Source organism: Labrus bergylta, chromosome 8 (assembly GCF_963930695.1).
Source record: "Labrus bergylta chromosome 8, fLabBer1.1, whole genome shotgun sequence".
NCBI lineage: Eukaryota > Metazoa > Chordata > Actinopteri > Labriformes > Labridae > Labrus > Labrus bergylta.
Window position 1 is genome coordinate 10,850,849 of NC_089202.1, and position 119,391 is coordinate 10,970,239.

A 119,391-nucleotide genomic window follows, 5' to 3' on the forward strand; every position below is an offset into this window, starting at 1 on the left:
ACAAATGAATTAGATAAATCAAGAGAAAACACTGTAAGCTCCGGTCTGTGAGAGTCCTCTTAAAAATAGTACCATGACAAAGGAGAAAGATGACACAGATTGATGTTTTATTCAACAGTACAGAGAACCATTACTCAGAGCAAAGTCACATATATATTAACAGAATGCAGACACACACACACACACATGCAGAGACTTCCTTCACAATCTCATTCTGCAAGTATTCACATAAAGACATGATTAAAAAATGTCCATGTTGTGCTGTGTGTAGGTAATCTAGGTCTATAAGCAACAGGTGATGCGACATCAGGCACGAGAGTTTCTCTCCTCTTCTTCGTTCTCTAGCAGGTAGGCTGGCCTGTACCGCGTCACCCCCCTCCCATCCACAATCTTCAGGGCCGTGTTTCGACAGGTGTTGTCCATGCTGCCAAGTGAGGTGTACCTGCAGCAGAATTCAAAATCAAGACTTTTGAGTGTTTTTCAGACTGAACAAAGTGAGAGTAAAGTGGAAAAGGTTGAATTCTTACCCTTTGTCATAGAGAATACAGTAGGGCACATATAACGTCCTCAGGAAGGACCAGATGTCGTGATACGTCCAGTCCTGTGGGTGTTGACATCAAATTTTATTGCTTTGTGATGATGATGATCCTCCTTTATGTATCAGGAGTGCAGCTCAGAGGAATTTATAAACAATGAAGTCAACTACTGATGATTCATATGATCTATTGTGGCTTTATCAGTATGACTGTTAACATATTTGAAAGCAACATGAATTTGAGTTCCCATAAAATGAAAAATACAATTTCCTGGATTTGATCCACATATTTCAATATTCTTTTATCTGTCAAATATATTTCAATAAAGGATTATCTGAGTATCTTTAACATATAAATCGCTGTATTTTCTCTATGTGCAAAACATTTCAAATGTATGATGACTCATCCTAGTCTCAGTGGCGTTGCCGTTTACACATTTTTTGACCAATTAAATAGCTTTATTAAAGCTAACGAGCCAATCAAATTCATCCCAACGTTATCGAACCATCTGTCCATCCATCCATTACCTCAACTTGTTAAATCTCCATTATTCTCAAGATAAATACTCATTATGATACCATATCGGTATGTGTACCTCATCACACAGAATCAGGAGGGAAGACCCCGAAAAGGAACACTAAACCCCTGTGATTACTGGAAAGGGATTACATGTATACATGTACAGAAGAAGCACATTATGGAGTACAGTGATTGTAAATTCATTGGATTAATCTACAAGACTCACAGCCTCCAAAAATCAGACAAAGCTACAGTGACATAGTAACTATATGTAGATAGGTAGCTGTCATTGGGCGAGAGGCGGGGTACACCCTGGACTGTTCACCAGTCAATCACAGGGTTGATACATAGAGACAGACAACAAGCCAAACTCACAGTGAAACCAACGTGCAGTTTAGAGTCACCAATTGACCTAACACGTATGTCTATGGACTGTTGGAGGAAGCCGGAGTACCCTGAGAGAACCCAGAACATGCAAACTCCACACAGAGAGGCCATGTCTGAATACATATGGCTACAGTGCAGCATCCCAACGTCTCGCCTTATACCTTGTGATTGGTTCCGTCCTGTTTCAGTTGGAAATATGTCTCGACACATCAGTCAGATACTCTCAAAGTTCTGTTTCATGGGCACTTTAACGTCCACCACATGAAGCTTTTCATGTTAAAAATGTGTTTCAGAAAGGTGCTGACTCACATTACTGACTCAATTATTTTATGTATGATGGACAGGCATAACATTGTCTACTTGTGTTCCCTATTTGTTTGTGTGATGGCGCTTGCATAATATTCACAACATAATTCAAAGCTTCACAAATGCAGCATTCCTGCAGGGTTGTTGAAGCGGATTAAACTGTGCAGGTGTTGTAATATTTTGTTCACACCCTGTAGATCTGCCCTCTGAAGCTTCAGTTGAGATGACAAATAACATTATGTGTAACAAGGGGAAATTGCCTGGCTGGAGCAGTGAAAACAGATTTGTATTAGCAGTCAAGTAGCAGTTTCACCCGCAGCTATATAAAGAGTGCAACATTAAAATGCAGGGAAACACAAGGACTGCTTGGTTCTCGTTTTTAAAATTAATATCTGCAGGTGCTCTTAAGGTTAAAAAAAAGAAGAAGAAAGGTGAGCCTCATGCTATTTATGTTGTGGTTTCATGTATTTTACACCTATGAGAATAACATGATGATCCTCATCACTCATGCATGGTATGATTTTGTTTTTGTGTACCACCACAAGAAAAATGTTACTCTCTTCTTGTACGGTAAGTGTTTGTGTCTTACGAGTAAAGGGTTGACTCTCATGTAGCTCGGCCAGCCGGGGTCAGTGGGACACATGGGTGTGAGTGTGTGAGAGTAGGGGTCACTCCTCCTGGTCCCCATCAGGACGGCTTTCAGCTCCGGCCTCCTCTCCTGCACCTCGCTCAGCGCCTGCCGAATATTCCCCTCCACGGAAAACAGCTCCAAGTCATATCTGCAGGACACGTCAAGATAAATCATGAGCTGATGTGCTCACATAAAGAAGATTGGGACACTCCTTTGGGAAGAATAAACAACTACTTATGCTGTTGACACCAGAAATACTGCAAAAACAATAATCTGTAAAGTGTTAACAGTACCCATCTCACCTTTTTATCGTGTCCTGAAGAAATCTCTCCATTTCTGGGAAAGGGGAAACAATACGTATATACAGTGCTTTTACTTTGTCTTTTCCATCTGGATACCGGCTGTGAGTGTCAAGAGAGAGAAAAGGGAAGAGTAAGAAATAGAAAGAAAAAAAAGGTTTCTGTTTATCCTTTTAACTATCTGTATCTTTTCAATTCACGTCATGAAGAAAAAGGCCAAACATGTTGGCTCTGAGATTTGTCCCAAGTTGATGCTAGACTCATTTCCTTTCTTCCACTTATTCCTCACTGTGAAGCCTCACTACGCCGAAGTGGTATCATTATGTTTTTAATTTGAATCTCCTGTTCATCTCCATCTCTCTCAGGTCATTTGTTTTGCCCTAGTTAAATCATTCCACCCTCTACAGTCAGTGATCTCTCTCCTCTCATCTTCTCCCCGCTTGTTACCGTTTCATTGCAGCGTAGTACAGATGGAGCAGCGCTGTGCAGTCTTTGCCTCCGTTGAAGCCTACGCACACTTCCTCTGTCGAATACTGATCCAGTGCAGCCTCTATGGTTTTCAGAGCAGTCGTAACTTTCTCGCCCAGTGGTGTGCCTGAGGGAAATGAAATCCGCAGTGAGAAGACATTTAAAAATGAATGGAGTCAAATTTGGCTGGTTATCAGTCTCATGCCGATTTTAATCTCTTTTTATAACCAACTCTGATTTTACAGCTTTAATTACTTCAATAATTTTTCTCCCTTTATTGGCCCCAATGCTTGTGTAAAGTCAAAGAGTACAATATTCACTTTGTTTTAACTTGACATAGTTTTACTATTGTTCTCTGCGACTCTCTGTCTCCCCTCACCGCTGTTGGACAGTGTGTACACCTCAGCCGTGGCGATGGACACCGTGTCAGTGACTAAGGGCACCACACTTCCTTTAGGAAGCTCGTCTAGCAGCTGAGTCCGGGCTTTGTCCACCTCCTCCTGGCGATCAGAGTCCAGGACCAGCCTGACTCTGTGATAGTTGCTCAGCCAGTCTGGGTACGAACCAAGAGCCACCTTCCGACCCCAACCGGCCTGAAGTTTGGTCAGCACGGGGGCGATCTCTGCCTCATCTGCATCCACAAACACCTGATACAAAGATGTTTTTCTTAGCTCTCATACTGTAAAACACATTTTTCCGGTGGATCTGTGGTCATGGTGTTACCTCACGAGAGTGAAATGTGGTCCCTGAACTTGCGAATAGATGCTCCAGTCCACTGAAGGCCCTCTCCATTAAAGATGGGATCCCAGGGAAGATGTACACATTACGAACACTAACCTGAAGAAGAAGGTGGATACATAATTCTCTCAAAGAACATAGGATCATGTATTCAGTGTATTCCACTAAAACCACACGTTTGATGAATATTTGTGTATTTTTTATGGATGATTTTATGAGTATTTTCTAGTGCGGATACAACTGATACTCCAATGAGATATTATAACTAGTGTTAAAGGTAGCGGCGTCTCAAAGCTCATCTTAGAGTCCACCTTTTAGCTACAATTTTTGAATCCTATCAAAGTCTAACCATTATTTAACTTTGTCTGCAAATTCTGTAATATTGACATGTTTGATACTCTGACAATTCATTTTATAGAAAGTTGCTGTGCATATATTTTTATTGTACTTTAAAGATGTTTTTTTGATTTAACAGAGAAGTGAATCGGTTTCTGTCTCCTCTGATTACTTCATTATGTCGAGGAGTGGACGGTCAGTTGTGAGTCATATGTTCTGGGTGTGTTATGGTGCAATTAATGTTTTGTGTATGACCTGGCTAAAACAAAAAAATGCACACAGGTATGTAGCTATGTCATTGCATGACTACTTTAACTTCAATAAGAACATCTTTCTGTTGTGCATATCTACCTACAACTATTCAGGACAATATCAATATAATTCAAGGACCACCATCAGGAGAAAACAGCTATATTAACGGACTGAATAGCAGGAAAGTGTAATACAAACAGCAGCAGGTGTGTATTTCTAACACTGCCGTGGTCTTTAAATGGTTAATACAACAATTTAGCCCACAGAGAGACGCTGCTGAAAATCGTGCAGGGTCTGGTTTGTAGATGATGCTGCAATCCGTCTCCTAAAATAACCCCAGAACAGGATGGAACAGACATTATGTCAGTGAACGTCTTCTTGAAAGTTGTGCAAGCTTAAAGATTTTTGCTTGACTGAAAACAAAAGGCCCCACGCAGCACAGCCGATATCCGGGGCATCAATTTTAACACAGGCAGTCAAAAGACTGAGAAGGGTACTCGTCCTCAATTGCTTGGATATAATTTGATCTAGTTCTTTGTTTTATGTCAACATGATATTTAACAATTGACATTCAATTAAATAAGCTGATCCCCCTCTGTCTTGTGTACACTCACCAGCGGGTAGCGTAGCGGTTGTCCAGTCCGAGGGTCAGTTCCATAATTGAGTTTGGCTGAGCGCGGCACCATGGCCAGCTTCATAGCAGCACTATTTTTATCAGCCACCCCAAAGAATTCCTCCACAAGCCGAGCGAGCTCCGGGTGGAGATGTAACTCCTCTTGAAACGCCATGGCGATGCTCTCAAAGGTGACATCATCATGGGTGGGGCCTATGCCCCCTGAGGTGATGAGGTGTGTATATTGTGAAGAAAGGAGGGTCACTTCTTTGGCAATGAGCTCCTGGACGTCTGGAATGACTGTTATTCGCTGCACGGACACTCCAATTTTCCTGAGTGCTTTTGTTAGAAAGGTGCTGTTGGTGTCCACAGTGTGACCCTGGTAGACCAATGACAAGAGACCCTCAAGTAAGTTTCAATGTGATAATTAATTCACTTCAATATTGCATTCAAGGACTTAATAATGGCTCAAAGGTATGCTTGATGAAAGTCAATGTGTAGGACACAACATTAGACAATCAAAGGCTTCATGTTTTAATCATGATCATGTCAAGTCAAGGAATAGCTGTGAACGTTTCATTTAAAACCAAACACTGCTGCCACATCAAATAACCATCAGAGGCTTTTACTGAGGACTTGAAGTGTGGATCCTTGACTGCTTGACAGTCCAGAGAGCTGAGGCATACCAATGAATTAGGGGTCCATGATATAATGTATTATTTATTAATAAAACAAATCTTTAGAGTGTGCAGATCTAATATAAATAAGTGTTTATTTTAGCGCTGCATGATACGAATTTGCATGCATGCAATGTGTGCATTTTCAATAGTGACATCACAAGAAATGCAATGTTCAGCATATGACCTGCAACATGCCATAAACCACTTTTTCTTTATTGTTTGGTGTAAAACCAAAACTTGTCAGTGTCTTCTCTTCTGTGATTGATCTACGAGAAAAGCCTGTCTGATATCCCATTTGTCAGCCCTTCACTACAGCACTGAGTGAACTGACTGCTGTGTGCGCAGACTCCGCATGTCACATGACAAGCACAGGACACAGATAATGCTGACATGATGCCGGAGGAAGCATTAAGATATGTGAGTCAGACTTTCAGAGCATGTTTTCCTGAATTCAGCAGCTATGGCCACATATGCCAGATGTTAACAGAGCGGACATGTCGCCACTGCTTAGCCTCAGTGTCTACACCTACAGTGCACGGAACGTTGTGTGTTGTGTCAGTCACAGGAAGAACAGGATACCGAGCTTTATCTCTAAACATTACTGTCACGGGTCAGGACATGCTGATTGACTTACATCAGGATACAGTCAGGTACACTATTGTAGCTTAAAAATCATACAAACTCATCAAATCTATCAACACTAAATCACCTTGAGTATCTCATCTCCAATAATGAGAATGGCAGCAGTGGGAGCATCCCCGTTGCTTGAAAAGGACGGACTGGAGCTCTGGCGGTCTAACGACATTGTTGCTTTGCAGAGATGAGCCGCCAGTCTCCTGACACGCACGGTCGCTCTACTCAGTTTGGGAAAAGCAAGGCTAGAAGACAAAAAAAAAAAATCCTTACAACACTGCTAATGAAGTATTTTCACTTTCTGCATGCGTGATTTGTGATAACTGTGTGAGCTGCAAACATATGTTGAGGTAATTATCTAATAACAGACAGGTAAATCCATACTATTCTTTTTTTTTTGTTCTCTATATACTTTCTTGATCCATTAAAGTTCATTGTGACTCTTACATCAACATGAAGAACCCACATGGAGTTTCCCAAAATATTTCATAACAGCTCAGGCCCTCTTCTCCTTGATGACACCTGGCCACCTACTTGGGAGTATCTTGGAAGAGAAACATGAAGGAGCAGATTATAGAACAAATATTTAAAAAATAATAATAAAAAAAAAAGACAAGGAAAATAAAAACCAAACTGTGAGCATTTTGAAAATAATGGAGCAAAAACAGAGCATCAAGTAATAATAATGACTCATTCCTGTGTCCATGTTCTAAACAATTGTGTCTATCCCTGAATATATACATTTACATGCCAATAAAGCTTATAATGACTCTGCAAATTGACAGGGGGATAAAGTTGAAAAGGGTCAAAGAAACAATTATATTAACTCAGATAATGTACTCGACTTGAGACATTTGTAATGTAATAAACATGGCTCCAATTTTAATTGATAAGTCATGTTGACATGGCGAAAATAAGGCTGTCTTTAAGCTGTCTACAGAAGTCATTAAAAAAAAGGGACAAACAATGCTTAAACAATGCTGAAAGGAGTGAAGACGGACTGACAGGTGCAGGAGAAGTTGCTATTCTTGACCGCACTTTGTTCATTACTAAACACTGGAAGTTACCTGACCTGACGAAACAGTGACATTGGCGTCATGTATATTCCTTCTTTAACAAAGAAAGTACTTCACATTGCTTCATAACCATCAAAGTGTCACGTACCTATCGTAGATAATGTTTAAGACATGTCCCCTTGCTAGGTGAATGTTACTTAACAGATTGTGGGGAAAGGGGAGGAGGGGGTGGGCCACTAGCATCAAGCAAGCATTAGCATTCAAATACAATAAGTGACTTGTTTAGTAGCATGTAGATTTATCAAATTACATATACAGTGAAGTAAAACAACATTTACTATATAATTAATTCGGTGATAACTCGTGTAAGTAGTGTAAACTTACTCCTAAGTCGCATATGTCCTCGTTACATATCCTTAGCCGTCTAGTGTCTACAGCATGCCATTCAAAACGCAAGTAGGCGGCCGACCAATCACAAGCGAGAAAGGTTTTCAGGGGAGGTCGTGTGGCCAATCACGTTGAGAAAGGCGGCGCAGCCTTTATATGTACACGGAAGTGGTCGTTCTTGTTGTGCGTTACGGAGCATTATGCGTCTCCAAGTACATCCACCGTGGAGTTAAACACGACAGCTATAAGCTAAACGACTGCTCCGTCTGTTTGCTGAGTGTTTGAATCCTCTCCATCCAGACAGCAGGATGACAACAACAACTGCTGAGACACGACTTCTTCTCTTGTTGCCTCATCCAGACCAGTACGTCACTCGTCTGCCCCTGCTGGCCAGACGAGTCATTACAGTGATTTCACCATAAATATCATGTCTATGGGTGGCGGTTTTTTTTTTTGCACGTCTGTGAGATCGTACCCGGGACTCTGCAACTTGATTATTGTGAAACGAGGCAGATGACGACATGCTTATTTATTTTCACAAGCAAATGCACAATAAGTAATCTCATATTTCAGTGTGTATGTAAACTGTAACATTATGACAGTGAGCATGGAGTATGCACTGTTACAGGACCCTTGAACTGGTCAATCTGCAGCAATCAGGGGGCTATTATTAATATGTGAAGACCCTGGTTGAATTTGAGGTGTACCACATGAATTATATATTGTAATAGCTTCTTATACTGTATTATTTAAGTTGTTGCTAGTTCTGCTTTATTTCCTTGTTAATTGTTTAGCACCAATACACCAAGTCAAATTCCTTGTATGTGTAAATGTACTTGGCAATAAACCCCCGATTCTGGTTCTGATTCTGATTGTTTGGCTTCATCACAAGTCTAATGCCTCAAGGACATGTTTATCTGTTGTTAGTATTTCACTTGTTAAGAGTAGGGCTACATGACATCTGCAGAATGGCTATCTTTTTCAACCATCAAACTTTCCTCAGTCATTTTAAGATATATATGCGGCTCAAAGGAGATGTGTGTCTTGATATACTGTGATATCTATCCAAACAGTGCAAATTGCAAGGGGATAATTGAAGTAGGCCATCTAAAGCAGAAAGTGTAGGCCTACATTGAATGACTGAGAGCTAGCCTACTTACTATGTGGACTAGGTTTCTAGTTTTCTTGTGCTAAAATAATTTGAATATACAACTTTTCCCACCAAAGTAATAAAAAAAAGTGCATGTAAATTTACAATAACAGAAAAGCATCACAAACTACAGCCCAGCCTTTTAACACATAATGAATTAACACCTCTTTGTAAAAAAAAAAATTATGGACAAAGGAATATTTTGAAGATTTAATGACATGGTGGCGGAAAAACAAACCTTTTTTTTTCTAAGAACTAATGGACTGATACCATAGACTGTAAGACTGATACATTTCCTATTTATTTACGGTAGCCTTATTTAGTAATGATTTTGGCGTGGAATCTGGGATTTTCTACTTTTGCGCAACGTGCAGTGAGTGAACATAGTGAATGGACCAGGTGCAAACCAGTCAAACACGCGCGCGCACACACAAGATGACTCACACACACACACGCAAACACACACACACCCACACGCACGCACACAGGATCCGCGGACAGATGACGTTGCCATTTGTTCGCGGAAGTGGCTTCTGTCGTGACCGTAGAGGGGGGAGGCAGGGGGAGGAGGAAGGGAAGGAAAGGGAGAGGAAAGAAGAAGTTTAGACTCATCTCTTATGAAGTTAATCAAAACTGTTAGACGCCTGGCGGACATTTTCGTCGACATTTCGCCCTGTTTGATGAAATTAAGCTGAAGTTTAGTGCAGCAACAGCTTGGTGGGCAGGAGGGGCTTCTCGAGGGGGAAAGGAGGAGGAAGAGAGCTGGTAAGTTGCTCGTTAAAGTTGACCACACTTTTTGGGGCATGGCTCGGGCTCTGCGCGTCAATGTAGCCTACCACAGTTATTGTACATGTGAAAAGTTTGAGTTTGTTAGTTTTGTCTTTGTGTTGCCTTCAGGGACGCGTTGCTCTACTTCTTTGTGCTTCAGTTACAGTAAAGTGTAGTGCAGCCTGTCGGGGTAGGCTTCTGTAAAATCATTGCTCATGATCACAATAGGCTGTGCAACACATAAACTAGATGTTTAACTTGAGTTCCTCAGGTTTATTGTTAGAGCGTAACTCTTCGGAAGGCCTCTTTGTCTGAACCATGTTTTAGACCTGAAGTCACTGATAAGACACTGTGATCAGTCCAATGATAGGAGGCAATGATAATAACGCAGAGGCCCCAAGTTTATGCCACTCACAGCAAATAAATAGAGAAAAAGTCACAAAATACCATTTGGTTATCAATAAGACAAAGCAGTAGCCCACTCTTCAATTGAAGTCGGGCTATTAGGTGGTTGATTAATAAATGAACTAGCAGGAAATGAACATGCTTTTTTTTTTCCCAGAAATGTGCCACTTGAAATAATTTTCTTGGAAAAATGCTAACTCTTTGTTGATGTCATCCCTCCTGCAGTGTGGTTTCTTTCCATTTCCTAGTCTTGTACGATGGTCAAATCATATTTTGCATCATGGACTGTTTCTTAGCCATATGCAAATATGTCATATATCATTCAATATGATGGGCATATTTATTTGTTCGCATGTTTAAGACAAAAGGGAAAATGAGTGACATATAAAAGAAAAAAAGAAAAGAAAAAAAAAATTTCACCCTCAAAGTTAGTCTTCAGTCTATAGAGGAAGTGTCTACTATCCGATTCAAGCACAATTTCTTCCTGAGATGAACTTCCAAGATTGTAGATTGCACTGATATGCACCCGAGTCAACAACCCTTTTCCACCAAAGTGAACCTGTGGAGAAAGCAAATGCATGGCAACCTATCATCAAAACACAGCGCAGAGGTGTTGAAAAAGGGTCACTGTGACAGAGTTGGAAGTTCACTGCCAGACAGTCCATTATGGAAACTGGCTGAAGGGTCTATGTGGGATGATTGAGGCGACTGAGAGCAGGGGCTCAAACTCTTATCAGGGTCAGCCACACCACTCAGAACAGCAGCATCTGACATGATATTATTACATGGTGGAAGTTATCTCCGCTGATGAAACGGAGGAGGAGGAGAAGGTCCAATCATCAACTGATCTCAAAAAGTGGTAGATTCAGACTCATGTCAGGGTGCTGAACAAACAGGACACATGTGCACCAACACACACACAAACTAATGAAAAAGACAACACAAACACGGAGGACAGCCCGACAACCTGTCAGTTAAAGCGGAGCATCTCAGCCACTCTATTACTGCATTGACACAATCCAAAATCCACTTGATTAAAATTGGATCTGTCATACTCTGCTTGAGCTGCATCAGTCATTGGTGAAGGCTCTAGTCCTGATTGATGGCACCGCGTGACAATTGTGATTGTTACAGCCTCACATTGACAGGTGTGTGCACGTAGCCACTAGCCAGACACTTTCTCACCGACATTCACATAAACATTTCAGACGTGAGATTTTTTTTTTCCAAGCTGTGAATTTTAGCACTGATATTAGCCTTGATTTTTTCTTTGTGAAACTTATACTTGCATATCGATTAAACTCACTTGTAAGATTCTAAGCTGCTTTATCACAGCTATTTAAAAAGACACAATATGTGTGTGGGTGTCTGTCCATAATGAGGATGTGAATGTCTGTGTTTGTTTGATGTGCGCACTTAAACTGTCTGCCCGCTTCTGTGGTGTTAGGTTTGTGTGTTTTTGAGTCCTGTGTGTGTGTGAGTGTGAATGTGTGTGTGTGTGTGTGTGTGTACGTATTCTGGAAACAAGCTGTGGGAGTTTGTTTTCGAGGTCATAGCATGTGGTTGTCTGTCTCTACTTCTACACAATGGGACCGAGCCTCAGCTGTGTTTCCTCCTGCACCACTGCCGAGAGCAACACGTTCAAACATTCACTGCACTTTCTACCGCAGATTAAACAAATTCCTTCCTGGTGTGGTCATCAAAATAAGAAGTGATTGTGGTTGAGTGTAGTTTACAGAAAATAACTGAAGTCACAATTTTATGACTGTAGTTAGGGATTTTGTATTCAGAAAATAGTTAATCAGTTTGAATCTGTTGCGTCATGAACTTTGAGCTGTGAATGTCTTTTGCGGGAAGCTGAGATTGCATATTTAGAAGTCACCTTCTTTTTGCAGATCAGGACTCCTGCACCCATGCCTGGTATTGGCATATGCATCGGGTGTGAGACTGAAGTTGTCACTCTGCAAATCAAGGTCACTTTAGGCTTATATCAGGCCTGAATCCAGCTGAAGTTTCATTTCCTGGTCCAATCATACAGTGATTGCAGAGATAATGAATCACCAAAAAACTACAATCAAACTCATGACACATTACTTCTTTGAAAAAAAGCTGACATCACAGTTTTTGGATGAGAAAATACTTTGTTATAGTGTTTTGTCCAAATTTATTTAAAAGTTATATAAAATAAAGTGATTGAAACTAACTTGGAAAGTGGTAAACCAAAAAAAAAAGTCAGGTATAGTGCAATATGTACTTTAAAACTATAACACCATCTCAATTCATTTAGCAGCATTTACAATAAAATAATATTCAATCTACTTGCAGACTTGTTAGAAATATTCCTTTCTTTCTGCCAACAATACAACACATATGTTGTAAACTAAGTGGCTTACATACCTTTTTTTTAAAAGGAGGAACAAGTCTTGTGAATAGTTAACCTGAAAGTAAAAAGTGTATTTTTGTCAATAGTGTCTAGAGCCCTCTATTTTGCTCAAAAACAAATAGACCTCCTTAAGCTCCTCTGGGGAACTTTCATTTTGTGTAGATTTTACTGCACAAGCAGACAAGTGGCACCTCTTATCGTTTGCTAATATTTTCCTCTACATGTGTCAGTAGTGATTTTTTAAACAGAAAGTTAATTATTTATTTTAAAAGTCACATATTTTTCTCCTTTTCAACAAGTTAAACAAGTCTCAGAGCTCCCTAAAAGCTCACCTTGCTGTGGGAGTGTTGCTCAGCTAGAGGAGGAGTTACTGCCCTTTGTGATGTCACAAAGGGAAAATCTCCAAACGAGCTGTTTGAGCACACATTTTCTGAAAAGTGGAGCAGGCGAATGACAGAGAGGATTAACTTTTGTTATAATTTGGACTTTGTAGACAGACTAGAGACACATATTAGTGTTTAGAAAAACATAGTAGGAGACCTTTAACACTCAGACGTAGCCTTTGCTGTTTCTGCAGTGTGCCCACAATCATTTCGGTCGTTAAATATTACAATATAGAAATAATCTATCATAATGCTAATCATTGTATTGTTTTCTTTTGATGCTCATAAAGGCATCAATATTCATTTCAGTCTGTTTTATAACCAGCTCTTCCCAGGAGCTTTAAATACAACTGATTAAATGTTTTACAGCACAAAAAGATAAACTTGAAATCGGATAGTTAGGAGTTATGACTTAAATGAAGATATATCTGATTCAAAAGTAAATAAAACAGTTTAAAAAAGAATCCCATGCATTTCATACTTTCATTATACTTGACGTAGACACTTTGAAATGGATGCTAAGAAAAGTTAAAAAGTTTTATTGGTAACTGAAGTGAAGAAACAACACTGTATATATGACACATTATTAAAGCAAGTTGTAAGAGGAGTGAGGCAGCAGGAAGGGAATGATGGAAGGAGATAGAGATGTGGTTAGAGGGGGCGGTGTAGGGGAGGGGGGTTGGCGCAACCTAAAATAGCCATCTCACATGCTTGCTGTGTGCGTGGGGAGCTACGAAACCAGCAGAAAGGCCTCCTGCAGAATGCCTGCCTAATCTAATGTTCACTCTAGGACCTAATTTTTGGAAATTTGATTGCCATTTCCCCGTCCAAATATATGTGTTTGCACGTCTTTTCCAATCACAGAGGCTTCCCCTTGCAAGTTAACGCCCCCTCCCACTGTTCTCATCCCGCACGCTTATCGTCTTCATCATCGTCTGTCTCATCATTACAATGTGAACTGATGTTAAGTTGCGTCTGGCAGAAAAGGTCAGTGACTAGGCCTGTTTACTAACTATGCTGAGACCTATAGTGTATATAAGAGTGTGAGTGAGTGAGTGAGACTGGTCACATCAGATAACACACACACACACACACACACACACACACACACACACACACTTGCAGGGAGAAACACGCAGACAGTGGTAAGAGCCCAAATCAGACAGGGCCATGCAGCATTATATCCTTGTCTCGTCTCAGTCTCTGACTGGTTCAGCTAATATATACTGACTAGCTGCAGCTTCCACAAACAGTCTTTTCATCTTCATGCATAGAAACAGGACACACACTTGGGCAAGCTGAGACACAAACATCCTACACATGTGGTCCTTTCCGTTAATTCCTCTCATTCCACAGAGTGTGTTTCAACATGCACGCTGGATTATTCTCCTCCGCCCATCACTCTTCCGCTGTCTTTCTTTCACTTTCTCCCTCTCCTTCTCGCTCTGTCTCCATCTCATTTCAGTGTTATGTCCCTGTGTGCTTAATCATCTGGCTTTTTTTACATCAAGAAGGTCCCATGACCCTCTCCACAGCTGATCTGGGGAGCGAAGCATGCTGGGAGTCAAGTAGCTGCAAGGGCCATAATGGAGCATGCTGTGATTGGCTCTTGAGTATGTGTTTGTGTGTGTACAGCGCGCTGATGTGCACTTTGGTGTTTTTAGGGATACAGACTCACAGGCAGCCTGTGTTGGCGAATGGACTATATGGTAAGACATTCAAATGATATAAGCAGCTAAATAAAACCACACAGTGACACAGTGGTGAGGGGGATGCACAGTCATGTCAAATAGAAAGGTCAAAACTTCATAGCTAATATGAAATACGTTTAATAGGTTTTCTGGATTCTAATATTGTGAAGATGGTCATGTTTGGGTAGGGGTGTAATCAATAAGTTCTTCTTGAGATTTTCCAAACTTTTCTTTTATCAGTTTCTTCGATTTAATCTTAATGGAAATATATTTATTATTCATTGAAATTAGAAGGGGGGATTTGCCTGACCCAAATATATACAGTTTTTTTTTTCAGGAGTAGCAGCAAAAAAAAGTTATAATTAAACAAATTTCTAACAAAGCCCATCTTATAACTGACTGAATGAAGCCTTAGAGCGCTTTATATGATAATTCCCTCGTTTGTTTTCTTCACCAAGAAAAAACAAATACAGGACCCCTTGGTGAAAGTTTAACTGTTTACTTGGACAAAAAAAAAACTGATAAGTAATGGTCCAGTTTCATCCAAAGTTATACACGAGAGAGTGAGAGAGGTCAACTGAATTCAAAACTCTTACTCTCTCAAGATGAAAGCAACTTAGAGGTGGTGCAGTTATTTGGAAGCAACATCACTGTCACAGGTGACATTTTATACACTAAATGATCCATGAGAATGATATATGTAAGCATCAAGCTTTACATTAAGCAACAATTAACTTATTAAATTACTGTCAATATAAACTGTAACTATAATACTGTTAATCTAAGTATGCCTTCCAAATCCTTTAGAATCAATTATCCATATTGTTTACATATGAACTGAAGTGATTGCACGCTTATTGGATCAACATCATGCAGTGTATTTAGGCTCCTACAGTGATACATATAACATCTACAAAGCATTTTAGAGCATCCACCATTTCTATGAAACATTTGGCTTCTTGTATGCTTGAGAAGATTCCCCTGCAGCAGTTAATTTCAGTTTTGCTTGCTTGCCAATACACTTCTCTAAAACTGAAAACTAAGGCCAACAAGGGAAAAAAAATGCATGAATCGTTTTGCTTCCCTGTGTTTACATGTCCATTTATTAGGATGTGTGTTGATTTACTATCAACTGCACTAGTTGTTAGTTCAGTACCTGAATTACTTTTTAAACCGCCCTCATATTTCCACATGGAGGTTATATTTTTCATTTTGTTTGTAAGATTCAAACACTGAAAATAATCATTTTCATAAAGGTCGACTTATTTGCAGGATTGCAGCATCACATATTACATTAGTTTTAGTTTAATAGCCTACTAATACATTCCAATTATTTTTATTTTTATTTGGGATAAAACATAAATAAAACAACGACAATAAATAAAACAAAAATATTCATTTGAACAAATGTACAAAGTCCTTGAAGAAAACCGTATTATATTTCTGTCTCCCCTAAGCCACTTTTGTCATGTGTTTTACTAGTTACACTCATGGTGCAGGCTTCTGGTGGAGGGGGTTGTCTTCTTCATCAATCACTCTGAAACCAATCACATTCAATCATTCTATAAATGAAATGTATGGTGGTGGATTTTACCTTGAATGACCGTCTGGCTCTCTGCAGTTGTCTGATTTGGTTCCCTCTTGTCCCTAAATGCACTGCTACCTTACATGAACACAGTGCAGTGGTCATATGCAGTACTGCAGGGACTGAATGTTGGGGTGTCATTTGAGGACTCCTTGCTGTCCGCTCGGCTGGGTTCATGTGTCACTCTATGGGTGCTTTCTTCCCTTTTCCGTGACACTGCCTTCTCATCAGATATCTGCTGACTGTTTGCCGCTACAGATTGACTGTTGTTATTTTTTGACATTGTGCTAACCTGTCCTTTCCCTTAGAGAGCTCTGCTCATGTCGAAATAGGGGGAATATTTATTTTTTCAATGCCATTCCGTGTCTCTTTTTTTGAATGTGTCCACTTTTATCAAGGTTACACAGAGTGACCTCATGCCACACACTGTGCAGCACTCCTCTCTGTCTGTCTCCATCCTCCCTCTCTCTTTCTCTCTTTTACCCTGTTTCTCAGGTTACCCAACATGAATAAGGGAGGAGCAATAGTCAACATAAACAACCCCCCTCCTCACACATGCACACACAAAGACATACCCCCCCCCCCTTCTCCCTTGCTTTCTTTCTCGTTTCAATATCTCCATTTTCCCCCTTGAGTGTGTGCGTTAATGTGCAGGAGCACAGCATCTTACTGTGCATGCACATGTGCGCTTGCTAAATGACTGAGGCTGCAGAGAAGAGGTGGGGGAAAGCGGAGGAAACAGGAAGGAGGGGAGGATAAGCGGTGGGGAGGGCAGAGGCAGCAGCCTTGAGTGTGTGTTTGAAAGAGAGAGAGAGAGAGAGAGAGTGAGAGAGTGAGAGACGGTAAGAGAGAAAATGGGAGGCAGCATCACCACCCAGACTGGGAGGAGGAGGGGGGAGGACAGACAGCGTGATCGTCCCTCCAACAGACAGAGGTGGAAGGAAAGTGGGAATAAGAGACAGACGTGAGGGAGAGAAGAGGAGCACAATGAAGGAGTGCAATTGTGGACACTGGCAGCACTGCCATTTCACCATCTGCTGAGAGAGAGAGAGAGAGGCAGAGGAGAGAGAAGAGAAAAGAAGAGGAGGCAGCCAAACTGAGGAGAGAATAGATGGAGAGGAACTGCCGGCAGTGACTTTGTGAATTAATCGAGCGGATCAGAGGAGAAGCACGTTTTTTCAGGGAGTGGACGGAGAGCCAGAAAGAGGAAGGAGAGGACGGATGACCGGACAGTCTTTGACTGTTTAAAAATTAATGTGCTGCTCATGTGAATATGGAGCTCAGCTTTAGCTAAATCACCATGGATTATCAACTGTATGCTTTTTAAACCAAAAAAGGAACTATTCATGATTCAACATTCACTTTAAAAAAAAAAAAAGGACTCTTAGGGAAATTGATTAGGTTCACTTTCTACTGAACAGTTTGAATTACTTTTTTCTGTTTTTGTAAATATAGACTCTTTGTGACTTTGGATTTTCTATTGTTAAAGAGCAAAAGATATTCTCAGCAGGATGTTATACAATTATTATCTTTGTTAGCTGCTGCACAGAATATTCAGGTTGTTTTTATGCAAGTTTTCTAAACATCAGTGTTGTCTTTTATGACTAAATGTTTAGTGTTGTTTATACTTTTACTTTGAAAGTGATTTGTTCTTCTAAAAAATACCAGACTTACAGTTTTAAGTGACCTAGGAGTGAGTGCATGCAGCCGACATGGGATGTCAACATTGATTGGGTTTTTATGGCTGGCAAGACGGCGCTCAAACTTTGATCATTTCCTGTAACCTATTGATCGATGTAGAAGTCTGTTGTCTTTTCTCCTGTTGGATCACAAGAAGCTCCAACGTGGAGTCCTTAGTCCTTTGATGCAGCAAATAATTGCTGCTGATTGATTTGACAGAGCAGTTATCGCTTTGTCTGAAAAATTCCTGCGGTTGTCGGGACTTCTCTGTGTATATCCTGTGCAGGCATCTCTTTTAATGTCTGTTGCCATAGAAACGGGCGGCAGCAGACAAAGCGAGATGTAAAGTTATTTTCTCTTGTCTTATCTATTTAAACTGGTGCTGTTACATTAGATAATTGTATAGATTTAGTTGATAAGAGGCAGTGGATTTTATTGTTACATTTTTGTGTGCAGTTTTTTGGAGTTTCTCTCACAGACAGGGTTTTTTTTCTTTACCAGACAGTCTCTGTCTAAGCGCAGCTCGGCAGTCCCCGAGAATCAGGGTTGTTTCAGGTCACCTGTCTCCCCCTCCCCATTCTGTGTGTGAGTCTTGTAGTGTTGGCTCAGCCCTGTTTGTCCTGAACTCACCTTTTATCAACGACCATCTTCATCAGACAGGCTGATGTGCCATTACCAGGAATGACTGGATAAATGAGATTATCGTTCTAATTTCACTTGTACATATCACTCTGTGCAGCTGCTTGGCATCCAGGCCCCTAATTACTGATCATTAAGTGTTCTTTGTTTGAGACAGTCTCTTCTTTTAGCTGTCTCTGTGTAGGTGACTCAGGATTTCTCCTTCTGTAGAGGGTTCATCTCCTCTGCAGTCACCTAACCTGCACTGGGTTCTGTGCACTTTCACAGACTCATGCAGCATTCCATCATCTCATAGAGCCTTTTAGCCCCCCTGTGTATGAGAACACAACCTGGATTTTTTATCTTTACTATTAACAAGTCCATGTAGTTTGGATTTCTTTGCCTTTTAAAGAGGTCATTTACTCTGAAATCTAAGAACTTAGTAGGGGATTAACAGACTGTTCTGTTTGTTCTGCATGCTCTTCGATGGTCAGAATACTGGGTGTCTTTAGTGACTTTTTCAGCCATAGTTCTTTACAGCTTTTTTGGAGATCAGCCCAGCCACTCTGGCCGTGGGCGAGTGTGACTGGTTCCTCCATGGTGCTTTTTGGCCAAGACCAGATGGACAACTAGCTAAAATTGCTAGACAATCCCTCTGTGGTGCTAGACAGGTGTAGGCGACTGTTCCTTTGCCATGCATGCAGCGCCCACTACAAGCTGGTCCTGCTGTACTTCAGACACTGTTAGGTTTTGAATGTTAGTGTGTAGAAAATCAACCCTTTCATTTAGCATCACTGAAACTTTGGTGCCAAATTTACAACCTTGTGTAAGTGGTCTAGGCAAGGCGTGTGCAAACTTCGCTCTCCTATGAGTGACTAAAGGTCAGCAGGTTGTAAATATGACGAGTGCCTCACAACACTGAGTTTGAAGCTAGTTTAGTGCAGCACTGCAGGTGTAGTTTTGCCTCTTACTGAGGTCACACTGCTGCAGACGGTTTTGTTCATAGGACTCTGCCAGAGACTGTTAATGTCAGCCGACTGTTGTTTGCCTTCTAGGTTGGACTATGCAGAAAATGAGTTGTATGTAGTCTCTGTATGGTAGCTTGTTGTAAAACGGAGAGCAAACCTGCTGCTTGATAAGCCCTGCCTTAGATAAGGAAGGAAATGGTTCCAACACTTGGCTTGTTCATATCATATGGGACTGTGTCAACACTGTTCTCTCAGGTAACTGACTGTAATCTGGGTTTGTTATTAAGCCAAGCAGTAGTAAAGAAACAGGGTTAGCGAAAGAGACATAGAGTTACCAGCATAACAGCAGAGTGCGCTTTTATTTGAGCATATCCAGCTGGGTGAGCGAGTTCACGTTCAACTCTGATGAGCCTTCAGCACCGTTCAGGGAACCCTGGGTTTGGAGTTCAAACAGGACCAATCAGGTCTCATTACCATCACAACAAACCTACTGGTAGTCGTCATCAGCCAATGACCTACATTCTCCAGAGTTACATCACCACCGTGCTACTGCAGCGTACATAGCTGTATCAGACACAGACAACATCTCAGATTCAACCTACCACTTTCCAATGGTGCTCCAGTAAAAAGAAAATCTGAGGTGGTTTAAATTGTAGTGAACACACTTCAACCAGGGCCACCTCACTTGTTTTAGCCATATCAGGAACTTCAGTCAGGAACGGGCCCAACTCTGCTGGCCCAGTCTTAAGTACTTACTTTTATTTTTTTTTTCGATTTCTATTGGTGTCTAAATAGGTGACCATGCCTGGCCTCTAGCCATCCCTTACCTTTAAAGTTGGAGAGGTACACAGACGGGGCTTACCATTTATATATTGGGGACTGTTAAACAGGACAGCCTGGAGAACGGGCGAGCACTCGAGGGAGGGGGCGAGGGGGAGAGAGAGATCATCTGGAAGAGGAGAGAGGAAGTGGTGGCGCGGGAGAGGGCGGAGGCATTGGAGAGACAGAGGTTGGCCGACTACATAGTGTGGAGGAAGAGAGAGGGCTTCCAGGAGAAGCAAGGAGACAGGGAGAAGGGAGGACGAACTGTAGAGAAAGGGAACCAGCCTGTGCCAGAAGTAATCTGGAAGAGGAGAGAAGAAGAGGAAGGAGGCGAGGCGAGAGCGAGGGCCATTCAGAGAGGACATGAAACCGTTTGGAGGAAGAGAGAGAGAGAATGACAGAGAAATTCGATGGGAGATTTGAGAATACAATGCTCTTAAAAAGTTGGCGTTAAAGAAAGCGTTCTGCGTTGGATTTTAGCCATACATCAGTAAGCTTCCTCTCTCTTCTTTAGCAGTTGTGGGCTTCAGTGAGTTTTGTAGGTACTCACTGTAGTATTGACCAACTGGAGCTGTGTATTGTATGTGTGTTGGTGGCGCGTTAGTGTGCACCCCCTCATTGGCTGCTAATAGGATTTTTATGGGCTTGTGTCAAGAAGGATAGAGCTGCACGCATGTGCACACACCAACACACACACAAAAAAAACACTAAGAAGCCTTGTGGGTAGGGAAGGTTTATACCGCCTCACGCATTTAAACATCACACACGAGTGCAGTAAGACGTACATGCAAGGGGGTGTTGAGAGACAATCACTTGTGTTGATTCTCCATGGTGTTGGCGACAGCTGGATAACTAGCCCCCACTGAGAGGACGTTAAGATTGGACAAGATACTCTGAGATATTGTTGTACATTATGGAAAAAAGACCAAGATGAAGCCTTTTTTGGAGAGCTGATACCATCATCAGTCCCTTGGAACACAATAAACATTGAAGCAGATTTAAAAAAAAAAAGAACTGATGACAACATGATCTGCATTGGTGCACTAAAAACACACTTTTTTCATCTGCATTCAACCATTAACTGGGACACCCCATTTTTCCCCTGCACCGTCTCTCATCCTGCTTTTACTGTGGGCAAAGTTCATGAAGCACTTTGGATTCGGCCGCCTGGTAATGAGTGGACGACAGACAACAAGACAGATGGATGCAGCTCTTCTGCTGAGAGAGACAGACAGATGGCTTTGTGTCCTTTTAGAGAAAAACTCTACTGAGACAAAGAACTTTGATTGAATCACTAGAGCCTGTGTGGACTTGTGCAGATAAAAAAAAAAAAAACTTGACACTGCAGATTCATTATGGAGCTTGTCCCAAAAACCAAGTACACCCACTTTCGGAGTGAATCACTGAGCTCGACTGATGAAACAAACTCTAATCCTTCATCATTCCCTCCTTCCAGTCCTGCCACCCCCCTCACTCCGTCCCCTGGTTTGCCTTCCTCTCTCTCCTCCTCCTCTCTCACTCCTATCTTGCCCCCCTCTTCTCCCCGCCCCGCTGAGAACAGCCCCACCACCCTCTGCTCCTTCTTCCCCAGGATGGGATCCCTTCGTCTGGGCGTCTCTGCCACTCTTCTCCCAGGGCTCAAGGCCTCAAGCAGACCACCGCATCATCGGGCGCCCGTTGAGTCTTCTGGGGACGACAGGAGCTCTAGCTCCTCCCCAACGCTCCATCACCCACTTTCCAATCTAACCGTTCCTTCTCCTCCTCCTCGACCTCCCCTGCAGGACATGAACCGGCTGGGAGGGGCGTCCAGGAGGGCACGGGTGGAAGGAGGGCAGCTGGGAGGAGACGAGTGGACACGCCATGGCTCCTTTGTCAACAAGCCCACCCGCGGCTGGCTGCACTCCGACAGCGTTGTCAGCACCACTGGTGTTTCCTACACTGTACGGGTAAGTGAAGGGCACATTCTCATTAACTCCCAATCAAAATATACAATTTCACATATATTTCACTTTCCTGTCAGTTTCTTTGCATTGACAAGCTTTTTTTTTATTTTAGAAACTGACAGATATTAGGAAGGGGCACTTTTGCTTTCTTCCTCTGTTATGTCCTATCTGACCAATGGGACCATTATGTAGGAAATGTCTGATGCTTATGTGTTGACTTCCTGTTTCCTGGCCAGTACATGGGTTGCGTGGAGGTGCTTCAGTCAATGCGAGCGCTGGACTTCAACACCAGAACTCAGGTCACCAGGTGAGACGACACACTAGCCATCTGCAGCTGACTTGCCCATACTGTGATTCCATGTGTCGTATTTGCACGCAAGAATGAAAACACAACTGTGGTTAGACTTAAACCAGCATAAACCACTCATACTTTCTGTTCTGCTTCCACTCTGATATTTTTGCTTGCTAGTTTCTGACTAAGCTTATATGTGCATGTATGTGTGTCTTTGTGTATACACGCCTCCAGCTCTCCCAGACCTTAAATTAGAATGTTCTGGAATCCTGGTGGTTTCCTTCTGGTTTCCGTAGAGATGTTTGTCTCCTTGGCAAAGAAAAGTACAGTTGCCAGGGACGATAAATTACCTCCCCCCCCCTCCATGCCAGATCTCATTTAATATATGTAATTGTGACTTTGGGACGGTGTGAGGGTTAACGACATGCTATTGCAACTCTTGTATGTTGTTAATGTTTCAGGGAGGCCATCTCGGTGGTGTGTGAGGCAGTGCCTGGAGCCAAAGGAGCCCAGCGCAGGAGAAAGGTACAGACTACACTGCTTGCACACACCCTTAAAGGACATTATTTATTTATACGGCCTAAGTGGGCAGCAATGGGAAGGGTTTTCTGCAATGAGCTGGATTTAGCCTGATTGTCCACTATGTGGTCAGTCGGCTATTCTGTCACACACTCTCCCTTACACACGCACACGCACACGCACACACACAGACTTTGATTTAGGCTAAACGTACACTTCTGTGGTTAGCGGACTACTTACAGGTAATTAACCAATCACTCTCTGGTCTCTGTTTTCCCTATAGCCTGTCACAGGGGAAGCTGGAGTAGTAGCTTGTGTTGACCCAGTGAAAGGCCAAAGAGGCACTACAGATTATCAGACAGTCTGCTGTTTAAAGACTATATGTGTCTGTCCACAGTACTGCTGTAAAACTAAAAACATCCACCCAAACAGTCCATAAAACAGGTGGCAAAATCCAGCAGCCTGTTGCTACAGCAGATTTTCTTGACCAAGGAATGTCTGGCATTGCAGCACAGTCAGCAACACAGTTATAGTACTTAAACAAGAATAGATTCAAGTCGTCTAGTCCTTCTGATTTGACTGGACTGGGGTTAATGTAGCTGAGCGTGTTCGTCCCATCCTGATGCTGTTTTCTCACAGCATGCGCCAAATATTCTAGAGCAGATATGGATGAAAGCCATGAGAGCAGCAGGAGGTTTTGGATAAACGAGGCTGGCACAATGGTGCTGGCGCAGTCTGCATGATGCTCTTGGCCCAACCTACAGCATGCACACTGTCCTGTCTACTCCCCATTGGTCACAGTTGGCCTTGGAGACAGGATCACTTTCACAATTGCAGCTGTTCTTCCACTCCCACACACACAGGCATTTCCACACATACGCCCACTGGCTCAATCACAGCCAGGGAGCTCTCCGAGGACCGTCAGGCTTTGTTAAAAAAAAAAAAAAAAAAAGATTCTTACATTGTTTTGTGTATGCACCTTGTTTGTTTATTACTCACTGACCACATCCCTCTCCTTTTACAGCCTTCCTCTCGCTGCATGACATCCATCCTGGGGAAAAGCAACCTGCAGTTTGCTGGCATGACAATCAGCCTAACCATCTCCACCAGCAGCCTCAACCTGCTGGCCTCAGACTGCAAACAGGTAAGACTGAAACCAGCTCACTCTTGAAGCTGCTGGTGTCCGTATTTTTGCTCAAAACGTTACTTTCTGTCTGGTATATTCACCCTGACAGCAGAATGTTTGACGTAGACTCCAAGATGCATCTGAGTGTAAGAGCTCAGGTGTAGCCAAAGGTATGTTTTATATCCAGAGTGCACTTAGACTGTGCATGTCACTGACGCAGAGGTAACCTGAGGATCTCCCTGCTTAAGGGATAACATGTTGATTAAAAGTTGTAAAATTCAACTATCTGGTATTTAAATTTTTTTTAGCATTCCCATTTATATAGTAAAAAAAATTGTCTGCCAAAATGTAGTTTTAATTTTTAACGGCATTGTTATTGTTGATAATTGCACAACTACTGCCCCCAATTATCTGCCCACATGATTAAAGATGCATCATACAATTTATTCCCACTGCTTTCACTTACCAATTAAAACTCCAGTGAGGAGTTTTTAGCTGCTCATGAATCAAACCTAATGATGACTTACAAAATGCAAACGCAACCATCAGCAACAAGATGAATTACTTCAATGTAGTTATTTTTCATGTTGGTCACTCCTGCTGCAGGATTCAAAAGGTATCAGAAGAGGTGATTAACAGCCTTTTTTCTGAACTCGCAGCATCTATTTAAATTCCCCATGCCAAATGTTCGCTGTGGGTTACAAGTTAGAAAATCCTAGAATTCTAACTTTTGATTTAATGTCTGAAAGAAAACACAAAGTTGACATTTACAGGACAAGATCAACAAAGAGAAGAGGTGTCCCATTCATGAAGAAGTTGAATAAACCTAAAGTTCCTCACAGAAGCTTTCATTATTATGATAATGTATACCATTTTTTATATGGAATTTCTGCTACAAGGAGGTATCTCAACAAGTCAAATGTTTATTTTGTGTGTTGTGACCTTTTGGGGAATTCAGGGGATTCCCAGATCCATTCAAAGCTTCCCCACTTTGTGTGCCTCTCTTGTTCTGAGTGCTGCATAAATGCATCCTCCCACCATCCTCTGTATTTCTGCATCGCAAGAAGACAGGAAGTGATCTTACTCCAAGACCTCTAATGAGTTAATAGCTGCTGAACAGTATTAATTTCTTAAGGGAGATGGTACACCAACAGCAACAAAACAAAACATGCCCTTCTACTATATCCATTCACAAATAAGGCATAAGATATAGACCAAAGATTGTGAGTACAGCATTAGCAAGTGTTGAAGTTGTTATTGATCCCGACATGGGCGGTTGTTGCAGACTGTGTTCTGTCCATTGTCCCTACTTAGTTTTTATCTCTGCTACAGCTGATGGCGCTCAATGGATGAAAAAAAGCACTTTTCTCTCAGTAATGATTCTACTTTTGTGTCTCCATCCACATGCTTTCATCTCACTTCCCACATACTTCATGTCAACCACGTGCTCTTCTTCTGTCTCTCCCTCTCTCTTCCTCTCTTTCTTTTACTCCACAGATTATCGCCAACCATCACATGCAGTCCATCTCCTTCGCTTCTGGAGGAGACCCAGTGAGTCACCCAACACTCTCTCTCTCTCTCTCTCTCTCTCTCTCACAGCTCAAATCTCACTCTGGACATGTTCCATCTTTCTTTAGCCTGCACATCCTTCCTTCCTGTCTTCTGTCATCGTTTATTCCTATCAGTACCACTCACTCCGTGGCTGGTTTGCGGTCCTTCTCTCACAAGCTTGATCTCACTACTTCCTGTCATTTCTCTTTGAGTTGAATGTATGTTAATAACACCTGTCATGACTGAAGCTTCTGCCTTATCTCTTTCTTCTTCCCCTTTCAAAACCTTTCTATCCTTAACCTGCCCTTCACTTTCTCCTGCCTCCAATTTTTCCTACCCCTTCTCCCATAATGCTCATCCCCTTTCTCCCCCTAGGATACAGCCGAGTATGTAGCATATGTGGCCAAAGACCCAGTCAACCAGAGAGGTGAGCAGAAACAGCTGCATGACATCTTGACTCAGTCAGCATCCGCCAGTATAGACATTTAACAGATTTAATCCTATCGAATGATTAAACAGGTTTTCAGATGGAACCTTCAGCAGATATATACTTTCAAGCCATTCAATTGAAATATAAACTAATCCTATAATAAATGAAATGCCTCTTTTGAATTCGACACACCGCCCACTAGAGTTTCAGTGTGCAGAGTGAAGGAAGAAACGGTACAATCTCTAAATTGGCTTAGCTAGTAACAGGACTGTTTTTAATTTAGAGCAGAATCTGATTTATTCATATTTAAAATATGTCAATATGTGGCTTGATTTTCCATGTAATGATGTCGAGTGAAGAAAATATATATAGTATTGTTTGCTTACAAGACCCTAGATCATCTAAAATGTATGTAATTACAGTACATCTTAAAAATTTAAGTGTGCGAACTTGTACTCTGTTTTCTTGGTAATCGGATTTTAAACTAGAGAGGTTGCAGGGAAGGACATGCACTCTGTCTTTGTCTTTTCCTTGTCTTTTGGTCCTTGGGGGAAGTCTCTTGTGCATGAATGAAATGTCGCTTAAATGAAAAACTTTGCCTGCAAGTTGATTTATTTCTTCAGCTTCAAGATATTTATGTTGCTGCAGCCTCCTGATGAAACATTTGTGCCTTCTTTCTCTGCAGCATGTCACATACTGGAGTGTTCAGAGGGATTAGCTCAAGAAGTCATCAGCACCATCGGCCAGGCTTTTGAACTACGCTTTAAACAGTACCTAAAGAACCCTCCCAAACTGGTCACACCACATGACAGGTACATGTGATAAATGTGCCATACGTGAGCCTCAAATATGAGCGTCTCCTTGTGTTCATCATTCAAGTGTCTCTTATTTTTCTCTCCTCTCAGAATGGCTCCGTTCGACGGCTCTGCATGGGAGGAAGAAGATGATGAGGCCGCTCCACCTCCTGACGTCCCTTACTACAATAATTTCCCTGGAAAACAGCCTCCCCCTGGTGGCCTGATCGACATGAGGTCCCGCCCAGGTGCAACGCTGGTGAGAACAGTGAACACAAACACAGGAGGATGAGATACTCACACATGCTAGAACACATCCTAACACGGCTTTTACTGAATTTGACAGATGATACACTTGAAAGGAATCTAAAAACTACACAGTATACAAACCAGAACTGTCTCAATCGAAGATGAGAAAATTTAAATGTAACAGTAACTCTTGCTTGGATGACTTGGTTTGTAGAGGACAAACTATAATTTACATTTGTTTGTCTTTCAAATGGGATTGCTGTCACTATGTATACAACAGTATGTCCCTGTGTGGCAGGACTCATTATGTGTTTATGTTTTTGTTTGCAGCCTTATGGACAGCCAGGTCAGAATGACATTCACAAGCAGCCTCTGCCTCCTCTACCAGGTAAGCTATTCCTCTGCCGGTCTGTCAGTATCTCTTTCATTCTCTATAAACCACACTTTTTTTTTTTTAGCTTTTTTTTGTCCTCAATGTTTCATTTTATCTTGTCTTTGCTGATTAATTGCTATTATGTTAATGGCGGACGAGGAAATCGAAATATGTGCCAAGGTCACTGATGTCTTTTTTGTAATAGTGGGTGCCAAAGAAGGAGGACGGGAACTGTTTGATGACCCTTCATACGTCAATGTGGATAAACCCCGCCCCCCAGTTGCAGCTAATGGAAATGCTCACAGAGATGCTTTTGACATGAGTAAGTGCCTGTTGGGAATGTTACACAAGGGCTTGCTAAAAAAAAAGGAATGAAAAGATATTACTGCACCGAAGTGGATATCTGACCTGCTTGTTGGGAAATAAAAACAGAAAAAAATAAGATAACGTGATTTCTTCTAAGTCACTGTAATCAAAATTACCGGTAGCTCAAATGTGCTTTTGTTTTAATATGTGGCGAGAATGGGGTTTAATTAGTTACTAAGGAGACGAGCAGAGTGGTGTGTATTGTACATTCCATATGACGGACTAATTGAAGAGTGGAGCTTCCCACAGAAGGCAGCCTCAGAGGAAGATAAGAGAATTAGAGTGCTTTTGTCCATTACAGGGGCATTTTATGTAACATGATTGGTTGTCTGCTTAAAGCCTTTCACATTAAAGACACAGTCCACTATCCGAGAATAACACACAGCTGCCAGAATACTTGGACAAGGGCCTACTGTTTATTCGACTTAGAAATTCAGACAATAGTAAAAAAAATATATATATATATATATATATATATATATATATATATATATATATATATATATATTTATTTCTTTTTTATTAGAAAAACACATTTTATTCAAATGATTTTTTATTTTTATTTCTCCAGAGCCATTTGATGATGCTCTGGGGGTCTCTGGGCATGGTGGCCAAAGTTCAGTGACAGCAGCGCCCCCTCTGGTGCAGCAGCTGCAGTGTGAGACCTGGTTTCATGGCAGCTTAAGTCGCAGGGAAGCAGAGAGACTGCTGACCCGCGATGGAGACTTCCTGGTGAGGGAGTCTGGGACCACGCCGGGACAGTATGTCCTCACAGGACAGCAGGGGGGTCAGGCCAAACACCTGCTGCTAGTCGACCCAGAGGGAGTGGTAAGTTGGGAGGGTCTAGGGGATTAAAGACATGGTGGTATTAGTGTGATTCTATTTCAACTTTAATCTGTTTTTTGAATTTTGCCTTCTAGGTCCGCACTAAAGACCATCGTTTTGAAAGTGTGAGTCACCTGATCAGTTACCACATGGACAACAGACTCCCCATCGTTTCGGCCGGTAGCGAAGTGTGTTTGCAGCAGCCAGTAGAGCGCAGAGCCTGACATTACACACACCAATGAACTACTACACCAAATATACACACACTCCTGCAGCCATTAAACACAAAAGACAAACATTCTTTCATTAGCTAAAAAAAAAAAAAAAAACACAACAACACTACACTTTACATGGACAAGGATACAAATTCACAAACCATCTCAAAGGAAGCCAAAAAAGAAAAAGAAAAAAAAGATTATCTGCAAAATCTCTCTCATGCTGCTGTTGCTACATATTCTGTTCTTTCTGAAACTGAACTGAAACTAAAACTGTGACCTGCAGTCCTCCACTCCAACAACTATCAGGCGCATCCCTCCACAACGGAGAAGCACTGCTGCATTTTCTCAACAGCCTACTGTGAACCAGGGAGGAGCTTTGCTCAATTCAGAACAGGGCAGAAAAAAATGCAATTTTTTTTTTAGTGTAAAAAGAAATATATTGTGGGATGAAGACAAAAAAAATAACATTTTAATAACACATTGAAACCTGTACAAAAAATATGGGAATGAAAGTGAAAAAAACTGAGCATTTGTTCTTACATTCAGGAGGATGACTTTTTTCTTCTCAGACTGTTGCTGGAGCATATCAGGCAAAAACAAAACAAAACAAAAAAAACAGAAACGCAGCAGATATTCATTGGAGAGACTGATCCAGGTTCAAACATAAACACTCCCTTCAAGTGTCACTGGAGCACTTCAGCATCAAACCTGACTGTGTCATAATCCTGCCTGGTGAATATGCATTTAAAAGAAGTTTGCTTCCAATCAAATCAGGAGGTTCCATTTTAACCCCCAACCACTCCCCCTCTTTAAGGACCTATGAACGAACTCCTGGAGTGACACTTGGTGATGAGGAAAGAAAGCCTGTATGCAAAACTGGGGACTGCTATGCCAATGATCCTTTTTTATGTTCTGTTTTTGTTTTCTCTTATCTTTGGACTTGTTTCTCATTGGTCACTCTGATTTCAGGAGAATCTCAGCAGCTGTATCTCTTTGTTAACCCAGATATACCTTTACAACACACGGTCTGCTGCACCACCTGTCATGCCAAAGAACATGAACTTGGTCGCTAACATAGAAAGCCATGACGACTATCAAGTGATCTGTTTTGTGTGCTGACACCGTCGGGAGCTTATGTGAAAGGGCACTGTTTTAGAGGGGTTAACGTCAGCAAAAAGGACATTTTTGGAGTAAATTGAGTGTTGATGTGGCCTAAAAACCCAACATCTAGTACACATTCATCGACTTCTTAGTATGTGTTTGCATCGACAATCTATGGGTTCTATCTTTACAGAGTTGTCTGACTAAAAGTAAAGGATGGTAAGTAAACAGAGTGCCCTTTAAATGGTGGTCAACTAGAAAAAAACTGTCTAAGCAATGGATTTCCTCCTGCAAAAAATGATGCAAAGTGTGTCGCAGTAACTGTTTATATAATGTTTGTGTTTGGTAATGTTGCTCTATTTTTTAATCACTTTAGGAAATAATGTCCTTTTAAAATGATCAGAGTGGATTGAGGCTATTAGAGCATGAGGACAAACTGTACATGTTTTCAGAGCATTGCTTGTGCTGAAATGTTAAGGTAAACGTTGCTCCTCAGTGTGTTGTTTTCACAAACTTTTAGGATCTGTGGGGAGGAAGGCCACACTGTCCTCCTCCTCCTCCTCCCCCCCCCCCCCCTCAGTTCATGGTGTTGTTTTTTTAATGTCTTTATTAATCGTGCCTTGTTTCTTCAATGCAGTCACGTCACTTCAATGCAGTCACCTTGTGTACTTAATTCAAATGTAGTTTACTACAGGAGAATCCTACTCAAGCCTCTCAGTTAAACAGAGACTCTGCAAAAACGACACTCCCAACAAACACACATTAACAGATCCAGTGATGGCAATCTCTTCTGATGCACATCCTTGCATTCAGCTTTTAAGTCACAGATACTTGATGTCACCATTGAGGGGGGGAAATTCTTGACCATCTGTAAATACCATCGACCCATGACTGGTCAGATTAGTGTTGGATTATTGTTTTTGTAATTGTGTATTTAATGATAAGTAACACAGAGCCAGACAGCACAGCACTGAGGTAGCTCTTAAAGAAAACCAAACGTGTCAAAAAGATCAAGGCCAAACTCTTTAAACTCATGAAGGTATTATTGAAACCTGTCATCTAGTGCTGAGACCCCAAAGTGGTAATCTCATATGTAATGTAACATGCACACACACATGCTTGAGTGACAGCTGGGTCACTGAGACACACACACACACCCATGCCTGTTCAGGTGTTTGTAGGTCAAAGATAGGAAAACTAGAGCTTTAAGTTCTGCTACTACTGCACATGCCTGTATGTGTGTGTATGTGTGTGTGTCCTTGTGTGTGTGTCCTGAAACAGACCCACCTGCTCCTCGCCATCTTTAGTGAACTGGTCCTGTGTAATCATATCTTATCACAGATGCCTTTGTTGCATGAAAATCCTTTTTCTTGTTTGTTGTCGGTGGTGGTGATATTGTGTTGATGATGCTGTTGTACTTTTTAATTTGTGTTTTTGAAAGCCAAAGGTTACTTTTGAATAGCGTGCACAGATATTGATTTTTACTTTGTATATGTTTTTGTTTTAATACTTTTTTTTTTGTAGGGAAACATGTTGGTTTACATCTGTATCTGAAAATATACATTGCATATATAAATAAATATATCATTCATCTGTCTTTGTCAGTTTGGCTTTTGTTAAACTAAGTGTGAATTTACACAGGGTATTTATTCCCTTGCTGATTTACTTTGATAGTACCTTTTTATTTTTCTTCCAAAATACAGAGAAAAAAAACCTGATGAAAAATTCATCATTCAAAACAAAGCACACACAGCTAGAAGGTATGATGGTCTGTCACATACTGTCCTGAACAAAGAGTGGGATGCAGTTGGGTGAGTGGGTGGGGTGTAATGGAGCTACTGGAACTCTCTTGTTTTTGAAAAGATGAGCCTGTAACAGTAGGGGGCTGAATCAGGGATTATTAGAACCTATAGGGGGATTGTACTATACAACAGAGGGGAACAGTGCAACACAAAGGCAAACAAGGCCCTTAATCAATCAGCAGATGTTTGAAAGCAGGGAACAGTCCAGAAAAAGCAGGACGTTCATGTATTCAGTGTAGGAGGTTATAAGTACAGGGGCTAACTGAGCCAGAACTCAGCTGTTGCACGGGCCCAGTCAGACATCATCTACTTCTCAGCGACTGCCCTCGTGTTTTTTGCCTCTGCCTGGTCGCTCAATTTTCCTCTCCAGAGCCATGCATCCCCAGCGCCCTCTTCCCCAGGCCATGCCTTCTTCCTCTCTGGGACAGCACCTGAGGGACATGGCCATGGGTCTGGGACAAGGCAAAAACTTCCTGGGGGGAAACGTTGCTTATGGTTTCATCCAGTCTGTTAAGGAGTGCCTCTATTTCCTGCTGTGCTGCTGGTGCATCAAAGAGATCCTGGACTGAGAGACTGAGACAAATATAGATCAAGTGGTCAAGCATTGATTTTCTTTCTATTTTTTCCTCGGTTGACTCCTTGAGTTTGGTTTCAACAACCTTTTATTTCATCAGAAATTGAGTGTTTGATAAGCACTGCTGGCAACGCATTGGAAGGTATGTGTCCTTTATCATCTTAAAACAAATTACCATTTGAGTGTAATTTAGATTAAATGTATGTAATAAGTCAGATCCTCAATATTAAAATGTAAGCTTGACAATGAGAGGCTTTTGTTGTTGTTGTTGTTTTTCTGCTGTGTGATGAGTTTTTTTTTTCCCTGTCTTGTTTTTCAGTGTTTAAAGGATTCTCCCCTTGGGTTCCAATCAAAAAGTAAACACACAGACACATTTCCAAATGCAACAAATGATGACTGGGTTAGAGTTTCCTGTATTCTTCCTCGGATTTTAAGGAATCTCACCCCTGATGAACACTGTACAACAAACACTGGTGTGCATAAATAAAGGAAATAATGTATAGAAAAAAAATTACCTTTATGTCTGCAATTTTGTTCATTTTGTTGTCATTAATATTATAGTAAGTGTACTATGTACAGCTAAAAGAATGATTTAGTTTGTGGTTTGAATTGGATGATATTTAGTATTTATTCTATTTGACATAGTTTATAATGTAGGCCTATGTGTTGTAAGTCATACTATACAGCCTAATAATATATTTGTGTGGGAGGGGGATATTGTGACCAACATATCAACCTCCTGGAATAAACCCAACCCCGAGGACTACCTGTATAAAATGCTGAGGACTGGAGGCGTGTAAATAAAAAAACCTAACCTATGTGAGATGTATGTTTTACATACGCACCATCACCTGCGTGTGTCAATCATCTTGGACGCCTTCCCACCACAGACTGTAAGCTTCCCACTGAGTCACAGTTTCGCCCCCCTTTTGCCATTGGTCGAGCTGGGAAGCAAGGGGCTGGATTGCAAGCAAACGCTGTCTTCTGAATGGACAAGAGGCACGTCAATCATGCAACTTCAGGAGGCACGCTTCATGTTCCAAAGTTGGATGTCAAGATTCAGAAGTGTTTCTTCTGGTTCTGTATCCTTGACTGACTGTGGAGTGTCAAGTGAAGCAGCGGAACACGGTAAGATTGACCTAAATATCCCACATGAAAAGCTTATTCTTTCAAAGCTATCACGTCATTCTTTTTTTGTTGGCTACTTTTTTTTTTGTTTGTTGCGTTGACAGCGTCGTTTTCACTCACTTTTCCTGGTTGCTCGGTTGACTGTATTCACGGTTGAAAGTTTTGAATTAATGTCTTATGCTCACTGTTAACCTGCCAGCTGAACAGTTCTGTGATTTAGCCTTACTATCATTGGTCAATATGATGTCTAAATGTTATATTTCTTAATTTAATTTGGGTAAGCCTACTATAGGCTACTCGGTACTAAGTTTTTTTTCATTAACCCAGTTGCCTTGACATTTCCCCTACCAGCTAAAAGATGCTGTTTCACTACACATAGTGATTTGATATGCAGACTGTTGTGGTGGTTGTCCTGTTTAAGAACTCTTGAGAACAAGCTCCTCATGGTGTTTTCGCTGGCAGCCTACATTGCTTTTCTAATGGCCTGCCTCTTCCTGCACTTTATTCTCTTTACCTTTTTTGGTAATTTCTTCCTGATGTCAGATAATGCGATTAAACCCGGGTCTGTTATCATATCTTTTGTTTTATAAAAAGAAAAAAAAAAAAGTGGCCTCAATTGCTGTGTACAATTTTAGGTGACACATTAGGCTTGCTCAACTGGAAACAGATCACTGTTTATATGAAAATGAGATCAGGTAGTATGTCAGGTATGAAATTAGAAAGTTTAAGATCTGATGTAAAAGCTTTACAAGTTCACTTACAGAGACCAGAGAATACAATAGGGCCTACCAGAGATTTAATACTTTTTATTCTCTGTCAAAAGCCATCTCCTTTGAGCATTTACAATAATCCCTTTTAAACACTGTCCTCTGAAAACATTGCTTCCTGCGTTTTGTTCCAATTTGTATCTGTATGCTCCTTCTTCCTGTCTCTAGTCAATCTCATGGCAGCTATATTTAGCTGCTATCTATTTAAGCCATTCCACTATATGCTGCACAATGCTCGCAGGGCCTTAGGCTAGATTCAGTAGACCTCTCTTGGGAAGCGCTCGATTAGAAGACCTAAATTGCGGCGCTGGGAGAGAATTGAATTTGGGGATTGAAGTGTGTCATTACCCAGACGGTGTGGTGTTAACTTAAGTGGTTAGTTCTTTCTGCATCCACTGAAGTGAGCCAGACTAAACATAAAATACACGCATCTCTGTTTTGTGATCCTGTTCTATTTAAATGGAAAGATGTTATACTTGTGTATGTGAACAGATGGAGAAATTGAAATCTGTGATGCTTGTTGAGTGATCCTGACTGTAAGTGAAGATTAAAGGAAATAGTTTATCTAACTTTAAACTTTGGATTTCTTAGTCATTTGCATATAGTAATGGGTCTATTTTAAGCTATAATAAGTGGTATTTTATGGGCGTATATTAACAGAGAAGTAACTTTTAAAATAGACGGCCCATTCTGCTGTCTGTATCTTTAGAATGGTGCTGGCCATAGTTACCCGTGTCTCTGCCAAAACATTTTCCGGGATAGTCAAAAGCCAGGGTGACCAAAAGCCCCACAACACACACAAACTACTAATGAAGAACTGAATTGTCCCTGGAACCAGGACTTCCTGCACACACACACACACACACACACACACAGCAAAGTGTTAGCAACAGGTTACAGTAGGTTCTTTTATTGGCATAATGGGTGAGGCTGAATAGCAACAGCATGTATTCAAATACTGTGCATGTGCAAACAGAGGATGCAAATTTATCTTAGCTGCGTCATTCTTTCAAAGTAAATGTGGCCTAGTGGCAGACTCACATGACATCTTAGTGTTGTGAGCTGTCACTTCAGTATAACTGTTTTTTTTTAAATATCAAATCAGATCCTGTTTTCCAACTCCGCCATCTTTAAAATTAAGAATGAACCTTATTGGAAAAATACACAGCCAGCTTAAAGGCAGAGGACACAAAGACACAAAGGAGTAAATGTCAAGGACATTAATCTGTTTGATTTGTTCTTGTCGACTACTGCTGATCATGTATTCTGCTCTGTATGTCCCTCTTGTGTTGCAGGAGACAGGCAAAGCCTCTAGGGGGCCATGTCTGGGGGCAGCAGTACTAACAACAGCTGGACCATCCTCACTCCTGAGGTAGCACAACTCTTCAAAGAGCCTGTAGAGCAACTGTGCATGACCTCACTGAAAATGACTTTTTTTTAAAAAGCAAATTGTCTGTCCTAATTGATTTTCTTTTGGGCCATCTTAATGCGAGAAGTAGGTTTATGACGTAAGACTTAATAATAATAGTTCAATCAGAAAGACAAAAGGAGACAGAGTGTCTGACTGGCTTAACAGCACTAGGGCTAGTTATACATGCCTTGCTTAATCGGCCCCCAGGCAGTATCTGTTAATGAAGACATTGTTACTGAGCCACTATTTTTCTTGATTGTTGTAATGTCTGTTGTTTGTCATAGGAGACTGTAGCTGAAACCCTGAAGCCTTTGGAAGAGGGGACAGAGCACCATGAAGAAAGTCTTCCTTCTGCAGCAGGTGTTTGTCACAATGCATTTGACTATATAAATATGTATTTATGGCACAGGAAAACATACCTTTCTGTCACACAAGCTTGTTGTGGTTTGTGTGTGTCTGTGATTTCTACTTGCGTTCTCAGGTAACAAATCAAATAGAAAGGTGAAAAATAAGATTCCATATTTCATTTGGTTTTATACACACTGTGATGGTATGCAATATTTGTAAAACTGCCACCCTGAAAGTCTCTATTCTTTCCTTCTGTTTTTCTTTTTTTTTCATGATGGGGATCTAGGGGGCAATCAGCCCGCAAATGGTGAAGAGTCTGTGGAGGAACCACCTGTGGAGGGCCAACCGGTAAGACACCAATACCTAATTTCCTATCATGTAATACAACCTCAAATTCAAAAAGTTTGCACGTTGTGTGAAATGTAATTCAAAACAGAATGTGATAACTTTCAAAACATTGAAACCCCATAACTGTTAGAAAATAGCACTAAGAAAACATAACAAATGTTGTTTTAAAAAAAAAAAAATGAGATATCTAATTTGAATTTGATGCCGACAACATGTTTTTAAAAAGTCAGGGCAGTGGCAACAAAAGACTGGAAAAGATGGGAAAACACCTGATGGAACATTTTAGAGGTAACTTGCAACAGATTAGTAAAATGATTGGGTATTGAAAGAGCATTCCAGAGAGGCATAGACTGTCTGAAGTAAGGACAAGGAGGTTTGATTTTTGATTTGATTTTGAAATACTTTTTTAATCCCTGAGGAAAATTCAGGTTTACACTCTGCTATTGAGAGACATGCTTCTCACACACACATGCACAAACAGCAACCGTGGACATGCATTAGTGGAGAGATGTCAGAGTGGGGCTGCTACACACTGCTACACAGGGAGCACACGATTGCACAGCGGTTGGGGGTCCGATATCTTGCTCAAGGGGCACCCTGGCACCTCTCCAGCTACCAGAGCAATTTCCGTTCACCACTCTGTGAAACACTGTGCTGGAAAATAGTTTCATTTCCGAAAAAACATAGTCCATGGATCTGGTTAATAGACAGTTTCCTCTCTGCATTGAAGTATTTCAGCTAACATTTGTGACTGCAGTGACAAACTGTGTTCACAGACCGAGGCAAAGTCAAAATCTGTCGCGAGCTCTGATGCTCTTTGATTTGATTTTTACTGTTTTCTGATTGTTTCTTACCTTAGATAAGTCATACAGTCTGAGTTTAAATTGACTTTTAATCGACTTGGAAATCAGTCGCCAGGAACATCCCTATTATGGGGGTGCATTAGTCTACATAGCATTGGTATTAAAGCTGAGCAGTATATATAGCTTTTGCAGTGACAAATGCTGCCATACGATAACGTCCTATTCTCTGAAGGCCTTCCTTTAGTTCAGTAAAGTAATGCCAAACCACATTCTGGATGTACTACAACAGCATGGCTTTGTAGTAAAAGAGCCTGGCTGATGAGCTGGTTTTTCCTTGCGGTCCTGACTTGTCCCCCAATGAAAATCTTTAGAGCATTATGAAGCGTGAAATAAGACAAAGGAGACCCTGAACTGTTCAACAGTTGTAATCCTACATGAAGCATGAATGGTAAAACATTCCTCTTTAAAAAACAGAAGTTGCTCTCTTCAGTTTTTGCTCCTTGTGAAAAGAAAAAGTGATGCAACAGAGAGGTAAACATGACCCTGCTCCATCCTTTTTGAAATGTATTGCTGGCATCATATTCAATTGGGGCATATTCCAAAAACAATGATTTTTCTCAGTTTCAGTTGACATGTTGTCTTTGTGCTATTTTCAGTTAAATCTGGGCTTTCAATGTTTTGCAAATCATCACATTCAGTTTTTATTTACATCTACACAATGTCCCAACTTATGGGTTGCACATGCAAAATGTGGTGTCCTCGTCCCATTATTCTACTTTTGTCTGGGCAAGTACCTATTTTTGGATTGCTGAAAACCAGAACTTTTTGGTTCCGGTAAGTGATTTACCAGCACCAAGAATACCCTGAAGCTCCTGGACACACTGTGCTCCTCTGGGTATAAAACTGGATCAACAGTTTCAGCTTGCTTTTCCTGTAGATTTTACATTGTAGAATACTGTTTATTATGTCAGTGATATACCTGAGGGTTGTTTCCTACATCAGGATTCAGGATAAAATTACTGTTTTCATGTCAATTCTGCTCCTCTGTCCACATGCAATCAGTTTTTTGAGACAAATAATACACAGTCGTACCGATAAGTACCAGTAACCATGCCCATCTCTAGTCTCCATAAACCTCTGAACTATTGTGGACAATTTGTTGGCCACAAGGAGTTCCTGAAGTTCTTGTGGTTATTTGGAAACAGACCCAAGTCAAGAAATAGTCAAGCATATAACTTTAACTTTTATCCATATTCGTCTATCATATATGTGAAGTGTAAAATATACACTAACTTGTTAAATAGTAAGATGTAGATGTGCTGGTTGGCTTACCTTTTCACTTTTGGCTCCCTACCCACTTTTTGCCATGTTTCCCACACAGTCTTTGTACTGAACTAGGCTGACTGACTGCTTGACGTGTCTTATCTGCGACATGTAGGAAGGAGTGGTATTTAAGTTTTAATATAAATACGTACCAAATTGTCAAAACCTTTGCGTTTAAGTTCGTCTTTAACTAAAACTAAAAATTCTTAAAGGAGGGTTTTTTTAATCTTTGACAGTATGATACGTGAAGCAGTTTTTTACCTGATTCTCTGACCAGGTACCAGAAGAACAAACAGCCCAGCTAAGTGGAGACGCAAGCACTGAGAAACATGCCCAAGTGCCAGCTGCTGTTACTGAATCCCCTGTTCCCACCTCTTTGGAAGTATCGAGCAGCTCTGTCCCTGACAGTGATACACTCAGCCAGTCAGAGGACCTACTTGAGGGCCCGGCACAGACCAGTCCTGACCCTGATTCATTTTCTGACTCCTACACCCACATAACCCCCTCTCCTGAGGAACCCCCAGTCTACCTGCTGAGCACAGAGACTCTGGGAGGAGTGGAGTCTACACAGGAGGAAGAGAGGCTCACACAAGAAGCAACAGTGTATTTGCTAAATGGGGAGGGGCTACAACTGGAGGGGGAGGAGTCGAGGACACCTGATATAGGGAAACAGGCAGGTATGAACTACAAGACAAAGTCTGTTTATATTATTACTCTAATAACCGCAGCACCAGTTTTAACCTTCTCTTTTATTTCTCTAAGCAGTATGTACTATTTGTGTTTGAAGTGTACTTGGTGGACCAGCTGGTTTTGGAATTGTTCAGTATCTGGGCCAGGAGGTTGTCTGGAGAGGCTGTGGTTGGTATGAGGAAGGGAGCATGATGTGACAGAGGATCATTTAGTTGCATGACACCCTGCAGAAGTAAATTGGCTTCAGAGGGACTGGGACCTCTAAAGTTTTTTGCAGTGTCGTGTTTTTGGTCTGCAGCCCTTTTTTTTTTTTTTTTTTTTTTTTTTTTTCTCACTACAGCGTTAAAAAATGAGCCTCCTTTTGCTCTCTTGTGCATTTTTTTTTCATAGACTTTTAGTTTACCAACCAGAATTCAGTGTCATTGGGTTCATCTCAGAGCTCATTTATAGTACCATTTAACAATGAAGTGTCAAAGTAGTTTGGAAGCTTGTTTGGATGTGCCAGAAGTTACAAAATGGAGTGTTTGAAGCACTTACCAGACAATTTGTTTCAGATTGAAGCATTAATAATGCAGTCTAAAGGGGAAATAAGGAATGGCAATGGAGCAAATTAAGCAGCTTGCCATGAAGAGCAGAGGAGATTAAGACCCGTGCAGCACCTATGAGGGTTTTGTCTCCCGCTGCAGCATCCTACTGGTTATATTGTGCTTTCTAACATCAGCTGTTTAAGTGCAAAAGCAAAGTTATGTCCAAAAGTTTGCAAGTGCTTTGTTTTCCTATAATCAATCTGTCAGAAATAGATCATGAGATTCATAAACATTAATTGAGACGCTGTTATGAACATTTATGCCTTTGGGATACCAATTAAAAAAAAAATGAATGAACCTATCACAGAGTTATAATCAAATATATTTAAACAACCACTTTCTATACTGTTCCCTCCCACTCCCCTGTGGATTCAGAGGTGGCTGAGGAGAGCACAGAGAAGACCGGGGCGGAGGGAGAGCCAGAGGTGAGGAGAAGGAGGTCTCTCTTAGCTGCCATTGAGCGGATTGGACAACGAGAGGAGGAAGACGAAGGTGTGGAAGAGTTTCAGCTGCCTCCGCGTGACGATGACAGCGGGTTCTCTGTGAACAAGTGCATCCTGGGTGCTGTCATTCTGTTGGGCCTTGGCACCATCTTTATCTCTGGTAGGCATCTCCATGTGAAATGTTAAGTTTAATGTTATTTAAGATGTAAACATAAGGACGTCAAATGGGTTTAGATAGGGGAAAGTAATGGGTAACTAGCACTGGACTATAATTTGGAAGCTCTGAGACTGAGATGTATTGTACCTGCAGGTGTCTTGATGGACCTGGATGAGGGTATGTGCTCGTTTGTGCGTGCATGCTTTTTTGTACCCTACATGCTGCATGTGTTGGATGTGCATTCAGAGTGAAAGAAAAAACATATTTTAACGCAAATTTCAAAGCAGAGTATATTTATAAACACGATTTATAAAGAGATTATACACTTTTGCAACACAACTCCTTCACCATTGTTAAATGAAAACCTTGTACTACATTAAGAAGACGAAGAAGATAAACATTATTGAAACATGCTATAAACACAAAGGCTTTGCTTTTCATGTATTACTGGAATATTCTGGCAATAATGGTTAATGCTGAAGCGGAAAATAAGAAAAACAAATATAGATACATGGTTTTCAGGCTAAACAGGCAATAAATACATTGTCCATTACCTTTCATTTTGAATTAAATGTTATTATACAGTGTCTGCCCCTACTCAGCGCTCAAGTATATCATTTATTTCAAAAGCATTGATTGTTGTGAGGGTATGTGCTAGTTTAATCATTTAAAGGCAATGAGAAAAACTCCCACACACTGTCTCGCTTTACGCTGACATATTTATTAGATAGTACAACATTGCGGTCTAACCGAACATCACCAGGTATGATCATTTATACCTGATGAGTTTGTTCTTGTCTTTAACTTTTACCCTCCTCCGTGTCATACATTCATGTGTGCAGATTTTTTTGTTCCACCTTCCCAGTTGAACCTTTTGAAATGTGCATGTACATATTTTTCTTGTGTGTTTTTTTTGTTGGGGTTCTATTTCCATGAAAATAAAGTTTTGAATCCTACATTTTCAGACAGTGATTATGCTACGAGGGAGCTGAAAGACGCAGAGTTACCAGGAAAACAGGTCAGTGTGACATCAATTTATAACATCTAATCCCTTCTTAAGTATGTCTGTGGTCACTCTTGTCTAACATGTTTTTTCTTCATTATGCCATTTTATGTATCCATTTTACAGCACAATGAATACTACATGAATATTCAGTGTTATCTGCTCAGCAGGAGACTACCCACACTGGCAGCATTACTGCTATTGTCTGTTAAATGTGCTACTCTGGACTTTTGTTCTTCCCAGTCTCATCATGTACCGTTCTCTTGCTTCTCTTCTACTGTCTGTCTGACAATGAGAATTCTGTGAGTCATTTCAAATGTTGTTTTACTTGGTGTGCGTTTTTTGTTGTTGTCAGGAGTGGCTTAATCCAGAGGTTCCATCGTCCCCTGTAGATGCTGACAGTACAGAGCTTCTAAATAAGCTAGCCAAAGAGAACGAGCAGATTTCTGTGCTACAAGCCCAGCTTCAGGTGTGACTCCATTCTGTCTTTCAACCAGTCTGTGTGCGTTTATGTTTTATACATCGCAACATATATTCATGTGAGTCTGTGCAAAATCATGTCACTGGGTGTATAATATTCTCACTGGGCCTTTTTCTGTCGTTTTCTTCTTTACAGGCACAGAAAGAAGAGCTAAAAGTAGTCAAGGGAGCGGTGGCAGAGGGAGTGAAGGAGCATCTACGGTGGGAGGAGGTGGAGAAGGAAAACAGTAGGTTGAAGAAAGAAATTGCGTCTCTTCCTGTCCTTCAGAAAGACAATGAGAGGATGAAGAGAGAGCTGGAGTCTGTCGTGGCCCTACACAAAGAACTAGAAATGCTGAGATCCACTGTGACTGAATTAAAACTCTCCCCAGGTACTATAGGAGGACAGAGGGGGGAGGTAGGGAGGGGGCATGAAGGATAAAAAAAAGACTTTATTTTATGACTTAATTTTTATAGTAAGAGAAAGTGTAGTGTATTGCTTCAGTTTTCTTTTTTCTCTTTTTCTCTCTTAAATGCTAACTTCTCAAGTTTGTTGTAGTGACTTCTTGTGTCTTTTTTTTAGCAGCAAAAGGAGCATCTTTGTCGCCCCCTGGTGGACAGCCAGAGGTTAGCACACAGCAAACAGATGGATCTATAGAGAGTCAACATAAGAAGCCATTGGATGACCAGAAGGAGAAAAAGAAAGACATGAAAAAGAATGAAAATTACAAGACAGAAAGAGAAAAATCTGTAGTGAAGGAAGAAGCAAAAAAGGAGCGCAAAGATGGGGGAGACTGGAAAAAAGACAAACATGAACATGCAAAGTTGGAAAAGAAGAAAGATAAGCAGAAGTGGAACATTGATGAGGCAAAACAATGGAAGGAGAAAGATAAGTTGAGCAGAGGTGATGAAGGAAAGTCATGGAAGGACAGGGAAGGTAAGAAAGAGTGGAAAGACAAGAATGGGGGAAAAGAAAAAAAGGAGGAGAAAGACTTGAAAAAAAAACAGCATGAGAAAGTGAATGAGGGAAAACAATGGAGGGGTAAGGAGGAGAAGGATTGGAAGGTAGGAAGAGACCATGGAGAGATTCACAAGGTCAAGGAGGAATGGAAGAAAGGAAAGGATGGCTTCAAAGAAAGTGGCAAAGACAAATGGGAGAAAAAAGATCGGAAAGAGAAAGTAGAGAAGAAAGAGTGGAAGAAAGAGGGCGACTGGAAGAGTAAAAAAAGCAAAGATAGTAAAGAATGGAAAGGAAAAGGTGAAAAGAAACAGTGGGAAGAGAACAAAAATCCTGGTAAAGAAAGAAAGGTGAAGGATGAGAAGAAACAATGGAAGGAGAAGGATTGGAAAAATGGAAAGGATGATAAGGAGTGGAAGAGAAAAGATGAGAGTAAACAGTGGGAAAACAAGGAAGAAAAGTGGAAGAGAGAGGGACAGAAAGAAAAGAAAGATTGGAAGAAGGACAAGTCAAGCTCCCAGATGCACAAAGATGAGCTCAAGTTGAAAAATGGCCATGAAGAAGAGCATCTATGGGGAGACAGGAAGCCTCCTCACTCACACCGCAAGACCTCCCTGGAGCATCCTGACTACTGGATCCAGCAAAAAGACCGCCTCCAGCACAACGCCAAACCATCACAGCATTGTGACTCACTGGAGTCCTGTGCCGGCTCAGAGGGGCTGCACCCTGTCCCCTTCCCTGAGTTTGAAGCCGTACTCCAAACGTACCTAACCAAGGCTGAGGAGGTGGGAGTGGATGAATACAAAAGAACAGAGCTCAAAAAGCTAGCAGCGGAATTCTTCAAAGAGGGTGTCTTTGTTCACGACCAGATGAGCTTCCAAGAATTCATCGAGGATGTGGCCGACATTTTGGAAGACATGGTGGAAGGCGATGAAGAAGGGGAAGAAGGGGACGAAGAGGACGAAGAGGACAGCGCCATAGAGGACGAAATGGAGGCGTTTGAAAAAGAAGTGATGAAAAAGTTTGCAGTGCCAGGAGCAGGAAAGAAAGAAGAGCTAGCCAAAGGGGAGTGGAGGAGGGAGGGTGGACAAGGACGTGGCTGATGAAGCAGCAGAACCGATGGATCTGTGAAAAGTAGCTGAGAGAAGTCATAACGGGTGAGGGTTCTTTTCAAAGGGAACATTTTATAATGGACCACGAATACTTACATATACACATTTATTATCCTGTCATACTTTTTACAGGATCTTACTTTACCCCTCCTCTCGTGTTCAACTTATAAAGTGGTTTCAATGTTGTGGGTTCTTTATTTGACCTATGCACATGCACACACATAAGCACTGAATAATAGAGAAAATGCTTGCTTCACATCAGATTTTTGGGTGGACTTCAGTAAATATAAAAAGCTACAGATGGTAGTGATGCATAATGTGTACACGTTTATCCGTTGTGTGCTTTTCTTCTAAAGTTAAATCCATGGAAAGCTCCAAAAATATCCATATCTAGCTTTTTGAAATGTGTGAGCACATCCTTTGATGGACTGTAAGTGCTACCTTCTCTCTGTGCGTACAGAAGATTTCACCTGTTAGATTGACTTGAATGTAACTCTGTTTGGACTCTCATTTAAAAAAAGATACTGTACAGTCTTATTCATGCACCACGCCTCTTCCTCTGCAAACAGCACTGAGCACTGTTGAAGTCTTTCTATTCACCGAGCAACCTGTACCTCCAGGACTCCATCTTTATGTATATGAATTACTTTAGCGTGAGTCATAATGTCAGATTATATCGAAGTCTTTAACAGTTTTTTGATAAAGGGTGGAGTGAACTGCTGCAAAAAACGTAGTGAATGCATTATGCAAAAATATAGAAGTCTGTGTAGATTTTCTTTTGAATGTTTGTACATATTGCATTAAATGTGTTAAAGAACTATGCTGAAATGCATAAATATCTGATTAACTTATTTTATAGAGATGGTATGTCCATTTAAAAAAAAAAAAAAAAAAGCTTGTCACAGATGATGACATGTTGAGCATGTATGTTTCTTTCAGGTACAGGACTCATGTTGTGCACTAAAATGTCCTTAATTCTAGGTGATCACGAATGTAGCATTTGTTTTTGTTTATGTTTGTTATGGCACTGTTAAAATGCTTAGGAAATGTTTCTGGTTCAAATCCTGTGGCTACATAGAGATGATCTTTCAGAGGTTGGTGATGCAGAACAACATACTCTAGGCTTTTGTTTGCAGCACAGATAGAACACTGTATGATTCTGATGTTCACTATTGCCCCGATTACTGTCATAAGAGCACAATAATAAATTGGGTGCATCCCAGTGATAGATTAACTTTGATTTGTCGTCTTTTCATTGACTTGTGAAATGTTTACGAAGTCTTCAAAGAGAATCCCACATGGCAAAATCTAACTCTTGATGTTAAAAAGTAATTCCAGGTCTTCATTCTTCATCTGAGTTTCATCCTGTTGGGTTTGCAAGACTGGGTGGATCTGCAACGCAAGAATCAAGGTGACGTTTCTCATTATTAATTATTAGTGCTCAGTCGTTGGTTGAACTAGTTTCCCACCAGTTTTAAGTGCACGTCAGTAGAATCAGTAAAGTCAAATTGTCACTTTTTTAGTGAGTTGTGAGTCACTGTCTGTGGTTGAATCTGACTATTTCAATGGACCGTGGTTTTCCCTTTGCAAAACTGATGATCAGCTAATCTCCTATTTCCTCAGGGATACACTGAGTCCCTGCCTCATATGCCCTGTATCTGGGCGTGTGGCGGTATTTAGCTGATGGTATCAGAGATACAGATGTTGGGTGAGATTAACAAATGATCTTGTATCATTCTGCCATTGAGTGTGTTTTATCAATCAGTGTCACTTTTTTTTTACACAAAACAGAGGTAACACTTAGTAAGATATGGGTTTTTATTTTCTTTGTACATAGATAATATATATATAAGTGTAGATATGTTATAGGTACAGGACTGAGATTTCAGATACAGTGATTCTCTGCATGCAAGCAATATTCATTCTTAGCTGCTACCCATAGAGTGAGGGCCCATCCTTCTGCTACACTGAAGCACATAAAACACACTCCCACGAACAAAATATTCACATACAAAGAAAACTGCTGCCTCTGGGGAAACTAACATTTCGTGCAGGTTTTCATTCCCTCAGGCAGACTTCTCTGCAATAATGAGTCACCTGATAAAGTCTGTTAAAGTGGTAAATAAGTCTTGTATCAACATAGTATAGTGTTAGAGTATAATTTACAGGGCAGTGGATTTTCCAACACGTATTATCTCTCTTTGCTGGTGGAGCCAAAGCTGGATGCTTCATGTTATCAGGTTGTCATGTATGTGTGTGTGTGTGTGTGTGTATGTATAAACATAAGAAAACAATATCGCAGGCTTACCTTTAGGACATGTCTATATTTTCTTCATATTTGGCCTAAAGTTCAAGGATGAATTGATTAGAATTTGGTATTAAAATATCACTAAGAAGTCCAAAATCATCTTAAATGTGACATTGGGATCACTGGGGGAAATAATTGGCACAATATACCCGTCCCATTCTTGTCAAAGGGATGTCTTGGGATCACCAGAAAGCAAAATCATCAAATGTTACACAAACATTTTACATAGACCCGAGGACTAACCTCTCCAGGTCGTGGAGTTCTACGGTCCTCACAACAATCCCGTTGAACTCGATACCTCAGCAAAACGACTATCTAATACCTGGTTTAATTTTAATTGTGTATCCCTTCAAGAGAACAACGCAATCCAGGATGAACTGGTGGACAGTTGCTTTACGCTCAATCCCCGCTTAGCTCCTTATTCTAACTGGGATGCTGCTGAGGACTCTACTGATTATCACATGCTGGGAAGAGAAATGCAGAGGGAGGTAATACGTCCCACTTGTAAATGATTGAGCTGTGACCTACTTCTGCAGATGTTTTGTTTTTAGGGTAACCTATTCTTTCAAATATTTTCAAAATATGCACTACCCCTGTCACAGCGGCTGTTACAGATTCATTCAATAAGAAAGACTGATGGGTGTATAACCTGCAACATGCCTTGTTGGCAGAGACAAACGAGCATAGGGCTGAAACTCATAGAGTATAAAAGTTTCATGCACTATATTTTAGAGCAAAAAATGAATTTTCTCTCGAGGTTAAATGCTGGATGGGTGTGTAGAGGCAATCCAGTAGTTAAATAAGTATGGAAATACAGTATGGTCAATGCATCATGGTGCACTAATACACCAGCAGCAACTAGCATCAATAACATTGGTTATTCGTCAACTAGCACATCACCCCATGGAAAAGCTTGATTTCTTTTACCATTCTGTGTGATTTCTCAGTCCTCTGTGAAGGTAATTTAGTTGGTGTTTGTAGCAGCACTCTACTTCCTCAATGATGGTCAAGGGAATGGAAGGAGAAGAAGCGTAGACTGCTGTTTCAGGTGTTCGGGGATACAGACAGTTAATGTGTCTATGTATGTGTGTCATGCAGCCGAGATGAGAAAACAAGGTGTGGGGATATTTGGATGATAAAGCCATTGTGTTTGTCAGCACTAACTGCCTCCCTAATATGCCAATTATACACATCCTGTCCGAGCTTTTGCTTGAATTATATGACTTTTCTGAGCTGAAACCCAAGGGCCTCATTCTCAAAAGTTTTCGCAGCACAGACTTTATAATTATACCTGATTTAGTGCTCTCTTTTTGCTCTCTGCAGCATTTTGCCTTTTCAGTCTTGCACTCACACATAGCAAAGGAGAAGTGTTAGACCATTTCCCATGCATTGGCATAAACTTGGAAAAACATTCAATTATTTGTGCCCACACATTGTCAAATGTTTAACCTATTGAAATTCTGAATGTCAGTCTGAGGTAGTCTAAATAGATGATTCATGCAGTAATCTGTAACTCCTGCCACAAACTGTGTGTAAACACTGAAAATGCATCTGTGATATGCAATCACATCATGGAAAAATGTCAGAGTTCCGGGGAATATAGTTTAGATTTTTACACACTTCAGTTAACAGTTGACTTACATCTAGAAATATATAGAGAAATTAGTCAATCATTTCTCCTCTTCAGCAGGAGAGATAGGCTAGAAGAAGACCAGGGGGGACTTGTGACTTCACTACGTACCAGCAGCACACATCCAAACAAGTGAGTCTTGTTAGGTCAGTTTGAAAGAGTTGGAGTGTCTCATCTGTCCTTTATCTACAATGTAATATGTGTCAACAAGTATTTGGTATTTTGGAAAATTCATGGTAATGATCTAATCACTTTTTTTCATTTCTCCTGAAGTATTTCTCAAAGATCCTCTCTGTGCATCTCTTGACCTGTGATGGAGTCTGCTATCGGTGTTCTGGTGTCCCAGTTCAAGGCGTTTGCTGGCAGTGATGGTTCCTCGGACACACTGAGCAGAGACGAGTTTCACAGACTGGTCAAATCTCAGCTCCCAAACTTTGTCACGGTAAGAGTTTTTATATTTGACAAGCGATAAAACTCCAGAGATCCGATGTGTGGTTTCATTCATTTATGTAGTTATCTTATTGGTGTGATGAATAAACTCTGATAGAGAGTCTTCATTTAAATAAAGATACAATTAATTTGAATATTTAGCTAATTCCTTGATCTTTGTATGTTTAAATTCAAAATGTACCTTTAACTTTCTGGTTTAGTGCTGCCGAGATGAAACTTCCGGCATGTAGTGCACTTGTGCTCAATGAATCTTGTACTCCTTCCTGTGCAGCCAACGCCTCATAAATCTTATACATGTGTGCTGCAGAGCTCCGTTGTTGTCATAAAACTTTTTTTTAAACACATGCCCTCTTACTGTTGCATAGGCTGGTCCTTCCTCATGGTCACTTTAGTTGATTAAAAGTAAATCAGAAGTTCCACCATAAATACTGACCAGTTCACTAAATGTGTATTATCCCTCAGCTTAAAATAGTCCCTTACAAAAGCACTACTTAAAAAACAAACACTTAGCGGCTAAACTGAACATTTTCTAAGAATCACTCAGCCTTTGTATGGCTCAAAGCAATGTGCACATCTTCAACTAAGTACTGAATTGATAAGTCTTCTGTCTGAGATCCACAAATAGGCTTTGGAATTCAGAGTCTTAAAAAAGGAGAGCGCCTTGTCTTTTTTTTTTTGTCTTGTCATGGAAAAGGTTATTAAAAAATAAACCATAAGAAAACGGAATATCACAGACCTTATCCGTAGATTTAAGAGAAGTCATCTGTAATCAAAACAATACAGGAGGATCAGTAAGATTTTTCTAGGAAGTTTGCTCACAATCTCTTTGTTTACCAGGCAAAATTCATTCTCTTGGGGGTGGATTGGAATTGCTATGGCTATCATCTGGATGCCACATTGACCCATTTAACTCTGTGACCATATAATTTACTGTTAGTCATACTTGTGTTCAGGGCTACTTCTCTTCATTCTGGATGGTAGTTTACAATGCATGTGGTCTCAGTGCACTTCTGAGTAAAATAACAGTAAGAATATTTAGAAACACTTTTCACTATTTACTTATCTGCCTGTGAGCTCAGCCAGGAGTCAGAGGTTACATCTCATGTTGGCACAGGAAATAACTGTTTTTTTTGTGTTCCAGTAAAACAATGGATTTGTCATCGAATGGGAGTTAACACCCTTGAGAGAGCTCTTAAGTTCCCCTTAATTCCTTTTCGATGTGTTGTCTGCATTCTGCAGTTTAACCAGTGCAGTCTAACCGGAGCAGAATGGCAAAAGAAGTAGTTTCAGAGGACCGACTCCGAAAAAGCTCTTGGCTTCCTTTTCCAAGTGTGGAAAATTCCTATCTGTTTCTGCTTTCAAGAACAGTTGATATACTCAGCTAGACCACTAGATGGTGACAGATGCATTGACCCTGGTGCCAAACCACGTCTGCTGATGTTGCATGAATTATTGAACTGGTGTACGTGCCAGTGGTGTCAGCTTGCCTCTGTCTCATACACACACCAGCATGAAATCCCAGTTTTTACACATCAGCTGTCACTTTTGTTTTCTTAGCATTTGATGCATCTTCCTGTTTTCCTGCAGAATGCTGGCGACTCCACGGCCATTGACCAGCTAATGAGCTCATTGGACAAGGACAATGATGGAGAGCTCAGCTTCCTGGAGTTCTGGAAGCTGATTGGACATCTTGCGAGCAGACATGGGGGGTTCAGCCTATAATAGTGTTCTTAGATACTCTGTTACAGCCCTGTGTGTGTCACTTACTTGTCTCTGTGCCATACGGTTTGAAAAAAATATATATTTGGAAAACAGCCAAACGGAAACACCTTGAAGTGTGTTTCAACTGCAGGAAGCTGTGTTTTTATCAGCAGTCTGCATTTCTTCTCACCCAGCAACTGCCAAACTGGCACACACTCTGAATACTATTGAACCCTTTCAGAAATATTAGAACCAGTCCTAGCTGTTTCCAAACACACACACACACACATACTCACAGCTGCTTGTGCTTACAGGTCTACAAGGGTGTAGCAGAGTGGGAGTGTACTTCATGAAAACTGAGAATCTATGTGTTACCTCTACGTTTTCTTGGCTTGTCTAATTCTTGGAACACACGTTTCATTCTGTTTATCATCATCATCCAGGACACAGATGTGTGTTTAAAGGTCAAAATAAACTCTTAATAAAAAAGTAAAAGCATGTGTGTTTCTTACTACTCAACTTGTCTATGTATTGGTTTATTTATTCCAGAGTTTTCCTTCTGTCTGAAATCGTTCCATTCTTTACAAAGTGAATAAAGTTTCAGGGTGTGGCTTGGCTGCATCTGTCTGTTGGGAAAGCTTTGAACACGCGCCTGTTCCTACATGTTGAGGGAAAGACTGATGCAATAAAAGTCTGGAAATGAACAGAACATTAAAGAACAAAGACTAAGTAATAAAAATGCAACAACAAAAAAAATACATAAAAGGAGCATATCATCAATGCTCTATTTTCTTGAAAACGCTTGTTTGTGAAATGTTGCTGAAAAAGTGCCTTGTTGCTCAAGCTGCGCCTCTTTCCACATTCCTCCCCTCTCCCAGGCACACGCCCTATAACGATGAAAAAAAAAAAAAAAGGTTGGCCGGGGAGAGAAGTTAAATCACGGAAAAGATATGTGTTGCTGGTTAATCTTGCTCAAGATCGAAGAGGAGGATCTCTAAGAAAGAAAAGAAGCAGACTTTGCTGAATCTGTTTGTTGCCCGTCCTGACGGTTAGTCTACTTTTTCTTACTTTCCTTTTTATGCTGAAGATATCCTTCTGACTTACTGGTTTATTTTGCCAACTATTTTATTGACAAATACCAGAACTTTAGCTTATTTTCTCCCCTGTGTCATACATGTTGCATAGTGAGAGTCTCTATTCTCATTCCCTGGCTTGGTGGCCGCAGGTATCAGGTTCTTCTTCTCGGTAATGTTACCCCAATCCCTTTACACTTCCAGGGAAACCGGAGTCCCGATTCACGTTTACTTATTAATTTGCTGTGTGTCAGTCCTGCCTCTGGTCGCTTTACAAATCGTCAGGATTAGTTGAGGCTAAATGTAAATGTGGTACTTGACATGTCCGTTACGCACGGCGCTGACTAGAGGCAGAGTTTTCGGGCCGTGCATCGGACTGTGATCGTTGTGTAGCAGCGGTCACATTTTGGCTGCTATCAGAATAAATAATTAACGGAGACTCATAAGACTCCGGTAGTGGGATTCGACTAGCTTTACCCTTTTACTGTTAATGACGCGGATGGAGATTTGCTGACCTGTGATGACAGGTATCATGGAGGACGTGAGTCATTCACTACTCGCAAAAAAAAACCCAACTCGAGCAAGGGCGTAACTGGTCCACATTGTCACCTGGGGTAATCGATGCACATGATCCATAGGGTAAAACCAGATCAGAAACATGATCACTCCAGACTTGGACAGTGGGTAGTCCAGTAAAATATAAACTATAAGCACTGAGAGATACACAATCATTTTGGTGCTAAAGGGTGTCCACCTGACTCACCTGTAAACTGGTTTGTACTTGTCAGGCCTTCAAGTTGCAACACTAACTATTCTCACCTGATGTCTGCACAACACTGTTTGATTAAATTGGGAGTAGCCACAGTTTGAATAAACATGTTTTTGTTTCTTTACATTATCTGCAGAACATTCAGGTCACACAGCAAACATAAAGATGATGATTATATAAAGCACGTGTCTTCACTGTAGAATCAGGGCAGGGGTTGATTCAGACCTTTTTGACAGGGCCGGCCCAAATGGGGCACTGACTTATGCAGGGGTGACCTGATGTTTGTGCACTCACACAAACCAGCAGCATCTATTTACTTTTTATGTCTCCACTCATTATATGTACTTTGATGGTATAAGATGTTATATCCCTGTGTACAATTTTTAATAAAACTTCTTAGCTTAATTCTTCTTAAGGGAAGAAGAGCGTGCCACATTGAAATGCTTGCAGCCTGCACCACAGCATTAATCATTTATCTAACATAAGTCCTACCTCTGACAAGAGGAACAGCCGATTGAAGTTTTGGATTTTTGTGTATTTATCTTTAATTTCCATCAACACAAGTAGGGCTCAATGAGCTCAATTGGGCATTGGCTCAGAAATGGCTTTTTGAGCCATTTAGGTGTTGGGGCCAATAAGAGCACAATCATCAGCTATAAATGGACAAACCATGAAAAGCAAAAAGGAGTATTAAGTGGGTCAGTGGGTTAGATTCTGCTTCACATTCTGCATTGCTGACCAATGTGGGAAATCCATGGAAATTGAGGAAAAAATGATCTAGACTCAAGTAAGGTTTCCCTTTTTGCCCCCACATTGGGTGCACTAGCAATTAAAGAAGGGTTTTTTTTAACATTGTTGAGGTTGAAGACCTTCGTTGCAAAGGGAAATCTGGCCACAAGTGCATCATGAGAAGTCTCAGGAAACGGGTTAAAGAAACGACATAACAAACAGTTTTAATCCCAAAAATTAAACAACAGTGACAAGAAAGGGCTCATTAAGTAGTGGGTTAGAGGTACCAGATCTAACCCATCCAGATTGCCTGAGTCATTCTAACTGAGCAACGTTAGACCATGCAGTGGGCCTCTCACCAGCATGCATTAACCTTGAGTCATTATAACCACCATCTCCATGCAGTGAATCAGAATATGCTTCATGTGTATTCAACACATACACCATGAGGCAAACCTGACTTCATGTTCCTTTCTACCAATCTGACGTCTTCTAACCCAAGCCTGATGGTTTCATTCACACGCTCACAGATGGAGGCCTGTCATACATTTTAATACACAACCGAAACTGATATAAACAACACTCAAGCATTTGGCTTTCTCCTTCACTGCTGTCCATGCTTGTCGAGGGTATTTGGAAGGTGTTGGGACAATTATAGTAACCTATGAAATAATAATGGACAGCATGCTGATGACAGAGGCTCACTTGTATGGGTGTTCACCACTGTGTGTGTGCATGTGTGTGGGTGCTGGCATGGAAGGTAGACATGAAACAGAATACGGGGTTTGGTTGCCTGCTCTCTGTCACCCAGTAATTAGGTTAATGCAACACAAGTCCTAATTGGTGTTGTTGTTTTCAGGGTGGGTGTGTGTGTGTGTGTGTGTGTGTGTGTGTGTGTGTGTGTGTGTGTGTGTGTGTGTGTGTGTGTCTTTCTAGCTATCTACTTGTGTATGTATAGTGTGAGCATTTCGGTGTGACATCTGTGTCAGATGGTAGATTTACAGGCTTCTACTGTTTCTTCAACAATGTGTCCACAGGCAGTAATCACCATTAGCCTTCTTGTGGCTTTAGCTTTGCCTCCTGGTAGTTTCCAATACACTCCGTCAATCGTGTAGCCAACACCACAACAAGTATCTTCTCTACTCAAGTATCCACACCATTTGTTCATGTATGTTGTTTACCCTGACACGTAGCCTCTGAAATCTTGTTTGTTGAGACAACAGAAGGCTAAATGGGAGCAAAGACTAAAGAGATCTTACTCCCCTGTCGAGTTATGGTCTGATACATGAGGTTGAACAGTCACTAACATCACGCCCTAATGCTGTTTATAGCCAGAAGAATTGTTGTGACAAAAAAAAACAGTGTTTACTTCACTGTCATTTTCATAACTGTGAACTTTGTGAACAAAAACACAAAATCAACAACTCTTTTTCAAATGTATTACATAGCCTAAATACACAGGGCAAACTCATGAGGAGTGTTTTCGTAGTTATTGAACAAGAAATCAACAGTTTTTGTTCTGTAAGCGCCCAGTTCTTTATAAGTGATCTGATCGGATTGAAGCTATCTTATTGAAATTAATATTGTAAATGAGTTGATCAGAACAAAGAAAGGACGTACAATCAGAAGAGACTAGGTAATTTGATGTTGGTTTCAATCTTAATGAAATCTTAAATTTGAGTTATTGAAAACTTTTGAGTAGGATTGGGTAAAAGTTGATCTAAAATATCATGATTCTCCTGATCATAGTGGAGGGCAAAGGAACAAACTGTAATTATATCTTCAAGTAGGTCAAACAAAACATTTTTTTCACGATTCTTTTTCATATCTTGCCCTTGCTGAATTTCTAAATTTCTACCGTAACATAGTGGATAAGACAGACTGTATGTTTGTGGAAGGAAATATTGGCACTTTCTTTCAATAAATGACTGTTGATGTCAAAGTTTAAACAATCCTCATTTAGAAGCAGCTGTGAGGATCTTTCATTTAGTGTGGATTTTAGCGCCCCCTGTTGAAAAAGTTTGTCGTAAGTAGTCCCCGTTTAGAGCACTGGTAATCTGGATTGGGTAAATTTTTAAAGTCTAGATGATCCTATCCAGTTTTTCTTTGAAAAAAAACAACACATTTAAACTGGATCATCTGACAGGGACAAAAAAACAAACAAATACTCCTTTTGAATAACCGGGTTCAGGAGATGATGTGACACATGTAGTGATGAATGGAAATCCTGCTATAGCTGTGTGATACAAATTCATTCTTTAAGTCATCCAAACATCACAATTAGACATTAAAATGTCTTTGTTTGTTATGGTGTTCTCTGAGGCCGTTTCTTAATTAGTTTTAATGGTTTGCAGCTGTTAGAAACTGTTTCATTTGTGCATTGCATTGTGGGATACATAAACAGCCCACTTCAATTCACTTTTTCATAGTATCCATGCTGAGTAATGTGGTAATAATTCAGTCTGTCCCAAAGTCAGACCCTGCTAAAGGCACAGCCTGTTTATGATTATAAAGGCATTTGGACACAGATTGTGAGTTAGGAATGTTGCTGTCTTACAAACTTCCCTTTTCTTTTTTTAACATCTTCTTGGAGCGCTCATGCAGCCCACGTTTTATATAAGGTGATATTTTATCAGGGGCTCTCTTGTTGCAACAAAAGGCCATTGTCTCTGCAGGCATCTTGACTTGTTTGTTGTTCCTTGGCTCAGCACAGGTGTTATATTAACAATGGCTTCCTTCTATTCAAGTGTCCCAGTAAGTCATGACGGTGTGACAGTGACTGACTCACCGGAGCAGTGAAATGGATTGCAGCCATCATTCATTTTATTATTTACACCTTTGCTTTTTCTACTGTGACATTTGGTGTCGGTGGAAAGATTATGAGTGTTCAGCCTAAAACTAAGTGGATAAGCAGTTAGTGTACTGACTTGATATCACTCTGCCAGTGAGTTCAATAAAATCATAATCTATCTAGAAATGGTGTGTTTTATGCAATGGTCACACAGCTGTCACAGCTGTGTTTTTTAATCAACTGGGGATTTAACTTCACATGACTTCAAGAATCTGTCCTCAAAAAAATGCATGCGAAGTTTCAGGCTAGTCTACTCCTTCATTGCTGTAAGACAGTTATTTTACAGCACACTTGAGCCCAATTTGCAGTGTTTTCATTAAGTGTGAGGGGAGGCGTGCAGCAGCAGACGGACAGCAGGGTGTAATCTGAACCTGTGGCCTCCTGCTGGCTTCTGGAGATCAAATGTCCACCGTCAGAGATCACAGCTCCCATTGTGTTTACCTTAGAGACTTCCCTGCTCTAAAACCTTCCATCTCTCCCTCTCTCTCTCTCTCTCTCTCTCTCTCTCTTGCTTTCTTTCACTCACTCTATTTATCTCTCAGAGCGCCCACCTTTCACTCATGTTTATGTTCAGGGGACAAATCATAACATGTGCTTCAAATACACTTTTTAAACATGATGTTAACAAAGACTATGGGTTATCTGCATATTTAAAGCTACTGTGAGGAGTTTTCAGAAGGGTTAGGGATGAAAATAAAATCCTGATGCCTCTCTATGACATACAAAAGAAAATTATTCTAGCAGTATAAAGATAGACTATGTCATTTTTTTGTGCCTGAAACTCCTGCTGCAGGGTAGGTGTCAGACAAAGTGACTGACTGCAAGCCGCAGACATTTTTTACATTTTGCCAGCAAAAATGTAAATTAAAATAAAAAAAAAATGTTACATTCACGAGATAATATCAGCAAAAAGTTGAAAGGTACTGCTTTGCTAAGAACGACCCTAACCAAATTTCTTCAGTGGAGTTTAGGGCCTCAAGTAATCGTTGCTTAGCACAACTGTGACAACATGTGGCTTAGTTTGGTCTCACACAATACTAAAAAGATGTTTCTATACAGTCCTAATACAGTAACAAAATCTCCACATAACTTGATTCAAATCCATACATTAGAATTACAGTGTTAATCTGGATTAGTTAGCGACATGAGTTTTAGCATTTTAAGGGTAATGATGATCTCTCGTCTTCAATCATGTGTTAGAATGTGAAATAAACCTGAATCCACACAAGAACCAGTCAAATGTAAATGTCATGTTAAACAGATGGTTACTGTACTCAACAGGTAGATTTCTGCTGTTTTAAAAGATCTCCTCATATCACTTCCAAACTCACTTCTCTTTTTTGTCCCTTTGTTTCTTGTCCCTCTCCTTGAAGATATGGAGTCAGCCATCAAGACAATCATCACCACATTTCTTGGTTCTTCCAAGGGGGGCGAGAACCTGAGCGGGTCTTCCTTCCAGAAACTGGTGAAGAATCAGCTTGGCGGCCTCATGGAGGTATAGGGAACCTATTTTTTTGCTATTCCTCATCATTGTTTGCTTTCCAAATATTTTCCAAACAACAAACAATTTGGTGTTTTTCTTTCATTACAATCTAAATGATTGGTATTTACAATAGATCCCATCTTGTTCTACTTCTTCTCTTGTGTTCAGGACACAAACTCGTCCTCAGCCGTTAAGGAGATGCAGCAAGGGCTAGATGAGAACAACGATGGAAAGGTCAGCTTCCAGGAATACCTCACTTTGATCGGCTACCTGGCCAACAACATGAGTCAGAGGAAGACTGAAGGCAATCAAGACACTTCCTAGATGTTTGTGAACATGCAGTATTCAATGGCTCAGCAGATTAACAGCCTCTTTTATGCGCTTTTAAAGTACCTTTCCAAGTGTTCCTTAAGTCATATATTCATTTTCAACAACAGTCCATAATCATTTGTCAGATGTATAATGCTCTGATTTTCACCTTGTGTATCCAGCTTTTTGGTCACATCATGTTGATCTCCACTTTTAAGTACTCGTTGAAGGAATCGGAGCTGAGTGTTTTTCATCTCATTTTGCAGAAGATGCATTCTGCATTTTGAAATAAAGGCTTTATATTAAAAGAAAATAAACGGTTGTGTTTTCTGTTATGAGTTCATGTTTTTCTTTTCAGCTTGAACTAAATACTGTATGAGTACAGTGGTTTCCCTGACATGGTTTGACATGCTCCCACAGTCATCACTCAAATAATACCTGCTCATTCTATAGCTAGCAGAAAAACTGGTCTAAATATAGCTGTGACATCCCTGACTATTCAAACTCAGCTGCCTTTATATGCATCAACAATTGCAACCAGATCCTGACACACAGTATACACTTCCTATTGTGCACCGTCCTCCACTCTGCAACACTATACACACAAACGCGCACACACACACACACACACACACACTGTGCTGCCCTGCTCACTGACGCAACAGCAACAACACAGAAACATGGAGATGCACTTACAGAATGGCAGCTCATACATGTATTTCATGATGATTGGTGGTGTTTCGCATGTTGTTTGCTTTATTTAGCATGATCCTATTACGCTTGAATTAATTTTACAGTTTTCATTATACTGCTTTTAGTCTGGGGAATGCATGAATTAAATTATTTAACCCTTGAAAATCCTCTTTTGTGAAAAAAACATCATCAATGTGCCTTTCCATCAAAAAAAGGAAAAGGAGGAGTTTTTAGCTCGTAATGAAACAGGCTGAGATTAATCTAGAATCCTCTGTATGACCTACAAAAGCTAATGAGACCATCGGCATAAAGACTGACAGCTTCTATCAAATATTTTTGAATGCCTAAAATCGCTGCTGCAGGGTAGATGTCACACATACTGCTGCTCTCAATGAGTGACACATATGACTGTTGAAAATAAGCAAGATGAAAGTTTTGGTTCAAAGAAAAGATGCCTTGCACGTACATATGACAAACACAGTAAAAAGATGAATGGTCCCTCTATGTCCACAGGGTTCGCTTCAATAGACACAAATCGAATATTCCTTGCAGGAGCTTTAAGGAATTTATCTTCGACAGCTAAAGCAAGTTGAGCTTGAAGCAATGTTTGCAATCTGGGTAAACCTGTGATGATACTATCCTTTAGCCTTGTGAGAATATAAAAAATAGAAGCCATTTATTTTGTAAATATGATCATAGAATTAAAACAATGTTAAATGATTGCAAAAAATCAGTGTGTAACTGCATTCTCGTGTGATTCTCTGCAATAAAAATGAACATATTGGAGATCAAGGGTTTACAAAACCAAGCTCTGTTTTCTCTTATTTTGTATCAAGTTTAAAGTAAACTAATACGACTCCCTTCGTTATCCCTCTATCTGTCAAAAGGGACCAAGCAATGAGAAAAAAAGCAATTTCCTATTTTTTATTTTTTCTCCTACAGGTGATTCTTTTCATATATTTTGTGCACGCAAGTAGTGTTTCTGAATGTTGGGTGAAAATGTACGTGTTTCATTGCATCAGCGTGTCTGCCTTCATATGTTTTTTGCAAAGTCTTTGTGTGTGGGATTCTGTATGGCTGCCAGGTGTGAGAGCTCCGTTCATTGTTTCTATTCTAATCCTTCAGGTAGTATAACACTCACAACCATCCTCCCGAAAAAAAACACACACAACACACAACCCGACACTTGTTGCTGCTTAAAACCAATACACATTTGAAGCATATCAAGTTATTCCTTTTTGTCTTGGCAAAATTATTTTAGCCCTCCCCCTCTAAGCCATTTGATCAGGCAAAATTGTTGCACAAAATGGTAAAAGAATAATCCAGTGTAGCAAAAGCAAGTGCATCATAGTTACTGACATTGTGTGCTCAGTCTAAGGTGTTAAACTCATCAAACCATGAATTTTGCACAGGTGCATGTCTGTCAAATACACTGTTCACATTCAGAATCTACTGAGTTACTTAACTTCCATGCAGACCGACATCTGAGAAGTACATTTCACGTTACAAGGGATATTTGTGGTGCTTGTGGTCAAATTAGTGGTACTTCAATTTATTTAATGTCTCGCTGTAGTTACAGTTCCATTACCATTTGGGTTATTTGTCAATATGACAACGAGTGGGGTGAGGGGGCAGGTGCATCGTCTGTGTGGCTATTCTTCAGACAGCAGGTGTCTTATGCACAAACAGAGAACGAGGAGAGGAGGGGGGTTGGGGGTTGGGAAGAAGGAGAGGGGATGAGCAACAGGTGGAATGAGGGACGGAGGAGGAAGGGTTAGGTGGGATGGGTGGAGTGAGGGGTGTATTTAAGACGTTGTCCTCTTCATCGTCCACATCGGTCACTCTTGCCTTTCCTCTCTGCACCTGACTAGAAGGCCAGCACTCATCCTCCACTCAGGTAAGAAATGACGAACAGGACAGGCTTCAGCACTGAAAGCTCTTGCTCTGCAGACTTTTTTTTTTTTGTTACTTTTTGAAGCATGCCCTTAAGGATTAAGCTACTGCACAGTGTTGAATGTAAATAATCTGCTTGTTAGAAGTCTTTCTGTTGTACAAATCGACAGCATACACAGCAAGAACTTTCTGTTTATGCACTGACAAGTTAAGAAGCTGTCATTTCTGTTAAACATTGTTTGCCAAAAACAAAAAAATCTTTGTGATATTTTTAAACCTACTGATTCATGAGAACATCGTGGTCATGAGATGTAAGATGTGTTTGACAGCTAGAAAAGTCCTCACAGTTCAGAGGTGATGTAGGTTCACAAAAAAGGCAGGGACCTACACTGGTCTCTGTCTGTTCGCCATCCGGTTCGAGCTGAAGTAAAAGCAGGATCAGGTTGCCTCTGTGTGCGCTGGTCACATCTCTTTCTCCTCCATCTCCTCCTCTGCTGCCTCGGCTGTTTTACCAGCTTAGAGTTTCACTCTTATCAGCTGGCTCACATGTCCTGCTGACTGGCCCGACTCCCAGAGGTCCTCTCGCTTGGGCAGAGCGACAAACAGATAGATGATCAGTTTATCTGTGACACAATCTTATCAGGACCGCTGGCAGGGAGGAAACGCTCCTGATGAGGATACAGTTTGAGCAGGGTTGCAGGGTTTCCAATCTGCCAAATACCTAGATCTTGATCGATATGCTGAGACACAGCATTGTAAATACGTTTGTAGCTGTCAGTTTTCTTTGTGCGCTTGCCAATGCATCACTCTATCTTTCTGTCAGCAACTCTGGCAATGAGAAGCGTATGCATTTGTTTCCAAGAAAGCAACCAAAAGAGGTTTCAACCTGGATTGATTTGATACAGGTTGATGCTCAAGACAGCAGATTTTTGCAGGCCCAGTACTGACATTCTACTCCTCCTCCTCCTCCTCCCACCACCCTTTCTTCCTCGTCTTCTTTCCTTCTCCAGAATGTCTATGCCCAACTCAGAGAACGCCTCCACCCTGGAGAATGCCATGCAGCTCATGATCCAGACCTTCCACAAGTACTCTGGAAACGAGGGCGATAAATACACACTAAGCAGGGCTGAGCTCAAAGAGATGCTTACCGCAGAGCTTGGCAACTACCTTGGGGTAAGAGAGTAAAACTTAGCAACAAATGCATGATTCAGACGTGTAAAGTATCAGAGGTCATTTCTGTTTTATTTGCCTCACACGTGCAGAACGCCCAGGATAGAGAGGCCGTTGATAAGGTCATGGGAGACCTGGATTCCAACAACGACGGCGAGGTAGATTTCACAGAGTTCATCATACTGGTTGGAGCTCTGACTGTGGCCTGTAACGACTTCTTCCTGGAGTACAATGACAAGCCAGAGAAGAAGTGAACACAGCCTTTCCAACAAAGGCATCCACTCTGCGAACACACGCTCCAGGGAGGAAGCAGCTGAAACAGGAGAGATGCTACACAGATTAAGAGGAGCCCCTGTCATGGAATACATGTGCACAAACACACACATGTCCTATAGTCAGCAGGAAATGTTGGCTGTTTGTCTATTTGTTTGCAATGTTCAATCCAATACAAGCAGTATTCATTGCTATGTGAAAAAAATCTTCAAGTCAGTCTCAGCACCTGTCATTGTTGTATATGTTAACATATCTCTTTCTTTTTCTTGTCATGTGTTTTGTAACTCATCAAAGCAAAAGGAATGTCTCCCTGGAAAGAATAAATGTGAACTTGTGAACAATACAAAGTGGGTTGTACTTTTATTCTAGCAGAGGAGTAATAACACAAAATGGGCACCAGGTGGCAGCAATGACCTCAAACTGGACGTTTTCTTTTTGCATTTCCATTTGACTTCCTTTGAATTGGCTGGTTTTTCTTTTTTTTTCCACTGATAAAATAACCATTATAGTGTTTGTAGCTGATTATCATAAGAGTAATTCTTACTTTTGATGTGGTTCAAGCTTACATCCACATCTCAAAAATAAATTGTATTTCACGACGGTTCAAACTGCACCCAGTGTTCCTGTTTATATAACAGTATAATGATAACTTGAACTGACCTTGGATGGGCCAAACACACGATTGTTTGAAGAAGAAACAAATTGTGCCATTATGTAGGTATGAGTTTGCGTGCGTGTATGCATATATAAAAAGGAAGTCACCAGCCTCAATAATAGAAAGCCAGGAAACATTTCTTTCTTTCCTTCTATCCTGTGGTGTAAGATTAATGGGAAGTTTGTGTGATAACAGACCATACAGAGAAAGAATAACATGCCACACAGACACACATGTTGGTTAACCTGAACCTACAACCTTTATTGGACTGGTTAAGGTGTGTGTGCACAGGAGCAGATTTGAGAGTCAGGAAGGAGAAGGTGAGGGATGGGCGAGAGAGGGGGGTGGATTATGAGAGAGGACGTAAGAGGAAAGGAAGGAGAGTGGAAAGGTCAAAAGGAGAGGGAAAAAATAGTTGACAGCAGCACTATTTTTGTGGAGTCGTGCAGCCTTCAGTTTTTCACAGGTCTCTGAGAGGCTTTTTGCACTTGTTTCAGGATCTGTTGGGGATTCCCCCTCTGGAAAATCCCTTCCTCCAGAGACAGACAGAGAGAGAGACCAAGTCCAACACTTAGCTGAGCTGCAGCCACTACTGTAAAAAGCTGGGGGAACGTAGTGACAGTGACTGAAGATTGGAGAGCATTTTCAGAGTTTTATGGTGGCTTTTATATGCAATAACAATTTGAACAGTCTTTTTGTCTCTACCTTATCCTGCTGCATTCCTTCCTTACTGATGTATTTTCTTGCTGTTATCAGATTATCATATTTTCAGTCCATTGCTCCACAGCTGCTACATCAACATAAAATCAAAAACATTGAAACCATATCCTGGCCATTTTTTGCCTTGTGTTTCCGGCCTATGATTCTGCATCTGTGCCTCGTCGCCTGATTCGCCTGCTTCAGCATCGGCGCTCTTGTCATTTCTCTCTCTTGTTCATTGAAAATTTAATTCACCTCTCTCCTCCCCGTGTGCCTGAAAAGTACCTTCTGCCTCTAGCTTGGTTGTCCCTGGGAAATGTAGAAATGAGAGAAAATCATCCAGTCGGCGATGAAAAAAGGAGAACTGCCATAATGAATATGTGTGCAGAGAATGTGGGGAGTTGTTATTCTACTTGGACTATATGTCAGATATGTGTTTGTCCATGGAAGACCAGATAAAGGGCAGAGGACTGCAGACAGAAAGGAGGAAGGAGATGCACATACAGTATGCTGTTCTGAACTGACAGATTTGATAATGCATCAGGGCATGGGGCACGCATAACACACACACACACCCACACACAAACACACACTCTTGTATACATACGCTCTGAACATTACATACTGAAATATGAAAATTACACTTAATACACATAATAGCTTAAATTTCATAATAAAATTCCCATCTTTCCATCAAAATAATTTGATTTACATGTTCCAATACTGATCTTTGAACCATCTGATCTCTAAATACTCCTATATCCGTGTTTGTCGGGGATATAGGAGGTCCTATCCGCCATCTTGGCTCAGATTCCTCAGTTTCTCTGGAGCTAAGCTCATCTGTCTGCAGCACTGAGTACTCCAGCACTGGTTCTGCTGCTCTCTACTTAATGTTCACATCTCTCTGAGCAAAAAACTGTCCATGCATAATCTATGACTTCTTCCCCATGGCTTTCATCTAATATCGTTACCTCACTCTTCAATCCAACTCTCCTGCATGTGTTTTCCAACGCCGTCAGTTGCATGTACACAATGTGATAGTGTGCGCATCACAGGCTGTGTACACAGTTTGTATCACATTCTTTTTTTTTAACTATACAATCATACAACACACCATAGCCTCTCTATCAGTGACAGACCCTTGCATGAGCTAACATAGAGAAATCTTAATAATATATTCCTAATGCTATACTGTGGTAAGCGGCTATGCTATGATAAAATATACTGAATCAGTTCACTGACAGTGAATTCCTGGAAAAATAAAATCAATATATCACAACCTTGATCTGAACCTCCCTGCTCTTTCTGATTGGCTCATCGTGACATCAGTCAATATCATGAACACGTAAAGTCGCAGTTGTCAAGTCTCTATCAAGCAGTCAGCGTCGAGCGAGAAAAAGGGGCCGACGTGAGGTTTAACAAGAAGTTAATCAGAGCACCCTTGCTCCCTGATAAACTGAGGAGGAAAGCAGGGACGGAGGGACCTTTCCACCAGAGAAGGGAGGTCAGTCCATGAAACATCTGGAGGTTAGAGTCTATGATAATGTTTTCCTTTGTCTTCATACAAGAAAAACGGTTGTTAGTTGCAAAAATCAGTCCTATAAAGGTAATGGGCTTGATTACTGTTCAGATCCAGTTCTGGTTCCAGTCCAAATAGACACAATAAAATCCGGACCAACCCCCACAACCATCGCCGGCTCATGTCCTGTTGTGCTGATTGGTCGGGGGAGCTGTCCGTCAGCGTGCTCAGGGCCCGGGAGTGGTCAGCCTGGCGAACTGGTGATGGTCTTGACTGTGTAATTCTGGAAGAGTGGCTGCATGAACATGCCCAGTGTGCCAAACACGCACACAAACACAAAGATCCACAGGAAGAGGCGGTCGATCACCATGGCAACGTACTTCCAGTCCTCGCTCACCTGTAGACGGGGAGGGACAAAGGGAACAGAAAGATTAAGGTGAGCAGAATCAAACACTCTCTGATTCTCTCTCTCTCTCTCTCTATCTTTGCCTCTCCCTATGCGGGGGGTTAATAGAGGTGAAGGGTTAATGTGAGTGGAGACTTGTCCGTCGCACAGCTCTGATGAGGTCACACTTGAGTCACAGAGGAGCAGAAGGAAGTGAGGGACGAGCATGAGTGATGGAGGGCCGAGAGACGGAGGATGTGCTGACACTGTAACCCTGCCGTGATAACTTGGGGAAGCAGAGAGGAGGAGGATCTGACGAGGCATGCACTTAGACAGAAGAGGGAGGATTATAAAGCAGTCGTCATGACAACGGGATGGTTACTATGTCTATGATAGACAGAATTATAGCGGATTGTTAATTCCCGTGTCAGTTTCTTTGAGTCCAGGAGAGAAGGCCGATCTCCTAAGATGCCTTGAGGGAAAGCGATAAAAGATGCCACCCTCACTCTGTCTCCGCGCCTCTGTTCCAGTTGTGCTCGTTCTCTATGCTCGCGTCATTCGGCTGCTATAATTATATGTCTGCGTTGAATATTCAGAGGACTATGATTGCATCACCAGATCCGTCTCCTTTGCTTATGCTCTGCTGTAGTCCCCCCATGTGTTTGAAACAGCAGATGTAAACTGCTCTGCTGTTAGGCTCGGTCCTCACTTTAACATGATATGACACCGAGCGGACAGACCCGCGCTGCTCATGATGCGCTTCATGGTAGAAAACATATGCACACAACATACGATGGTTTATATTAAGGTTGTATACACACAGCAACAAGATAATATTTCATTATGATATGGAGAAAAGCCTGAGCAGAACATGAGCATGGGGGTATTTTAAGGTGACATCTGTTTATCACAGATGTATTTGTGTTGTTGGCAGGAAATTGCAGACGAGTAATCTGCAGCAGCACAGAGGATTTATCAGCAGCATCACCTGCCTGGAAATGTAACCTTGTCTTTATAGTTTTATGTAAAATAAGGTCAAAAAATATAATTAATTGTATGTGCTTTTATTCATACCTAGACATCTTAAATCACGTAAAGTGAAAAAAATCAGTATGCATCTGTGTGGAGTAAAGCTGATATTGTGAATGTTCTAGTCAGTAGAAGCCTATTCACACATCTAGCAGCCATGGAACAGTTAAAATTGGTCTCTCTGGCTACCTGAAAGTGTAGGTCCAAAATGTTTACCTAGGACTAAATGTGTTCCAGTTTCTTTCAAACCAAAAGTATCAAATTCTTTTGTTTGGCGCTCAGCACGTAGTGTGCTGTGTTAGGTTTTTGCTATGCTTCAGAAATGCAATAGTGAAACAAAACATTGAAGTTGCAGCCAATAAGATCAGATCAGTGCGCTATAGTAACAGGGCTAGAGTCAGGGGATGATGTTGTTATATTCATAGTAATTAAAGCTGTTTTTTAAAATAATCTTTTAATTATTGTAAAGTCATTTGTTAAACCGTATCTAAAGAACTGCATCTTTAGCCAAAGTTTCTGTAAAATGAAAAATGTGTATCAAATTTAAAAGTCCAGTGTTGGTCAGGCTCCGACTAAAACGTAATGCCGTTTATAGATTAAAATAGATAATGAATACTCACACTCTGATCATCATCCTCGCCCTTCATGTGGTTTGCGATGAAGCGCACTCCCTCCACAGCCTCCTCAAACCCTGGGCAGGCTTGAGCCAGCAGGGCCTGAGTCAGAGGGGGACCTCCTGGTCCTGGCTTCCCCCGTGTCTTGATTCCGGACCCCCCTTCCCGGCCCTCCCTCACTCTGTTCAGCCCATCCATGGACCCTCCTCCTGCTCCTCCAAGATCCCCCCCAAACTTTTTCACTGACGCCCGGTTCACGTAGCAGGTGCACGGGTCACTGTCCTCCTTTCCGAACACCCCTGTGGATGCTCCCCCACCATTCCCGCCTGCACCACCCAGCCCAAGCCCAACCATCAAGGCCCCAGCCTCCCCGCTGCGCCCTCCCTCCTTCTGTTCCTGTGCCCTCCTTCTTTGGCGTAGCCGCTGGCGCTCGCAGCTGTTTCTAGGTTGCCGCATGAAGAGCAAAGCAGGAAGCTTGTTGAGGAACACCAGCTTAACCCAGGGGGGCATTGTGTGTGTGGTGGGGGAGCGGTGGTGCACGTTGAGCACACACACACTGGTAACAATGGAGAAAGTGACAAGGACCATGGTGAACATCAGGTACTTCCCAACCAGAGGAACGTCCAGTGAAGTGGGAGGGACAATCTTTGAGATCAGCAGCAGGAACACAGTGAGCGCAAGCAGCACGGAGATGCAGAGAGTCATCTTCTCGCCGCAGTCGGACGGCAGGTAGAAGACCAGGATTGCCAGTGAGGTGATGAGCACGCACGGGATGATGAGGTTGATGGTGTAGAAGAGAGGCTTCCTACGAATGATGAAGTCATACGTGATGTCCACGTAGGCAGGGTCGGCCGGGTTCTCATTTCGTCTGCCTGGCAGGGCGATGATATCCCACTCCCCACTGGGCGTAAAGTCGTCCATGCTGGCCACATCAGCTCGCAGCACAAGGTCGATCTCGGTGCGGTCGTAGGTCCAGGAGCGGAATCGCAGGGTGCAGTTCTGCTGGTCAAAGGGGAAGTGTTTGACCTCGATCTTACAGGCTGACTTATAGATGGCTGGGGGCAGCCAGAAGATGCTGCCATCGTAGGAGACCACAGCGTTTGAGTAGAAAGACACCTCGTACACGCCATCAGCACTGAAGAAGAGATGGAGAGAGTTGAAAAGGATGAAAGGATGAGGAGGAAGACAAAAAAGAGGAAGGGTCAAATACAGACATTTGTGTGGAGATTTAATTAAAAAATAACAATATTGTAAACAGGAAGTCTAATGAGGGTCATTTCCCCCCAAGTCTAATGATTAGCAAAGCGTGACGCATCTTATTATGCAATATGGGTTTATTACACACACACACACACACACACACACACACACACACACACACACACACACACACACACACACACACACACACACACACACACACACACACACACACACTGACACATGCTACTAAAAGGAACAAGATAAACGTGCAGACAAAATAGGAAAATCGGCCCTCGTGTCACACCAGGTCGAGTCAAACGGCTCGAATTAGACACATTCGGGTTAGAAGTCAGCTGACAACATTAAAGCTGTAGATTGAATTTCCATCCTACTCAAGATCTTGGGAAGAAAAGCTAATTAATGATGGCTAACACTGTGAGAGGTGACTTAGAATTCCTACATTTTGACTGATTGACCCTGTAAGAAACAGCTGCTTCACTGCTAATCTAGCCTCAGAATCAAACTGAGACTTCTAAATGAGGGATAATCCTCCTGTTAAGGTGAGAGACGGGGGTTTGACGCAGTGAAGAACACTTGGAGGGTGTAGCCTGTCGACCTGGGGTTTGTGGGATTAACATGATCATTTTATCCAGAGCTCTGTGGATCAGGGATCTTTTAATCTTTAGTAAAGTAAAGGCACAGGCAGGGTAAGAGGAGAAGGCCAGACAGCCTGATCACTGCACTCTGATGAGCTGATTTACATACTGTAGGCTGACACTCCAGTTTCCATTACATTGAGACCAGTGGTCTGCAGCATCCCTACGTCACACATGCTGATTGTAATTAAATACTTATAAATTAAATGTATTTTAATGGCGTTGAATGTTTAATGGCTGATCTAACCATATTGACAAGACCTATGCTTAACTCTAGAGTGGCAGTAGAGCAAAGAAGGAAGCAAATAAATGAAGAAAAAGTGTTTTGTAAATTCTACTTTGTGTCCTTTCATGTCTCCTGCACTACACATTGTGACAGTTGTTTAGTTTCTGTTTGTACTGGATGGGTAGTTGAAGGTGAGCGAGTGCACACAATAAACATTGAACAAAGGATGTGAATGGGGATCAATAAGGGCTGCAGAGCTGAATGTTCGTCTCCCTTATGGATTCATCCCCGCCATACATTTTATGCATGGCCAGCTGCATATTTTCCATTATGCAAATTATACAAGATGTCATTGATACGTTTGTAGAGGCAACATTTTTTCTTAGTACTAACTTTGAATTCAAATGCAAAAATTGCTGATTATCAAGCATTTTAAGAAATTTAAGAAGAAAAAAAGAGTTGTGTTTCAACATGTGTGTTCAAGTGCATTAAGACATCTACTGTACATGTAGTTGTGCTGATCTCTCTGCATGTGTTGAGTGCAGATGACTCCATCTTTGAAGTGTCCCATGAGACACGGGGGTACCGTATAGTAACACGGCATGAGTGATTGCAGCAGACATATTCAGTCATGTGTGGCTGCCTGCATGTATAATCTCTGGCTTTTAATTGATGTTCTTATTTATAGTGACTAACATGGTTGCAGCTGAATGAAACCACCTGGGAGTGAGCTCTAAAACATTATTTGTTTAATATGAGCATTGTATATGCTTTATTTGTGCATGTTTATGAGCATATATGCACGCATGTATGGGCCACTGTGTGCCTTCTGAGGTGAGGACAGGGGGGTGAGCGAGTGACTCACTTGTTGTAGAGCACCACGTCAGGCAGCCAGATGTGTTTCGAGGGCAGCCTGACCTTCATCATCCCATCAAACTCCTCAGGGACCCAAGTCAGACGGTAGTCCTGCCACTCCTGAGGGCCAATACAAACAAAATGCTTAGTCACTCATCCACCAATCAAACAGCAGCAGGAAGACTTGAGAGAAAGTCTATCCATCTGTCGGCCGGTCTGTGGTCAATATGACACATCAGGAGCTGTGTAAGCCTAGGGAACAATTTGTGCTGTCAGTCCTTCTAGCGAGAGAGAGAGAGAGAGCAAGAGTAGCAATCATGTCAACCCTGACCCTGGAATATAAAACCAATCATCCAAATTAAAACTGCATCATCGACAGAGAGGTTGTCCCTGTGTGTGTGTGTGTGTGTGTGTGTGTGTGTGTGTGTGTGTGTTTTGTTTTGGTAATGTCCTCTGTGTAACCTTTTGTTAGAGACAGCATTATCTTGTTCTCTGTGTAATGGGTCGGTCATTGACAGCCGATCTGTCGACTTCTTCTAAATTACAGCCATGTTAAAGCTGCACCGCACATGTTAGATAGTCTGTAGTCTGCAGTAACTTTGATGCAGTGTGGTCATAACAGCGAGTCTCAGCTCAAGACAGCTGTCCTTGGCGTCCCTACTTATCCATACCTAGTGAACCATAGAGCACTGATGGCCATTCTATTCTCCGTTACATGTCATAAATCCGTATAAGACGTGTGTACGTGTGTGTGTGTGTGTGTGTGTGTGTGTGTGTGTGTGTGTGTGTGAAGGTAAGACAGAACTTTAAAACCATCTCATTTAAAATGAGAAAGCTCTCATCTTTGTGTCGCAAATATCTAAATATCTCTGAACATATGCCTGTGTGAGTTGTTCTAACACCTGCTCTCAAAAGCAAGCACATATGTTCACCTATCATGTGTAAATGTGCGCACCTTCATGCTCCACCATCTAATCGAGCTCAGCTGTAAGTATATGATAAGCCAGCCTTATATAAAGAAGGGTCGCAGCCCAGTCAGAGGTGCATTATTCAGGTTATAAAAGGTCTCACGCAAAATCATAAGCAGCCTAATTCACAAACAGGAAAAAACAGGTGTTCAGCGGATCGTCATTAATCTGTTTCTTTGGTGTGAAAAAAAAAAACAGCTTCAATCTCACACATACCAACCCAATTCTAATATTTCTCCTTCAGATTTTCTTTTTCAGGGACATGTATTATTTGATGTCTCTCTATGTCTCTGACACTAGACACTACCAGTCATGTCGTTTCTCTGAGCCGCTGCTCCACATGAGAGGAGGCAGGATTAAACTTGCTGTCAGCCACAACTAGTGAAACATGTGGAACATAGGGATGCATCTATTCCCCTCCACGAAACACTCCACTGTTCATATGCTACAGTATGGTCTGCTGGTTTAAAACACAATGGACCGTGATTATATATTGTAAATCAGATAGCAGATATAGGTAACATATGATATATGTCACTTCTATCCAAGTTCCTTGTGGTGAACTTTCACCGAGATGGCATGAAAGCTGTGAAATCATTGATAAAACCATCCAAAAATTAAGACAAAAAATTGGATTGGCCTTTATTCAAATGATGTTTATTTTTTCCCTTTGTGTCAAATGAGAAAGAGAGTCGGAATTCTCACCTGTGTTAGCCAGACGTTGGTCGTCATCACCTGTTCTCTTTCATGCTGAGGAAGAAGTAGACATGTACATTAAAAACGTTATTATCGTGAAGTGATTCATTATAGCCCTTACAACAGGTTGGAGGATGTGTGTGACATTTGTTTGTTTTTTTTAAGTGGCATGGAGTTGACACAGCAAAGCTGAGATTTAAAAGAATAATATTTTTTAAACAGCATCCTACATTTGTGAAATCTGGGCCTGATAATGTGTTTGGTGATGACCTTCCTGTTTGGTAAATGCTCGTGTTTGATTAGCTGTTCACATGAAGAAATAACATGAAATGAAAATGGAAAAAGTAAATCTTGAAGTTTGACTGTCTTTTGGTATGCTGTCAGCAGGGTCACAGAAAAAAAACAAGACTCAATTGTATTTAACTTGGTGGAAGACTTTTGGAAACCAGGCTGTTATATTTAGGATTATTTTCTGCTTTTGAAAAATGCAGTGGGAACTTTTCTGCATTGTAGAAATCCATAATAATTGAAGAGCTGAGATGATGCCGATTCAGCTGAACAACATTCTATTGACTTCTCCTTCGTTGAACATAAAGTGTTTCCGTCTGCAGGCTTTGATAACATAGAAGATGCTGTATTAGCCTTGGCACAGACACTTGCATGCACAGACTCTGTGCAAGCAAGTGTAGTTAAATGCGGTATTACTAGATCTGAAAATTTACTTCCACTGCTGCTTTTTTGGTTTGCCTTGAACAAAGACATGCTCTGAATAGATTTCCATAAAACTTGAGCAGCTCAGGCCTTAGGCCAAAGACCAAATGATGAACAGACTAGCAAGAGGTTTCCTAGGATTCACACCACTAGACAACTTCATTTTTTGGCTTTAACAATGAAGCTTAAAGACAAATCAGATTTTTCAGAGTCAAAATCCATTGAGTAAAATGTAATTCTCCAAAAAGAACAGTGACATTAATCAGCATTAGTGCAGTCTTAACAGCTTACTAAACACTTTAATAGTTTATACAATGTTTTTGAGTCGTTTTTTGAATTTAGCGAAAATTAAACGATGGCTAGATTATTTGTTATCCGTGTTTTCAGACAGGCGAATACAGACTCCGACACACACAGTACAACAAGTGTTCACACTCACCACACTGATGAGCTGGGCCAGCGATACCATCAGCTGCACAGTGACCAGCTCAGAGCCATTAGTCGCAGGACGGATCAGTTTGTTATAATGGGCTGGATTCAGGAGATGCTCCACCAACCGCTCCTCCGTGTCTGCCCCAAGGCCTCCTGTAACAAGAAACACATTACCATCATCTGCTTCTGTGGTGAGATAAAAATGTAGCTGCCATTTCTGAATTTAATCGGATATGTCCGTCGTGAAAAACACAAGAGCATAAATCTGTGTTTTGCTACATCAAGCCTGGCTATCCATGACAACGACGGCAGGAGGGAGAAGTGGATAGTAGGATTTTACTACCCCTTCTAGAAATGAACAGTCTATAAATATCAGTAATAGGGAACTGATGAGCCCCCACCCCCAACTGATTTTGTGATGAAAATATTTATTGAAGAAATACAATTAATTTTGAATTTTTATTTTATTTATATATTGTATTAATCCCACAGGGGAAATTCGGGTTTACAATCTGTTATTGAGAGACATGCTACTTCACAAGCAAAGGCCTGAAATACACACAGGCACAAACAGGACCTATGGAGAGAAATCCCAGAGTAAGAGCGCACGCGAGCTGTTTGGGGTTTGGTGTCTTACTCAAGGTGACCTCAGATGTCCCAGCACACAAGGAAACTGTCTCGCTCAAGTCAGTGTTTCGAGAAGTGACCTGTTACCTCTTCAGCAGTCCGTACCAGGACTAAAACCTGTTCCAAACCCAAGTCCCTACATACTGAGCTACCATACAGTAGGCCTACACAATACATTGAGACATCGACTCGCTTTCGTTTTTGCTATATAAACCATCTATGATAAAAAAGATGTATAAGAACTGAAAAATGTTATAGGCTGTTTTTTTTTTTGTTTTGTTTTTTTTACGAGATGAAGTTCAAGTGACAGGAGAGTTGCCTGTTGAACTTTCCTGCTAGTGCACCTGCTGGTAGGTGGCGGTAGTGCACCTTTAAGCTGGTTTGAGGATGAAAGTGCACATGCTTACAAGACTTATTATTGATTGTAAACAGTATATGTGCGACTACATCAACAAACCCATTGGTAAAACATAATAAGTTCAGTTGAACAATAATTTAGTCGATTATTGATATTGTTACCTATGTTAACGCCAAAAAAAAAAAACAGAAAGTGCGTTAGCATTGAGGATGCTAACGTGGACGAGACATTTTGCGACCGGTGGAGAATATTGAGGACTCTGAGGGGAAGGTGAGGAAAAGGACTGTATGCCTTAGCTGCATTTAAACTTTAAAGTTAGCATCGTGAACTGAAAAATACTGTCGCTACCTCTGCCGTTTGCGGTGTGCTTTGGGCCAATGTTTGGTACAACTAGCAAACAGATGCTGCTGGCTGAGCCGGCGGTGATGTGTAGATCTGCTCCCGAAGCGTCGCTCAATCATCTGATCGCCACATACAGTACCACAAATAGGCACATTTCGTTGGTTTAAATTGTCATTTGTTTTAGACTGTGATTTTAATCACCTTTTTGAACGTATTGGTGACGTCCAATTGTTATCAACGAATTTGTGTGCTTCGGTTGTACATTTAGCACCGTGTGTTTCCTTTTCATGGATGGAAGATCCGAGTAGATCGAAACGTCGCCCTGGTTAAATAAAATTGCCCATTGGAAGCTGAACAGTGTGCGGACCATAGGCTATTACTTTTCTTAGCAGTTAGTACATTTCTCGTACTGCACCTGTATGCATTTTGCCTGGACAAGCACCCCCCCCCCCCTCTCCCCCATTTTTTATGGATACCTGGCGTGACTGAATCTCGTTTTTCTGTCAAACACGAACATTTCTTATTGTTTGTCTTGTCAGAATTCTCGAAATTCAATTGAAGCCCTCTCAGAAGCCCTAAACCCGCAATTCCCTGGCACTGCTAATGTTCTGTATTATACTGAGAGTTTAAGCCTTGGAACCATGGCATTACTCACGATAGCCGACTAGAGCACGTCAGCACGGCTCGATACACTCTCCTTACAAGACGTGACATCAGAAGAATGAGTCAACTCGTCTGCATGTCTGTCTCTATCGCTATCCTTTCAGTCTCTACCACTCTGTCCGTGCCTCCGTACTGTCTCCCTCCATTCTCCTCTGCCGTGTTTCACTACTCCCAAACTGCCAGTCTTACATAGCTTTGGGTTATTTTCACTCTCCATCTCACCCTGTCCCTCTCCGTCTCTCCCTCCCTCCATCTGTAGCAGACTGTAGTCTTATCTGTGTGAGCGTTCAAGTTAGGGCAGAGCTGTCACAACAGCGCACAGAGGAGGGGGGGAGGGGTTGTACTGAGAGACACGATGTCCTGCACCTCCTGCTCTGCACTCCCTGCCTCTCTTGCTCTGGCATCTGCTGGCTCCTGTACTGCATCCTTTACCCTCTCAGTTTTCCCTCACACGTTTCCCCTGAAGATCAACACAGGCCGTCTGTTGCCGTTACCTTGGTGCCAACGTTATTATGGTTAAACCTACTATTATAGAGGGTATTAAAATATGTTAAAACTGATTGGTTATAAATTAACATGTTTGTTTTTTTAAATTCAGGATAAAGCCCTTGAATTATCCGCTCCCCCCCTAAAAACATCCATATAGGCTGCATGAAACTCATACAACAAAAGACAGTGAACACAACATTTACATGCACTACATGTCGGTATGTGTGTCTGATCTAACTTGAAGCTGTTTGTTGGCACTTATCCTTTTTAGATCCTTGCTTGTGTAGCTTCTTACTCTCAGATGTTGACAAAAGCGTCTGCTTAATGAAATGGTAACATTGTAATATGAATGTAAAAGTATCAAAATATTACTGACAATATTGTACTGTTAAAATGTTATCAACAGTAGGATACTGTTAAATCCCTCGGCCTAAATTCCCATGCATGAAACTAACAAAAAAAAGAAGAATAGCCAGAATAAATAAAACGTTGCCAATAGTAGAACTTATTTATTAATCTTTTAGTTCGTAAACAAGCAGTGACATTATCTTATAAAGCAGAATGTTAAGATACATTGCCTTTTCCCACATTTTATTGTTATAATATTACTATTTTTTTGTTGGGATATAAAATGCATATTTAACTAAAACATTGTCGAAGACTTGTGAAAATAGTGATGCACGTTTCATAGGTCAGTATGGCACCGGGTTGCCGGTTCGGTTTAAGTCCAGCATGGACCAGTTTTATTTAGAGTGGACTGGAAGTGCAAATGAACACCCTGTAATACATGTAGCTCTTGTGTGTGTATATTGTGTGTGTATATGTGTGACCTGTGTGTAAGTAAAATAAAAAATATAACAGAGCAAAATAGACTAAATATCTCCAGGAGGAGAGCGATTGCCTTTTGTACCTCCAAAAATAATAAATGAATCAGTAATATCATAGTACGATGGATCAGTAATGATAATGATAGTAAATTGCATCCCTATCGTTTGCACATGAGGAATCAGAGGAATTATACAAAGATAAATAGAAAGTGATGATAAAGCAGAACAGGTGCATTTGAGATCTGCAAAATGAAAAAGCCAATTCAAAAAGGTACGAAGGAAATATACTATAATGATGCAATTAGGATCTATTTTTTTTACCTTTCCCATGAATGTGTGCCTCTGAAATGCTCTCTAACACTGTTCTACACCTCCACCTTGATCTTTAACTCCCTCGTCTCCCTCTCTCTCTGTAGCTGCTGTGCTCACTGAGCAGGAATGATGACCTCTGTCTCTTGATCAATGAAGTCTCTATTCATGCCCTGTAATCTAACACGCGATCCCCCCACCGCCTCATCACAACCCCTTTTAATCTCCTGCCTTCTCCTCCCTTCCATCTCATTTTCTTTTACTTTTATGTATGTTTCAATCATCCAAGCAGGCACATATATTCCTCTCACTCCCCCGACTGTCTCCATCGCTCTCTCCTTCCTGTTATCTCCATCTCCCCATCGCTGACAGCCACTGTCCATTTATTGCCCCTTCCCTCGCTAATCCAGCATCATCAATACGCTTCCTGTCATCACATGCGTGTAGCACTCTGCTTGTTTATTGAGCACAACCGACAGTTTGCTGTTTATGTGGATACGTGTGTGTGTCTTCTTTGTGATCACATTCATGAGGGAAATAAGCATAGCTGTCTGTTTCTGCGCCATATGAGGAATGTATATTATTCCCTGAAGCACAAAGCAATAACACTGAGACAGAAAGCTAATATAGCTCACTTAAACAATGATGACGCAGAAAAAAGTAGACCCTATATTTCCACAAACCTTACTTGTAATGTAAATTCATACCCAAAATAACCAGAAAGCTGCATGCAAATCTGGCTAGATTCCTAAAATAATATTCACAAGTTCTAGAAAGATTCTTATATTATATCTGCTTTACATATTACATCATATTTATATTAAGCACCTTGAAGTAAATATGCACTTTAATCAATAAAAATATATATTTCTGAACTAGGTCTTTGCTCACAAGCTTACTCAACCTTGTAGCAGGCACAAGCTGATTCACTTCATCTTTGAATGTTCATATCGACGGAGTAGTGACATCAAGAGAATTGCTGTTATTTTCTAAAGAAAAGAGAAGCAGTGAAGAAAAGCTTCTCAGTAAATGGCTACGGAGATGACGACTGAGACTCACTTAACAAGAAGCCAAAACAAAGCTCAAGGCTAAGCTGATGTAACACAAGCAGAGCGTTTCAACATTCAAATTCAAGCATCGTCTCCAGCAGCGTTAGCTTGTTTCATTCCTTGATATTATGTGAAACATTTGACGGGCCGTTGAACTGGTTGTTTCGCCCCACCATAAGGCAGCCCTACAGGGCTAACAACAACCCACAAATAAACACAATAAAACACACTATGCACCTTACCATAGTCAAAACTAAGGGGTGTATATTTTCAACAGACAGACTAAATGATAACAAAGATCAACTGAGACACTAATACGACAATACACAACAGCCGATCCCTGACTGCTCGGCACAGCAGTCTCAACTCCAAAAGCCTCTCTCTTCCCGAAGCCAGCACAGGGCTTTTAAGCTCTGAGGCCAGGTGCGCCTCGTTGTGCAATCAGTAGCTTCACCTGGGCTGGAAACAACAGAAGGGGAGAGGGGACAAACAGCACAGGGAGACATACAGCCGTAACACTAGTGCTACTTTTTTTTTTACTACTTTTGGCAAAAAACATTTTATTAAAGGATCTTTAAATCAGGGCATAGACTGCCTTTAAGTTTTTGCATGATCTCCAGCACATACTACAGTAAAGAACCTCTGGCACATGTATACAGCTAGATGTATGTTGACACAGACCAGAATTGAAATGAAGATTCAGACACAAATCATTTTTAAACTTTTGGAGGATCGTGCATCTCTTCGCTTATATGCACTCTCTTAAATTCTCTTCATTCCTGCTTATTTCTATTTTTCCTAAAATAGTTGCATGCACACGCTCAGGATGAAAGTCTAGACTAATATTTTATGGCACTGAGACAAATTAGAGAGCCGAACAGCCTCAGTCTATTCTGGTTATTCTTATCTCAAGAACAAGACTGCAGAAAATAAAACATGCACACACTCAGGCCTGATCAGTGTGCACAAGCATGCTGACCCGGTTGCTCATCAGCAGCACTTACTAACGCTTCAAAACAAAAACGGATCTCTCTGTTTGGCTGCCTCCACGTACGACACTCAGTCATGCCAAAGGCCGAGCTGAGTGGTTGTAATGTTGCTGGTCGCTTGAGTTGTATTCTGGTTGTTTTCCAGTGCAAATATTGAAAACTTAATGTGACACTATGAATATTTCAGCAGGGCTCCCCATTAGACTCCAGAGCGAGGGAAGTTACGTACATGCAAACACACTGAGACGTCAGCGACACAGTGCAGGAGCAGATGAGATGGAAGCCATATTGAGTGTGGGGCAGCCTCACAACTGAATCCACCTCCCCTTCTGATCACCACATCAAAAGAAAGTGTGTAAGTTCTACTAAAAAGAAAACTTAAAGAAACTTATTTGATCCATTAAAGCATCAGTTGTTAAATTTTACGGCATGTGTTGCTTCCAGTTTACAAAGCCACTTAAAGGCGGGAGTACGAACACTCTGGAAAGGAAAATGAGGGCGAGACGAGAGCTAAATTAAATTATCTCACCAAGACGATTACAGTGATGATTTGGATTTATACAGCTCAGTCAGATGAGAAAAGGTCGGAGGGAAAGAAGGGTCATTCACTGCTTTCCTCACTGCACTCAGCCAAAAAGGCTTTTTGGCTGCAGCAAGGACCTTTTATGCTGAAATATTCTTGAATCAATAATGGAGGGATCCATTGATCTACTGGCAACACCAAATTGGCTGTGTAGTGGTCATAGAACTGAGGTATTAAAATTGATCCTCCATTCGGCTGCAATATCAAAGCACTTCAAACACAAAGCCATCCCACTGTGCACTAACTCAGGGCTGAAGCCTTATGGTTGCCAAATTCAACAAAGTCTACAGCCCGAAAAGAAAAAGCATTTCATTTTGTGCTCTTTTAATTTAAATCTTTTTTCCAAACATTCAATCAATCAATCAATCAACCTTTAACCAAATGCAATTCAGAGTGCTTTACAGCAACTGAAAAAAGAAGAACCATAAAATAGTGACAAAACAGGGTAGAAATAAAAATTGATTTAGAAGTAGAGAGGTTAACAACACTTCACTAACAATCCTCACGTGCATCTACTACTGTCTGTAATGCTTTCTAATGCCAACATGATGATGTAAGGCCTTACACAAATGCTGTCAAATACTGATAAAAACTTCATGAAACATCCCATATGCATCTGATTTGATGATGTTTTTAAAGAAAATTAAATACATGCAGCATAAGAAGGAAGAAGTTGCACTGAAATGACGAGGCCAGGGGGAGAGGGAACCAAGAGATGACAAGCCGCCATTACTGCAGTAGCTTCTCTATAAATCAAGCGGCAACCTCCGGCCTTAAAAAATGAAGCCAATGCGGAAGTGCAAAATCCTGCAGTTTGTCGAGTGTCCGCTTGAGGCTTGCTCCAGGAACCGCGGAAGTCACATACACACAACAGGCAAAAGATCCCTTTAACGTGTTTACAGCCTGGCACAATAAACGAAATATGTCTGATTAGTTATAGTCATCACTGGCACACACTGTACCGGAATATATTTTTAATGATTTTACGATTGTTATGTGTTATCCATAGTTAGTCGCGTAGCTGACATGATTGACAGGTGGGCGCGATGTAACAGTTAGTCAAGAGGCTTAAAACCCGCCTCAGCTCCAGCTCGCAGCCTGTTGTTAGTTTGACTAAAAGTTAGGCTGAGACGGCATTTCCAGCATGGCGGCTGCTGCAGACGAGCCTCCAGAACCCCCTGCCGTGACAGATGGCTGACGTCACTCAGGCTTCCTCCATACAGTCTATGGTTTTAATGCAAGCTGTCCTAAGAAGTGAACAATTTTCTTCCTTTATCACCACCTTCTATGTAACTTGACTTTTGACAACGATGTAAAGGACACCTGGAAGAACCTTTGTGGTTCTCAGCTGCTAAAACAGTCATAACAAACTTAAACTTTGGAAGAAAACAGGGATTAAACAATAACACACTCTATGAGAGCGGAAACTTTACATACATGAACTGGCCGACAAACATATTCTTCATTAGAGGATTAAGAAAAATCATAATTAAAAGTAATTTATTTCCTCTCTGAGTGACATGTAGATGGTATTTTGTTGTTCATCAGCAGATGATTAATGAAATGATCTGGTGTAATGTTTGTCTATTAGCATCATAATCAGGTAAGACAGCATGTAATCATTACAGACCATTCGCATCAGCACAAAAAAAGAAAGTATGTGCTTAACGATTTCTATAGAAACATTTCACTTTACTCTACAACCACAAGTATCATTTAAGTCCATAACAGCAACAGACAGCACATTGTACCCTATTTATATTAGGTTAGGGTTCATGTATATATTAATATTTGTTAGGTTTTAATGTACAAGTTGTGCTTTATATCTTTTGCTTACTATAATTTGTCAAAAACAACTTTAATTTGCTCATCCTACTTCCCATTAAGTCTCTTCATTCTCTTACCTACACACACTCAAGCACAAACAGCATCTTGTCCCAGTCCCCCTCATTCCGTAGCTTTGTTTTTGGTAGCTCTGGTTCTGCTTTTTTCTTTTCATTATTCATTAGCAGTACACTAAAGACACTCAAATTAGTTATTTAATTACTCTGTTATCACCCCAGGTGGTCCATGTGTGTGGAGGCTTGTTGATAATGACACGTAACACAACAATTATAGACTACAAGTATAGGACAGCATCAGCAGCAAGACACTGCAGAACTATATTGAAACAAAGGCATGAAAAGCTTCAGTTTTAACAAGAGACATCAAGCCTTAATCAGTGCATTAACTTAAGGGACGTACCAGCGGATTTCACTCTTTATCTCTCTCCCTCCCTCTCTCTCCCTCCCTCTCTCTCCCTCCTCTCTCTCTTGCTTGCAAGCGAAGACAAAAATTGACAGATTTTTAAAAAGGTCAGCAATTATAGTTAGGAGGGACCGTGAACACATGGGCAACGCACCCGAGTATTGTCTATGTGTGGGAAACACGGTGACATGAATTGCAAAGAATAATTTCTGCTGATAACCTTTCCCTTATTAAATATTTTTTGGGGATTTTTTTTTTCAAGTAGGACTTAAAAGAGCTACAACTAGTCCCAAATGAGCCACATGTGGCTCCGAGAGCCGCATGTTGAGTATCACTGTTCTATACTTATAGTAAATACATAAGCCCAAATAATCAAATACAATCATGAGACAAACTCTAGAGCTCAAAGAACACGTTAAAAAAAGCCATCATCAAGCCATGAGTAGTCTGGATTACTAATCAATCAATAATCATACAGCCTTTGAATTGACCAGCTGATCAAATGAATGATGTGAATGAAAGCAACCACAGCAGTCGATCGCTGCTTCAACGGCTTCTTTTATGGAAAGATATGCTATGTCTCTGTGTAATGGAGGCATTTGAACAAAATTGCATCATCAAACCAAAAAAATGCTTTAACCTCCAAAACGTCACAAACTCTTTTAAACTTGTTATCCAAGACACGCTGTAAGGCCTAGCTTTTATTAAGTAATCTTTATATATGAAACAGTAAACATTAGCATGTCTTGAACCTATAAAGCTTTTTCACCTTTAGCTAGTCAATACCTCAAAGATTCCAATTATACAAAAATATATACAAAAGTTTTCAGTGTAATGTTCTAAAGCAGACAAAATAAGGACAAATTATGTTCAAACATTGATAGATATATATGCTCTACATGTTTTCCTCAAATTGTTAAAATCAAGAACATGCAAGTAAAGAATCAGCAGATAAAGAGTTACACTGACTGAGGGTATGGCTAATTGTGTCCTGTAAACCTTTTATTTAAGACATACAATTAGGGTTGATTTATTATGTATTGTATTGAGATTTTACAGGCTAACGTGCTCATCTGTCAAATGAATGGCAGTCTGGCTTTCTAAATGTAATGGTGCATATTTCAGGCAAAGCAATAAAATCCATCATTTGAACTCCCAAACACCCGTCACAACAGCTATTATTTGGAAAGCCATCAATCGTGCAGCCGTGTTGTAACCCGGTCGATGCTGGCGCTGCTGCGGCTGCCTGACAATAATATGTGCACATGCCGTCTGACACAAATACATAGATTTCCATGTATAGAGGCTGTAGTCACAGATTCGAGCGGCCCAGGTTGGAATCAGACCTGTGGCTCCTTCCAGCATGTCACACCCCCTTTTCTCTCTCTGTCCTTGATTTCAGGGTCTATCCACCATCTTACCTCTAAATAAAAGGCATAAAAAGCCCCTTTAAAAACCTTTGAAAAACAAATAAGATTTAATTTGTGGTTGTGTCGTATTTTGCAGAAATCCTGATTAAAAAAACAACGACACAACAAATGCTCCTTTCTTTTTGCCGATAAGCATTATTTTTTCTAGAAATGCCTGTATTTTTCGTCGTTGATGCACTTTTAGATTTTTTATTACGTAACTACAAAATAAACAGACAAAAAGAAAGCTGTATTATCTTTAGTCAAATTCTTCCCTCCCTGAGCAACGTAAGCACAGCCCTGCCTCTACTGTATGTAAGTCAACCATTTTCTTATATGTTCTTAGAGCAAGGCAACATTATTACTCCAAACTTTCCAAACGTCTCTTATCTGCCTCTTCTTCTCCTCTGCCTGAGTTTCCATTCGACCTCTGCGCTCTCCCTCTGCCTCCTCGAATCTCCCGGGCCACACTCTGCTGCTGTGCACTGTTACTATTACTGCTGCACACTCACAATCTTGCACAAATCACACATGAGAGCACGCTGTTTAACACATGGCATCACACATGATCTCACAGAAATATGCAGGCCTCCGCTATGCGTTTGTAATAACAGATGCAGCCAAATATCCACTGATCTGATCCTGTTGCTGCTGCTGAGTGTTGGGATTCGGTCCAAGGAGATACAGACAGAGTAAATGGGGGGGGGGGGGGAGAGAGTGAGATAGAAACAGAAAGTGACAGAGAGAGATAGAGACAAAAGGAGGGCTGCTGTAATGTGCAGGTTGAGATGCCGCAGAGATCAGTGAGCTGGAACTGTGCAGCAGAAAAGTGATGACAGGCTAAACGGACCGAGCAGAACTTTCTAGACTCTGGCACTGCCAAAGGAAATAGTAAGTTGATACTCTATAAGTGCAGTGACAAAGAATACTCACACACACATGAAAAGAGGAAGATCCAACATGTCGGCTTTGGGATGCAGATGATGAAAAATGTGGCTGTGAAAACTTATCCCAGTGCACTTTTACTTCCTTACTTGATGAGACTATTGCGCACTGTGCTCCATATCCAGTAACCCCGGCATCAGGTCAGCGCAGCACCACAGACCTGTTTATTATGCATGGCCTGCAGGGGAAATGACAAGAGGCATCCTCATCACACAGGAGGAGGGCTGCGGCCTCCCGGCAGAGTCTGGGACAGGTGGTGGAATGTCCTTCAGTGTCCAGTGTCAATGACCACTGAATTTCAGACTCCTTTCGTGCACGTTTGTGTCTTTCTTTAGAGTCTTATATTTGAAAAAAAGCGTCATTGTTATGACTTGTGTCCTCTCACATTCTAGTGTGGGTTTGTGCGTGAAAGAGAGGCTTGACAACTGTCTGTTCTCTTCTGCTCTTTTTATATGAGAATGTGATATGAAGAGCCATGAGCTAATGTGAACAAGTGTGAACGCCTAACAACTTAATTTACTCTGATGTTGTCTTTTCTAACTATGTGTTGTACATTTATGTGTTTTATTGCGACTAAGAGGGGCGTCCTTTAAAGGTGTTATCACAAGGTGATGCTCCAGCTGTGTTCACGGCCATGTAAGCGTGTCCTCCAACCTGTGTTTGAGCGCACGCTTGTGTGTGTGTGTGTGTGTGTGTGTGTGTTGAGTTTATCGTCTCTGAGGATGATGCTAATCAGATTTTCTCCCTGAAGGGGAGATGACTCATTAGTACTCCACTGCTCGTGAATCTCCTTAAAGTGATATATCATCTTGGCATCGTTTTCCCGTTTTGTGAGCGCACCCCTGTTTGAACTCAGGGATGATCAACAGACAAATCCAAACACTTGGGAGAAGGCAAATATTATTCAGCAAATTTTGAGCCTCGTCATAAACAAGACAACATTTCTGTCACATGTGGTACTCTATCAAAATCAGAGTCAGAACTAGAGCCAAGTAGGTTTCCATACACAAGGAATCTGTGTCGGTGTATTGTTACATTAAAATAAACAGGGACTTGGAGGATAAATAGAAAAGACTCAAACGTTTTGCAAGTCATGGAATATTTGTACAAAATTAATCTATATGTTACCAGTTCTGACATTGACCTCAATTATTATTGCTTACATTCTTCAACCTCTTTAATGGATACAAAGAAACAGAAAAAGAAACTGTATAAACTAATAATCTTACTGCTGTACAGTTTACATAATTGTTGTACAAAATGCGTTCCTGTGAGCATTGAGGTTGTTATTAAAATGGTTCTTTAACCTGTGAATGAAGTCACTGAATATATCTAAAATGCAATATGATTAAAACCATTATAACAACACATCAAACACTCCTCTACTGAAGTATTACGAGCGTATCCCTCGTTTTGTGTGTGTGTGTGCGTGTGTGTGTGTGTGTGTGTGTGTGTGTGTGTGTTCGTGTGCGTGTGCGCGTGCTAGTGTGTCTGCGAGCTGATGCTGACATATAAATTGCAGATTTGTGGAGGTCAAAGCATTTGATCCTTCACTGTATGTCTTTGCTGCTGGATGTATTGTAATGTGTGTGTGTGTGTGTGTGTGTGTGTGTGTGTGTGTGTGTGTGTGTGTGTGTGTGTGTGTGTGTGTGTGTGTGTGTGAGAGAGTGTGTGTTTGTAAGAGAGACTGCAGGAGCATGTTGTCCCCATGGGTGATGATGAACAGTTAGTCAAAGCAAGGCAGATGGCCATTTTTCCTGTGTGTGTGTATGGATGGAGGTGTGTTGGGGTGTTAGGATATGGGTGCTGCTACACAGGCCGTGACAGTCTTTTTGCTTGAAGGCAGTGAGCTGGTCTCTGCTCCATCTCTACTTTGGCTTGGCTGAAAATGTTTAAAGCAGCCTTGATTCAGCCAATCAGCGGATGTGCTTCTTCCTCTCTGCTCGAGGCGAACTCTCACTGAACAGAAATTAACACTGCATTAGAGACAACTTAGGGAGGTGAAATATCCCTCAACACCCTAATGGCTTCACACTTAACGGATACCTCATCCACGTTGGACACATTACAAAAAAAGACAGTTGTAAATACAGCCTCATCTACCCAAAGCACGTCCTTTAAGGAGACAAAGAGACCGTTTATCAGTTTAAGCTGTTAAACAGAAGCAGAAGGTTTCTCCTGTTCTGCTGCATCACACATCATTTGTCCTTTAATGACAGGATGTTGAAGTTGTTTTAGCTCAACGTGCCTCTCATTAACCTGCCCACTCAATGCAGGACCTCAGTGTTAATGAGAGAGAGAGAGAGTTAGGGGGGGGGGTTGGGTGGGGGGGGGGGTTGGGTGATAAATTACTCCATCCCTCTAATGTATATCCAGAGAGAAACGGTTTAAGTAATGCTCTTTTAGCAGCAGGTTGATGTTACTTAGATTGCATGCGGTGGCAGAGAGCTCAATACCTTGTGTCAGTTTGGTTATGTGTGTGTTTCATTTGAGAGAGCTCATTTATGGAGCCAATTAGCAGCAACGGGTAGGTTAAATTAAGATGCTTTAAAATGCTTCTCGTGTCTCTAAACGTGTCGTTATTCAACCTAATCTGCTGCGAAAACTGTGTTTTTATCCCAACAAAAAAAAAAGCCATGAATTAAAAAAAACATAGTCACAAGTTAATTCTATATAAAAATGTATTGTGGTAAAACGACATATGGTGTAACCTTTTAAAGTAAGGGCTCTAAAACGCACAACAGCACGTATCCATAATTAAAGCATTCCTGTTACATTACACGCTTATCTTACGAGCTCGGGCATTTCTTTCTATATTACGCACATGTAATTCAGAGGGGGTAACGTTTCGAGAAACATGGTGACACGGCATCGAAAGAGTCATTTTCACCACATCTGCTTCTCCTCTGCCACTCCTTATTGTTATTTTATTTTCATATCCTCCTGCTCTAGCGCTCGATGTGCTACGTTTTATTTTTGGCCCTTTTAAAGGTGAAGACACACACATAGCAGCAGCAGCACGTCGATGGAGCCATTACGCGGATAAGTTACTCACCTCCCGCGATGGAGAGGACGGTCAGCAGCAGCAGCAGCAGCGGCGGCGGCGGCGGCCAGCCGTCCATCATCTTACGTGCGTCCGAACCCGAAAGGTGTTCACCGCGATGGAGAGGCTACCCCAAGCACACCCGCAGTGTTCCACCTCTTTCTCCTCCACCTCCTCCTCCTCACGACCGAAACACTCCCTTCAGACTCTACCTGGCATGATGACGTCAGGGCTCTCCTTTTCAGGTCCTCACGTCTTCGTCGCACGGAAAAAAAAAAAAACCCGCGAAATAGGTCTACTAATATTTCTGCAAGGGGGGGGACAGGTGAGCTGAGCGTTGGGTCGTGCTGTGCGGTGCGGTTCTGGCTGTCCGTGTTGGTTGAACACCGCTCAGCGATGCGACGCGCTGGAGAGGCGGGGGGGGGCGGGGGGGGGGGGGGGGGGGGGGGGGGGGGAGGCGGGGAGTGGAGGATGTGGCATACCTCAGAGGCTCCACCGCAGCTCGACTTCAGCGATGCCCGTGTGTTCCCCGCACGGAATCAAACGTCACACATTCAGCTCACCTAGGCACGTTATCAGTGTTTGTGGTTCTCCACTGTGACCTATAGTGACTTTGGGAAACTTGGTGGCGCATTTCATCCGTTGTCTTTACCTTTAGTGGGGAAAAAGTTGTATTGCAGTGGTATTCCCTTCTTCTTGTTAATGCTTTTTTTTTTTATCAAGGAGCCAAAGAAAACACATTCAGCACTAAGGAGCATTTTAATGGAAAAAAAAATAAAGAATATGTGTTCAGTAAAAGCAAGGCAATATTATAAGAACTTAAATTGTCCTATTAAAATCACCTCACACAAACTAATGCATTTAATATGCCTTTTAACAACTTCTTAACCCTCAGCCTTCCTCTTCAATTTGGAGAACTCATATCACCTTGACCTTTTATATCCCTTGTTCTTTAGTTTTTCTTCTGTGACATATTCATCTTATGTCCATTTTTGTTATACTTCCCCTCTAGGCAACTGAAATAACCTCCAATCTCCTTCCACAAAGTCAAACATGCAGGAGCCAGATAAGAAGCCCAGGAGGGAAAAGCACAGGTAGGTGGAGGATGGGATGGATTTAATGAGGAAGTTAATCAATTGGGATAAACAAATAGAAACACAATGCTCATTTTGGATATTCAAACATGCTTACTGTTGCAAATGCAGACAGACATAAATAATGATTCTTATGGTGAGGGGTGAAGGGAATGCAGCAAAGAAAGAGGGGTACAGGGAGGAGGGAGAGGGGGGGATTCAAAACAGTGTGGGAGGCATGGGGAGGGACCTTTGGGGGAAGAGTAAACTACTGTAAGTAAACAGGAATGTGAGATGAAGGGAGGAGGCGGTTGCCATGGTGACTCAGAGAACCCAGAAAGCTCCAGGAGGAAACCTGTTTCTCTTTCATTTTGTCTATTTTTGTCACGAACACACACAAAATACATGTGCACAGCTTACACACACACAGACATGTGCATGTATGCACACATTGCATCCACACAAAAACATGCACATGCACACACAGGCAAACTCTTCCTCTGTAATGTCTTCCCTCTCATGCTATCTTTATCCACTCTTCCTTTCTCCCTCTCTCACTCTCCTCTGCAGTGAATGAGCTGACCTGACAGTGCTCCTCCTCTGCACTGAGTGCTGTGAGTCCTGCCTGAATTATTTAAAAGCTGGGACCCCCACAAGTGCTTGTCTTCCCCTAACACCCCCTCCCGCTCTTTCCCTCTCTCTCTCTCTCTCTCTCTCTCTCTCTCTCTCTCTCTCTCTCTCTCTCTCTTCCTCCCTCTGTCCCTTCCTCTCTTGATGTCGTTCTGTCTTCAGGTGGCAGCATTTGCCTCCTGTGGTTTCTTCATATCTGGGCAACACTTTAGTGACAAAGGAATATAAATCAACATATCTGAGGTATGAGTCAGAGATTGATTCAACAAACCTTTAAGAAAGTTTCACCAAGGTGAAAAGTTTGAGGTTATGGCACCTAATCAGTTTTCTTTTTCTGCCACAGGTATTAGGCAAAAATCGTACTTTCTTTTCCACTACATTCATTAGACAGCTATATGGATTCAGATTCACACACAAAACATACAATAATCATGTATCATTTTAAATAACAGGGTATGAGAAGTGGTTTATATTAGCTTAATTTCAACAACATGGAACATCAAAGTGCTTCTACATGTTAATACAAATACTTAATATGACTACTTCCTTCACTGATGCATGTAAAGCTCATATCCAGAGTGTGGATGATAGAAATTATGCATAACATCACTGCCCTGTGAAATCCATGTATCTCCAAAATGTGTTGAGCTATAAAAAACTCGGCCCTGTTCTCGTCTGTTTGACCATGCAGATTTCAGATACTCCCGAGGTTTATTTATCTTTAACCCTTATTTTCACAGCCCATGAAGGAAAACAGAATAATTCAGAATTATGCACACAAAAAAGAGATACATAGACATGACATCAGTCCAAGAACACTAAAACAAGCAACTAAGATTAAATGCTAGATGGTTACCAAATGCACCATTGCCCCCTCCTAAAAGAAAAACAGACTGACACAAAAAGAAGCATGTGTCCAGCACCGCAAGCTTCTTGTTTGTTTTGACCTACTTTGTGATTTAATTAAGAGAACATAGAGGATCTCACCCCAACGGATCACACGGATGGAGGGAGGGGTGATACTTAGTGGTGTCTGTAGTTGTGTAACGTTGCCATTTGTGGCACGCTGGGTGGCAGGAAGGCAAAGATTAGACATGGCTCCCCAACTGTTAAAAAACCTCGTGTTCAGGCTCTTGAAAAAGTAAGCATCTGCCTCGCTGAAGTATCTTCGAGCAAGAGTCAGATTGTTTCGGGGATCGACGCAACCCTTTGACCTTTCATGACACTGTCAATGAAGCAACACATAATCAACTTCCCTACCAGAAAAAGGAGTAGATTACTGTTTTTGTTACTGGTGCTAATTGTCATCACATGTTGCTTCTTGTTATCTCAAACCTGGCTAACAGGCTAATTGTATGAGAGCTATATTGCTTCTAGGGCCACAGTTGTTCATAGCTCTTTTTATTTTGCAGTCTGTCTCTCCTCCCTCTACCTCTATCCTCCCTCTCCTCAGTCCCCGTAGAGATGGCCCTACCTCACTCTAACTAATCACCATGGCAACCCGGTAATCCCTGAACAGAAAAATTCTGACTTCCTGTCTCTCTCTCTCTCTCTTGCTCACACAACACAACATTACTGCATGCACATGAACGTACACATGGTTGCACACATGGGCACAGTCACGCCTGCACTCACACACATATACTAAACATGCACACACACACACACATGCTATCCAAGAGATACGAACGCAAACCATCACACTGGTGTTTATTGGTAAGACATATCTTACTGCAAACATGTGCTTCCATGCATCATTGTGCTGGTAAAGCTTCTCTGTGTTTTGTGAGAAGCTTGGTGTGTGTGTTGGCAGGATTAAACTACACCACCTTTTTGTGTGTGTGTGTGTGTGTGTGTGTGTGTGTGTGTGTGTGTGTGTGTGTGTGTGTGTGTGTGTGCGTGTGTGCGTGTGCGTGCGTGCGTGTGTTTGTGTGGTGTTAATGCTCTTTGTGTGGACACTATTTCTGCATGCATTTTGTGTGTATGCTTATATACAGTATTTATGCCTGCTTTGCATGTGTGCTTGTGTGTGGATTTTTTTATTTTACTGCAAAAGGGTGAGTTTGTGTGCGTGTATGAGGTTGCATGTGTGTGTTTATTTCTGTTTAGCCATAATTGATTTCACACTCAGGTCAATGGTTTTTCAGCTACAAGAGAAAAGCACAGAGCAGATTCACAGCAGTTATTTTCTCTTCTCTGTTTTTACTGCCTTTTCTTTGAGCTGTGTATGTTTAGTAAGAACACATTTTGTCTGATGTTGATATGAATTTTATTTATTGACTGAATAAAGTCTTACAACAATAATATACAGCCCACATCAGTATCCAACAATCATACATCACTTATACAAAGGTACATTTAAGGGTAAAGAAAAACAAAGGAAGATTGCTATGGATTCAAAACAACCTTATATGAAGATACGTGACTGGAAATTATATTTAAATATTTACTTTACACACTTCTACACACTCGGACATTTTTTGCTGACCGTCTACTGTACTGCAATATGACCCCTCCCACTCCACTACTTCTAATCACCTAATCAATAAAGCTCTCTACCCTGTTAGACCCAGTGGTTGGCAAATGAGCCTGATTTTCAGGATAGATCAATACAGTGATTGACATGTCGGATGAATGAACAAATATACTCCAATCAGGTGTATTGATCTCAAAGACCGAGCCTAACTGTATGGCATGGTGCCAGCACGTCTCATTTACTACAAAGGCGTGATTGGTTATAGTGAGTGCAGAACTTGGTGTGCATTATTTCAGTATTATAGAAATCAGTGTGGTTTGTAGGGTGATGAGTGTAATCTGCAGGGACAATGGACAAAACAATGGGATGAGAGGTTCTTGTAATGAAGGACTTTGGCCACTAGGTTGCACATGGAAGAGATCCAAACACACACTTACAAAGGTAGTAGAATAATCTAAAAGCAGCATTTTTTTGAGTGCCTTTTTACACATGTATGAACAAGTTAATGTAGTTGTGCATAAAAGTATAATGCATATCTCTGTGCATGGGATTTATGTCCAGACATGTTTAATTGTCCTTTAAACATGTTTAGATGTTCAATGTGTCCGGGACACAGGATGCTGCAGAGTCATGTGCTCTGCCCCAGTAAAAGGCAGTCTGTGTGTGCAGTAGTAGTGGACCAGCTCAGGGATACTGGAGAACACACAGCTACTCTGATCCAGGGTGAAGCCCAAGCCCTTAACACTCTTAGTCTGGGCTACAATGATGTGCACACAACTCTGACTGGTCCTAATGGAAAGAAGAACACACAAAATAAAAATATTAAAAGAGAAAGACTTCAAGAAGTTAAAGAAGCACTGCAACAGTGGTAGTTAAAACGTCTAAAATGCAAAACAATAGAAGATTTGTTCTCTTATCTCGCCAAATGAGGCTGTGCATTTGCCAAGTTCACTGGAGGTGTAAATGGGGTTAATGATGTGAACTGGCAAATGAATGAGCAGCATACAACCAATGTGCACTCAGGCACATGCACACATACACACACAAATACACCCAATAGCACCACAGGATGTCAGTTGTTATCCTCTAGAACCTGCTCCTGGCACACTTATCACTACTGTCTACTGCAAGGATGACACACACTATCATGCATTAGCACCCTAGAGGCTGACAGCACAAGGACTGCTATTAAGTAGTGCCTTAAAATGGTCAAACACAAGCTCAATCACTGCAGGCAGAGAAAACTAAAACTGAGTATATTTAGTGCATGAAATACACTGTAAAACACAAAATAAATGTGCCATGCAAAGCTCTTTTTAAATGTATTTTTAAAGGCCTGTTTAATGTCTTATTAACAAATGGAAAGACATGTGACTTAAAAAGGGCTTATTAAATCATGAAAGGACATTTCATTTAAAAGCATTATTTCTCTCTGTCACCATGATAATTAAGTCGAAGAAAGAGCGAGGCTGTGATGCAGCAAAACAAAGAGGACTGAAATAGAGCTATGAATAAATATGCACATGTTGCATTATATGGTGTGCATGCCCTGTGTTCAACAAACACACACTTAAAGAAAACACACATACACGCACTTACTTCAGAGCGATGGAGTACTTGCTAGTTCCTGATTCGCTGTCTCTCACCAGGAAGCTGGCCTCCCTGCAGCGCTGCAGCTGAGCCTCAGCCTGCTGCCGACTCACACTGCCATGGTACCAGCTTGGAAAGGGGGAGGAAGGGGGGAGGGAACGTGCGCAGAGAGATAGATCACTAACATATAGACACAGTGACATATGGGGATAAGTTGGATGTCAGGTTAATGATAGGTGATGATGGTAAGAGGGAGAAAAACACAGACCGAATGCACCAACACCAACAAAGATTTACTGTCATCATAAATCAGACAGATTTATGTTGAGGACTGAACGAGTTAGCAATGTCAAAGGTGAAAACAGGAGGGCAAAGTCCTCAATAAAATGGACAAGTGGTCTTAATGTATGTAGCCATGCAGTGTTCAGGCTCATTATGGGCCAGGCTACAGGTCAGAGCCATATTTAAAAACAGGCTGCATGTGGCCTCGCAGGCAAAACACACTGGCATTCAGCCACAACATGAAGAAACCAAAAGCTAACATGCTCTAAGCATTTTCCCCCACATGTTCCATCTGCAGAGAAACTCCATGCTTAATGAGATGAGGAAAGAAGCTTTACAATTAAAAGCAGTTTCTCCTGTCTATTCCAGCCTCAACTCATATTGCCAGTGTTTATGTGCGGCACCTGATCTTGAGGGTGTCCTTGAGGGTTGCTGCTGGCTAATGCTCTCAGTGATAAGAGCCAACATTCACTTACAAGGCTCCCAAGAGCAAAGTGTAGAATAAATGTGAGATTTGGCCAAGGACTCTGGCAGCATTTTGCACTGTATTTTAAATTGTGAGGCACTAGATCCAATGTTGGAGAGAAACCTTTTAATTTCTTTACTGCTTTATCTAAGTTAAAGGGGATTTTCAGCCAGAACCACAGAGGGTGCTATTCCTCCAGAGTTTGTTAGAATGGGCCAAAGGGTCTATCTTATACTGTCATGAAGAAATGCAAGCAGAGCGGCACAGAAAGCAGACAGGAGTATAACAAGCTATAAACTCTACAGAGTTTACAAGATATTTGATGTTACATTTTATAAGCATGGCATACAGATCATTAAATGTCTGAACCATCAGTTCATTTGTCTGATTAATTTTGTCCACTTATCCTCTTGGATGTTAACCATGAAATGACTACACTACAAATACAATAAAAACACACCAGACTTGGTCCTTTTGGTTTTTCAAAGTTTCTAATGAACCCGACCAAAGCGTTTTTTGTTTTTTTTTGTTTTTTTTTACTTTTAGAGTTGCATAAATCCCGCTTTGATTTGAGAAACTGTTTCTCTCCATTTATGTCTACTTTTACTAAATGATTTGCTCTTGTTCCAAGATTTGTCTGCTTTAGAAAATAGCATGTTGAATTGAATGCAATGTTTATTCTTATTTAGATAGTTTGCTGCATTTTTTGAAAGAGGAATGGAATTTTTCCTTCTTTAAACACATGACATTATTGTCAGTGGCGTCAAATGATACCCTATCTTAGATATCTTTAAATATTTTCCTATGTCATGTTTTGTTACTATGATTTTCAAAAATATTATTTCAACTATTAGCTCTTTTTTAGTCCTCTCTCTTGGATGGCCTCCTTTTTTCAGACACGATGCCAAGATGATGACTGAATTCTTATTCGGTGTATATCTTGGTCTCTTATTTTGTAAACTGTGACTTTTAGCGTGATGATGACCTGTTTGGGTCAATATGTCACCTTGTTCAGACCTTAAAGGTTTGAGAGCCATAATCCTGAGTATGGATGCTTTCTTATTTTCACTTATTAGAATAAAACATCATTTGCAACATCATCCCTAATTTTCCGATTGGATGAGTATGTGTTCTCCCTCCTTACCTCTGCTTTTCCAGTGGCAGGCTAGGCTCCACCTTTGCTGCCTCCCCATCCTGCGGGGCACTGGGGGAGGTAGGAGATGGAGGGGAGAGTTTGTTGTTGGGATTAGAAGAGGGCGAGAGCTTGAGGTTGGGGAAAGGGGGAGATGGAGGTGTGAGAGGGGAGAGTTTGAGAATAGGAGAGGAGGGAAAAGAGGACGAAGAGGAGGAGGATGGAGTTGAAGGTATGAGTGTTTTATTGTTCCAGTTCTTCTGCCTCAGAGTTTGTTGCTGCTGCTGCTGTTGCTGCTGCTGACGGTTGGAGGTGGAACCGTTCTCTTTACTGGGAGGGTTATCCACTGCCTCGAACTGAGCTGAAGGAACCAGAGACAGACAATATCAACCTTTCACAAGTCAAAGTCTATCAAAGCATGCCAGCACTACCAAAGTAAACACAAATGTCCGGAAGTCAATTCAGTTGGATTGTTTTGTTTCCTCTCTAAAGAAAACACTAAACAGCTGTGGCATCGCCGTGCAAATAAAAAACTGGCCGCATCCTTCCTCCACACCCTAAATCCCCACCCTTCCCATCATCCCTCTCTCCCTTTCTCTACCTGACAGTGCTCGAACAATGTCCTCCTTTCTCCACTCCCAGGGCAGTTCGTACTCTCCGGCGGGACGGACGTCAGACTCAGGCCGTGTGACAGGGATCCACACGCCCTCACTGTCACCTTCCAGCCCGCCCTCATAGGGTATGTCGTATATGTTTGGGGGTGTGGGATTCTTCTCCTCTCCCTTCCCATCTCTCTGGCCTCGATCCAACAGGACACACACTTTCAGGAGGTCTTTGGAGCCTCGTCTACGAACCTCTGCACAGGAATATATAGTGAATGTGATTTGTTAGCTCGTCTTATAATATGATAGACATTGTGTAGCACTGTTGCCCCTAAAACACTCACAAAACTGTCATACAGTGTTAGAATGTATTTCTGGGTTTCCACAATGCCTGTTTTTAATGTATTTGTAAAAGTGCAGATTTGGCCTCAAACCATTATTAAGAAGTGATTTTTAATGAAGCAGATGACCCCACCTAGCCAGCTCTCAGAGGTAATAATGTAAAGAGATACACTTAGCACAGTCTAATGAAAAAGCCCTGGCAAAAATGTAAGGGTTTTGTTTGAGTTGAATTGTTAGCATAAGGAAGTAGGTTGCGGTGATATTGATCTGAAATGGCATTACACTAAGTGGTATTTATAGTATTCTGTCTGCCCTTTCTGGTACGGGTGGAGTGGATTAAATATTAAGGACAATTCTCTAAAAATTACATCAATGTCTTTATTTATGATGAATTTAACAGAAAGATATTCATGTTGGTACTGTTTTATTTAGACTGTTGTAGCTTTGGTAGGGTGCTCCTCAATAACCACTACAAGATGGTATTTCAACTTGTAAAGTATTAATATTTTCATATAAAAGTATGATTATTAACTTTTCTTGTGGTTGGGAATGCATCTTTGTAAGCTTCCTGGTATTGAATGGAAACATATGTATGTTCCTTAAACATATATAAGAGTAATATTTAATGTAAATATAATTGTCCAAACAGCTTTAGTAGGAAATGTTACAACAGAAGGGATCATGTAAAAACAGAATTGTGCAATTGCATATCACACATCTTTAAATGTAATGAGTTTGGTGGATTAGTTTGTCCATCATCTCCAAATTCTGTATATGTATTTGAGATTTTTTGGGGGTTTATTAGGTATTCGTTTTAGAGGCTTGCTTCAGTTAAAAAAAAAAACATTTTGTAGTCCAATGCTTGATTTATGAGCTAGCTAGATTATTAAAATCTGTCTTTTCAAAACAATTTGCTCTCTAAACTGCAGTTGTTATGAAAAGTTGTTAATTTTTTAGGGGAATTTCTCTTGTTGTGTTTCTTTGCTGTCTGACAGGTAGCCTGTGTGTCTACACTATTGTGTGACCAAACAATGGAGCTACAGGAAGAAAAGGTCAACACAGTTGCTGATTGGCTGCCTGACCAGGCTACTTCCTGACTGCTGGGAAGTGATTGGCGAGACCAGGGGTGGCTGCAGGTTTTAGGAAGGGTTGAGGGGGGGGTCTCTCGATTCTTTTCACACGTAAGGGACCATAAAGTACTTTGTGTATACATGTGTCTATGTACAGCGGAGTAGGGGGGGACTGCGGCCAGCTTCCCTTTAAAGAGAATGGGGCGAAGGAAACAGAGGCTGGAGACAGGAAGCTGGAAGAGGAAGCTGCACCCATTGTCCCTGCACAACAGCGTTCCTATGGCAACCGCCAGGGAGGAGGGAAGTCAGCGGAGGCCAAGGGTCTAGTTTGGCTTTGAGTCCCTTCAAAAACTGTCCTTTTAGAAGAAATGTAGTGACACCTTAAACAGGCTAATGCAGCAATGAATAAAAGACAAATTGGTTTAGAATATGTGCAGTGTAGATACCACACAGGCCCCTCCTCTAGTTAACTGTAGAGATGTATCATGACCCTGGTCTCACCTGTAATAATGACCTGGGCATCATAGGGCTCCATGTAGCCATCATTCACTCCTGCTCTCTCAGCCTCTCTCTGCTCCTTGGTTTTCTCTGCATCAAAGGGATCGGCGTAGTCTTCCAGGATGATCAGCTGTGAGGAGGAAAAGCTTTAGTCAGAAAGCACACAATGCGATGCTACACCTAATGTTACACTATCTGAAGACAACAGAGCTGCCTTCAAGAATGGGATCTGGTGCAATGGGTAGATGTTGGGGGGGGGGGGTCCTTGACTGAGTGACGACTAATGGAAAGAGAAGAATTAAGGCTCATGCAAAGAGGTCAGTTCATTGTGTTTGCCTTTTTGATCTGGCACACAATGTAGTGAAATTGCATTGTATTCTTTTGAGAGTGTGGTAACTGAATACATGGTTATGAGCTGAGGTGGAGAAGGGATACAAAAAATAATAAAAAGACCACTCCTGCCTTAGGCCCACAAGGATTTGGCTTTTGTTTTTTTGCATTGTAAAGTGTATAGACATGTTATCTACATGACGGTATAAACCACTTCTATCTGGTTTTATCTCATTCTAATAAAAATTAACTTAAACATGAAGCTCATTTAAAGTTACTCACCGTTGTTTTAATGTCAGGCCTTCCCTTCTCGTTTTCTTGTAACATCTGCTCACGTATCCCGTTGAGTTTGGGGGTTTTATCTTGTTTGTCCACTTTGATCATCCTGCTGATGTACGCTTGCGCCAAACTAGAGGTCCTGACCTGGCGGTTCTCATCTGGTGACCCGGTCTCGACCTTGGAGTTCTTGCGACTTTTTCCAGTTGTGAGAGTTTCCCAGACCGTCCCAGTAGGACCAGTATTATTACGACCCAGCTCTGTAGCCGAATTTTTCCTTGTTCGCCCTGCCAATAAACCCCCTACCCCTCCGTCTTTGCGCTGATTTCCTTTCAGGCTGTCGCGAGAAAATGAGGGTTTTGATCTAGTTTGAGGACCAGATTCTGAGGCCGAGCGGACCCTTTCGTTTCCGTTTTTCAGGTTGATAGGGAAATCTCTGAACCATTTCGCCATGGCTGTAACGGTACTGAAAATTGCACGGTTAAAAAATGAAATCAGTTGTAGTTTATACTGTTTCGCGTGACTTGCTCTACCTTCACTTAATATGAACCGTGCGCAATAGCTTTACGCGCAAACATTTTACGCATGCCCCTGTTGAAGTAAGTGGCGGCTGTTAGTTCACGAATCTCCTGTTATTTGAAGCTGAGACTTCACTCTTCTGAGTTAAACTGATAACTACTTAAACTCCTGACGTCTTTCAGAGTGTCTGAGAAGTTATTGGCCAGTGACTCCGTTGCTGTGTCCCTGCGCCTGCAGTAACAACTACCCCTGTAGTTTAAAAAGTAGCTTCTGGAGAGCATAAAATCGAAAGAACTCGAAGTTTTTCTTTGAACCTAGTTTAGTTCCCATTCCCGGAGAGTAAGATGGTGCGTTCAGTCTGGCGACGAGAAGAAGTGATGAGATGGAGCGAAAAGTTGTGAGCGGAGATGGTGGGATGTCGCTGGATTTCGGGGAGGGGCTGAGTGTGGGGAACGGGATGAGAGCTTTACTGGCAATGATTTAAACAGATATACTTAAAAAAGTAAGCTGAACTAATGTATATATGCCTTAGAATATTAGGGGGCAATATTACAATATTCAGCTATGTGAAATGTGTCCCCTTAGAGGTATTTCTTGTTTAGTTTACAACTTGTGAATGACTACTGGACTGATCAGGTACCCTTACCATCATTTGTTTATGCACTTAGGTGTGCAGTTGTAATGCCAGACACTTCCCACTCAAAATGATATTACAAAAAATAACTCTTAACATGTGCTTTAGCGGATTTGTGTAGCCTATATGTATTTTTCCATGAAATATTATCCTTTATTTAACCAGGGAAGGTTAGTTAAGATTAAAATGTTTTTTTTTTCTTGTTCCAGCGAGGTTAGGCAACTACAGCTGTGGATAACAAACATTACAGCCTATATACATGTAATCACAATTGAACTGAGATACCGTTATTAAATCGTGAATGCAATTTCTTTTGAATAAAGTCATTTTAAGATTTAATCAAAGAGTTAAAGTAAATGGCACATTAAACCCAAAACACGCCAACATTATAAGTAGGAAAGATGTAAGATACTCAAGTACATAGCATGTCTATTATCAGCAGCTCATTTACATAGTCAGTCTCCTAACAGGTCCTGCACTTGTTTTAAAGTGTCGGGGACTTAATCCAAGAGCCTTGGATGATGCTGAATACCAGCTGGTAGTTAGCTGCGCCATCTAATGGTAATTCTGGGAAATATAACATAATGAGGCACAAAATACTGTATCCATCTTGCTCTATCACTGATTCGTAGGAATGGAATTTAATGTCAAGACACTTTTTACTTTCATGGTCTTTGTTTGTTGTTTTATTTAAGTGTAAGGCCTCTGTTTATCAATCAAAGGCCGAGCAGTGCTCCAGCTCAGTAACTAAGTGACGTATAGAATCCACCAATAGCAAACGCAGCGCAAATCTATAGTCCCGCCCAAGTGACCTCTTTGGCCCAATCACAGCGGTCCCTCAGGGGAGGCTGGGCGGGACGGTTACATCCCCGACAAAGGTAACAGGTTGCAGTCGGCGCAGAATGAACTTGTTACTGTGAGTTTTTTTTTTTTAATTCCAACCACTTTTCCTGTGTGGACTTTAATGGACGTTTGTGGGAGAAAAAAACCTCGAATCGTCGTCAACCTAAGGGAAGCGAAGTTTCACTGAGGATCGGAGGGGAAAGTTGAAAGGTAGAGACAATTATTCGGTTGGTTTTGGTCTCCTGAAAGCCAGACAGCTAAACCAGACAGACACGACCTGTCAGACAGTTACAGGGCTTCGTGGGAGGTTTTCAAACGTTATGGGTAGCTCATTTGTTTTCTCGAGTGAGTTGAATAATATGTGATTATATCAGTACTGAGTCACTAAGGTGTTTCTGTTAGCTTGTGTAGCTCTACAGCTAACGTAACTTTAATGAAACAAGTGCTCCGAGCTAACGTAAACAATGCTTCAAGACAGCGTCAATATCCCCGTAATATTTGGTAATAATATATGTAAGAGAGCACTTTTATTGCCCTCAAAGTACTTTCCGGGTGTCTAAAAGTTACTGCAGGTAGAAATATGGTATTTAAAACCAAAACAAATCACACTCCAGAGCAAGTGTCATGTTAACGCATTGCCCATATCTCATTCCTGTCCGCTCCCAGGGGGGGCTTCTAACCAAATCTGTTTGAAAAGACAAACCATTTTGAGACCTTTTAAAGCCATGTAAAATACTCCAGGGTTGCATTTAACTATATTTTAAACCTTTTTTAAGTCCTTGAAACTTTGAAAGATAATATTGTAATGGCCTGAAAAGTTTCTTCTGCAAACTCTCGGAAGTGATTTTTGAAGAACTTCAATATTGAGCTCTTCATCTTGAAGCTGGACTCTGATGAAACTGATGATTCAGCAAGAATCCAGTGCAGATTATAGTTTTGAAGGTTGGTTTCAGGTACAATAATTACACCACTGGACTTCTTAAGCCCCTGAATATGCTGACACAGTTTCGTTTCAAAACAGAGTAGACACTGCAAAAAAAACAAAAACAAAAAAACCCTTGCTGCGTTCACAGCTCTTTAAGGAGTGATACAAGGAAGTCTAATATTACAGCGTAAACAGGTAAAGTCCCATTATTCACATACACGGAGAGACACATTCAGCCTGTGTAAGTGAGCAGAGAAACAAGTGTCAGGAATGTGGGATAAATCAGGGAGGGGCACATGTATGTGCTCCTAATAAGGTGTCATTTGTGTACTATGTGGTAACACTGGAGTCTCTCTTTGTTATGCCAATGAATGTCTGTAGATCAGTAAAGAGGAATAAATGGCTGTTTGTTTGAGTATGAAAGAAGAGGGGGGGCAGGTTTGGAGAGGGATTGACCACTGGAGAGAGGAAGAAGAGGGCCTGGTTTTATGTGAAGAATGTAATGGAGAGGGTGAATACCCTGAGGACTGAGTGGCTGCCTGTCCTTTAAGGACACAAGGAGTGAGAGCTACTGTTTTGTTCAGCACTGTAACTTAAATTCTAAGGGTTTATTTCCAGGGTTTTTTACTTTTAGAGGAAAAGGAGTAAAGTACAGTTTTGGAGCATTTGCTGGCTTCAGGAGGCTGTAGTGTTGAATCAGATAGACTATGAACGTAGCGGAGATGTTACTGTCAAAGATGTTGGCATTATCGATCTGTGAATTCATTCCTCATCCTAGAAACACAGTAGGTTTTGAATTGTGTTAACTGTTAATGCCTACAATGCAGTATAGGATGGAGAAATTGAATGTTATATTATACAAAGCACATATATGTTCTTTTTAGGCCTACACTTGTTTTCTCCTAAGATGTCTTTCTGGAACAACCTTCAGTCTTTCATGCTCTCTCCAGCTGTATCATTTAAGGGTGAGAAAATGATCTGATGTCATAAACCACAGCGACTGTGATTCAGCAGAGGCACTTTCATAACTCTACTCACTGCTGTTGTTCATTTCCCTACACACACACACACACACACACACACACACTATAATATCCTAATTATATTTTCCATCCCATCTCTGATCTTAACAGGGAAGCTGCTCCGATTCAATTTACTGAGCGAAAATCCAATTTGAGGCCAGGGGCTGTGAGTCCGTCAGCATAACTGCAGGCAGGAAAGCATTACTGGCAACAGAATAAAAAAACACACACACCAGTTACCCTCTTAACTGGGCAAGCCAACTAAGCGGAACTAAGCTGGGCTGATGTAGAAGTTTTATCCTTATAATAATAAAAGTTCAGGGTCACGACCTTTGCTTGTCGCCTGCTTATAAAAGGGTTATAACTAACACATTTCTGAACACATCACAACAATCTCAATGATCTGATTTTTTCAAATGAGTTTTTTTTTTTTAAATGGACAGTTATATAACAATAATAATCTTTGGGTTTTGGATGATCGTTAATTGGTCACTTTCTATCAGATAAAGTAAGCTTTGAGAAAGTGTGACTGAATAGCCAAATAGAACAGAATAGAACTTGTTTGCTATCCTACTTTCAGTATGAAAAATGATGTTTATTTTGGAGAGGTGTACAAAGACATTAGCTTTAGGGAGAAACCTTGAAGTAGGACAGACGTGTTGCTGTTGAAACAAACTTGTTGTAATCAGATGGATAGTGTTAAGGGGGGGGAATGATGGAGCGCAGGATCATTTTAGCATTCCCAGAATTGCTGCCCTCATTTTCCGCCCCACATCAGGAGGACAAAAGGATGCTGTGGGAGCTGCATATGCATTCTTCATCAATGGCATAGCATGATTAGAGTCATGAGGAGATGCAGAGGAGCACTTGGAACTCTTAGACTTTATAGATGGCTCTTGCTGAAGATAAGCGTCTTACCTCAAATCAATGGACATTGTCATCTGTGCGCCTCATGGCATGTTTGTGGCGTTTCCAGTGCCAAACATGATTGCCCGACCTTGCTGTGAAGACAGTGGGCTGCAGACTTCATGCTCAACTGCACAAATGTGTTGTGACATGGTGCTTCCTCCGTGGCTCCCAAAGGGTGGAATAAAGATTGACCTAACTGAGCACGTCTGATGCGCATGTCTGTCTGTTGACGATGCTTATGCACCACAAGCACACAGATACCCTCAAAGGTCGTCCATGTCATGTTGCTTCGCTCGCTGCCAGCTCAGATACTTTTCTTTCATCTGTTCTCACTCCACAGAAAAGAAAACTCACTCTCCCAGCACATTTAAAAATTCACTCCTATTGGCTCTCTTTACTGACTTTATCTCATTATGCTCATCTGAGAAAGGCTCAGCTTGATTTTTGGCTGTGTCATTCAGCTTTCAAAATCTGTTTAGAAACATCCAAATGTGAGCGTAGGTGTTAAATGATGCATGTGTCAGTGCCCGGCAGAGTTTTCTATTTGATGGTTACTGTTGTAGTCAGTCCTTTGTGTGCTTGGGGAGGAGGGGGTTGTGCTCAGGATTTTATCACACAAGCCACAGATAAGAGAAGAAAAGCTGAGTGTTTCTTTTCTCTCTCTCTCTCTCTCTTCCTCCCTCACTTCACCCTCCCTTTCTGTCCCTCGGCCCACTTTCAGTCTCTCACCTTGGAAAGCTGAAGGAGGGAAGGATAAGGGTGCAGAGGCCAGGACGGAGTGTTGTAATAGGTCTGAAGTTAGTTTAATGAACCGTACAGGTGTAATGACATGGGGGAGGAGGTCTCCTAATGACACGCATGGTGTGATCAGTCAGTGGATGTAGTATCAGGAAAGTCCAGCTTTAGATCATTGCTAGTGACGGATCAGGTGCACCTTGGCTCATTCTGTAGGTGTGATCATTCTAGAGCGATTACACATAGTTTCAGAGTTACTCATCGAGGGCTATCAGAGTATAGAAAAAGGGAGGATCAGGGAGTAAAGAGAAACATAAATTCAGAGTAAATTTATGAAAATGTGCTTCTAGTTGTTATGGAATTGGTCTGTATTAAGGCTGCTAAGTTTCAAGGGGATTAGTATCTGGTTGGGAGAATTCACAAAGTTGGGAAATGCTCTAGGAGGGAAAGTGATACGTGGGTGTGTGCTTTCAGGTTAATGACTAATGAAGCGCACTGAGGTTAAAGTCCACGCAAGCAGTCAACAACCACAAAGTGAGTGTTACTGCCTATAAATCTGCGTGCCCGTATTTTTTACAAAGCAGGGCTAGGCTTGTGTTACAAAGTTTTGACATTTCAGGGTTGCTTGCTGTCAAGTGTCCATGTATTCTTTGTGTGATTTCCTGATCTGAGATTTTGTTCAAAGCACTCCTGAAACTGCAGTTTGATGTTAGATACTGATTTTGACTGTGCTGTTTATATCACAAGATAATTATGTCTTCTAAAAAGCAATAAATAGATTTATTTGTTTATGACTTATTTTTGGGCTTTTTTGGGCTTTTCTTTTAGAGATAGGACACAAATTGGGGCGATTGTTGGGAGCAACATGCGGGAAAGGAGCCACAGGCCAGATTCAAACCCGGGCCGTCCACTCTCAAGGACTTTAGCCTCTGTACATGGGGTGCATGCACTTTAAATTAAAAATCTCAGAAGAATTAAAGAATACTGAATGAGAAAATGTATGAGTAACTTCGTAAACAGTGAAAATATGAACACATCAACACTCTTTCATAAGTCACTTTGAACAAAAATGAAATAACATAGTGTCATACAATTATGACTGCACGATGTGAGACAAATATGTCATGTTCAATACGTTGTTTAATTTTGCAAAATGATATAAAGAGAAATAGCGCCCAAAATATGAAAGTTTGCACATCAGCTCTAACTCACAGTTTCTGTCTGTATGCTGTTTTTCATGTGTTTACACAATACTTGTGTTTGAAACATGTCCCTCCTGATTACTCAAGGAATCAAAAAACACTTTTCTTTTACTATTATATTGGCAATAATTAACTGAGGGTAGCTAATAGCTAGCTTTAGCTTCATCTGACTACATCAAAAATGGTGTGACAAAACTCATTAATACGTTATCATTATTGATATGTTGGGTAATACTAGACCAGAGTATCAGAATGTGTATCCTGTGAGTCGAGGGCAGATAGCTATCAGAAATATAACCATAACTTTCTTCTTCTTCCTCTTCTTCTTAGCTTTTTCTCTGCTCTGGTACCAGTATGAGCGCACCTTCTTCAGGTCAAAAGACCCCAGTGGACTATGGTGTCCAGATCCGCTTCATCGATGACCTCTATGACACCGGCGGGGGCCAGCCCCAGCCCCAGCCCCAGCCCAAGACCAAGACCAAGACCAAGACTCAGACCACCTCCAAATACGGCGTAGCAGTCAGGGTGCAGGGTATTGCCGGGCAGCCATATGTGGTCCTGAAGGATGGAGAAAAAGGAGACTCTTATGGGGTCCAACTCAGGACGAATTACCCCCCTAGTTACAACAGTCTTCCGCGGAGGAGAGATAACACAGGGACACAGGGGGAAGATGTGGGAGGGCAGGGAGGAGCATTACGTCGGGCTCAGTCTCATGGATCACTGCTGGAGAGGGATGGAGAGGGAGGGGCAGGTAATGAGGAGTTCCAGCTGTCCAGGCCCCCAGGGGATGGGAAGTCTGGGAGTTATGGGAACCTGGATGGAGGAATTGGGGTGAGGAGGGAGAGAGAGCAGGGCCGGCGTGTTGGTGGTAGAGAAGAAGACATGGAAAGAAATACGTGGGAGGGTTCGTATAAAGCAGGGCTCAACGGTTCAGTGGGATCAGTGAGGAGCGATCAGTCTTACCCAGACCCTCCGCGTCAAAGAGACCACTCAAATCAGAAGCAGATTCCTGTTAACAATCTCATAAATAGGTTTTCTGGAGGTAACAGTCCAGGTCAACAGAGAAGCCAAGATCCCAGAGCTACATCTCCTCTCCAAACCTCAAACCCTTACAACTCGCCTCCGTCCTCGGCTAACAGCAGCCTTGGACGCGGCCAGACTCCTGTCACATTTCCCAAACACTCTGCTAATCAGTGGACTGCACCGGGGAGATACGCCGCTGTAGAGACACCGCAGGCCACTCTGACTGAGGCACAAGTAAGAATAAAATCAAGTTCAATGCTTAGCAATAAAACATTTAAGTCTGCTCCGGACATCACATAGAATGCAACATTGCAAGAGTAGTTTTCTGATCTGTATCTTAAGGTGAAACCTGACCTTTTACTGGACCAGGGTCAGAGTGCAGAGATGAGCGGCGAGGACGAGCAGGTCTTACAGACTATTTACAACATCCTGAGACAAGGGTATGACTTGGAGTCTAAATTTCAAGTTTTGTTGTGATATAAGGCAGCAAAAAAATTAATCTCTGTGTCTTCCCTAAGGTCAAACGAGAGTGATGTTGTCATCAATCACAAAGTCAAAGTCATATTTCAGAAGATTCAGAATCTTAAGGTTGGTCCTTTTTCTAAAGTTTTGTAACTCTGTAAAGGCGTGTTCCTTCACAGGCTCATGTATTAGGTACATTCAAAGTTTACAAGTATGTCCATTTTGATTCTTTTTTTCTTCAACAGCCCATGGACAGGGCCCAGGAGGAGTGGATCAGAGAGAAGAGAGAGCTTGAAAGAAAAATAGCTGAACTACAAGCTGCCCTGCAGGCAGAAAGAAGGGTAAAACAAACACAAATAAAGGCCCTATGATATTACATTTTGACTGCAGTTCCATTTAGGACTAGAAAACCCAAGTTAGCCATGGATTATCATTACAAATCATAGCAGAAGGATAAGACATGATGAGAATGTGTGCCTGTGTCCTTACTGTTAGCTTCAGTACCTCTGATGACACACCAAACCGCCCTGTATTCACTTTACTGATGAGGATTTAACATTCTACCTGAAATCAGCCTTAAACACATGGTGCAGAAAGCCAATTCATCACATAAAGAAAACTCATCTAAGACTACTTGAAGTAAGAGACCCAACTATCAACTAAAGGAAGCTGTTGGCTGATTGGAGTGAGAAACTGTCCTCAGAGTTTGTATCTCTTTTAAACTAATCTAACCAGGAGAGCTGGGGGTTCCTTGGAGTGTGCTTCAGATTAATCCGACGATTAATCCTTAAAGCCCTCTGGGCCAGTCAGAGGTGCACACACACAATCTTCTAACTCCAATAATGACTCATTATATGTTGGTTAGAGGAAGGTGGGTAGGTCTTAATCTTTAATAGCTCCTAAGAACTTAATCCCTTATGCATATTGATCAGCGGGCCAATGCAGGACAGCTTTAACGTTTTCCTCAAAGCTCATTGTTTCTCCCAGCAGAGCTACCTGGTGTCTAATGTTTCCCTGCTCTCTCATTTATTCATCATGTATGCCCGTGTTCAGGATTCTGTTAGCAATTCTGATCCCGCTCTGAAAGCTGAGCTGGAGTCCTGTCTGGATGAAAACCTGCAGCTCCGGGAGATGCTGGACCGGAAGAAGAAAGAATTAAATGAAACACAATCAGAGTGAGGACACAAAAGCATACAGTGCACTCATTCAATCACACACACACACACACTCACACACAGAGGGGGATTCAGGAAGGGGCATGGTACCATTGTCTGTGAGTCTTGGTTGGCTGGAGTTAGAGGGCAGCATGACAAGCCCACTTTGTTTTCAAGCACAGTCTCCACACAATGTCATGGAACAAGAAGTTACTATAACTAATTCACATGACTCACAAGTATGCCAGGGTCAATGAAGTACAAATAATCATTTTGTTGTGTGTATGTCCTCTTTTCCTCGCAGGCTGACTCAGCTGCGTATGGATAGAGAGAATGCGGAGGTCCGGGTCAGAGAAATGGAGGACCAGCTGGCTGAGTTTCAGGATGAACTGAGGAGAGAAAACGGCAACAAGAAGGTACTGCTGAAAATTACACAGAAAAGTCACACTTCAACAGAAACACAGGAGCTATCTCCTGCCAGTTTTGGTTCATTCTGTTCAAGAGAAATGTGACTGTTTGTAGAATCACTGCATCTCAAAACAACATTTTATAAATGTATATATCATTTTTATTTGTATTATTTTAAGTCAAAATTAAATTTCTTCTGTCTGCAGGATCTGATGTCTTGTGAGGCGCAGCTGATGGATGTTTGCCAGCTGAAACAGAAGCTGGAGGAGTCGCTGAGACAGAGAGAGAGGGAGCTCACAGCCCTGAAAGGAGCGCTGAAGGAGGAGGTGGCCACGCACGATAAAGAGATCGAGGCGCTCCGAGAGCAGTACAGCGTTGACATGGAGAAGCTCCGCAGCAGCATGGAGCAGGTGTCTCAGGTGTGAACACAAACACAGCGCAGGGAGACATCTACCCAACATGCCTGACATTTTCTTTTTCTTTCGCAGTGACAATCTTTCTGTTTCAACACTCAGCAGATACTCCCGTCAAGAAAGGTTTTTTTTATATTTAGTTTCTACAGCAACCATCCAAGGATACGTGGATTATGATGAGATCAATCAGAGCCCTGCAGATTTAGTTTCTCAGTGAATATAGTCAGGAAGGTGAAAGAGAAAGTAACATAGAAAGATGTACAGAGCTGCTGCCTCACAGCGAGGAGGCTCAAATGCCTGTGGGACAGGAGCCTCTCTGTGTGGAGTTTGCATGTTCTCCCCATGCATGGCTGGGTTCTCTCAGGGTACTCCGGCTTTCTCCCACAGTCTGAAGACATGCTCGTTAGGTCAATTAGTGACTCTAAATTACCCGTAGGTGTGAATGTGAATGTGACTGGTTGTCTGTCTCTATATCTCTGCCTTGTGATTGACTGGCAAACAGTCCAGATCTTATGTTATCAGTTGACTTCCAGTGGAACATATCTGGATCTGAATCTGTGAATATGAAATCTATCTATCTAACGCTTGGACAGATCTATCTGTCTGCATTTATTTATGTCCAACAGAAGGCAGGGTAATCATTAAACAAGCTCTCAGTTCCTCTCTCTTGTTTTTCAGTCTCACGCAGGGATCGAGGCAGAGCGTTTACGTGTCAATTCATCCATTCGCACCCTTCAGCAGCAGTTGGAGGATTGTAGGGACGAGAGCAGCCACTGGATGGAGCAGTTTCATGCCACCAGAGACGAACTCCGGACAACCAAACAAGAGTGAGTCCATATTGTTCAGAACGTCTTTTCAGTATCACGTACCTGGATTTTTACACTTCTCCTCCTTGGACATGGATTCCATAAGTGTCTTCTCATGGTTTCTCTTTGTACATACTGTACTACTAACATGCATCCATCTCCTCTCTTTCCATTCCACCTGGTCACTGTTTCTCCCACTTTCTGTCAGAGAGCAACGCAGCAGCCCCGCGACACTGTGAGAGCCACTAATGAGCAGCATTTGTGTTTAGATGTGCAGAGCTGTAGATGTGCTAACTGTCTGTAGTTCAAAGGCCATCCACACCTACAGTCCTTATTCAAATCTATTTAAAGCATCCAGATGATCAAAGTTTAAACAAAGTCCAGGAACCTCCTCCGCCTCACAGTTACAGCTTCTTATTTGGGAGTATGGACCTTTATTTAGTCCTGCGGTTAAGCAGAACTAATACTCCCTCGAGCTTCAGGGAGTGATGATTTCATTCTTTGGCGTTTACTTCTTCAGACAAGTAGTGTGGACGGTCATCAGTTTCTTTATTTAGAAATATGTGGACTTTGATTTACTTTAGTAGCTGATTTACTGTCTGTATTCATATGATAATATGAATGAATAATGACCTGTATATTGATAGACAGCCTCACAGTAGAGTAAGTCTATTTGTCATAAATCACCTTAACCATCAAACTGCTGCTGTTCAGGTAACAAATCATTACTTAAAACAGCATCATATGTTGATTTTCATAGACTGACGATATTCAATATGATTTTCTTTAGACTGCTGCAAACCCGTCTGGAAAAAGATGAATTTGAAGAGGAACTGAAGGAGCTGCAGGTCAAAGTGAGCAACATGAAACAACAAGTACCTGACCCCGGTGTCACACAGACTCTCAACCAGGTGCAGTAAATAAATAAAAAAACACTCAACCCCAGGTGATCAGAAACCGATAAATCACCTGATCTGTTTCACAAAAAAGTGAAGCGTTTGACCATCAAGCCGTCCAATGTTTCTGTGCAGGAACTTCAGCGATGCACGGCTGAGCTACAGAAGGCAAAGTCTGAGGTGGAGAAGCTGAGGACAGACTTTGACAAGAAAGTCTTGGAGGTCATCTCTTTAAAAAAATCTCACCAGAACCAGGAGGCGGAGCTGAAGTATGAGATTGACAGGCTAAAGGACCAATTACAGAAGGGCAAAGAGGACCTTGCAAAGGCACAGGAGAAAAACAAACGGGTTAGTTACATTTTTAAGGACCCTGGACAGATTTTTTTCTGGTAGTTACAGATTGGATTGGATGATTAGATTCATAATGAAAATACTGTTTGCTTCATATTTTTATCATAAAATGTCATGTATTTCTTACTATCATGTTTGTTCCCTAAATGTTCTCTTGGCAGCTTCCAAACCCGGCCATCATCACAGAGCTGGAGCAGAAACTTGATGAGACACGTGGTGAAGCGAGCCAGCTAAAAGAGAAACTGTCATTAGCTGAAGAGGAAGTGAAGGCCACAAACAACCGTCTCAATAAAGCCAACATGGACATTAAAACGCTTGAAGACCTCCAGAAGGAGCAGGAGGAGGCCAACACACGTCTCAGAGAGAAACTGTCACGTCTTGAAGTAAGCTACATCCATTCTTGCATCCATCAGGGTTTCTGAAGTATTGAAGCATAATTGGGCGCCCTCTGTGATTTTTCTCAGGCTCTGCTGCAGACCAGTGCCACAGAGAGCTCCGAGGCCGAGCTCGCCCTCCACACTGAGGCCCGAGTGCTGAGATCTGAGCTGGATGATTCCAAGAGGAAAGCTTCCAGACTGAGCCAGGAGCAACGAGAGCTGAGCCTGCGTTTGGAGGAGACGGAGAAAGACAAGGAGATGCTGAAACAGACAATCAACCAGCTGGAGGAGATGGAACGACAACAGGGAAAAGCTCTGGAGAAACTCAACAGAGAGGTAAACAAAAGCAGAGTTTCCTTTTCCACCTTTAAAAAACAACAACAACAACAACAATAACCTCTGTAGTTTGAACTATCTGCAAATTAGACCAAAATGATCCCTCCTGTTTGTTTGTCTCTGTCAGTACGAGTCTCTGACCGCGTCCTCAAGAGAGGAGACGCAGGCTCTCAGGGTTCAGCTGGAGGAGCAGAGGGAGAGGGCACGCAAGGAAATGCAGGAGGTGCAACGTCACGGAAACGACGCTCACAGTGAAGTGGAAAGAAGTCGCACACATCTAAGGAGACTGGAGGAAGAAGTGTGTGCTTTGAGCGCTTGTGTATATGCTTACTCGCCTGTTGTTTTTGTTATGAAAATGATTCTAGTCTGAATGTTTTCAATAGTTGTGACAGATAATATTCATGCTGCACGCTTGAATGATTGTATTCATGTACGTGCATGCAAAACAACACAGTGATCATCATTCAGCATAGCATTTCTGTTTTTTTAACATTATGGTAAATGTAACTAGATGTCACGGCACAAGAAGGAGCTTCTGCTGGTGTGTGAGGAGAGAGACAACCACCAGCTGGATAAAGAGCTCCTCTCCAACAGACTGCGCCACCTGGAGGGAGAGTTGGAGGTTGGCAAAAACGGCCTCAATGAGAAAACTCGGGAGGTTCGCATACTGGAGGTAAGATATGTGCATCTGCATAATCCACATAATCCACTCCGGAGAATAACCATGACTACAGGGCTCTCTGCTGTAACAGATATAGCTGTGACCTGCATGTGTCGTTAGTATAGCATTCTCTGCTTCTGCACACTTTTAAGGAAGTACAGCTGATCAACTGTATTTAAAGATGAACGCCTCCAGATTTCACTTGAGGGCTTATACAGGGCATGTTGTCTAGTTTTTGAGCATCTAATAAAAGTTGATATATTGTGTCTCTGTCAGGACAAGCTGAAGCGTTTAGAGTTGGAGCTGGAGGAGGAGAGAGGCAGTGCGGAAATGATGACAGACAGGGTGGCCAGGAGCAGAGATCAGATTGATCAGCTCCGCTCTGAGCTCATGCAGGAGAGATCATCCAAACAGGACCTGGAGCTGGACAAGAACTCCATGGAGAGACATGTACATAACACACTAACTTGCTGAATGTTGTCTACAATTCTCGGCCTACAATTAAATACTAGATAACATTTTGTGCATTGTTAATCTGCGCTTTGTGTGTGTCTGTCCCTGCAGCTGAAGGAGCTGAGGAGTCGTGTGGCCGACATGGAGGGCCAGTCTCGCTCCTCAGCTGGAGTCTCCCAGCTGGAGAACAGGATCCAGGAGCTGGAGGAGCTCCTAAGGAATGAGGAAAGGTACGATGCAACAGATCTATATTTTGGATCACTCCCTATGAAATGCGATTGTCACCAGCTGGGGAAAATCACATTAAAGGGATACTTCACCCGTTGAAACATGAATCTGTATTGACATTGGGTCATATATGTAGTACAAATGTGAAATGTGGATGAAAAGACACTAACTCCCAGAATGCACAGCACCGCAGGCCGCTCCCACTAAGGTCCTATATTTACAGACAATTACTACAACACATGAGGCCATTTCCTCAACTGATTCCGAGATTTCTTCCAGAATTGAATTGGTATCTTGTAAATTCCTGGCAGAAAACAGACCATGTCTGTGTCCATAGACAAACAATGAGAGGACCAACATCACTCCGCCCCAGCTCGAGCCGGCCCCGGGCTCCTGTTGGTGGCAGGTCTCCTGCTTTGGCTTCAGCAGCCACGGCAGGAGACTTACAGCAGCCACGACAGCAGCCGCCTCGCCGCTATATTGCGGCTCGTAAAGATAGCCACAAACATCCGATTCAAGCACAAGACCTTCAAAATCCCCTTCCTCCATATCAGTTTGAAGTTGAAACATATTTTTTTTGCCATTATCAGCTTTCTCCATAGAGGCTGTTAGCATAGCTACCAAGCGACATGGCGGATGTTAAGTTTCGATTCTGTGAGTGAGTTCCCACCCACTGATCTGTGATTGGTCTGTAGCTTCAGTGGTCAAAAATATGAGGAACTAGAGTTGTAGTTTCACCCCGCTAACCACAACATGTGGTTGACATCACAAAATGACGATTTTTGCGTCATCGGAAGCTCCTTTTGCAGACAAGAAATACAAAGATTTCCCGTTTCAGGGGGAAATGATGGCGGGATGCACGATCATTCAAAAATACTCCCCCCCCCAAATGGAGGAAAGTATCTCTCCTCAACCTGCGTACGTGTCTTATGGTCTTCCGCTCTCATTTGTATGTCAAGGGAGAAGAACTCGGTGTTGGGGTCTCAACGACGTCTGGAGAGAAAGCTGAAGGAACTCAGTATGGCACTGGATGAGGAGAGACATACACACACTGAACAGAGAGACCAGGTAGACACATCCCCCACCAACATCATGTCAATGTTTGGGCATAGATATAGAAGAAAAAAGAGAACACAATCAAACTGCACTTTAACTGTATTCTTTGTCACAGCTGGCTCTGAAGGTGAAGGCTCTGAAGAGGCAGGTGGATGAAGGAGAAACAGAGCTGGAGAGGATAGATGGTCTGAGGAGAAAGGCTCAGAGAGACATGGAGGAACAGATGGAGCTCAAAGACGCCTTGCAGGGAAGAGTCACAGCTCTGGAGACTGAGCTCAAGTGAGCATTTCCCTTGTCTTTGTCTCTGATGTTGTTACTCACAGTGTGAGCTTTCTTTTTTAGTGATTATGTAACACACTTCCTGGCAGTCCGATTAACACAGAGAATGTGGGCAAGTGAGCAAGAGAGAGACAGCATCTCCTCTTTTGTCACAGAGTGAATAAAACTGCATGTAAATGATGCTATTAGTAGTGAACCCAGATTCCTCGGCTGTTAGACACACTTAGAAACACCTGGTAGAGACTCACACAGACTCCCTGAGGGGCAGGATTTCACAATGTGATGTGTGTAAAACAGATCTACAATCTCGTAAGTGTGGAGAGATGTTCCATTAAAAAAAAATCAGCACATTACTCATGTACCACAGGGGGGAAATTAAATTCTCCCTCTAGACAGGAGAATGAATGTTTTTCCCTTATATCACCAGCAGAGGGAGCACTATGATCATTCAAGCAGCAATACTTTTTTTGATGAAAGCTACTTCCAAATACATCTAATTGTTTGAAATTGTATTATTTTTTTGACAGTGATGATGTTAACAATCATTATGTGTCACAGGAGAAAGGCCCAAGCAGCAATGCGGCCAGCTTTGGATTCATCAGCCCTCAGCTCAGATGATGACGACAGCCTGTACGATCCCTCCACCATCACCTCCATCCTCACTGAGAGCAACCTGCAGACCAGCTCCTGTTAAAATAAATAGCACTTCAGTGACAGGGTAAGGGTGAGAAAATGTAGCACTAAAGTAGGAGAAGAAAGAGGGAAGTGTATCTTAGCTTCTATGTAGACTAGGAGGGAAGCCACAAGGCAGAATGGTGTACAATAAGGTGGACAATGGGGGGGGGTTAAGAACATACTGTAGAGGTCAGTGGGAGAATTATTTTTCCACTTCAGAGTGAATGAAAGGAAGCAAAACATCCTCTGCATTTAAAGGAATTTCCTTCAGCCCACACACGGTTGTGCTTTATGGTACAGTTGGAAGGACACCATTGCATTGTTGCCAAACACAAGCAAACACACTACTAAGAAGTAAAAAGAAAAAACAATGAAAAATACGACAACAGGGCCTGTAGGAGAGAAACAATGTTAGGAGCACAGAAACACATACATGGAAAATACCTCTTGTATTTTTTTGGTACTAGTTCATTTTTATTGTGTTTAGTTAACCTGTTGACTGAGCTCAAATGTCTGCCCCCAGACATGCACTACTAGAACTTAGCAGCACTACTGAACACACAGACCAAATGCTGATTGCTTCATGATTGCACAAGAAACTGAACGATAAACTATAAATCTACAAATCTTATGCTGGTTATCCTCACCAAATCGAATGGTTTGACACTGAAAAATATATTATTTTTTATGAAATCTGGAATTTATCTACATGGAAAAAAATATATTTTTTGTGTTTTTCTAAGGTTGGAATATATCTCTGTTATAAAATAGTTTTAGAGGAGGAGTTCACTCTACCCTCCAATCTTCTTCAGGAATGCTGGATTGTTCAAATAAAATGAGAGCGTTTGACACTGGTAAATATCTCAAACAGGTTTTGTTCTTGGAGAAAGACACAATAATAAATCTCTACTGTAAAAGAAAGCACATGTTGGTGTCAGACCTCGAATATGCTTTGTTGATAACTGACCTGGCTGAATCTTTATTCTCTGTATTTGTTTCCTAGAAAAGCTACAACAGAATGTTATTGCGTCTGTTTGTGGTTCACAACATAAAGGATGAAGCTTCAGTCCTTTGTGAGAATATAACTGACTGTTTGAAAGTGGTGGTCCGCTTTAAAATGAGAAGAATAAAGACCAAAATAACTTTGTGTCTGAAAAAAGAAAAGTCAGTTTATTTGTAGATCCTGCACAATTTCTATGCATTCCACTACTTTAACTCACTTATATATTCTCATCATTTCAATATGATGCCTTATTATAAAAATAATATTTGTAATTGACTTTCTTTTTGTAAAGTGTTTGTATTTCATGTTTGTAGACTGTTCTGGTTGATTTTTGTACACAGTGTGAACAATCTGAGAAATAATTGAAATACAGTTTTCTGCAATTTAGCGTTCATCTCGTTTTTTCCAGTGAAACTGAAAAATGGTACTTTAATTTGATTTGTTGGACTGTTGAGTATGATGATGATGATGATGGGTTTTTTTTTATTAAGATGTTGCTGCAAACTTGTTCACTGGAAATAAACCCTACTGTGACTGTATTTCACAAGATTGATCTTTTTTTTCTATTGAATAAAAAGTTAGCCACATTAAAACTATTTATTTGTTTAATTCTTTATGTTCCCTTGTAATAAATGCAGATTACAGTGTTTACATGTTTGCATATTTTAGGATTAAAAACACTTCCTCTTTGGGGCGTGGTGGTAAGTGAGTGCTCCATGTGTGGGGTCTGGGTCCTCCTGACGGGGGCCCGGGTTTGAATCTGACCTGTGGCTCCTTTTCCGCATGTTATTCCCCGTTCTTTCTGTCTCTGATTTCCAACTCTATCCACTGTCATAACTCTACAATAAAAGCCACAAAATAATTGTCTTCTTCTACATTTCACTTAAAGCAAAAAGGGACTACAGTATCAAATAACTGTAAATATCTCTAACACTATTATATTTCCTAAAGAAAAGTCAGTTTCAAAGGCTTTATTGAACCCTCTTTGACCCTCAACAGATACAATAGACACCTATTCTATTCCATTAAGATGTACTCAGGAGTGTCATATAAAGTTGCTCATGGTCTATTAAATGTAGTGTGCCGGTTCTTTTATAGATCTACTAAGAAAGTTATCTCTTTTTATGATACGAGGAGAAACAAACAAACAGCTTCTTGGGTTAGTTCTTTTATTACATCACATGTATGAAGGTCTAATTTGTGGACATTTAAGTGGTTCCTCATTTTGAATGTGCAGAGAAATATAGATATAAAGATCTCAGTGGTTTTATTAAGCTCTACACTGATCTTCACTTCGTGGTTCAGCTGTGGAGCCTGCAACTTCATGGTTTACTCTTTTGTGCCAATCTCTTTTTTTTCATCTGCATCAGGAATCTGATTTATAGATGGAAAAACAACCAAACTGATCAGACATGCAGACATGGTTAGAAAATACATTAGTTGAAAAATATGGAGCTCTTCCCTCAGGAGTCGGTTGATACCAAAAACAGAGCTAAATGCCATACACTTTCTGGCATCAGATGGACAGAAACACAATAATATCATTGGGTTGCTCAGTCAATCATTGCCAGTGAAGGAGAATGAGTGAGACAGATTAGGACTTGGCAGCGGAGCGGTGCTTCTCTGGAAACTAAACATGTTTTATAACTAGATCTGAGTTCTAGAGAATTGTGTGTTTAAGAGTGTGTACGGCTATTTAATACAGGCTACAGGAGCTCACTGAGCCCTTCATTATTCATAATAATCAGTGTGTAAACAAAATGTGCATGTCACGATAACACACATCACATGTTTGTGATTACAGATCTGTGTTTTTCATAGCTCAAGCACGATTTTAGAGAGACACTTTGCAATACGTCATGGAAGAATATGCACAGATATAAACAAATAACATTGATTACTGATCCTTTACATTGGGTCACATTATATCCTGCATTATCCCAAAAGTACACTCTGTATGTGGCCTGTACTGTTTCCATAAGCTGAATGTCAACATGCCATTCACTCACCCTACAGCCATGTTGTGTTAGCCTCTAATCTCTTGTTGCAGAATTGTTTTTGATCATCAGAACTACTGTGACTGAGTGTCTGATTGTTTAGATGACACTGATATGTTTATGAGATAGAATCAAGGACACGCGCTGTGTTCTGTGTGAAGCTAGCTGCTCATAAAAGTTCATTTGCTCTTCCATTTGTTTTGTTTCATAGACTGAAGTCTTGATTTTGAATGAACTGTGATACGCAGTGGGCAGAGCAGCTGAGAGCTGACGGGAGAGGCTTGATTTTCCATTTGTGGACATATTTACACATTTTTTATACTCACAAACACTTCTTGTTAAATGAGCTTAAAAGGGTGGAAAATACTTGAGAATCTCCTCAGTACAAACAGGCGTCTTCCAGCAGCACAGACCTGCCTCTTGGAGTTGGTACTGTGGGCATTGATGGACGGTTTCTGCCAGGAGCACCTCAGGGTGAAGAACGATAGGAATGTGCCAGCCTGCCAGGTCAAACGAGATCCGAAACGTGAGAGGAAACTTCCACAGAGCTCCAACATATTTGTGAAATAAATTGTGACATCAGAAGATAATCCCACATGTAACACCAGCGACTGTTGTTCCAACTCACATCTAAATCTAGTGGAAATCTCCTTAAGGGGAGTGGGAATAAAAGCTAGGCCTTTATTCTTCGAGCCAGAAATGTTATGACTTGGGTTATTGTTTGTGCCTCGGAGGGAAACAAAATACATGAAAGTAAGCACCTTTTCTTTGAAAGTCCTCTGGTTATTTATGTGTTTACATTCTTTTGGGCACATTGGCAACTTTAACATGACTTTGTTTGAAACTTTGAGACTCCACAATGACGTCTGTGCCTCAGAAGAGTTCAGGTCTCTTGCTGCTTTTTTTTACAGATTTACTGTTGCCCCTGTGGTGCTTTTGTGCGATTGATCTACAAAGAGGCCCCTTCCACTCTTGTGGCTGCCGGGAATTGGACTTTAAATTCTTTCCTTGGAGCAAATTTGTTGGCTTTCAGTCACACCTTTCATATTTGCAGTAGAACCAGAAGCAGTGTCCGTGATACTACACCTCCCATACTGTGTAACCAAACCTGTACAGTGTATCGTGCTGTGTACTGTACCTGTTTTGCTAGCCTGTAACTTACATATTTTCCATGGGCGGGAACGGGTTTCCATATCATTCCAGTTTCCCAGGCATTACTTAAAACCCAAAGGGATGATTTGCCAAGAGCTGGGTGTGTTTTATTTTGAAATCCTGGTGTGTTTGTTATTTCATAATAATGTTTGCTCAGAAAGAAAACAGTCCAATAGTGGATATATGTTTACATCCGCCTCCAGGTGACCCACGAGTGGAAATACAACTCTTTAAGGGTTTGGATGCTGTAATAAAGACACCAGGACAAACCTGTTTCTGTGCTTGTACATTTACAAAGATGAATAATCGGATAATGAGAGGGGGATTAATCATTTCAGTAAATCAGTGCTATAAATAACTTTCTTTGTGTTCATCGTCATATGATAGTCAGGGTGGTTTTGGCCAGGATTTTAAAAGTTGGATGTTAAACAACAGAAAAAGTTACACATATCTTTTTAAAATATAAATCTTTGTTTGTGAAATGATTTTCTCTAAGACTTTCACTTCAAATAAAAGTTCTTACCGGGAAGTTCTTCTTGGAAATAACCACTACTGATAAGGTGAGCTGAACTGTTTCAGGATTATTCTCCCTCTGCCACATAATAGGAACAGAATAATATACTTAAATAATATAATAAAACAAGTTTTTATCTGTGAAATGCAAACCCCTGTGTACAGTTTTACAAACCACATTTACAGGAGTAATTTTAAATGCATGACCTCAGTTTCCTCAAAGGATAGGCAGGGCTCTGATGAGAATAAGGAGTAGAAATGATTAAAAAAAAGTGACCCTCCTGTAAAGTTCATGTTGCTTAAATAGAGAAGTACAGTTCAAGTGTCACTGTATCAGCGGACACTGACTGTGTGTGTCACATTTGTGCACTTTTAACCTCAGTGTAACCAAATGACTAAAACATCATCCTTTTCCGTTTCTTTCCTGTATTGTGTTTTCTTTCTGGTTTTCAGGGTTGTTGTCCAGGTCATCTGACTTCTTTTTAGACCTTTTAATACTCCAGAAGCATTTAAAACACTTCTGTATCCTTATCTCTAAAAAATATGTGGTTAAGAATTTACTTGCTGTTTGGTCGGTATCAACTTTTTTTTGTTTTGAAGAAGAAGAAGAAGAAGAAGTAAACATTTTTTTTGTCCTGATAAACACAGATGTATAGATTATTATCCTCTATTACTTGTTTCCAAATAACAGTTAAAGTCAAAGTTGAGAAAATATGTGTAAAGATATGCTTGCTCCTTTTATTGACAGGAACAATGTTCAACACTTTATAAATAACACATTTAATACAAATCATCAACATGACATTATTAAGATAATACACATTAATGGAAAGACATTATATGTTTTCTGTGCATTTAGTTGGTAGTAAATGTATGACTCTCCTTCTTAATTAATAAAGTATCTCTGATTCTTATTCTTAAACACACAACAAACACTATTTTCCTGGCACACTTTTCAGACTCTTCCTCCACAGTGCACCCTGGGATATTTCTTAGGCCTGACACAACAGAGTGCAAGAGACGGCCTATCCAGGTAAACTAATCCTCCAACAAGGTGTTAAAACTCAAAATACTGCCTGACAAATACTGAATAGCAGCGTCCTGACTCACATCATTATCTCACACATTGAAGTGTGAAAACATGTCTCATACTGTCTGCTGTCTGATCTGTGGATCAGTGTGTGTTTGAGTGTGGTTGCAAGTGTGATGTAAACACACTATTATGGCTCATATTATGGATCAGTACGAGAGACAATGATGGCATACCGTAGTACAGTTAAGGCGTGTTTGTTTTATGGATGTGTTCATGTGGTATAGTGACATTCCTTAAGAGAGATCAACCATTTAAGAAATAAAACATCTCTCTGTTTGTGTGTGTGTGTGTGTGTGTGTGTGTGTGTGTGTGTGTGTGTGTGTGTGGAGGTGTGTGGAGGTGTGTGGAGGTGTGTTTCAGGTCCTGCTTCACATTCATTTAACATCATCCTCTTTATTCCACAGCGAGCTGTTGTTTGCTTTAATGCCATTAAAGTCTTTATCCGAGGTCTGTGCCGACCGGGATTAGCTGTCCCTGAAATGGGCTAAATACCAGCAGAGAAACTCTCACCAAGTTAGTTGTGCTTTATCATCTTGTTCCCCTTTGTCTGTTCTGGATATAAATACTGTGTCATGTGTGACATAAATACTGTATAAATCCTTGAAATAGAAAGATAAAACATCCATATCACTGAAAACCACATGTCTAAGTGTGTAGGGCACTCTTTTCAAAACTCACTATAGAG

At 41.3% G+C, this 119,391-nt stretch overlaps 10 protein-coding genes across 21 annotated transcripts; 7 read left to right on the plus strand and 3 right to left on the minus strand.

Annotated features, from left to right (window-relative positions):
• Positions 1-85: 85 nt before the first annotated feature.
• flad1 (flavin adenine dinucleotide synthetase 1) lies at positions 86-8,155 on the minus strand. Of its 2 annotated transcripts, XM_020641996.3 has the most exons (11): positions 7,799-8,155; positions 6,846-6,942; positions 6,475-6,643; positions 5,087-5,464; positions 3,870-3,983; positions 3,526-3,793; positions 3,126-3,273; positions 2,682-2,780; positions 2,338-2,527; positions 528-601; positions 86-442 (listed from the first exon to the last, which is right to left on the minus strand). In XM_020641996.3, the coding sequence occupies exons 2-11, from the start codon at positions 6,851-6,853 to the stop codon at positions 307-309; spliced, it is 1,584 nt and encodes a 527-aa protein (XP_020497652.1). In that variant the 5' UTR covers positions 6,854-6,942; positions 7,799-8,155; the 3' UTR covers positions 86-306. The 2 variants fall into 2 exon arrangements, with proteins under 2 accessions (XP_020497652.1, XP_020497653.1); XM_020641997.3 differs by lacking the exon at positions 6,846-6,942.
• A 1,348-nt stretch (positions 8,156-9,503) lies between these two features.
• Positions 9,504-31,634, plus strand: shc1 (SHC (Src homology 2 domain containing) transforming protein 1). 4 transcript variants are annotated; one of them, XM_020642005.3, is made up of 14 exons: positions 9,504-9,716; positions 14,555-14,599; positions 22,036-22,200; positions 22,434-22,504; positions 22,951-23,014; positions 24,033-24,152; positions 25,632-25,685; positions 26,061-26,112; positions 26,801-26,927; positions 27,021-27,168; positions 27,489-27,546; positions 27,737-27,853; positions 28,469-28,725; positions 28,818-31,634. In XM_020642005.3, the coding sequence occupies exons 2-14, from the start codon at positions 14,588-14,590 to the stop codon at positions 28,944-28,946; spliced, it is 1,374 nt and encodes a 457-aa protein (XP_020497661.1). In that variant the 5' UTR covers positions 9,504-9,716; positions 14,555-14,587; the 3' UTR covers positions 28,947-31,634. The 4 variants fall into 4 exon arrangements, with proteins under 4 accessions (XP_020497661.1, XP_020497662.1, XP_065813789.1 ...); XM_020642006.3 differs by lacking the exon at positions 14,555-14,599 and having other exon boundaries at positions 9,505-9,716; XM_020642003.3 differs by lacking the exons at positions 9,504-9,716; positions 14,555-14,599 and having other exon boundaries at positions 18,474-22,200.
• Positions 31,635-32,108: 474 nt separating this feature from the next.
• Positions 32,109-32,932, plus strand: lenep (lens epithelial protein). The gene is made up of 2 exons (XM_029278904.2): positions 32,109-32,559; positions 32,737-32,932. The coding sequence occupies exon 1, from the start codon at positions 32,218-32,220 to the stop codon at positions 32,410-32,412; it is 195 nt and encodes a 64-aa protein (XP_029134737.1). The 5' UTR covers positions 32,109-32,217; the 3' UTR covers positions 32,413-32,559; positions 32,737-32,932.
• A 460-nt stretch (positions 32,933-33,392) lies between these two features.
• pbxip1b (pre-B-cell leukemia homeobox interacting protein 1b) lies at positions 33,393-45,188 on the plus strand. Of its 6 annotated transcripts, none has more exons than XM_029278905.2 (12): positions 33,393-33,545; positions 35,608-35,684; positions 36,008-36,083; positions 36,358-36,419; positions 38,823-39,222; positions 39,333-39,407; positions 40,198-40,425; positions 40,576-40,599; positions 41,388-41,440; positions 41,781-41,894; positions 42,042-42,276; positions 42,468-45,188. In XM_029278905.2, the coding sequence occupies exons 2-12, from the start codon at positions 35,634-35,636 to the stop codon at positions 43,943-43,945; spliced, it is 2,796 nt and encodes a 931-aa protein (XP_029134738.2). In that variant the 5' UTR covers positions 33,393-33,545; positions 35,608-35,633; the 3' UTR covers positions 43,946-45,188. The 6 variants fall into 6 exon arrangements, with proteins under 6 accessions (XP_029134738.2, XP_065813893.1, XP_065813896.1 ...); XM_065957821.1 differs by having other exon boundaries at positions 42,471-45,188; XM_065957824.1 differs by having other exon boundaries at positions 42,042-42,132.
• Positions 45,189-47,868: 2,680 nt separating this feature from the next.
• Positions 47,869-50,562, plus strand: LOC109989993 (protein S100-A13). Of its 2 annotated transcripts, none has more exons than XM_020641929.3 (3): positions 47,869-48,024; positions 48,166-48,334; positions 49,930-50,562. In XM_020641929.3, exons 2-3 carry the CDS (start codon positions 48,206-48,208, stop codon positions 50,062-50,064), a joined length of 264 nt encoding a protein of 87 aa, XP_020497585.1. In that variant the 5' UTR covers positions 47,869-48,024; positions 48,166-48,205; the 3' UTR covers positions 50,065-50,562. The 2 variants fall into 2 exon arrangements, with proteins under 2 accessions (XP_020497585.1, XP_065814049.1); XM_065957977.1 differs by having other exon boundaries at positions 47,966-48,038.
• A 369-nt stretch (positions 50,563-50,931) lies between these two features.
• On the plus strand, positions 50,932-57,592 carry si:ch211-105c13.3 (uncharacterized protein LOC325758 homolog). The gene is made up of 3 exons (XM_020641985.3): positions 50,932-51,091; positions 56,839-56,960; positions 57,117-57,592. The coding sequence occupies exons 2-3, from the start codon at positions 56,841-56,843 to the stop codon at positions 57,270-57,272; spliced, it is 276 nt and encodes a 91-aa protein (XP_020497641.1). The 5' UTR covers positions 50,932-51,091; positions 56,839-56,840; the 3' UTR covers positions 57,273-57,592.
• Positions 57,593-59,055: 1,463 nt separating this feature from the next.
• On the plus strand, positions 59,056-61,633 carry s100t (S100 calcium binding protein T). The gene is made up of 3 exons (XM_020641959.2): positions 59,056-59,847; positions 60,854-61,016; positions 61,106-61,633. The coding sequence occupies exons 2-3, from the start codon at positions 60,855-60,857 to the stop codon at positions 61,265-61,267; spliced, it is 324 nt and encodes a 107-aa protein (XP_020497615.1). The 5' UTR covers positions 59,056-59,847; position 60,854; the 3' UTR covers positions 61,268-61,633.
• Positions 61,634-62,177: 544 nt separating this feature from the next.
• Positions 62,178-86,218, minus strand: chrnb2 (cholinergic receptor, nicotinic, beta 2). The gene is made up of 6 exons (XM_020641958.2): positions 85,827-86,218; positions 71,942-72,087; positions 70,801-70,845; positions 69,138-69,247; positions 66,194-67,322; positions 62,178-64,556 (listed from the first exon to the last, which is right to left on the minus strand). The coding sequence occupies exons 1-6, from the start codon at positions 85,894-85,896 to the stop codon at positions 64,404-64,406; spliced, it is 1,653 nt and encodes a 550-aa protein (XP_020497614.1). The 5' UTR covers positions 85,897-86,218; the 3' UTR covers positions 62,178-64,403.
• A 3,556-nt stretch (positions 86,219-89,774) lies between these two features.
• On the minus strand, positions 89,775-97,488 carry she (Src homology 2 domain containing E). The gene is made up of 6 exons (XM_020641991.3): positions 96,588-97,488; positions 95,979-96,105; positions 94,065-94,319; positions 93,476-93,824; positions 91,593-91,712; positions 89,775-90,782 (listed from the first exon to the last, which is right to left on the minus strand). The coding sequence occupies exons 1-6, from the start codon at positions 97,032-97,034 to the stop codon at positions 90,590-90,592; spliced, it is 1,491 nt and encodes a 496-aa protein (XP_020497647.2). The 5' UTR covers positions 97,035-97,488; the 3' UTR covers positions 89,775-90,589.
• A 1,130-nt stretch (positions 97,489-98,618) lies between these two features.
• Positions 98,619-114,547, plus strand: LOC109990012 (cingulin). 2 transcript variants are annotated; one of them, XM_020641952.3, is made up of 20 exons: positions 98,619-98,787; positions 103,701-104,627; positions 104,736-104,833; positions 104,912-104,981; positions 105,101-105,196; positions 105,909-106,030; positions 106,314-106,425; positions 106,624-106,836; positions 107,509-107,657; positions 108,427-108,547; positions 108,668-108,880; positions 109,045-109,266; positions 109,348-109,596; positions 109,724-109,894; positions 110,108-110,269; positions 110,534-110,707; positions 110,822-110,940; positions 111,898-112,006; positions 112,110-112,273; positions 112,832-114,547. In XM_020641952.3, exons 2-20 carry the CDS (start codon positions 103,725-103,727, stop codon positions 112,965-112,967), a joined length of 3,603 nt encoding a protein of 1,200 aa, XP_020497608.2. In that variant the 5' UTR covers positions 98,619-98,787; positions 103,701-103,724; the 3' UTR covers positions 112,968-114,547. The 2 variants fall into 2 exon arrangements, with proteins under 2 accessions (XP_020497608.2, XP_020497609.2); XM_020641953.3 differs by having other exon boundaries at positions 104,763-104,833.
• Positions 114,548-119,391: the final 4,844 nt, after the last annotated feature.

What these genes read in the sequence shown, in the direction of transcription:
- lenep (XM_029278904.2), top strand. Translation starts at nt 32,218, where the DNA reads ATGCATCCCCAGCGCCCTCTTCCCCAGGCCATGCCTTCTTCCTCTCTG.
- si:ch211-105c13.3 (XM_020641985.3), top strand. Translation starts at nt 56,841, where the DNA reads ATGGAGTCAGCCATCAAGACAATCATCACCACATTTCTTGGTTCTTCC. An exon ending in AGCTTGGCGGCCTCATGGAG is followed by an intron (nt 56,961 to 57,116) that starts GTATAGGGAACC and finishes TCTTGTGTTCAG; the next exon opens with GACACAAACTCGTCCTCAGC.
- shc1 (XM_020642003.3), top strand. Translation starts at nt 21,610, where the DNA reads ATGGAGCTTGTCCCAAAAACCAAGTACACCCACTTTCGGAGTGAATCA. An exon ending in GTGTTTCCTACACTGTACGG is followed by an intron (nt 22,201 to 22,433) that starts GTAAGTGAAGGG and finishes TTTCCTGGCCAG; the next exon opens with TACATGGGTTGCGTGGAGGT. An exon ending in TCGCTTCTGGAGGAGACCCA is followed by an intron (nt 25,686 to 26,060) that starts GTGAGTCACCCA and finishes TTCTCCCCCTAG; the next exon opens with GATACAGCCGAGTATGTAGC.
- LOC109989993 (XM_020641929.3), top strand. Translation starts at nt 48,206, where the DNA reads ATGGAGTCTGCTATCGGTGTTCTGGTGTCCCAGTTCAAGGCGTTTGCT. An exon ending in AGCTCCCAAACTTTGTCACG is followed by an intron (nt 48,335 to 49,929) that starts GTAAGAGTTTTT and finishes GTTTTCCTGCAG; the next exon opens with AATGCTGGCGACTCCACGGC.
- she (XM_020641991.3), bottom strand. Translation starts at nt 97,034, where the DNA reads ATGGCGAAATGGTTCAGAGATTTCCCTATCAACCTGAAAAACGGAAAC. An exon ending in TGCCCAGGTCATTATTACAG is followed by an intron (nt 94,320 to 95,978) that starts GTGAGACCAGGG and finishes ATTCCTGTGCAG; the next exon opens with AGGTTCGTAGACGAGGCTCC. An exon ending in AAGTACTCCATCGCTCTGAA is followed by an intron (nt 90,783 to 91,592) that starts GTAAGTGCGTGT and finishes TCTTTCCATTAG; the next exon opens with GACCAGTCAGAGTTGTGTGC.
- flad1 (XM_020641996.3), bottom strand. An exon ending in CCACATTTCACTCTCGTGAG is followed by an intron (nt 3,794 to 3,869) that starts GTAACACCATGA and finishes TCTTTGTATCAG; the next exon opens with GTGTTTGTGGATGCAGATGA. An exon ending in TGAGAGTCAACCCTTTACTC is followed by an intron (nt 602 to 2,337) that starts GTAAGACACAAA and finishes CAACACCCACAG; the next exon opens with GACTGGACGTATCACGACAT.
- chrnb2 (XM_020641958.2), bottom strand. Translation starts at nt 85,896, where the DNA reads ATGATGGACGGCTGGCCGCCGCCGCCGCCGCTGCTGCTGCTGCTGCTG. An exon ending in CGTCCTCTCCATCGCGGGAG is followed by an intron (nt 72,088 to 85,826) that starts GTGAGTAACTTA and finishes TTCTTGTTACAG; the next exon opens with GAGGCCTTGGGGCAGACACG. An exon ending in GCGAGGATGATGATCAGAGT is followed by an intron (nt 64,557 to 66,193) that starts GTGAGTATTCAT and finishes CCCCGTCTACAG; the next exon opens with GTGAGCGAGGACTGGAAGTA.
- LOC109990012 (XM_020641952.3), top strand. Translation starts at nt 103,725, where the DNA reads ATGAGCGCACCTTCTTCAGGTCAAAAGACCCCAGTGGACTATGGTGTC. An exon ending in TCACACAGACTCTCAACCAG is followed by an intron (nt 108,548 to 108,667) that starts GTGCAGTAAATA and finishes GTTTCTGTGCAG; the next exon opens with GAACTTCAGCGATGCACGGC. An exon ending in AGAACTCCATGGAGAGACAT is followed by an intron (nt 110,708 to 110,821) that starts GTACATAACACA and finishes CTGTCCCTGCAG; the next exon opens with CTGAAGGAGCTGAGGAGTCG.
- pbxip1b (XM_029278905.2), top strand. Translation starts at nt 35,634, where the DNA reads ATGTCTGGGGGCAGCAGTACTAACAACAGCTGGACCATCCTCACTCCT. An exon ending in AAGTCTTCCTTCTGCAGCAG is followed by an intron (nt 36,084 to 36,357) that starts GTGTTTGTCACA and finishes ATGGGGATCTAG; the next exon opens with GGGGCAATCAGCCCGCAAAT. An exon ending in CAGAGTTACCAGGAAAACAG is followed by an intron (nt 41,441 to 41,780) that starts GTCAGTGTGACA and finishes TGTTGTTGTCAG; the next exon opens with GAGTGGCTTAATCCAGAGGT.
- s100t (XM_020641959.2), top strand. Translation starts at nt 60,855, where the DNA reads ATGTCTATGCCCAACTCAGAGAACGCCTCCACCCTGGAGAATGCCATG. An exon ending in AGCTTGGCAACTACCTTGGG is followed by an intron (nt 61,017 to 61,105) that starts GTAAGAGAGTAA and finishes TCACACGTGCAG; the next exon opens with AACGCCCAGGATAGAGAGGC.